Raw genomic sequence first — 119,308 nt, forward strand, 5'->3', positions numbered from 1 at the left:
TCTAATCTGTGTTTGAAAGAATCAACACTTTCTGCTCCAACCTTTTCTCTCGGGAGCCTGTTCCACAGGTTCACTATTTGCTCACCGGAATAGCGTTCGCGTAGATTGGTTCTGAATTTGCCCCCCACCCCCTCTCCCCCCCCCCCCCCCCCCCACCCTCTCGTTATTCGTTTTGTGTTGATCTTCACAAACAGGGGCGGGGGGGGGGGGGGGGGGGCGGCCAGAGGCGCGGAGGGTATTTTGAAGAGAAAAAAAAACAAATAGCACAAGTTTGTTCCCCTTTGAGCGGACAGACGCACGCGGCTTGATGAGCACCGCGTATTGTGTCTGGGGTTCGCTCTGGGACGCGGCGTTTGTGAGTTTGTGGATCTCATTTGTTTGTGACCCAAAAAAAAATTGCTCGAATGGCTCAGTCTGTACAGGGATGACAGACAGGTTAAGAGAATGCAAGTGCAACTCCCCCCCTCCACACCCCCACCCCCACCCCCACCCCCACCACCATAACAATAGCAGAGAGAGGGTCACAATGAGTATAAGATCTGCAAACACTCACACACAGACAGACACACACACACACACAGACAGACACACACACACAGACACACACACACAGACACACACACACACAGACAGACACACACACACAGATACACAGACATACAGACAGATAGACAGACCCACAGACAGACACACAGACACACAGACAGACAGACACACAGACAGACACACAGACAGACAACACAGACAGACACACAGACAGACAGACACACAGACAGACACACACACACAGACACACACACACACACACAGACAGACACACACACAGACACACACACAGACAGACACACACACACACACTCGCACACAGACAGACAGACATAGACACAGACACACAGACAGATACACAGACAGACAGATACACAGACAGACACACAGACAGACACAGACACACAGACAGACACACACACACAGACACACACAGACAGACACACACAGACACAGACACACACACACAGACAGACACAGATCTCTCTCTCTCTCTGTGCGGCTCAATGGTACAATCCTCCCTCTGCGCTGCGAGCGAGAGGGGCTCCACCTAACGTGCTGCCGCCTCTGGCCCCTCCTCCCCTCGGCGCCGATTGGCTGCGACCGCCGGCGGAGGCCGCTGTATGGCCGCGCCTCGCGTCAATCAGCCCCGAGCCCCGCCCACAGCCCCGCCCACAGCCCCAGCGCCCACCAGGTTAGGTTGAGCGACAGCGGCGATCCGCCGCCACAGTCCGGAGTGTGCGGTCCGGGAGGCGGCAGTCAGGGACCCCCCCTCCCCCCCCCCACCGGGACCCCACCGGCGGCCACACAGCCCGGGAGCCACCGGCACACGGCCAGAGGGAGGATGCGAGTGGTCCGGCGGGTCCCGCTGCCGAGGGGGCGGCCGGAGAGGCGGTCAGACACCGGCACCGGGATGCGGTGAGGAGAGGCGGGTCCTCCCCCTCCATCTCTCCCCCTGACTCCATCCCTCCATCTCTCCCCCTGACTCCATCCCTCCATCTCTCCCCTGACTCCATCCCTCCATCTCTCCCCCTGACTCCATCCCTCCATCTCTCCCCCTGACTCCATCCCTCCATCTCTCCCCCTGACTCCATCCCTCCATCTCTCCCCCTGACTCCATCCCTCCATCTCTCCCCCTGACTCCATCCCTCCATCTCTCCCCCTGACTCCATCCCTCCATCTCTCCCCCTGACTCCATCCCTCCATCTCTCCCCCTGACTCCATCCCTCCATCTCTCCCCCTGACTCCATCCCTCCATCTCTCCCCTGACTCCATCCTCCTCCATCTCTCATCCCTCTCCTCCTCTGACTCCATCCCTCCATCTCTCCCCCTGACTCCATCCCTCCATCTCTCCCCCTGACTCCATCCCTCCATCTCTCCCCTGACTCCATCCCTCCATCTCTCCCCCTGACTCCATCCCTCCATCTCTCCCCCTGACTCCATCCCTCCATCTCTCCCCCTGACTCCATCCCTCCATCTCTCCCCCTGACTCCATCCCTCCATCTCTCCCCCTGACTCCATCCCTCCATCTCTCCCCCTGACTCCATCCCCCATCTCTCCCCCTGACTCCATCCCCCATCTCTCCCCTGACTCCATCCCTCCATCTCCCCCCCTGACTCCATCCCTCCATCTCTCCCCCTGACCCCATCCTCCATCTCTCCCCCTGACCCCATCCCTCCATCTCTCCCCCTGACTCCATCCCTCCATCTCTCCCCTGACTCCATCCCTCCATCTCTCCCCCTGTCTCACCCCTCCATCTCTCCCCCTGACTCCATCCTCCATCTCTCCCCCTGACTCCATCCCTCCATCTCTCCCCCTGACTCCCATCCCTCCATCTCTCTCCCCTGACCCATCCCTCCATCTCTCCCCCTGACTCCATCCCTCCATCTCTCCCCTGACTCCATCCCTCCATCCCCCCTGACTCCATCCCTCCATCTCTCCCCCTGACTCCATCCCTCCATCTCTCCCCCTGACTCCATCCCTCCATCTCTCCCCCTGACTCCATCCCTCCATCTCTCCCCCTGACTCCATCCCTCCATCTCTCCCCCTGACTCCATCCCTCCATCTCTCCCCCTGACTCCATCCCTCCATCTCTCCCCCTGACTCCATCCCTCCATCTCTCCCCCTGACTCCATCCCTCCATCTCTCCCCCTGACTCCATCCCTCCATCTCTCCCCCTGACTCCATCCCTCCATCTCTCCCCTGACTCCATTCCTCCATCTCCCCCCTGACTCCATCCCTCCATCTCTCCCCCTGACTCCATCCCTCCATCTCTCCCCCTGACTCCATCCCTCCATCTCTTCCCCTGACTCCATCCCTCCATCTCTCCCCCTGTCTCTACCCCTCCATCTCTCCCCCTGACTCCATCCTTCCATCTGTCCTCCTGTCTCTACCCCTCCATCTCTCCCCCTGACTCCATCCCTCCATCACTCCCCCCCTGACTCCATCCCTCCATCTCTCTCCCCCTGACCCCATCCTTCCATCTCTCTCCCCCTGACCCCATCCCTCCATCTCTCCCCCTGACTCCATCCCTCCATCTCTCCCCCTGACTCCATCCCTTCATCTCTCCCCCTGACTCCATCCCTCCATCTCTTCCCCTGACTCCATCCCTCCATCTCCCCCCTTGACTCCATCCCTCCATCTCTCCCCCTCCATCTCTCCATTCCTCCATCTCTATCCCTCCATCTCTCCCCTGTCTCTATCCCTCCATCTCTCCCCTGTCTCTATCCCTCCATCTCTCCCCTGTCTCCATCACTCCATCGCTCCCCTGTCTCTATCCCTCCATCTCTCCCCTGTCTCTATCTCTCCATCTCTCCTCCTGCCTCTATCCCTCCATCTCTCCCCTGTCTCTATCCCTCCATCGCTCCCCTGTCTCTATCCCTCCATCTCTCCCCTGTCTCTGTCTCTCCATCTCTCTCTATCTCCCTGTATCGTATCTTTCTTTCTCTCTCTCCCTCTCCCCCCATCTCTCTATTTCTAGTTCTCCCTCTCCCTCTTTCTCTATCCCTGTATCTCTCCCCTTCCCCCAGTAACTTTCTGTCTCCCCCTGTATCTCTCTCTCCCCCCGTCTCGTTCTCTCTCTCCCCCTTCTCTCTTTCTCTCCCCCCCCGTCTCGCACTCTCTCTCCCCCCGTCTCGCACTCTCTCCCCCCGTCTCGCACTCTCTCTCCCCTGTCTTGCTCTCTCTCCCCCGTCTCTCTCTCGCTCTCTCCCCCGTCTCTCTCCCCCCCTCTCTCTCTCCCCCCATCTCTCTCTCTCCCCCATCTCTCTCTCTCCCCCTGTCTCTCCCTCCCCCCGTCTACCCTCCCATCTCTCTCTATTTCCTCCACGTTAGTCTTACTTTCTTTTCCCTGTGTCACTCTTTCCCCCCTCTCTCTCTCACCCCTGTTTCTCTCTCTCTCACCCCTGTCTCTCTCTCCCCTCGTCTCTCTCCCCCCCCCCCACTCCGCCGTCTCTGTCTCTCTCTCTCCCCCCCGTTGTCTCTCTCTCTCTCCCCACCGTCTCTCTCTCTCCCCATCTCTCTCTCTCCCCCGTCTCTCCCTCTCTCTCCCCCGTCTCTCCCTCTCTCTCCCCCTCCCGTCACTCTCTCTCTCCCCCAGTCTCACTCTCTCTCTCCCCATTGTCTCTCTCCCTCTCTCTCTCTCTCTCCTCTCCCCTGTTCCTCTCTCTCTCTTCTCCCCCGTCTTTCTCCCTCTCCCCCCCGTCTTTCTCTCTCTCCCCCTTGTATCTCCCTCTGTTTAGGTCCTCTTAAGCATGGTAACGGGTTTCCGCATGTGTCAGACACCCGGCTGAACTGAAACAAATCTCACTCGCTGCTCCAGTATCTCTCTTTTCCACTGTATTCTCTCTCCCCTCCACCACCCCCCATATCTCTCCCTCTGTCTCCCCGTCTCTCTCTCTCTCTCTCTCTCCCCCTCTGTATCTTTCTCTCTCCCCGTCTTCATCTCTCTCTCTCTTCCCCCACCCACCCCGGAGCTCTCTCTGTTCCCCTCCCCCACATCTCTCTCTCTCTCTCTCTCTCTTTCCCATCTCTTCCTCCTCCGTATCTTCCTCTCCCTCCCTCTCCCCCCCCCCCCATTATCTCTATCTCTCCCCCGTGTGTGTCTCTCTCTCCTCCTGTATCTTCCTCGCCCTCCCTCCATATCTCTATCTCCCCACCGCCCCCCACCACCTCCCCCGCTGTGCCGGGAAGATGGCCCGGGGGGCCGTACGCTGACAGGATGTGGCGTTTCCCCCTGAAGAAGATCCGCAAACAGCTGAAGCTGCTGCTGCTCCTGGTGCTGCTCACCTTTGGCATCTGGTTCACGTACCTGCACATGGCGGTGCTGAAGGGCGGGCGGGCCCTCCGTCTGCACTTCCCCCACACTCGCGGTGAGCTGCCTCTTACTGCTCTTAATCACCACAAACAATAACCCTCGGCAGAATAACCCTCGCATTTGATACAGAGCCTCATCACGTCATGGTCGAGACGTCTCAGGGTGCTTCACAGGACATTGCTGTAAAGTGTAGTGACTGTGCAGGTTCTCCATGCCCCCCCCCCACCCCTCGATCCCCTTCCCGCAACCCCCCCCCCCCACCCCCTCCCTCCCTGTCCCCCTCTATCTCCCCGCAACCCCACTCCCCCTCCTCTCCGTCACTAACGGTGGCAGTGAGCAAACTTGAAATGAGATGAAACCAGTTCTTGTTGTCGAGTGAAGAGAGTCGGACGAGCCATCTACAAGTTGTAAAAACTGATTGCTGCTTATTTTACAGCAATAACAGTGTGTAGTTTGGAAGATGATGACATACGTGGTGGTTGTGGTGGTTGTGGTTGTGGAAGGTAACCTGGATGGACCTCGGTCTGCTTTTGTTTAGCGATTCCTATGTTCTAAGTCCCGACACATAATGCAATATGTTTGCTTTCTCTCTCTCTTTCTTTAAAAGCTCCACTGATATTTAATATATATATATTTATGGAGCTACCGAAGATCATCGGATTCTTAAACATTCGTTGGGTGTTGGTAAAGGCTGCTTCTATTTGGTTTGGGGGGGGTCTTAAGAAGAAACTTTGGAGTTAAGAGAAACTGCTTCGGAGTTATCCAATAACTAAGTGTTCCTGTTGGTTGAGAGATTCTCTTCCCTCATCTCCCTCTACTCTCCCCCACTCCCTCTCTCAGGCGAGACGAGGAGGCATTTTTTTTCACAAGCTGCAATGCACTGCCTGAAAGGGTGGTGGAAACCGATTCAGCAGTAGCTTTCAAAAGGGAATTGGATAAGTAGTTAAACAGGAAAAATGTGCAGGGCTATGGGGTAAGAGTGGGAGAATGGGACTAGTTGGTAACTCTTCCAAACAGCACAAGCACGATGTGCTGAATGGCCTCCTTCTGTGCTGTAAGATACTATGATCTCTTTGTATTTGCAAGATTCTGTAACTTGGCTGAAGTTTTGGACTATTGACTGTGTATATTTGTGGGCGAAACACGGCAGCCAATTGCACACAGCAGTGTCCCACAAACAGTCGTGGATTGAGTGATCGTTTTTGGGGAGGGGTGGAGGGGCGGGTGGGATTATTACCCCCCGGAAAGCGATCCACCAATTGACTAACAACCGGGTTCCTACTTACTGCTTGGTAACCGGAAGTGTGTGGTGCAAGGAAACTTGTCGAGGGTTTTGTCCTGCCCGGGAATCGAAACTAGGTCCTGTCGCTTGTGAGGCGAAAGTACTAACCACTATGTTACAGGACACCGATATTTCTTGTGCGCGAACACTAGCTCCACTTTCTCTCAGGCTCCCTTTTTTTTTTACTCCTCCACCTCTCCCTGCTGCAAACGCTCACGTACAAGTCTCCGTACTTGACAGCAATTTCACTGATGGGCTTTTTGAGACACTATAAACGCTGTATCAAATGTTATTGGAATCCGATTCCGTTTATTCGATACTTGTCCCCCGCAGAGCATGCGATGATCACTGTTTGTCTGTGTTGCATTTTAGTTTGCATAATAATTAAAAAATTATACTTATTAATCGATCCTTGCATTTGATACAGCGCCTTTCTCATCTGGAAGATGCCTCAAAGCACGTTACGGGATGGTAATGTAAAGTGTAGTGACTGTGTGTGTTTTGTAGACAATCACGGCTGCCAATTTGTACACAGTGACGTCCTGCAAACTGCCGTGAAGCGTGCGGCTGGAAGTTAATGAAGTAATTAGCAACTTTGTCTGTGTCCTCTGACCCCCTCCCTCACCGCTCTCCCTATTGTCGATTCAAACTCCACGTCAGAACTTGGAATCACAGTCTAAGGTGACGTTCCATTGCTAAACTGGGGTTGTGTTGCATTGTCGGAGGTGCCGTCCTTCAGTTGAGACATTAAACTGATCCCATGGTACTGTTCGCAAAGAGAAGGGAGTTTCTCTCTCCTGGTGTCCTGGCCAACTGTCCCCCAGATAAAACTGGTCACTCACTACATGGCTCTTTGTGGGACATTGTTGAATGCACTGGCTACCGTGTTTCACCTAAAAAAATACAGTAAATCTACTTTACGATGTATCCGTGAAGCGCTTTGAGACATCTCAACGACTTTATCAGGCGCTATATCAAATGCAAGGATTATTATTATTAAGGTAACCTTTCTCGCCTTCATCTCCCGCCCAAGGCGACACTCTCTGCCCCCCATACCCCCGCCCTCCCCCACCAGACAGTTCATTGCTCACAATTGCTTTCTGATTCACATTTCTGAGCCAGCTTTTATCCGATTCCATATTCTATCTTGGCTTTCTGCGGCTTTTCGTTTTAATTAAAAATCTTTCATGTGGAACATTTGCCAAAAAGCTTTTTAGTGGTGATGGGGGTAGTGGGGGTGGGGGAGGGGGGGGGGGGGAGGAGTTGGAAAGTAAAATGTGTGAAGATGAGCGGTACTCTCTCTCTCTTGTAAAGCCCTTTGAGATGTTGAACTCCCTGTATAAAGCTTTCCTGGCTAATCTGTGCCAAGGTTACTAGTGTGTGGACACTCCCTCATTGCGTCCTTTGCAATGGATGTCACCATTGAGCCTATTTATCGGACTAGTGCTGATGGGGCCAAAGCCTCAGCTCTGATTAATTTGCTCTAACTCAAATGACGACTCTAACCCTGTTGACGAGGTTGGTTGAGATGAAGAAGGTTCTTCGGCCCATTCCCTTGTCACTTGGTAATCTGGGTCCAATCTCCCAGGCCCTGCGTTATAACGATACATATTAAAACCTCTTCCTCTCATGGGTAGATTTAGGGAAGATGTGTGTGCTGCATTGAGTCTGTCTTTTTGTGCCCAGCCAGGTGTCTGACATATGCGGACACCCATCACCATTGCTTAAGAGTATCCAAACCAGATTTCCTTGCATTCCCACCTACATGTGGGAATCCCAGAGATAGATTGTTGAAATGGACTGCGAGCGCTCTTCTCTCTCTCTCTCTCTCTCTCTCTCTCCCTGGAGGGATGCATTCTGCTTACTTAATTCCGGAGAGTATTAGGCACAGGTTGGCAAGAGCCAAGGCTTGGGGATCCCAAAATGTGCATTGGGGGCAACTGCTGGAGTCTAACCATAGCTTGTTCCTGTCAGTGTTGATGTTAGTAACACTGCTTAAAAGGGCCTTTTGTGGTTGCCTACAACATGCACAGTCTTTACATAATTACATAATTGCTGTGAAGCGCTTTGAGGCACTTTATATCACATCTGCAGACCGTGCCTACGGTCACTGCTCCTCTCTCTCCCCCAGCTCAGTGTCGGGCTCCGCCACTGTTTAAACGTTCTGAGATTTTACCTGCCTGAAGGATGCTGCATAAATGCGAGTAGTTATTGTTACGAGTTATAGATGTTGTGAAAACAAATGCAAAGTTCTTTCATTATTAAGTGACATTCTATCTGAACTCTAAATGAAACTCGTCTCTTCTCCCATTACGCTATTCAAGTGGGGCAAGGGGTAGAGAAAGTGTCATGCTCCGTGTGAGCTTATCTTCCCCTTATCTTCTTTTTCTCTCTCCGTTATGCCCCTTTGTTCTGAAATAATTTAATCCATATCGAAAGAAAGTGAATTCTCTTTGTTCCCCCCACCCACCGCCCTGGAGAGAATTGCTTTTACTTCGAAGATAAAGCTTCCCTCTCTCCAGCGATCTTCCACATCCAGTTGACCTGGCAACCACTGAAGATATCATCAGAGGATTCGGGCGGGGGTGGGGGCCCTGGGCTGGGGGAAGGGTCTAGGCTGTCAACATTGAGGACCATAAACTTGCGAATGGACCTTCACTCTGATCAGAGCGTCCTTGGATTCCCACAATCTGATTTCAGTACCAGTTGTTGGTCAACGGAAGGTATAACAATAATAATAATAATCCTTGCATTTTGATATAGCCCCTTATCACATCTTCGAGACGTCTCAAAGCGCTTCACAGGATATACTGTAAAATGAACTGACTGTACATTTTGTGGGTGAAACGCAGCAGCCAATTGCACGCAGCAGCGTCCCACAGACAGTTATGGATTGAGTAACCAAATTATTATTTATTTATTTTTGAAGGAATTATTACAACCGGAAAAGCGATCCGCTAATCAACTAACAACTAGGTTCCTACTTACTGCTAGGTAAGCAGAGACGTGTCGAGTAAGGAAACTTGCCCGGGAATCGAACCCAGGTCCTTTCGCTTGTAGGGCGGAGTGCTTTAACCACTCAGATACAGGACTTCCAAGTTGGCTTCTAACTCCGGAATTCTGACGAGATTCCTTGTTAAGCACGTGAGGCAACTCCATCTTGCACCTCCCGCAACCACCAAACACACCCACAACCCACCCCCAATCTAGAGTAACCTCAGATCTTAACTTGGCAAATAATATAGAGGAATGTGAGCCACTCGGATGGTTTTATCCAGTGAGCGACGTGGTCTGTGGCTGTAGTTCAAACATATGGTTGGGGCCGTGTGGTTACGTGATATGTACACAGCAACAGGATGGAGGTTTAGGAGTATTTGAAGTGGATTGGGTCAGAGTCTAGTTGTGTATCTGAGTAACACTATGCTGTCAGCCAGGTCACTCTGTTAAGACTTTTCCTTTGAAGGTTGAGAATGTCTCGACACGTCCGAGTCTGCCTTGGATTACCGCAGAGCTTCCTGGCGTTAAAAGATCCCGTAGGAAGATTGGAAAGGAGAAGGGAGTTTCTCCTGTGTCCTAGCCGACAATCTCCCCAGATAAATGGGCGTTTGTGAGACCTTGGCTGCAGGATTTATCTACAAGCTCCACAGTCGCTGCATTAGATAGCAGTTACCTGGAAAGCATTGTGAGAAATGACATTATAGGCGCAATATCAAGTGTGAGGATTATAATTAGCAATAATAGCAATAATAAATAATAAGTACCTGATGGGTACCAGTGCAGTACTGCAGCTCAGTGGTTAGAGCACTCGCCTCGCAAGCGAAAGCACCCGGGTTCGATTACCGAGCAGGGCTAAATATTGAGCAAGTTTCCTTATTCCGCACGCCTCTTTTTACCCAGCAGTGAGTAGGAAACCAATTGTTAGTCAATTGGTGGATTGTTTTTCTGGGGATAATAATCCCTTAAAAACAAATTTGGTCACTCAATCCACTCAATGTGGGACGCTGCTGTGCGCAATTGGCTGCCGTGTTCTGCCCACAAAATATACAGCCAATTCACTTTACAGTCTATTCTGTGAAGCGCTTTGGGACGTCTCGAAGAAATGATAAGGCACTGTATCATATGCAAGGATTCTCAGTGTTTATCAGGCGGTAGGTAGATCATACAGGATTGGGGACACCAGCAATGAGGTTCTGTTGGGTGAGGGACAATGACTACTTTTTATCCCTCGTTCTGGGAACTTCACACAGTCACGGAGGCACCTCAGCGCAAGCCAGTCACAGGGGTCTACTCGGAGCTCTCAGAATTGACGAAGTGACCTGTCTTGTCTGGTGGCAGCGAACAGCGCTTTATTTAGTCGGATGTATTTGAAATCGATGCGATCGAGCTTTGTGTGTCTTTTGGCCGTTTTACAAGCAGCGCCTTGGTCTCGGGAACTTCATTACTCTGATGAGAAATGCAAATGACATGGAAGAGAAGGTGAACTCGGCCAAATTGGGTTGACAGCGTGGCGTTATTTATTATTGATCACGATGGATTGCTTGTCGAACAGCCTCTTCACAGTCGCCTGTTGGAAAGGTGGCTTTGAGCCAAGTGCAGTGCTGAGCTGTGTTAGAGCCAATGCGATGCTGGAAATCTGAAATAAAAGTCGCTGGGAACACTCAGCAGCTCAGGCAGCGTCTATGGAGAGAGAGGAAATGTCATCGACCTAAAAGGTTAACTCACTTTCCTCTATCCATAGAGGCTGACTGAGTGTTCCCAGCGACGTCTGTTTTCATTCATTCCGTTCGATTTATCTGTGCCTTTCCCCACCACCCACTCCTGCAAATGACATCTTTTTAGACCCTTATCATGTCGTTGAGACGTGTCGAAGCATTCCTAGAATACATTGTAAAGTGGATTGACTGTGTATGTTTGTAGACGAAATGCAGCAGCCAATTGCGCACAGCAGTGTCCCGCAGACAGTCGCAGAACTAGATAATATGAATGCTTCCCTGACCACCACATCCGTTGAGGCTTTCCATATCCTAAAAGCTCACTGTGCGTTTAAAAAAAAATCCTTCTAATCTTCCCCTTTTGTTCCCTTGCTAATTATCGTTAGATGATGCCGTCTAGCCATTAACCCACCGGCCAGTGGTAATAATTTCTCCCTATCGACTCTGTCATAACTCCTCCTAATTTGAAAGACCTCCCTATCAGGTCTCTCCATCAACCTTCTCTGTTCCAATAAAGATTTGCTCCAGTCCCTTCTCATACGTCAAACTGCTTATCCCTGCTATCATCCTTATAATCTCCTCTGTCCTTCTCTGTGTCCCTGACATCCCATTATTCTATTCCTCTAGTTAGGTTAACCTTTCTCCTGCAATCGAGTCTGAATTTGGACGATGCTTTAAACCGAGGCCCTTTAAAACGTCTGTCCATTCAAGGTGGACAGGTCAAAGGTCCCAGGGAACTAGTGGACAAGACTACGCTATCAGCCTGGCTCCTAACTTGTTTTCAAGCCAAGTAGCTGACGAAAAAAATAAACATAATCAGGCGGGAGCCCTTTCCTAAGATCTCTTTGCCAGTAATAGCTGCCTGCTTCAGTACTCTGTTTATTTTGCCTCCGTTTACCTAGCAGTAAGTAGGAGCCCGGTTGTTAGTCGACTGGCGGATCACTATCTTACTATTATTAAAAAAAAATTTGGTCACTCAATCCAAGACTGCTGTGCGAAACTGGCTGCAGTGTTTCAGTCAATACAGTCATATATACAGTCAATCCACTTTACAATATATTCTGAGTTGCTTTGAGACATCTCAATGACTTGATCAGGTACTATAGCAAATGCAAGGATTATTATTATTACCGTGTTGCATTTGCATTCGTCTGAATTCTGTATTTTTATCTGGCTCGTGTTTAATTTGAATTCCAGCAGTGCGGGACGACGTGTTATAGTCACTCTGGGTTTGGGGGTTTGATCAGAAAGCGGAATAGATTTTTCTTCCTCTCTCTCATTCATTACTTATTCATCGTGCCAATCGCCTTGGTTTCCATGACGTCCCCAGTGACTGTAGCTTGTATTGAGATTTCGATGAGATTCCTATTAACACCAACCTGTCCGCTCCCTCCGCTCGGTGGGCACTGGCTTGCTTCATGTTCCCCCGCCTTGCCTGGCCCACCATTGGCTTTTCTGCACCCATCCTCTGGAACTCTATCCCCAAATCCATCCACCTTGCCTCCTCCAAGGCCCATCTCAAGGCTTTTCTCTTTGACCTTGGCTTCAGTCGCCCTCCCACCTCCCCTTACCCTCCACCCGTCTTGATTCCAATCCCCAGCTCAGATGCAAACTGTCCAGCGCCTTGGGTCGTCCTTCCAACATGAAAGGTGCTGTGTAAATGTCATTTTGTTGTTCTTGTAGGATTGGGGGGGGGGGGATGAGTACACTAGAGGCACTGTATGTCGTTTGAAGAATGGATGGCATTCATGCGCATTAAATCCAGAGTCATTTAGGCTCTGAGACATTACCCGTGTGAAGGACACTATATAAATGCAAGTTGTTGTGGTGATGATGTGGCCTAGCGCACTGCCCCCCAGTGGTCAGCAACGAACCTGTGAGTCTCCGTGTTGCATTCCAACACCCTTGCCGGGAATGTGACCTTTCCTTTGGAAAATGGATCCTTTCTCCCCGCGCTCCCACCCCATCTTTAAAAGAAAATACTTGGGGCAAACCAGCCTCCAGTTCAGGGGTAAGAATTCCGTTCAGTGTCTTTTGTTTGACTCGGCCTTCCAGTCGAAACATGGCGCATGGCTGTGACCAAACTTTTATGCAACTACATTTACTAAAAGGTTTCAAGCTGGAAACGTTATTCCAGCGAGAGAGATCTATTCTCAGTAACAGTGAAGCTAACGTCAGCCTCAGCCAGAAACCCATCGTAATTCTCTCCCCTGATTACGTCCCTTTGCTAGTTGAGTTAATTTTTGGCGAATGAATCACGATCAGCACTCTGTCCACAAAGCCAATTTGTTTGATTTGAGCTGCTGGGAGGTTTCTTTCAGTTGTTATCGACTGGAATGAAGGGTGACTGTTCTCTGGGAAAGGAAAAATCATTTACACCAACAATGGCCTAAATTGGTACCTAAATTACTGCCATCATCTACTTGCTGTGTGTATACTCATCTGAGTATTTCCTCTCCCCCCCCAACTCTCGGGGAAGGATTTACGCCCAGCGCTTGGTGGAAACTGGACACTCGGTCACAAGAGGTTATAATAATAATAATAATCCTTGCATTTGATATAGCGCTTTTCACGTCGGGAGGACGTCCCAAAGCGCTTCACAGAGTGAGTTGACTGTATATTTGTGGGTGAACGCGGCAGCCAATTGCACACAGCAATGTGCCACAAACAGTCATAGATTGAAAATGACCAATTTATTATTGTTTTTGGTTTTGGAGGGATTATTATTAGGCTCTGTGTGGAGTAAGGAAACTTGCCCAAGGTTTCGCCCTATACCTGGAATTGGACTCAGGTCTCTCGCTTGCAAAGCGAGTCCTCTAACCACTGAGCTACAGGACTCCAACCCTGGCCAACTCCCCCTCTCCAACCCCCCCACACCCCCCCCCCCCCGCGCCTCAGTGCTGGAACAAGTGCTAGATGGCCAGGAGCACAAGATCGGGTTGGTTGAAATTAGCCCTTCATCCCATCTGATCTGAACACACCAGTGCATCACTCTACCATCCATCCGCCACTCCACCATCCCTGCCCCCACCCAAACACAGCACTGAGCTGTTTTTTTTGATGAAGCCGTAGTGTCCTGGTCTCAGCTGGCCTCTGCTACTCCAGTTGTTAATTACTCTCTGGGCAAAGGGAAACTTCCTGGTCTCTGTCGTGAAATCACCCCCTGCAACTCTTAAACCCATGTCCTCTTATCGTATTCAATGGTGCCATCTTTGGATGAGACATTAAATTGAGGTCCCATCTGCCCGTCTATTCCTCTCCCCCGTCCCTCCCCAGATGATACTCAAGACCCGCATGATGCCGGCCAACAATCCGCCAGATTAATAGGTCATTTGTCTCATTGCGCTTGACGGGACCTTGCGATGCGCAGATGACTGCTGTGTTTCCCTGCAAGAGTATTTGTTAGGTCAGGGTATTAAGGGATCCGGAGCAAAGGACTTAAGGTACAGATCAGCCTTGATCTTATAGAATGGTGGAATAGGCTTGAGGGTCTGAATGGCCTACACCAATCTCTATGTTTCTATCAAAATCACCGTCACCGTCATTCGGTAGCAATTACCTGTGAATTGCATCGAGACGTTTCAAAATGATGCATTGAAAATAATGGAAAAAATAATAATCCTTACATTTGATACAGCGCTTCATGAAGTCGTCGAGACGTCTCAAAGAGCTTCACAGGCTGCACTGTAAAGTAGAGTGACTGTGTATTTTGTGGGCGATGCAGATTCCTTCATCCCACGCAAATAATAATAATAATAATAATAATCCTTTGTAAGAGACATTATCATTGGATTTTGCTGAGGTTCGATTTAATTTGAGATGCATTTGATAGATTTCAGGGAGATTTCATTGCACAAGTTAGAGTCAGTGCCTCAGACGACTGTGACAGTAAGCCAGAACATAAACAAGACTGGTGCGTGCAGCACAGTTATTTTTGAGGTGCAAACTAGTGTGACCATTACTACAATAATAATTGTGATCCTTGTATCCGTCCTTCGGATGAGATGTTAAACGGTGGACATTAAAGATATCACGGCTGATTTCTCCAGTGTCCTGGCCAACAATCCCCCAGATAAAATCGGCTGTTTGTGGGACCTTGCTGTGGGCAAATTGACTCCTGATTTTTACTCTCGAGCGGGACGAGCGTGTTATTTCTAAGACAGTTTTGCCCCCGCAAAACGACCAATTGATCTGGAGGATTGTCGGCTATCCACACACCCGGGGGAAACCCCAACATCTCTCGATAATAACACAGCGATCTCCGACTTATTTGCTGAAAACACAGTGATCTTTGCTGTGTCGTTCGGAGAGAAACCCATCACAATCCTGTGTAGCGCTTTGAGACGTTTCAACTGCGTGATAAGTTGGCACATCAAATACATCATGTTGGTGGGGGCGGGGGGTGGGGTCAATGACTGTGTATTTTGTGGACGAGCACAGGAGCCAATTTGCCCACAGCAAGATCACATTCAACGACAAATCTGCCTCTTTACACATCGCGTTCAACAGCAACCCACATGAAGCATTCCAATTTCCACCACAACTGTGGGTCAAGAGTTACACGATGGGCTTTACAATCCCCTCAATTTACTTCTTAATAAACATCGCCGACTGAAAGGCATCCCAGGGGTTCAATCCACGGGGAGTGTTGCTGCTTATAGCTGCCCAATTAAAGCCATTAATCTTAATAAGGGCTCTCTATTTCTAATTTTCTCGTTGATTCACAAAACCAATTTACAATTTAATCTGGGATTCCCACAAGGTCTCGCTTTAGGCACAGCGAGATACGTAGCCCAGCGCACGTTTCCTAAAGTCACGTTACGGACACCGGCACAAGCGAGCTGTGCATGGCAAGCGGTGCTGAGCACTGAGCGGAAGAATTCCTTTACAGCGGTGTGTTTGGGCTTCATGATTCACATCTCATTTACGCTTCGTCTACAATCCGAGTCCTGCGGAGTCCTGTATCATAGCGGTTAGCGATCTCATCTCACCAGCGAGAGGACTCTGGTTCCATTCCCAGGCAGGGCTAAACCTTAGGCTAAACCTTTGTTACTCCACACGCCTCTGTTTACCCAGCAGTAAGTAGAATCGCTTTCCGGGAGTCATAATCCCTTAAAAAAAACGACTGTCTGTGGGACGCTGCTGTGTGCAATTGGCTGCCGCGTTTCTCCCACGAAATACACACTCAATCCACTTCGCCACACATTCTGTGAAGCACTTTGAGACGTCTGAACGACATGATAAGACACTACAACAAATGCAATGATTATTATTATTATTCTGTAATTGTGACTTGTGTTTTCATCCTTTCCCTTGATTCCTCCGCTGCTCACGCCTACTGTTCTTTTATAATAATAATAATTCGGAATAATAATTCCTCCTTTTACTTTTGTCGGGAGGACACCTCAAAACTCTCTTACTCTGAAGTCTGTTTTTCTTAGTTTAAACTTGCGGGGGCGGGGTGGGGGAAACTGGTATAGTCCAAATTCAAACTCTCTGAAACTCTGTCTGTCTGAGTAAATAGTCGATCTAAGACCTGAGTGCGATTTCCCCCCAAATATCTACTGTTACCTGTTAGTGTAGAAAATGCGGGTGGGGGAGAGAATAATCTGCAATTTAGTTTAATCCTGAGCCTGTTAGTCTTTACATTTGTGCTCTTCAGGCCTGTCCTCTCAGCTGTCCCTGTGCGCTGCACATTAAAACCACAGGAGCTTTGAACCGCGTGATATTGTGAATAAATCACAGACTTGAGAAGTGGTGTTTGGATGTTTGCGAGGGAGGTACAGGTGGGAGGGGTCAGTCATCTTGGCTTGAATGCATTTATGAATGCATTGCAATCCGGCCCAAAGCTGCAGAGGTAAACGGGTGAGGGGAGAAGACTTCTGTGGCAATCAAGATTCAAGCCGCGGTTCTCAATTGATATGTTAGTGTGGTTCCGAAGCTGTTAATCGCTTCCCCCGAGACTGTGGCAGCCCGGCTCAGGCAGAAAGGAGACACGCTCCCTTCTGCCTCAGAAGGTTGTGGGTTCGAACCTTGTGTGAGGACGTTAAGCTGTGGAAGCTGAAAATGTCATCTGTTTCAAGCACAAATGAGATAGATTTCGGCTAGAGAATAACATCTCGAGACACGGTATATAGTTTGGGGACACGACATTGTCAAGCGACTGCCAGGATGGTGGACGGCGAACTAGATGAGCCTTGGTCTTCTGTCGACCAGCAAATTCATATGTTCTTAAGCTCATCGTCCATCCCGGCTTGGTGGGTTGGTGGTGGGGGAGCGGTGGGAGACCGTGGGGATTGCTGCTTTGTTTTGGAAGTGTCATCCTTCAGATGAGACTTAAATGGAGGTGCTGCTGGATCTATAAGATCTGTATTCCGCCTACAAAATCCGCTCTATAGTCTATCCTGTGAAGCGCCTTGAGACGTCTCAATGACGTGATTAGGCGCTGCATTAAATCCAAGGATTATTAATTATCATTATCTCTCCATGAAGATTCTTCCTCACAACTCTGAGATGCTACCCTGGGTGAATTGCACTGTATAAATGCGGGCGGGCCTTCAACCACTCTGCCCCCACCTTCTGGAACTCCATCCCGCAGTCCCTCCACCTCGCCCCCTCCCTTGGCTCCTTCGAGACTCATTTCAAAACCCTCGTCTTCAACCGTTCCTTCGATCACCCTCCTTCCCCCCACAGATCAACTCGGTGACAAACCCTTTCACGAATAGCTGCACACTCACTTCCAATCTTGTCTTTTAAAAAAAACGTAATTAGACACTACGAGTGAAGGACTTCGGATTCATTCTGTATAACACCTTACACATCGGGAGGACATCAACCACATTCACGACTAAAGAAAGAAGGAGTGTAAGAACTGGGTTAGGAACCACACGACCTTTGGCACCTCGCTCCACCATTTCCCTTTATCATGACTGATCTGCAACTTAATACCATCTCACCGGCCTTTCACTGTATTACTTGGTACCTCGCTGCCCACTAAATATTCATCGACCATCCTCTTAAATATTTCAGTTGAATTGTAGATGCGTTAAGGCAGCAGGACAAGAGTGGGCAGGTTCTGGAGGAGAATAATTAATCCTCCCCCACTCGCTTGCGAATTTCCACTCGTATTCTCTCGACCCAGACCACACTTGCATTGCAATTTACATTTGTGCTGAATCTTTCTCATCAGGAGGGCGATAATTAATAATCTGTTTTGCATTTGATATAGTACCCTATCACGTCATCTGGATGTCTCAAAGTGCTTCACAAGATATACTGTAAAGCGGTGTGACTATATTTTTTTCATGGGTGAACAAGGCAGCTAATTGCACACAGCAGTGTCCCACAAACAGCCATGGAGTAAGTTACCCAATTTTATTTGGGGGGATTATCGGCCAGGACACTGGGAGAGAGGAACTCCTTTCGCTTTTCGAATAGCGCCGCGGGATCCTTTAACGTCCACCTGAACCAGCGGATGGGATCTTGGTTTAGCATCTCATCCAAAGAACGGCATCTCCGACAATGCCACCCCCACCCCCAGTACTGCATTGGAGCGTCATCTTAGACTATGCTTGAAGCACTTAAACACTGCTCGATGGGCGCCCAAGCTGGGGCTAGGAGCTATGCACGAGGGGGGGAGTGAAGTAGCCAAAAGTGCCTTTCTAATGCAAGGGGTTACGTGTGTTCTTACATTGTGTAGATCACTCTTGCTGTATACACACACGCGCGCACACATGCATGTGTAATCGCTCCTGCCTTATGCACCCATGCACTCATCCTCATTCCGACTGTATAGGCACAAACTCACGGTGGTGAGAATCATTATACAAAGTGAAGAGCAGTCGGGATGCCACAGCCAAACTGTAAACCTCCCGGGTGCTGTGGCTCTCTCAGTGAACTCGGGACGTGACTAACTATTGCTTTATTATCCTCTCCCCAACTCCCCCATTCGGCTTTCCCTTCTGAATTTAACGCTCTGTGACAGCAGTCGCAGTTACAACACTCCCTCTCTCTGTGTGCACATTGAGCCGCCTGTCAGATGCAGTGATCCTCTTTTTATTAACATTTCCCCACTTGGGGGTGGGGGGGGAGAGGGTGGGGGTTGGTCAGTCTCCACTGTCTGCCATGCGCAGGGTAGTATAGCATGAGTGTGGACCAGATGAGGATACGAGGCTCCTGTGCTGTTAAGCAGGGCTATGGGCAGATGGTTGCTAATGCCGTGTGTCTTGGTTTGGTGCCAGGCGGCTCATGCAACACGAGATGGGGGCCGAATCAATCAGCACTCTGCACACCCACTTGCCTCCTTCGCCGTGGAACCTGCTCTGCGCTTTGCGGCTGGCTCTGTCGCTGTATGAAGGGGTTGTATCCCCTTCGTGATGGTGTAAGAGCGCTCACCAAAATCATGGAGTCTCATAGATTAGTGGTTAGCGTTTTTCTTACCTCCAGAAAGCGATCCGTCAATCGACTAACAACTGGGTTCCTACTTACTGCTAGGTAAACAGAGGCCTGTGTGTGCAGTAAGGAAACTTGCCTAAGGATCCGAGTTCAACACCCGGGAATTGAACTCGGATCCTCTCGCTTGCGAGGCGAGTGCTTTAACCACTACACTATAGGAATCCGCAAATGGATGTTTACCAGTGTGACAAAGGCAGCCCCTTTATTATCCTCTCCCCAACTCACCCCCCACCCACCCCCCTCGGCTTTCCCTTCTGAATCTCTGCGTTCCTCTTGGATGGTGGCACTGGTGTCAGTGAGCTTTGAACGCTGTAGCTGATAATTGGGAGGTTGAGTACATGACACAGGAGCTCTGTCCCAGCCACCCAGCGGGAATTTTCCACAGAAATTTAAATCGGGCTGTTATATCGGAGAAGTTAATTAGACTGAACTCTACTCGAGGGAGCAGTATGCCGTTATCGGCCCCGATGGTGATGATGCCTCATTGAGGCCAGTGAATTGTTTGAAAGGCCCCAGTGTAGGAACACAGAGAAATAAATAGAGTATGCTAGTTATTGCCACAAGCGCTATCTGCGGTAGAGTCCGGGGAAATCTGTGCCCATTTGGCTGATTGTACCAGTGCCAGGGTTTATTGTATGTTAATAATCCTGGCATTTGTTATTCCGTTCATTCACGTCCCAAAGGGTATCTAAAAGCACTTTGCATGATTCACGTAAAGTGCAGGGACTTTGTATTTGTGGGTGAACACAGCACGCACTTTGATACAGCAACGTCACCACAAACAGTTATGAAGGTTTAATGAACGATTGGGGGGGAGCTAGATGGAGGGTGGGGGGATTGCGATTCATACAGATAAATTATTTATGATATATTATTAGGTGTGTGCACAATACAATGCAGAACAAATTTACACTTATATAAAAATAATAAGAAGAATTCTGCATTTGATATAGCACCTTATTATGTCGTTGAAACATCTCAAAGCGCTTCACAGTGGATTTACTGTGTATAGTGCCTTTCATGTTGGGAGGACATCCCAAGGCGGTTAACTTTAATGGCTTAGCACCCGAGCTGGGGGGAGATACAGTGTATATTTAGGGCAGACAGTACGATAATAATAATAATAATCCTGCAAGATAACATGTCTCGTGCGTGCATGTCAGCTCATTGACTCCTAACGTCTCCCAGTTGCCTGGCACACGGTCGGGAAATGGATGCACTCATTACGAGACCTAATGGCCCACAGTATAAGGGCTGCTTAACGCCAACAGCTAGACGTTTGGATTCTCCATCTCACTCGCATTTCAATTACTGAGATCATTTATTACCCGGGCAAAGCTGTCTGGAAGGACAGCTTGCGGCTCAGTCAGGGACGAGATGGCCCAGTGTCTGTGGCTGAAAAACACAGTCAGCGACAGGCACCTGCTCAAGGGCTGACTAGACGCTACTCGAAGCAGAATATCCTGTATTGTGGAATCCCGTAGCATAGCGGTTAGTGCACTCGCCTCGCAAACAAGAGCACCTCGGTTAGATTCCTAGTCGAGGCGAAACCTTAGGCAAGTTTCCTTACTCCACACACAACTCTGTCTACCTAGCAGTAAGTTGGAACCTGGTTGTTAGTTGATTGGCAGATCGCTTTACCGGGGTAGTAATCCCTCCAAAAAAATAACAATAATGATTTGGTCACTGGATCCACGACTGTTTGTGGGACGCTGCCGTATAAAATTGTCTGCCGCGTTTCGGCCACAAAATACACAGTCATTTCACTTTTACAGGATATTCTGTGAAGAGCTTTGAGACGTCTCGAAGACGTGATCAGGTGCTACAACAAATGCAAGGATTATATATTATTTATATGAGATCAACCTTCGACATCTCTGTAGCTGAATTGCAGCCAAAGAAAGGATACCGGCTTTTTNATTTAAGTAAAGAGAAATAGGTTTGCTGAACTGGACGATCAGGACATGTGGGCAATGCTCCTTTAAGAGAATCTAAGCACAGTGGTATTTTTATTTAAAGCCGTTTAAAGAGATACCTGCTATTGCGTCACTGTCAGCAGGCGAGAGACCTTCCTCGGGGAAAGCTGATATTGTTTTATTGGGTGGTATATTTTGTTCATCTACGCTGGTCCTTTCACTCGCTCGCCTCTCAAGTTGCATGGTCGAATTGCGAACCCTCCCCTTATTGACTGACTCCGGGCACTGGGTGGTAAGAGAAGCTGGCGAGGCTATCAATGCCACAGGTTCGTTGTCAGGCTTTCCTATTGTTGCGCCAGTTCCAGTTACAGCATTGACCTGACATAACCCCAGTGTTTTCTGAAGACATTTGTCATCCAACACTCATCTCCAAGCCCTCCCCACAACACCCCCGCCACGTACGGCCATTCTCTCAGGTTATTATAATAATAATAATAATTCTTGCATTTGATACAGCTACTTGCCATTAAGACTTCCCAAAGCGCTTCACAGAATATACTGTAATATGAACTGACTGCGTATTTTCTGGGCGAAACGTGAACCTGAGATATGTGACATGCCCACACTACCGACTGTAAAACACTTATTCGTTGGATATCGCACAAAGGCACATTTGAGGGAATCGACTTTGCTGGAATATTCCCTAAAGCAGCATGTATTCAGATCTGAATTGCCCCTGTCTGGAACGAGGGCAGTACAGGATGGAGTGCCGTTCTGGTACCTGCCCACTAGGGGTCAGCACTGTAGTTTGCACCCACTCTCTCTGTGAGAGACATCTAGAGGTAGGAGGTAGTCTAAGGAAACAACACACATTCCCAACTCACATTCCCAAGCCTTGGCTCTTGTCAACCTGCGCCTTATACTTTCTGAAATTAGGTCGACAGGATGTGTCCCTCCAGGGAGGGGGAGAGAGAGAGAGGGCGCATTCTATTTTAACAATCTCTCTCTGGGATTCCCATGTGTAGGTGGGATGCATGGAATACTCAGTTGGGTTTGGATACTCTTAAGCATGGGGCTGGGATTCCACGTGCGTCAGACACCTGGCTGAGCAAAACAAAAGGGTAGGATGCTTGCATTTACAAATGCTTGCCACGTCCATCTGAGCAGGACACGTGGAGGATTTGGGTTTAACGTCTCATCTGAAGGACAGTCCCTTTCATGTAAGGCAACATCTCGAAGCACTTTATAGTGATGGAGTGGGAAACCGAGGAAGTTAGAAGTAAGATAATATTCCTTACACTTAATTACAGCGTCTAGCAGTCTTAAAATGCTTATTAAAAAAAATCCTATAATTAACCCAGGATTATTATTGTTGTGGCACACCTGGTCCATACCAGTTATTAAATTGAATTGGATATAATAATAATAATCCTTGCATTCCTCATCATGTGTCGTCTAAACATCTCGAAGCGCTTCACATAATGTGCTTTGAAGAGTAGTGACTTTGTATTTTGTAGACAAACACAGCAATCCAGCTTGCGCATCCATGCAAACAGCCCTGAAGTTGATGATTAATTTTATCTGTGGGATTGTTGGCCTGAAAGCCGGGGAAGGGAGACTCCCTTCTCTTTCCCAACTATCCGCAGGATCTTTAACGTCCATCTGAGCAGCGCATGTGGAGGATTTAGGTTTAACATCTCTTCTGAAGAACAGTGCCTCTATCCCAGCGGTACATTAAATTACATTTGGGGGCTTGAACCCACAAACTTCCAACTCGGAAGCAAAATCGCTCTGGGCCGATGATGGATCTGGGAGTGACGAACTTTGGGGGATTGAGACCTAAATTCACCACTAAGCTTGAACGGAGTTAAAATGCCAGCTCCTCAATAAGCTCCAATGTATTGTGGCAGGTGTAATGCAGTGTTGAGCAGAGCAATTGTAAAAGGGGAAAAGACTGCATTTAATTTGCCAATATTTTATCTTTTACAATGGGCTGGTGTTGGTTTTATGGTGCACTTAGGAAAATAACCTTGGATTTTACAGCCAATTTATTTTTACTGGGTGTGGGTGGGTGGGTGGGTGGGAAATGGATTTCATTTCATTTATTAGACAGACTGTTGTTCTGCTCTGCACAGCCGGATACGAACATAGGAATTGCTAGACAGTAAAAAAGACCAACGTCCATCTTCTACCAAGGTTCACCTTCTACCATCCTGGTGGTCATGATCTACAATAATAGAGATGTTGATCACAAATATTAGTCTACAACGCAATGGAAAGCTTTGGGAACCTAGTTGCCTGGTTCTTCCAAGCACAACACACTTAATATATGTCATGTCTCATATCACTGATATACCATATAGCGAAGTATTATTTTCCAAAAGAAATCTGTCTAATCGGTATTTGAATGAATCGACACTTTCTGCTTCCCACTGTCTCCCTAGAGAGCTTGTTCCATAGATTTACCACTCACTCACTGAAATAGTGTTTCCATAGGGAGCGGGCGGCTGTAAAGCGTTTTCTGCTTGTCGTCATCAGGGGAAGTGGAGAGTGTTCGATTCCCGGGCAGTGCTGATGAGACGCAACTAAAAGCAGAATATCTTTATCATAGGAATCCCGTAGCGTAGTGGTTAGTGCTCTCGCAGCGCAAGCAAGAGGACCCGGTTAGATTCCCGGGAGCGGTAAAACCTTAGGCAAATTTTCTTACTCCACTCGCCTCTGTTTTTCTAGCAGTGAGTAGGAACCTGAGTCAATTGGTGGATCACTTTCCGGGGGTAATAATCCCTCAAAAAGAAATTGGTCACTGAATCCACAAGTGTTTGTGGGACCCTGCTATGAGCAATTGGTTGCCACGTTTCGCCCAAAAAATATTCACTTGATTCAATTTACAGTATAACCTGTGAAGCGCTGTGTGACATCTCAATGACGTGATAAGGCGCTGTATCAAACGCGAGGATTCTTCTTGTTACAACAAAAAAGTAGGGGAAATAATTAACGGATCTCGCTGTCACCGTGTGCCATGATTCCCACAACCGAGACGCAAATTGAAACCATTTTCAGTGAAGGAGCTGTTTCTAGTGACGGGCAGGGTGCCAGATTACCAGTGTCTTGACAGGATTAATTAATCACCCGGGAGCAAGCGCTTTTTGTATTGGACATAGATTTTACATCAAGAGAGATAACAAGCTTTTTTAGAAAAAGAAACTGTGACTGGGTTTAGACCTGGTTTAAGAAAAGGAAACTGATGACTTCTAATGGCTCGAGAGGAAATAACAACAACTTATGTGGCGCTCCTCACGTAGGGTACGTCCCAGAGCGCTTGACAGTGGCGGAGCACAACTCCTAGCCGGGGGGACGGGGGAGGTCACCGTAGGCATGGTCGTAGAGGAAGGTCTTCAGGCGCAATCTGAAGTTAGGAAAGGAAGGGACGTGGAGGAGAGACAGAGGGAGAATGTTTCAGATAAATAACCAAGAGGTTTCTCAAGGTTAGGGGTTGAAACCTCAACTGAGGATTTTGAGCTCAAAGGCCTGGCTGACAGTCCGACATAGAGCTGGGGGGGATGGGGGAGAGTGCTCTGCCGTCAGAGAATAAATTGCCGAGATGCAAAACTGAGGCCTGGAATTCTCAGCTCGGTTTGGAGACTCTTGCCAACCTGTGCTACGGAGATGGATTTCCATGTGTAGGTTGGGAGGCCTGGAATTCTCAGCATGGATTTACGCATGTCAATCCGGGTGACAAACCCCCCCACCCCTGCACGCCCCCCCTCCCAAAAATTGCTGAACACAAATCGTCTGTCTCGTTCGTCTACAAAATCCTTAGTCACTACACTTGACACCGATTCCCTGTGAAGCGCTTGGAGATGTTATTGCTGCGTTGGTTTAACTGAAGGAGTCGGACGTTATTTTCCTCCTGATCCGGTTGTCCCTGCGGAAACTTTTAACGATTCCCGATTTTCCTTTCCTTGCAGATGCGGAGAAGCCGAGCGATGCCACTGATCCCGGCCGGAGCGGGGGCTCATTCCGAGGGGGGTCGCACCCGAGGGTGCCACGTGACCCCAATGACAGCCAGGAGGACGAGCAGATGGTAAAGTGACCGGTTCGATCAGCTCCCATCACATCCTCTCTCTCTCTCTCTCTCTCTCTCTCTCGCTCCGTCTCTGCGCTGAAATCCCAAACCCAGCGCTGCACAGGATAATTCCTCCTGCCTGTCCGCACCCGTACAGGACATGAGGAACGGACTGGCGGGTAATGGCGGAAACTCCCCAGAGATGGCGAGGGTTTAACGTAGGTTCTGCCACACACATGTCGGTTTCAGGTCAGGCTGTTCTTTGCTCAGCCTGACGCCTCTGGTTGCAGAAGGTTGCAGCTTCGTTCAGGCTGATTGTCTGGACTGATTGTACTCGGCTGATCCGGACTTAAGTGTCCTTCCCCACCTCCAACCCCTGACTTCTTAATGCTAGAGAGGAAATGGATAAAGTAAGAGGTTTCGGAAGGTTGTGGGTTGAAAGCCCAACTCGGGGCTTTGAGCTCAAAGCCCAGGCTGACGCTCTGGACTGGGGCGAGGAGTGGGGGTGAGAGTGGCGAGGGGTTAGGGTGGAGAGACGTCCTCTTTTATTAAAGAAACAAATGCACGCTCTCCACTGCTGTAAGTTTCTGGTGTAAGCAGAGAGTATCGCTCTGTGCTGTGCCTGCCTCAGCCCATCTCTCACTGTGACAACACTTTAGCGCGAGTCGTTATGCAACTGCCACGTGGGATCAGATGTATTGAGAGAATGTTTGTCACAAGTGGTGGAAGATGTATATTTAGCAGCGAAGCACGGCCGGTGTAACAAAGAGAGAGATGTGCTGTGCGTCGATCCATTGGATTGGTGGCTGCAGGTGTGCTCTCATCACCCTTAACAGCTTACACAACGTCTTTCACATGGGCCGAAAATCCCAAAGCTCTAACACAGGTATAGTGTATCGTGTGATAGACCCACTGGCCTGCTCCACAGTCCCCGCCCTTCCTGCTCCACCCTCGGGGGTCGGGCCTTCAGTCATCCTGCCCCCACCCTCTGGTACTCCATCCTGGAGCCCCTTCACCTCGCCCCCTCTCTTGCCTCTGCCAAGGCCCGTCTCTTTTGCTTTCAACAGTGCCTTCAGTCATCTTCCCTCCTCCATCCCCCTTTGCTCTCCACCCCTCTCTGATCCTAACCCTCCGCTCGGGTGCAAACCCCTTATTGTCCAGCACTTTCGACCACAAAATATACAATTAATTAACTTTGAGGTATATTCTGTGAAGTGCTTTGAGACATCTAGATGACATGATAAGGTGCTACATCAAATGCAAGGATTATTAGTATTACTATCCTCTCAACATGAATGACGCTGTACAAATGCCATTTGTGTTGTTGATATATAGGTAGGGTTGACCTCAGTGGATAGCACGGTCTCTCTGGGTTCAATAGGTAAGGGGTTTAAGCCCCCCCCCGCGCGTGCACATACACGCACAGACACACACACGTTGGTTTGATATAGCGCCTTATCACGTCTTCGAGACGTCTCAAAGCACTACATAGAATATACTGTAAAGTGAATTGACTGTGGGTTTTGTGGGGGTGGCAATGGGTTTCCGCGTGTGTCAGACCAAAAAAACTAGTTCAGTTGTCAGAGTGGATCTGGTGATGGTGATAGTGATGTGGGGGGTGAGTGGAGAGTGAAGGAGGAAGGAAACTTCTTTTAATTTGGGAATGAATTCACCCCACTGTCTCTCCCTCTCCCTCCCCTTCCACTCCCCCTTCCCTCCCTCCCCCCTTCTCTCCCTTTCTCCTTCCTCCCCTTCTTTTTCCCTCTCCCTGCTCCCCCCTCTCCCCATCTCTCTCCCCCTGTCCCCCCCGCCCCTCTCTTTCTCCCTCCCTCTCTTTCTCCACCTCTCAACCCCTCCCTCATCCCCTCCCTCCCTCTCTCTCTCTCTCTCTCCCTCTCCCCACACTCTCCCTTACCTCTATAATACACTGTAGTGCAGTTCTGTTGTCGTGTTGCGTTCCTGGCTGTATTAGCAGCCCAGTGGCCCGGAGTTGACATGTAATCAATCTAGCGTGTAGGCTGCATCGTGCGGGCACTCACAGCCAATATCAATGATGTGCTTCACAGCTCCACTCACTCCATCTGCGCACAGCGTTGCAGGGGAGGGCAGAACGATCATCATCGCACAAACATTTCATACACCTTCTTAGTCAATATCACCAAGTAATTACTCGTTTCACGGGTAATTACCGTCAAGTGTAGTGACTGTTTTTTAGTAGTAGGTAGATATAGCAAGGTCCCATGAGCAGAATGACCAATTAATGTGGAGATTGTCGTCCAGGACACCGGGAGAGAGAAATTCCCTTCTCTTTTCCAATAGAGTCGCAGGATCTTTAACATCCACCCGGACAGACCTTTGTTTAACATCTCATCCTAAGGACAGTGCTTCTAAAAATGTAGTGCTCTTTCCTCCCCCCTCCCTCCTCCTCCCCCCCACACACACCACCCTCCACCAGCCAAGAACTGAATTGGGCTGTCGGCCAAGACCGTGAGCTCAAATCTGGTATCCACGACCTTTTGAATCGAGAGACGAGAGAGAGAAGGAGCCAGGCTGATGTATTCCACTGCAGTGTTCAGTTGTTGAGGGGTTTGTTCAGACTTAATAATAATACTAACAATAATAATAAATCCTTGCATTTGATACAGCCCTTTCCGCTACAGGACTTCCACGCTTCGCTGTAAAAAGTGGAGTGACTGTGTGTTTGTAGGCCACTTGGCTTTGCGCCGTGTTGCTTTGCAATAGCGATGCACCGTAATTGAAACAGACCAGTACAATGACAGGCTGCCACTAGCAATAAGCGAAGGGCAAGCTGAACCGTGCAGTTAAAATGCACAGAAGCCTGCACAGAGTTGCTGCATTGAACGAGCGGAGTGTTCATAAACTGGCACTTTGCCAGCCAACCATAAGCTGATGCGCAGTGTTAAATCATTGGTTTGGGTGCGATTTTGTAGCACAATCTCGATGGCTGATAAGTTAACGTCGTGAGTGATTTCCCTATTGCTTGGCTAATCATGTGCTAATTGAGCTGCCCCTTCATTACCAGCAGTGACGTCCTTATTGTCTTTCCCCGTTGCCTTGGGAATGATACCAAACCAGGTCCCCGTTGCTAAGCAAATCAGGTCCCACCTCGAAGCCCTTCAGTTTGAGGAACTGATAATGTCACAGTAATTCATGGCCTGTCGCTGAGCTAGTGACCATTATGTACCAGCATAGCTGGGGACCGGAAAAAAGTGTGCATTTGCAAACAGCTCTGTGTAGTAATAATAATAACACTTGTATTTGATGTACGATAACTTGCATTTATATAGTGCCCTTCATACAGGATATCATCATTTTGTCTAGGTCAAAGCACTTCACAAGATTTTATGAAGGCTAGTGACTTTGTGTTTTTTTAGCACAGTTAAAGCGGCGCAAAATTCCAGCAATTTCTTCAATTCAGCCTTAATTTGGAAGCCATTTCTACTTCCTACCACCCCACCCCGTCCCATATACACACACACACACACACACACACACAGACACCCATGTGGGCAACCATTGCGATTCTTAAATGAGAAAGTGGGTTCCAACTGATCCAAATTAAAACTGAATTTGAAGAATAAAATCAAAGACAAACTCTAAGGCTGTGTAGAATTCGGCCCTTCATCACTATTTCACCCACAAATGTACGGTCAATTCACTTTACAGTCTATTCTGTGAAGCGCTTTGAGACGTCGAGAAGACGTGAAAAGCGCTATATCAAATGCAAGGATTATTATTATTATATTTCCAAGGGTGAACCTGCCCCTTTAACACAGGTTTCCCTGGTAGGAAAGAGGGAACATATACGCTCGGAAATTTTAGGCAAAGATTTTTCTCTCTTCCCCCCACCCCCTTCCACCCTCACTAACACCCGTTCAAAATGTTCTGAATCCTTTCAGTTTAACACCATAAGGAAGGACAGATGGTATTGGCTTTCCATTGCACAAGATAGAGGCTTAATTGCGAGCTGCAATTACACCACGCTGCTCGCTCAGACTGGGGCAGTGCCATGCCATTAGCACATGAGCAAGGCCGTGCCAATTGCTATCTGTGCAGAAAAACACTGCTCGATCCAAACTCCTTCACGGGGAATAGTGTGTCAGCCTGGCTCAGCCGGCAGCTCTCTCACTGCTGAGTCAGAAGGCTGTGGGTTCAAGTCACATATCAGGACTTTGAGCTCATATAGTCCAGGCTGATGCCCCAGTTAGGGGGTATCAGGGTTAGGGTTAGGGTTAGGGTTGATGCCCCAGTGCATTGCTGGGGAGGCGGAGGGGGGAGCGTTGCATTATCAGAAACACTGTTCTTCGGGTGAAATGTTAAACCAAACACCTGTCTGAGCCTGTTCGGGTGGACGTTAAAACAGCCCATAAAATACACAGTCAATGCACGTTACAATATAGCCACTATGAAGCGTTTTGAGCTGTCTCAACGATGTGCGCTATATTAAATGCAAGGATTATTATTATGACGATGATGATAATGAACACTGGCCATACATGGTCAGGAGTGGGTCTGCACTGCTCCTTCAGGCTGACACGGGCACTGGTAGTGTTTACGACAGATGTGTAAGGGCATCTCTGGAATAAGCGTCTCCATCGTATCACCAGAGTGGCACTGGATCTGTTCCAACCGGAGAGGATTAATGTCAATGTCATTCAAACAATTAGCACAAGGATAATTCTAATCCTTTGGTGTACTCAGCCTGTGGCCTGCCCTCTGCAGTCCTGCAGTTCACTGTTACCTAGATGGACTGGATGTTCGAGACACGATTCAATCCAGATCAGATTGCAAACTCACAATTACTGCAGCGCCAGTGTCAGACTGTTAATTACTTAGGCACACTTCCTTACTCCACAGGCCCCCGTTTACCGAGCAGTAAGTGGGAACGCGGTTGTTAGTCGATTGGCTGATTGCTTTCTGGGGGTAATAATCCCTCCCCAAAAAATAATAATAATAATTTGGTCACTCAATCCGCGACTGTCTGTGGGGCACTGCTGTGCGCAATCGGCTGCCGCGTTTCGCCCACAAAATATACAGTCAATTCACTTTACAGTATATTCTGTGACATGATAATGCACTATATCAAATTTATATTATTATTATTATTACTACAGTGACTGTGTCAAGACTGTAGCGATCTTGAAGGAGCCATTCAATCCCACTCCTGACTCCGGTGATACTTTCCATTGAAATATCCCAAAGAATCTAAATGGGGGAATCCCTTCTGATTACAGTATCTAAATGGGGGAGTTCCTGAGCCATCATCACGTTGCACTGACTGGATTTCAGCCTCAATTCGATTTGTGAATGTCACAAACGTCTTTTGTTGATGTCTGACTGTCTTTCCTGCTCGCCCCTCGTGTCCTCCATTCCATAATCAGTGGCCGCGCTTTCAGCCATTATGCTCCAAAACTCTGGAACTCTCTCCCTCAATTCCTCTACCTTGCTCCCTCCTTCCCCGTCTTCAGCTCGCATTCCTGGAAACCTTCCTCTTCGACCGTGCCTACAGTCACCTCCCTCCGGCTTGGAGTCGTGCTCCGCCACTGTCAAGGACTCTGAGACTCTACCCTGCGTGAGGGGCGCTATTTCAACCCAAGTTATCGTTCCAATGGCTTGTTTCCTCCGAGTTGACGACAGGCGGGAGTTGAGCATGGAGGCATCAGCTCCGGCCTCTCTCGATCTGTCGGCGTCGGTTCCATGAACACACGCGACAATAGCAAAACACGGGCCCTCAGGTGAAACCTCTCTGCCATGCGTGTAGCGCTCGCTCTCTGTGCCTAGAGACCCAGCCCAACACTCCAAAATCTTTTATTTATTTATTACATCGACCGCAGAACGACCCGTGCGTGTTTCCGTCATCCTACAAAACGACGCTGAGCGAGGAGGGGGAACGTTAGGCAGTAAAAGAGAAGGGATTGTTTTTCTCGAGGTCTCCTCGATGACAATGTCGCGCACTTATTTCATCATTACTTAGCGCTGATATAAGCTTCCGTGAATGAAATTATTTTTTATTTTTATTATAGTTCTGGAAGCAAAATGTTGGGGTTACTGGATGAGAAAATCACAAAGCGCTTGCTGGTGGCTCTCGCTCCTTGCATTTATTCCCCCCGCCCGCCCACCCCTTTCCTCACCCCTCAAAATCGTGTGTCGTCCCTCCCCATAACCCGCGAAAAAAAAAGGCCAATCCCTCTCTCTCCCTCTTCCCCCACTTCGTCTCACATCAATTCAATTTTTTCAGCTGCCGCGTTTCACACATACAATACGCAGTCGATCCGCTTGACAGTGTATTCTGTGAAGCGCTTGGAGACGTCTCAATGACATGGTAAGGCGCTATATCAAACACAAGGCTTGTTAATAATATTTTCATCTGGGCGAGTGTTGGAAAGCGCTGGCTCCACGGAGTCTGGTTGTGGGAGCGTTTTCCCCGAGGGCTTCCCAATGATGGGAAAGTAGAAGATCAGGAAGAGACTGTGCAGGTAATCGATTCCAATCAACATAGCTCACGACCCCACGACCCGTGTACCACAGTTTCTCCTTTAATCCTACTTCCGCGCCACGTGCCTTAATACTTATTCTCTCTTTTCACGGCTGTTTGCGGGCCGTGGCTGTGTGTAAATTGGCTGCCGTGCTCGCCCTTCAAATACACGGATGCTCTACTCTACAGCCTCGAGACGTCTCGATGACATGATAAAACCCTGCGTGAAACGCAAGGAGGTTATCATACGTATCTTTACGGCTCTTGCTCTCTCACGTGTCTCAACCCGTTCAGTGCTAGTCTCTGGCTCTCTGTGATGGTCTCTGTTCCAGTTTCATATCATTCTTTTGGGGAGAAGAGGTTCTTCCTTGTTTGTTCCAAATCCGCTATTTGCCCTGGTTTTAAGATTGCCTCTCACCCATAACCGACTGATCCAACGTGGGGTTAAAGGGTAGCTCGCGGCTTTACTGTATCTGCTCGTAATAATTGAGGAAAGCCTCTGTTGGGTGACTGATGCACCAACTTCTCTGGACATAAAGTACACTGAGCTGTAATTATCTGCTTATTACTCAAGTAGGAAGTCTTATTTGATAAAAAAGAGGAAGCAAACAAATAAATTAGTACATCCTCAAGACCTTCCTCTTCAACCGTGCTTTCGATGTCCTCCCGACGTGAAAGACGCCATACAAATATAATTTTATTGTTGTTGGACGAGCAGCAGAGTGAGAAATTAACTCGCTGGCCATGCTCCTAATATCCCATCTCGCTCAGGCCACTGTTTAATGTAAAATAGACCACAGCTGATGGCTGAGCTAACTGCTGCTTGTCCCATACTTAGCACGCCTGTACTTTGCTTGTTAATCGCCCGGCACTGATGCCAACTATGTGGAAATGACTAATGATGAACAGAAGGTCTTTATTCCCCCAAGGATGTCCTAATCTATTTGTTTGCTTTCTCTTTTTTATCAAATAAGACTTGCCACTTGAGTAATAAGCAGATAATTACAGCTCGGTGTACTCTATTACATTAAATGTCAGCCTGGGCCCGGTTGATAACACGCACTCTTGCCTCTGGGGCGAAAAGTGCGAGTTCAAGCCTCATATAGGGATTTCAGATCACCCTCCAGGTTGACACAGCAATGCAACGTTGGAGCCTGGGGGAGGGAGGGTCCTGTCCTTTGGATAATAATCTTGCATTTGATACAGCGCCCTATCACATTGTTGAGACATCTCAAAGCGCTTCATAGGATATACTGGACAGTGAATTGACTGTATATTTTGTGGGCGAAACGTGGCAGCCAATTGCGATCAGCAGCGTCCCACAAACAGTTGTGGATTCAGTGACCAAATTATTATTATTATTTTTGCAGGGATTATTACCCCCGGAAAAGCGACCGCTGATCGACTAACAACCAGGTTTTGATTCACTGCTGGGTAAACATAGGCGTGTGGAGTAAGGAAACTTGCCCAAGGCTTTTCCCTGCTATGTTAAACCGAGGTCCCATCATTGCCCGCTCAGGACGACATTTAAGACCCCGCGGCACAATCCGGAAAGAGAAGGGAGTTTCTGGGCGCCCAAACAAAGTTCGATCTGAAAGTTTTTTAGAGACAGCCCAGGAAACATGATCACAGGGAACTGGGAGAGTGTGGAATGTGGACATACAGCTATTCCATAGGGAGGACATATTAATGCTGAAATGGCAACTCTTCCCCATTCCCTTGGCTACCTGCAGTTTCCAGCTGAATCCTAATCTTAGCTTTGTAGTGCAGAAGGAGTATTGAGCTGCCTGCTTTCGTTGGTGGTTGGTTGGCTGGCTCGACGAGCGAGAGTGCTGTGTGTGAACATCAATCACGTCTCTCTCTCTCTCTCTCTCTCTAGCTCCGTGTTCTCTGTGGACCTTCTGCCAAACTCAGATCTCAATGGATGCAGTGAGCTTTGCAGCACCAGTGGAATAATAATTCTTGCATTTTTTTTCTTACAGCGCCTTATTACTTCGTTGAGACGTCTCAAAGCACTTCACGGGATTTACTGTAAATTTAATTGTCTGTGTATTTTGTGGGTGGAACGCGCAGCCAGTTGCGCACAGCAGCATCCCACGAACAGCCATGGAGCGAGTGACCATTATTTATTGTTTTGAAGGGATTATTATAACAACAACAATAACTTGGATTTATATAGCGCCTCCACGCTGGACGGCGTCACAGAGAGCACTTCGAAAAACGCTTTTCTTACGCCCAGAAAGTGATCCGCCAATTAACTAACAACCTGGTTCCTACTTGCTGCTGGGTAAACAGAGGCGTGGGGATTAAGGAAACTTGCCTAAGGTTTCACTGCACCTGAGAATCGAACCAGGGTCCTCTCGCTTCAAGTCGAGCGCACTAACCCACTACACTACAGGACTCCGATATAGGACATTGAGAGAGTGAAATTCCCTTCTCTTTTGAATTGTGCCACTTTTATCTTTAACGTCCACCTGAACAGGTAGATGGGACCTAGTTTAACATCTCATCCAAAGGATGGCACTTCCTAAGTCCCCCCAGGACTGCATTGGATTGCACTGTTTCTGGGACACTGCTGTGTGCAATTGCCTGCTGTATTTTCGCCCACAAAATAGACAATCAATCCACTTTACAGTAAATTCTGTGAAGCGCTTTGAGACATCTCAACGACGTGATAAGGCACTTTGTCCGAATGCAAGGATTATTATCATCATGTTATGCTCTGTGTGCGGAAATCTCAGGACAATTTTGCTGCAAAAAAAAATACGCATTGAAATCTGAGTAGTTTTAGTCTGCTCTCCGGGATATGTCAGAGATTTCCTCTGTCTCTCTCTCTCTCTCGCTCACTCTCGCTGTGTCTGTCTGTCTCTCTCGCTTCGGGAAGAAAAGACAATGTAAATTGGGAATAATGAGCTAGAAAATCTCCCCCTCCTCCAGTCTCCCCCAGAGGAAGGGAAAGCTCACCGGAAAATTAAGGAGCAATAGCAGCATGTCACATCGCTGAGAGGTGGAAGAAGTTAATTTGTTATCCATCCCTCCCTCCCTCATTACTTGTTTACTAATAAGGCATGTGTTTTAATTACAGAAATGGATTTGATTCTCTTTTAAACCTTTGCCTCGAGCATTTCTTGTTAATCCAACACGCCCCACTGCTGGGCACAGTCCATTGCAGACTTTACAATGTCTTTATTTAACACTGGCCTGTAACGATAACTAATAATAATGATAATTATAACATAATTCTCCACAGCTCCCTCTCCTCCACTCTCGATTCCCTTGCTCCCCTCTCTTCCCGAACTGTCTCCTATTCACCAACCATCTCCGCTCCCTTAAAGCACAGCGTGCCGCTGAACGCACTTGGCTTAAATCAAACTTAACGGTCCAACGGCAGATTTGGTTGGACCTTATCAAATCTTACTTTTTCCCCCTCGCCTCCGCTAAATCATCGGTCCACTCCAAGACAGTCTTGGAGGCCAAGGACAATCTCAGGCTCCTCTTCTCCATCATCAACCGGCTTCTCCGCCCATCCTCTCATGCCTCGTCCATCCTCACCTCAAAAGCCAACTGCAAGGCCATCTCGGACTTCCTTGAATCCAAAGTTGAGGGGATCTGCTCAGCTGCCTCTACCCTTCCCTCTTCTATCCCCTCACCCCAGCCCTTACCCATCCCTCCCTCCCCCGCAACATCGTCCGGCTCTGTCTCACACCGCAGGCCACCAAAATCCTTACACGTGTATTCATAATAGCCAAGCTTGACTATGAAAACTCCTTGCTTGTTGCTTGCAGGCCTTCCCAACTCATCCTTCCATAGGCTGCAGATCATCCAGAACTCTGCAGCCCATGCCCTCTCCCGCACCAGGCTCCGTGACCTTATCACCCCCATCCTCACCCAACTCCACTAGCTTCCGATCACAAAGAGGATACAGTTCAAGATCCTGGTTATAAACTTCAAAGCCCTCCATGGCCTTGCTCCCCCCTATCTCTGCAACCTCCTAACCCCCTACCATCCTGCCCCCTCCCTCCGCTCAGCGGGCTCCGACCTGCCACATCCCTCCGCTCAGCGGGCTCCGACCTGCTTCACATCCCCTGCCTTGCCTGCCTTAACATTGGCGGGCCGGCCTTCTGCCACTCTGCCACCACCCTCTGGAACCCCAACCCACAGTCCCTCCGCCTCGTCCCCTCCCTTACCTTCAAGACCCATCTCAAGACCCTCCTCTTCAACTGTGCTTTTGATCGCCCTGCTTCCCTCCCGTGCCTTCCACCCTCCCCAACCATAGGGGGAGAGGCTGGTGTGTTTGTGTGGGGAGAGTGTGTGTGTGTAGGGAGGTGGGGGAGAGGGATGTCTGTGTGGGTGGGAGGTGTGTTTGTGTGTGGGGAGGGAGTGTTTGTATGCGTTTGTGTGTGGGGAGGGTGTGTGGCGTGTGGGGGGTGGGAGGGAGAGGGCTGTTGTTCAGAGGTGCGGGAGAGTTGGAAGTATGAGTTAAGTGAACCGTGATGTGGGGCAGTGAGTACACGGGAAGTGCTGATTACCACAGGGGTGTATTGTCTGGTGCTGGCATGGTGTGAGTGCCATTTATAGACAGCCTCATTAGCACACACAGCAGGCTGCCCACCCATCAACCTTGCAATGACCTGAGTTGCCAAAGCAGACGAATGGAATAGCGCTGTGAATCCTCCCCGGCCTCTCGCCTTGCAACGTTCGTGGGTTCAGCCTCCAAGTTACTCCTCCCCCTTTCCATATGCCTAACTCACCAACAACAAGTTGCACTTATATAGCGCCCTCCACACAGGGTAGCGTCTCAAAGCGCTTAACAGTGGAGGAGCCCGACTCTGAGCCGGGGGAGAGGGGAGGTGGCCGTAAGCACGGTTGAAGAGGTTTTCAGGCGAAACTTAAAAGGGGAGGAGAGGGGGGCAAGGCGGAGGGATTGAGGGAGAGCGTTCTAGAGTTTCGGAGGATAGTGGCTGCAATCGCGAGCTCCGATGGTGGGGCGGAGGGTGCGAGGATCGAGCAGGAGGCCGGTGCCAGTGGAGTGGAGGCACCGGGTGGTGGACTGGGGAGTCAAGAGTTTGGAGAGGTAGGAAGATGCCAACGAGTGAAGGGTGAAGAATGACAACAACTTCCATTTATACGGTGCCCAGAACAGTGGAGGAATCTGACCACGAGCCAGGGGGAGAGGGGGGGAGGGGGGAGGTGACCGTAACCACGATCAAAAAAGGAAGGCCTTTAGGTGGGATTTGAAAGTGGGGAGGAAGGGGGCAGGCGGAGGGATTGAGGGAGTGAGTTCCAGAGTTTTGTGGCACAGCGGCTGAAAGGCACGGCTGCGGATGATGGAGCAGAGGTGGGGGGCAAGGGACGAAGAGGAGGTCAGAGCCGTCTGAGCGGAGGCAGTTGGTGGTGAAGTTGGAGGGTAAGCAAGTCAGATAGGAAGGGAGGTGCGAGGGCACGAAGGGATTTGAAAACAATATCTTGGAGGGAAGAATTATCAGGAGTTCACTGTATACTGTGTCCTGTGGCGGAGTCCTGTAGCTCAGTGGTTAGCGCGCTCGCCTCGCAAGTGAGAGGACCTGGGTTCGATTCCCAGGCTGGGCAAAACCTTAGGCAAGTTTCCTCACTCCAGCACCTTGGGACATCCTTCCGACGTGAAAGGCACTCTACAAATGTAATTGTGTTGTTGTTGTTACTTTACCGAGCAGTACGTAGAAACACAGTTGTTAGTCGATTAGCAGATCACTTTGCAGGAGTAATAATCCCTCCTAAAAGAAAATGGGGTCACTCGATCCTCAATTGTTTGTGGGCAATTTATTTTACAATATATTCAGTGAAACGCTTTGAGACATCTCAACCACATGATAAGCTGCTACATCAAATGCACGGATTGTTATTATTATTATTATTAAACAGTGTCCTGGCCTCAACCACCTTTCTTGGCAACCCTGGTCCAGTCGTTAATTACCCTCTGGGTAGAGAAAAACTTCCTGGTGTCTGTTCTGAAATTGCCCCCTTTGAAACTCTTTACCCGTGTCCTCTTGTTCTGCTGCCTCGGGTGCGTCTGAGCTTACTTCCTCAATCCCGTTTAAAATTTTACCCACTGCTATGAAGTGCCCTCGAGACGTCTCCATTGAGAGATGGTTCTGGATTAATAAAAGGTAGAAACACGGCGCAGTCAGTTTTTCCTTTTGTTTCCCCCCCGCCCTCCCCCACCCCCCCTTATAATTTCCGCTCTCCCCACCCCCCCTTATAATTTTATCTTGTGCCTTCTTCGCCCACATAACACACAGTCACTGCACTTTGCAGTGCACGTAAACTCTTGATAACTCTTGCTGTTTACTGATGGGTAGAAACAGACGGAGGCGTGTGGAGTAAAGAATCGTGCCGAAGGTTTCGCCCCGCCCGGGAATCGAACCCAGGAGCTCTAACCACTACGCTTCGGGACTCCAGTTTGATGGAGGGGAGGGGAGTGCGGTGGGGGAGGGCTGCGGTGAGGTATGAGAGAACGAGATTTGCGCTGTCTCAGTTCAGTATTGTGGTGTGATGCCAGGTGACAGAGTTCATTACCATACTGTAAATTGGAACATAGTTCTGGAGATGGGATCTCTAATGAGAAAACGCTGGGATGACTTTAGACAATATATCAAGGAAAGTTGTTTGGGCACTCACAGGCCACTGGGAAGAGTAAACACCGGGAAGTCAGCACGCAGAGCTGATGGCCTTGAGATACTCAGGGACACGTTGGTAGATTTGAGACAGGTTTAATAAATAAGCACCCGTCGCCAGGCCAAATGACACTTCGCTGCAACAAGTGTTTATCGACTTGCGGAGAGAGATAGTCAAAGGTGGGGCGAAGGACGGTGCATTTACCGTGAGATTTCAGGAAACGGGGACACAAACTGAGGAGTTCTTTTGCTGGGATCGGATCGGTATTCCCAACAAAATGTCCGAGGATCATCACTCTGAGCTCAGTCTAGGCTGGCACTCCAAAATTGGGGGGAGCACTGAATTCTCAGAGGCACCGACCTTCGGGTAAGATGTTGAAACCGAGGTCCCATCTGTTCCTGTTCAGGTGGATGGTAAAGATCCCGCACAGACCTGGGTTTAACATCTCACATCCCTCCTCCCTCTGTTCTCTCTCCCGGTGTCCTGGCCAACGAATACCCCAACCAAAATTGGTCACTCGCTCCATGGATATTTGTGGGACCTTGCCATGTGCAAAATTGCCCGCTGCATTCACCTCCAGAATAAACAGTCACTACACCTTGCCGGCCATTACTGAAAAGTGACTCCGAGGTGACGTACCGGGCCGCGGGATGTCGGAATCGAGTCGATCCTCTGCAGCGGCTTCGCTGGTCCCGATCCTGAGCCAGGAGGATCCTCTGTATCGCCAATGCTGCACTCCTTCCCTTGCCTGCCATTCCTCCCCAAACCTCCGCCCTCCTCCCTCTGCCCTCCCGGCAATTGACTGCTTAGTGTCAAGAGCAGCCAATCCCAATAGTTGCATCTCCTCACACACACACAGTCCCGCACCGCCACCCTCCCCGCTAGATTTCCTAAAGTCCCGTCTCCGTGGTTACCCGGAAGCGTGGGCTGCCAGCGCCAGGAGAGTCTGTTAAGACAGCTTTGATACTGCGCTAATGACTACTCACTTCAGCATTGTACTACCCACCAATTATGTCATTAAGTACAATTCACAGACTGTTATGAAATTTAGAGAATGTTTTGAGATTTATTTTCCCGGCGGTTTAACTCCTCACGCAACCTTTTTGAAACTTCTTGTGGCGCTGACGGTGGGGTACAAGCAAAAACCTAGATTTTTGCCTCCTGTTTTAGTAACAATAATGATAATAATATTTGCATTTGATACCTTATCACATCGTTGAGACGTCTCAAAGCGCTGCACAGGATATACTGTAAAGCGAATTGACTGTGTATTTTGTGGGTGAATCATGGCAGCCAATTCGGCACAGTGACGTCCCCACAAACAGTCGTGGATTGAGTGACCAATTTTTTTTGGGGGGGGAGTGGTGTGGGGTGATTATTACCGCCCATCGACTAACATCTGGGTTCCTACTTAATGTTAGGTAAACGGGGACGTGTGGAGTAAGGTAACTTGCCTAAGGTTTCGCCCGTCCCGGGAATCGAACCTCTCGCTTGTGAGGTGAGCGCTAACGTGGAGTCCTGTAGCTCAGTGGTTAGAGCACTCGCTTTGCAAGCGAGTGACCTGAGTTCAATTCCAGGCAGAGGGCAAAACCTTGGGCAAGTTTCCTTACTCCACACAGAGCCTAATAATAATCCCTCCAAAAACAATAATAAAAATTGGTCATTTTCAATCTACGACTGTTTGTGGGACATTGCTGTGCGCAATTGGCTGCCGCGTTCGCCCACAAATATACAGTCAATTCACTTTACAGTATATTCTGTGAAGTGCTTTGGGACGTCCTCCCGACGTGAAAAGCGCTATATCAAATGCAAGGATTATTATTATTGTTATTAACCACTATGCTACGGGAGTCCATGGAGTTCTTTGTACGACGGGATTGATTTAGAGCTCCAGCCGGGCTGAGCGTCAGTGTGTTTACAATATCGGATTTGAGCGCCTGGGGACGAGGTGGGAAGAACAACGAGTTTATCAGCTTTATTGCTGAATTGTCGGCTTGTGTGAACTGAGGACTATTGATGTTCGAATGATCTGAATCTCAAGAGAGGGTGTTTCTGCTCAGTGAGAAAGATTTCCCACATGAGTCTTCTCTCTCTCTCTTCCTCTCCCTTTCCCTCTCTATCTCCCTTTTCTCTGCTTTTCTCTATCACCCCTTTCCCTCTCTCTATGCTCCGTTTTCCTTTCTCTCTCCTCCCTCTTTCCCATTCTCTGTCTATCTTCCATCTTTCCCACTCTTTAGGGCCCTACCTTTCTCTCTCTCTCCCCACCGCCCTCTCCCCTCTATCTCTCCTCTCTCTTTCCCTCTCTGTCTCTCTCCCCTCAACCTCCCCTCTCTCTTTTCTCTCTCTCTCCTCAATCTCTCTTTCCCTCTCTCCAATTAACCTCTTTTGCTCTCCTCTGCTGTCTCTCCATTGGGGCTGAGCTTGACGTAACGTTCCAGAAACTCTCCCCCCAACTCCCCTCCCCCCTGTGCCGTACCCTTCACCCGGCATTGCAGGTGGATGGCAAAGTGTGCGTAATGATGGCGGAGCCACGTGCTGGAAGACGGCGCTGCTAGGCGGGAGCATTGAACAGGTTGTCTGTCTGCCGCTGACAGATAACTTCACTTTCACTCGCTTAATATGTGTCAGGCGAAGCTCCCAATCAGCTACAGATCCATTCACTCAGCAATGAGCTGCCACTTTATTTTGCACAGTAAAGGGTAGCGAGCGAGAGAGAGAGAGAGAGAGAGAGAGCGCCCGGGAATGCAAGTCACTTTACTAGCCTTCAGTCTTTTTATAGTGAAGCCTTAAGCACTCGAGATAATGACTGTGAGTTATTATTAACCAAATCGCATTAAGTGCCTCTCCGCTCAGTCCACCTCCATGAGTATTGACGTTAGCAATTCCCTGCAATACGCCAGTTAAATCCATTGATTTTCGGTTAAAATACGGCACTTTGACTGTATCTGTCAGTGGGTGGTGATGGGGGGGATGTCTACAAAAAAACATTATTCCACCCGTGATGCTGTTTGCTGTGTTAATCTCCGTGATTCCCATGCAGTAATCCTCGTCTCACTGACGATAAGGTGGGCGTCAGCCTGGCTCAGTCGGCAGCACTCCAGCCTCTCAGTCAGAAGGTCGTGGCTCCTGGTGTCCATGTTGTGAGTTCGAGCTCATGTAAGCCTAGGCTGCTGTTCCAGTGCAGCACCGGGGGTTCATGTGGTGAGCCTTGGCAATGAGTTTCAGTAAAGCTCGACTGTAGAGGGTGTCATGGCCGAGCCTGACCTCTTCCCACCCGGCTGCTACACAAACACACACATATACATACAGACACACACACATACTCACAGACACACACACACACACACACAGACATACATACAAACACACACAGACATACGCACACACACACGCACACATACAGACATATACAATCACAGACACACACATACATACACACAGACATATACCCACACATACACATACATGCACACAACACCAGGAGAGAGTACTGTAAAGGACGCAGGAACAGGAGCAGTTAGCCAGCTGGTTTCCCCCCCTTCCTAACCCTGGAAAGGCCAGGGGCCAATTTAGCCCCGTTACTCACCCCGGACTGAGACCAGGAACCCCAGCACAGAGTGGGATTGGAACTAACATGTCTGACCTGTAAACAACAGCCCCATCACGGCAGCCCCAGACCCTTCCTTTCTGATAGAAAACCACTCTAAATACTAAGAGAAGATGGTCTCATAGGCTGAGACCAACCGTAATTCCGGGCCTCAAACCACTGTCCCAGCAGAGTGTGGCACAGCTAATCCATAACAGGCGGAATGCATCCCTTCTGACCTGTTGAGTGTTCCCAGCGGCTTCTGTTTTTATATTGTTATTTATTGCGTTTTAAGAAAAAAAACCCTCAGGCGCAATGGATGATGAGGACATCAGTTTGATGGCCAGTGCGTTTGCTAATCTGCTGTTGTCAATTGCAGGAGCTTCTTCTCATCTTATTCATTCCCCTCTCAGACACTTATGATGAATGGCTCCCCCAATCGAACCCTTCTGCTCTACTCTGGAGACGTCTCTTTGCAAATGAGAATTTCGTCAACAGTGGCTGAGTGCTCCCTTTCTGCCCAGACTGCGCCTGCGGCCATCTTCACCTATTTTACTGAATCCTTCTTTGCACAAACTATAATAATAATTATAATTATAAATGTCCTGGCCAACAAATATCCCCCAATAAAATTGGTCGCTCATTCCGTGGTTGCTTGAGGGACACTTCTGTGCGCAAAACTGGCTGCCGTATTACGCCCACAAAATACACAGTCACTACACTTTACAGCATATCCTGTGAAGCACTTTGAGACGTTTCAACAACGTGATAAGGTGCCATATCAAATGCAAGGATTATTATTAACAATACATCATAATAAATAGTAATAATTGAATGCGGACGTATGTGGCAGTATAAAGCAAACATTGTTCCTATCATCATCAGTGTAACTGGGAATGTTAATAAGACTATTCAGAAATGGTTTGACAAAATACCTGGTGAATAAAATATCAACCTCCTGCAAAAGTAGCTATTTTAGGAAGCTCAAATATATTAAGAAAAGTAACATCCATTATGTAACGAGGCAGTGCTATTGGTCTGGCTGATCATCACTGAAAACCATTTGAGATTTATCCCCACTCCCCATATTATCCAAACTTAACAGCTCCCCCAACCCCATTACGTCAGCCCTCTCCTCTTCCCCTTGCCCCAATTTCCGCTGTGACAAATCTCGTCTCTTGTTGTTCTGTGTGACAGACCGATGACCTGAGCAAGTACGACAAGACGTTCCCTGACGGGACAGGCGGGCGACTGAGACTACCTTTGAACCTGACCCAGATAAGTTCACAGTGGAAACCAGAGGTGAGGAGAGAAGCTCCGTTTAATGAAGAAAAAAACGTTTTGATCAGCCACGAGTCTGACACACGGGGAAGCCCATCACCGTGCTTAAGAGTATCTAAACCAGACTGAGAATTACATGTACCCATACCACCTACACAGGGGTTCGGGATGGAATACGCATTCCCTCTGCGCTTTGGAATGTCCACAACAACAGCTTGCACTTATATAGCTCCCCTCACACAGGACAGGGTCCCATTAAGCAGCTTTAGCACCCAATTAGCCCAAAGCCTTGATGGCATAGAGGCAGCCACAAGTCTCCAGTTTTTCCCTAGTGATGGATTATCCCCAGGTGCTGCTCTGGGAGCTGGGTTTCAGCTCCTGAGTCAGGCTCCGAGCAGATTCACGTCCAGGTTAACAAGGGCAGAGCTGACCCCAAAGTAAATCTACCCATTAATCAGAAGATGTTGATCTCCGGTGGTGGGGAGGGGAGCAGTGGAACAGCTGTAACCATGGCAATCAGGATGCAGCTTAATATATCAGCCTTCCTGGTTAGAGGTGTTCTGTTTGTTCAGCATCTTACACCTCTGGTTATTCCCAGCAATTGACGCTTTGCCTGTGGCTCAGTCAGTTGTGCTCTCACCTCTGGGTGGGTTCAAGCACCACCACCCACCAACCACCCGCCCCTACATCAGGGTCTTAGAGCGCGCGGTCTGGGCTGACGCTCCAGCGCAAGGCTGGGGTTGAGAGGAGCACCGCATTCTCAGGTACTTGGGTAGTCGAGGTATTCAGGGATATGGCAAGAGTCTGGGGCATTGGGATCATGTCAGTTCCATGTGGTAATTCCAGCAGGATTGCTGGGCAAAGGGGGCGAACCTCACCACAGAGCAGATGGTCCTCAGGGGTGTGGGGCTGGGAACTCTTGACTATTCATCGCTGCAATACAGTTGACAAGCGCATGCGCGCGCGCGTGTGTGTGTTTGTGTGTGTATGTGTAAGACCACCGAGACTGGGACGTTCCAATAAGTTGTTGTTTTGGGGGGTGTTCTGCCCGCAGTACAGAGGCCAGGTCAACCTCCACGTCTTCGAGGATTGGTGTGGCGCCTCCATTAATCAGCTTCGGAAGAACATCCACTTCCCCCTGTATCCTCACGTGAGTAAACGCAGAGCCAGGCTTGTGTGCACAAACATGTACACAAAGAAATCCATACACGTACACGGGCAAACCACACACATCTGCACACCCCACATATACACACACATACCACACACACGTGCGCACACACACCACACACGTGCCGCACACGCTCTGCACATGCGCACACACACCACGCACGTGCGCGCAGACCACACACGTGGACACACACCACACACATTCATACACACACACACCACATGCACACACACCACATGCACACACACCACACACACATGCGCACACCACACACACATGCGCACACCACACACACACGCAAACTCACGCACGCGCACATACTCACAAAGAGAAAATGTAAATTCTGCCAATATATCTGGTCTGTAGAAGGCAAGGTGTTTCCCTTCCATTACGATCTTCACTTAATAGCTTCTCCTAAATGGGGACTGAAACGATTCCTCTTAGGAGAGCTGGCACAGACAAGATGGGCCGAATGGCCTTCTTCTTCCGTGGTGTAAATTTCTACGGATCTGCTCAGGTCTTAGCTCATGACCGTTGAGATGGAAGAGAAGACACTGGTGTAATTCTTCTAGGTCTATAGAATATATACAGTCAATTCACTTTACAGTATCATGTGAAGCACTTTGAGAGACGTCTCGAAGACGTGATAAGGCACTATATCAAATGCAAGGATTATTATTATTATTAATATTATTTGTTGTGTTCCGAGATGCCGTCCGAAGTAATGGAGGCTTTGTAACTGCAAGTTGTTGTTGTTGATGTTTCAGACTCGGACCTCTGTGAATAAAATCGCTGTGGCTCCGAAATGGAAAAACTACGGGCTTCGGATATTTGGCTACATTCATCCTTACAAAGATGGTAAGGACAGGGACGCGGGAAGTTACCGAACGACTTGGTGTAAACGATCGCCGGGTTTAGCGGGAAAAATTGCTTTTACTGTTGTTGTTTGTTTCCCAGGCGATTTCCAGTTTGCGATAGCATCTGACGATAACTCTGAGCTATGGCTGAGTCCGGATGAGGTGCCTGCGAATGCCAGACTATTGGTCCGAGTGGGCAAGGTACGGATCTCAATCTCGGTCTCATTCGCTGGGCTGTTTGGGGGCTTGCGAGGAACCGGCTTCGCATCGTAGATATTTATAGCCCAAAAGGAGGCCATTCAGCCCATTGAGTCTCTCCCCCACACTGAACTCTGTGACTAAATCCTTCCTGTGATTCTCTTTCAGCTCGGCACGGAATGGGCAGCTCCCGGCGAGTTTACCAAGTTCCGGTCCCAGGTCTCCAACCCGATCCAGTAAGCACCAGCTTCATCCTAACTCCACCGTATACACACCTCTGTCTACCTAACAGTAAGGAGGAACCCGGTTGTTAGTCGATTGTCAGATAGCTTTCCGGACGTATTGAAAAAAAATGCGGTCACTCAATCCATGACTGATTATGGTCAACTTCTCCCTTTCCCCCTTCCCCAGGCTCAGCATTGAGCTCCGCAACTGTTACGTGTTACCCCCCCATCACCACCCCCACTGGAAGGGGGCTATATAAATGCAAGTGGTGGTCGTTGTTTATACTTGTACACTTTGCTAAGTTAGAGACTATTTTTGAGTTAAAAACACGCAGCAGGTCAGGCAGCATCTACGGAGAGAGGAAAATGAGTTAACGTTTCCGACCTTTCGTCAGAACTGGGGGATGTTGGATGGGAGTGGATTATAAGGACAAACGGAGAAGTGGGGGGGGCGGGAAAAGAAAGACAGGGAAATATTTAGGTGAAGGACAGAAGATGATGAGCTCAGAGGTGTTGATGTTGCAAGACTATTTTTGAAAGATGATTTTCACTGGCATCATCGGAAAACTCAGCTGTGCAAAAACTCTTTGGACAATTAACAGCTACATACGTCAGAATATCTCCTCGGTGACAGGAGTCCAAACACCTCCTCCAGGCTGTGCAGAGCTTTCATTGCTTCATCGAGAAAACTGCAGCTGCTAATCCACATCCTGCTCCTGTGTTGATTTATATCGGAAACATCTGGGCCTGACAACCCCTCTTGTGTGTCAGCCTGGCTCAGTGGTAGTGCTCTCGACTCTGAATCATAAGGTTGTGGGTTCAAGCCCCACGTCGGGACTTGGAACGACATAGTCTAAGCTGACACCCCAAGTGCAGGGCTGGGGGGGCGTGTTGCATTGTCAGAGGTGCCGTCATTCGGATGAGACGTTTCTCATCTCTGGGAGTTGCTCTCTTCTGGTGCCCTGCCCAACAAATCCCCCAGATAAAAACTTGGTCACTCACTCACAAGGCTGTTTGCAGCACATTGCTGTACTCAAATTGGCCGCTGCTTTTCCCCGTAAACCACACAGTCACTACACTTTACAGTGTAGTGTAAAGTTTACACTTTACAGTGTAGTGTATATCCTGTGAAGCGCTTTGAGATATCTGGGTGACGTGAAAAGGCGCTGTTTAAGACACAAAGATCATTACCTATTTGATATTATTGGGCAATATTAATCGTTATTTGATAATACGTCCAACCATCTTCTGACTCGGAGGCGAAGAGCACTGGAGAGTGAGCCAGAGCCTGGCATAAAATAATCAGTGAACATACTAAGCTGTTCAGACTTGATTAATTGACATTGGAGAGAGTGAGGCAGATTACTTTGGCACGCTGAAGCTTTAAGATTACTCTTTGGTCGGATTGATTAATTCTTCTGCCGTATTCCTCGTGGTCTCAACAAGAAAAATAATAATAATAATGATTTTTAAAACACACAGGCAGATTGCAAGGTCAAGCCCCTCGAGTCTTTTCAGAAGAGGCCCTTGTGCCAGCGGAAAAGTCCCTATTTTGTCCTGTCCCCCCATTCCCTCCCCTCCATCACTCCCTCCCCTCCATCACTCCCCATCACCCCCCATCCCTACCCCCTCCCCATCCCTTCCCCCTCCCTATCTTCCCTCCCCTTCTCCATCTCTCATTCCCCTTCCCCCCCTCCCTTCTCCATCCTCTTCCCCCCTCCATCCCCGCTAGCAATGTCCCACTAACAGCCATGGAGTCCTGTAGCTCAGTGGTTAGAGTACTCGCTTTGCAAGCGAGAGACCTGAGTTCAATCCCAGGCAGAGGGCAAAACCTTGGGCAAGTTTCCTTACTCCACACAGAGCCTAATAATAATCCCTCCAAAACCAAAAACAATAATAAATTGGTCATTTTCAATCCATGACTGTTTGTGGGACATTGCTGTGCTGCCGCGTTCGCCCACAAATATACAGTCAATTCACTTGACAGTGTGTTCTGTGAAGCGCTTTGGGACGTCCTCCCGACGTGAAAAGCTCTATATGAAATGCAAGGATTATTATTATTATTATGAAGTGTGTGACCAATTTTATTTGGGGGATTGTTGACCAGGCTTCCAAGAGAGAGAGAAACACTCTGGGCTCTTATCGAATAGCGTCATGGGATATTTAATGTCCACCTGAACAGGCAGCTGGAGGTGATTGCAGCCTGTTACCCATTAACGAGTTTGTGTTCAGTGTTTTTTTTCTCTCTATTAATGTCAGACATCACTCAGACAGGCAGAGGCAGTCTTCTAGCTCTTTTGCTTTTCAGTCTGAAAGCCCGCCCGGGAGCAGTGCTATTGTGAGCTGAACACAGCCATCACTACTATTGTTGTGTTGATCTTATCTTGCCAGTTTCGTGTCTGCGTGGATGACAGAGCCCTGAAGTTATCTGTGTGAAGAACGCTGTCAACTCCGTGTTACTTGCTGCCTTTTCACACATCTTTATCAAACCTTGAGCTCACAGGCTCCCCTGACACTCTGGTGCAGCGGGTGGGGGGGGGCGGGGGAGATTGACAGAGGTGCCATCCTTCAGATGAGACGTTAACCGAGGCTCCATCTGTGCCTGTTCGGGTGGACGTTAAAGATCCCAAGGCAAAAGAGGAGGGAGTTTCTCTCTCTCTCTCTCCCGGTGTCCTGGCCGCCAATCCATCAGATGGAATTGGTTGCTCGCTTCACCGCTGCTTGCGGAGACGCTGCTGTGCAGGAATGGATCTTATCATTTACCTACAAAATGCACAGTCACTGCATGTTCTGGTGAAATCCTGTGAAGCGCTTTGAGAACACGAAAGGCGCTGTATCGAATGCGAGGATTTGTGTTATTATTAATAATAATAATGATAAATTGAAAAGAATGGTTCATATTGTGTTAATGGTTCAGGAGGTTTCGAACATACTTGAGAATTGGGCAGTCAGGTGGCAGATGAAATTCGATGTGGAGAAATGTAAAGTACTTCACCTGGGGACAAAAAATCCTGGAAGGGACTATTATTTGAACAGAAGGAAAATAATATGTTTGGAAAATGAAAAGGACCTGGGAGTCCTGATTGACAAAAGATTGAAGCTCTCCCAACAATGCTTTGTGGCAATGAATAAAGCAAACCAGATGTTGGGATGTATCAAAAGATCAATAGCAAACCAAAATAGTGGGGTAATCCTACCACTGTATAATCATTGGTGAGACCATACTTAGAGATTGCGTACAGCTCTGGTCACCGCAGTACAAAAAGGATATTGGAGAAATCGAGAAGATGGAGAAGGGCAACCAAAATGATTGAGAAAATGGAGGGACTGAACTATTGAGGAGCGACTCAGTAAATTGGGGCATGTTCACCCTGGAAAAGAGAAGATTGAGAGGTGACGTGATTGCTGTCTTTAAGATTCTGAAGGGGAAAGACGATGTAGATTATGACGAGCTGTTTCAACTTCTCCAGAATAGTAGAAACAGAGCCCACAGGCTGCAATCGAAGGGGGGATAATTCAGAACAAATCTACGCAAACACTATTTCAGTGAGCGAATAGTGAACCAGTGGAACGGGAAGATGGTCGAAGCAGGAAGTGTTGATTCCTTCAAACGCAGATTAGACAGTTTTCTTTTAGGAAATAACATTATGGGATATAGTACATAGGGAGTTTGGGACATATGTGCAGATGACTGCCAGGAGGGTAGAAGGCAAACCAGATGGACTTTGGTCTTTTTTTCATCTAGCATTTCTTCTCTTCTTAATGTAACCTCATGTTCAGCAGCAAAATCCTGAAAGGGACTATTATTTGAACGGAAGGAAAATAATATGTTTGGAAAATGAAAAGGTGTGTAAAGGCCAGCGGGCGGTGAATCAAACACACTTGTTTGTTGCTGTCTCTCTTTGTTAAACCTGTAATGATTACAATTGCAACAACAACAAAATGACATTTATACAGCGCCTTTCACGTCATAGGAAGCCTCAATGCTCTGGACAGCTTAAACTGTCGCATTTTATTGTTTTGTAAAATTGTACAAAATACCAATTTTATAAAATTGTAGCAACACATCATCATTGGGGTAAAACTACTACCAATAAAATAGTAATCCTTGCATTTGACATTGCGCATTATCACGTCTTCGGGACGTCTCAAAGCGTTTTACAGGATATGCTGTAAAGTGTAGTGACTGTATATTCTGTGGGTGAAATGTGTACAGTTGGATCCTTCTTCCCATCTGCCACTATAGCACGCCACCCCAAATTTTTGGGTCCAGAAAAAAGACCCCTTGTCCCCTCCCCTCAGAAGGATGGGATGATAAGATGGGTTTGGATGACAAAGTCTCCTCGGCCCACCTGATCTCATCCCTCCAGATCACCCGCCCTGTCACCCTGCCATCACCCTATCGAGTTGTTTTATAAATGAGCCCCAGCCAGCGATCTGGTCTCAGCCACCCTTCTAGGTCACCCTGTTCCAGTCCTGAGTAAAGAAATACTTCCTGGTGCCTGCCCGCAGATCGCCTAAACCTGTGTCCTCTCCTTCTGCTCTCTTGTAGTGTCTTAAAGTATCAAAAGGAGTTTCTTCCCCCAGGCCCCTATCCTCTCTTCTCGAGCCACAGCGATGCCCCCATGCTCCGACGGAGCGCCACACAGCATTGCGATGAGCGCTCTGAGACGCTATCCTGCGTGAGGGGTGCTATGTAAATGCAAGTTGTTTCACCACTAGAGATGTCCTCACAGCACCTTTGTTCTGTCCACAGTATGATCGCCACAAAGAGGTACTACTTCGAGGCCCTTCACAAGCAGGACGACAAGGGATCGGATCACGTGGAAGTCGGGGTAAGTTGCCCTCGTTTCACGAGACTTCAGTCTCTAGTCAGGAATAATAATAATAATAATAATCCTTGCATTTGATACAGCGCCTTTCATGTCAGAAGGACATCTTCACAGGATTTACTGCGAGACCCGGTCGAAGAAGAGGGTCTTGAGACGTGCCTTGAAGGAGGCAAGGGAGGGAGTGAAGCGAAGGGAGAGTGGGAGAGAGTGAGGTGAATTAACTATTTTATTTGGGGGAATTAATTGTCAGCCAGGACCCCGGGAGAAAGAAACTCCTCTTTTAGAATAGCGACGTGGGATCTTTAACATCCACCTGAACAGGCAGACAAGACTTCCGTTTAATGTCTGATCCGAAGTATGGCGTCTCTGACAACCCAGCGCCTCTCCCTCCAAACACACGCACACACACACACAGAGCGTTGCGATGGAGTATTGGCCTGGGCTGCGCGCCCAAAATACGAATTAATATTGCCAGTGAAGACGCTGATTTAGGACATCCTCTCGGCCAGACACGCTGGAAGTTCAGAATATAATGAATCAACCTCCTGTATAAATGACTCTGTGAGTGTACAGAGTCTCGTTCCCGGAGCATTTAATTACATCAAAAAGTTCCTTTCACTGCAGTTTCCATTTCACATCAAGGCATTCTGGCACAAATATTAAATGGGGGGGGGGGGTGATGAAGGGGGTTGTTTGCATCTTGTGTTTTACTAATTATATTCAGATTATAAATACAATGAGTGCGATTAATCCTCCTATTCGCATTGAAACCTTCTCTCACAGCCATTTCTCCCCGCTCCACTGCACATCCCTTCCTCCCTCCCACCATGTGCCTATGTGTGCGCGTGTGTGTGTATACAGGGGGGTGTTTTGCCATTTGTGTGTGTGTATATTTTTCTTTCTGTGTGCGCGGTTCTGTGTGTGTGTGTTTCTCTGCCTCTCTCCTGCCGTCACCTTGGAAATGAAGAGCGAGTGATTTGCGTGTGTGGGGTGGGGGGCAGTGGGGGGTGTTCTGAGAGCTGATTATCAGTACCAGGGTGGCTGTGGAATAACTTCCTCCTGTCTGTCACAGCTGAGGCTTCAGGTGCCACATTGCTGACGGGTTTCACTTCAATTTGCTGAGTTGCATCTTTTCACAAAATCCGAGATTTTCGCAATTTGGGAGGAAAATGCGTGAGGGCAGTGGGTAGGGGCGGGGGAATTCTACTCAGCACAGCCTAGTTTGTAATCCCCACGGCAAACGCAGATGTCAATCTCCCCACTCATCGATCAGCAATGCCAGGTGTTCATTATAAAGCCAAATCCTCGTGGCAGATTGTAACATAATCCTAATATTATTTCATATAGCGCCTTATCACGGAACTGAGACGTCTCAAAGCGCTTCACAGAATATACCATAAGGTGGAGGGACTGTGTATTTTGCGGGCAAAACAGTCGTGGATGGAGTGACCACATTTTTTTTTTTTGAAGGGATTATTACCCCCGGAAAAGCGATCTGACAATCGACTAACAACCGGGTTCCTACTTACTGCTGGTAAACAGATCCGTGTGGAGTAAGGAAATATTCCTAAATTTGCACCCTGCTCGGGATTTGAACCCAGGTCCCCTCGCTTGCAAGGCACATATTCCAACCACTATGCTGCAGGACCCCCAATGCCACAACTGTCCCCTCTCCCCCACACAGATCCCCCACCGCCGCATACCTCACACTCCCACCAACGCCAGCACGATTAGCTCCCACTGCTACGCAGACCGACTGGGAAGTTGTCTGCAAACAGTTCTCATCAGAACATGAGCCAAGAGAGAAAAAAATAAATGTGGGTTTGTGCAGTAATCCCCACGGCTCCAGAGATCACCCACAAACGCACACACAGTCACTGACTGACTGCACTTTACAGTATATCCTGTGAAGCGTGTTGGGATGTCTTCCTGACGTGAAAGGCGCCGGGTCAAATGAAAGGAATTATTATTAGTAAATTCCTAAACAGGATGCAGCTCGTTTCAGATTGCCGCGGATTAAGACCCCCCCCCCAATCCTGCTCCCACACACTGAGAAAGTTGTGGTGATGATGGGGTGGGGGGGCGGTGGGGAAAGGGGGGCGGGGTGGGAGGGGGTGAAGGATGTGATAAGGTGAATGTTAATGAATCGGGGTACAGAAAACATAGCCTGGATTCCCTCCTCCCATCCTCCCAGCAACAACAGCAGCAGCGAGGCAGGTAATGAGGCTCTCGCCAGAGTGTTCGGAGTTCACAAAGGAAAGCTTTGTACGTCCACTTTGGTGGTGGTGGAGGGGGGAATGTGTAGGCTTTTCAAAGGGAGACCTGAAATAAATGGGAGGCTTTTCGGTGTAAGGAGCTGTTTGTGCTGTTTTTTGGATTCAGTCGCCGTTTCCCTTTGAACGTGCTTTACTGCAGCAAACTGTGTTTCCTGGAGCCTGTTAACTTAAGCTGCCTGGGCTGGGGCTGGACTGAGCTGGGGAGCTAATAATAATAATAATAATGATAATAATAATACTCCTTGCATTTGATATAGTGCTTTATCTCACATACTCACATATTTCTTCTCACTTAGAGAGGGAAAAAACAAGACTTTTCTTTGGAGCAATGGTTAAGGACTGGTGAATATGTAATAATAATTTAATACTATTCTTAATAGTGAGTATTATTAATAGTGACTGTTAATAAGACTATTGAAAAATGGGTTGCACAAAATACCTGGTGAACAAATGATCAGCCTACTATTATAAAAGTAGCTATGTGGAAGTAATGGAGGGTAGGGGAAAGATGTTATGATTAGGGAGTGATTAACATGACTCGTAAAGAAATCTAAGTGGTTTTGATAGGAAACTGAATGGGACGTGGGTGAACGTACGACTTAGGCGATTGAACGATTCATACAGATAGGACCTCTGCGAGTTTTGCTGTATTTATTATCACAGAGTTACCCTTGTGCGCGTCTCTCTCTGTATGCAGGTCGAGCCCCGAAACTGTGCTTCACAATGGGCAGCGAGACCGGGGGTCTGTGTTCAGTTGACTTCTGTACTCTCTCTCATTGATTCTCTCTTCTTTTCCAGTGGCGGCTGTTTCTGCCAGGGCTGAAGTTCGAGGTGATCGATTCTCTGCACATTTCTCTCTATGCAGGTAAAGACACAGCGACGCCGGGGTTCAAATTGACGTTCATTCTCCTGGACTGACGTAACTGGTGGGAGAGCATATCACCCCTCTCTTCCCCTTGACTGAGGCCAAGCTGACGTTCTGTGTGTGAACATCCTGTGTGTCTGCCTGTTCAGGTGGATGCTAAAGACCTCATGCCACTGTTGGGAGAGAAAAGGGAGTTTCTCTCCTCTCTCCTTGTGTCCTGGCCAACAATCTCCCAAATAAAATTGGTCGCTCACTCCATGACTGTTTGTGGGACGCTGCTGGGTGCAACTGGCTGCTGCGTTTCGCCCACAAAATACACAGTCACTCCACTTTACAGTATATCCCGTGAATAGCTTTGAAATGTCTCGACAGTGTGATAATGCACAATATTAAATGCAAGGATTATTATTATTAATTGTTATGACTGATCTCAGGCACCCATCAATTACTTTGTGCATTAACTCACTGGCACCTTCTAGTGGATCATTAGAGGTTCTAATTCTAATAATAATCCATACCTTTTGGTCCAGAGAGTCTCACATCTGGAAGATGGATGTCTCTTAAGAGCTTACTAAAGGTTACTAAAGTAAAGTGGAGTGACTGTGTGTTTTGTGGTCGAGCGAGGCAGCCAATTTGCGCACAGCAACGTCCCACAAACACGTTAATCCCTTCAAGCATTTTATTATTATTTTTTAATGTTCACTTGCTGCAAATTAGACGCTTTCTCTCTCGGGAAGCGGCTTGATCTTTGCTGCGATTGGAAAGCCGCAGAAACAGATTGAGGGCCAGCTTTTCCAATGGTTGGAGATTTAAAACCCATGAGCAGTTTTTTTTCTCTACTGAGTCTCTCGTTAATTCTTGATGCCTGGGTGCTTTAGCTAATTGCTATTGTGCAGTTTTACCATCCAGAAATATGCAGAAGATAAATGGCTCGAAAGATTTTGAGAGAGCAAGAATGTCTCGCAATGAGACCTCTCGATGAAATGATAAGCGATATCAAATGCAAGAATGATTATTACTATATATAATGTTCAGGTGGATTTAGGTTGAATGTCTGTCAGGCACTTTGAGAGGGGAGAAAAACAAAAAATATACAGTCAATCACTTAACAGTATATTCTGTGAAGCGCTTTCAGACATTTCAACGACGTGATAAGGCTCTATATCAAATGCAAGAATTGTTATTATTTAAATACAAGACTGTCTATAACCGTGTGTGTATGTTGGAATTATAATGGCATGCATTTATATAACGCCCTCCACGCAGGACAGCATCTCGGAGCTCTTATTAAACCGGAGCTCATTCTTTCTTTACACTGAATTATTCCCTTCTTCTCTTTCATTTAATTACTGTCGTATTTTCCTGGTTGTTTTGTATTCTTGGGGTCAGAGCGTTTGTTAAGCTTTGCTGACTCCGAGAGGAGTCTGCTTGGCGTAGATTTATGGGGGAACTGAAGCAAGTGGAGCGGAGGCGGGGGAGGTTGTAGGATGCATGTAAGGGCTTAGTTTTTGCACTTAGCAAACCACAGCTCACCCAAGGTTGACTTTGAAGGAAGATAAGATTGTCTCCAGTTTTCCACAGATCAAGGTACGCAAAGAGAAGCAGTTAGTGTGACAATTGGACAACTGTCGGTCATGGTTGGCGTAGATCAGCCTGAGACAATGGGACAAGCAACATCTGCGAGCCGTTCCTTGTTTATTTCTTTATCCCGTTCAGCAATACACAAACATAACATGTAGGAGCAGGAGTAGACCATTCGGCCCTTCGAGCCTGCCCCACCATTCAATCATGGCTGATCTTCTATTCTAACTCCAGCTAATAACCTGACGCTTATCCCCATATCCCTTAATCCCTTTTGCAAGTCCATCAAGCATCGTCCACAGTGTTTTAGTTTTGGTCAATGTCATTATCGTGAAAGATTCTGGATCTTACAGAGTGGGGGGAGGGTGTGGGGGAGAAGAGGAAGAAGAGTGCAGGCTGAAAAAATGGGTGGTTTTAGAGCCGATTCTGTGTGAAACGCAAAAACACACGCATCAGGAGTGATGGCCGTGTGTTTTGTGGGTGAGCGCGGTAGGCTCAGTAACACACAGCCGAAACACACACAAACGCACACACACATGCGCTCGCTCGCTCGCTCACTCACTCACTCACTCATTCACTCACACGTCCCCGGGGAACAAGCAGCGGCAAAGGGAATGGACGATTTCATGCTGAACAGATTGTTACGCCGTTGCAAGCATATTCCTCTGATCTAGAACGTCTTGTGGTGTTGCAGGCCGTTCCTCCACTGATCTGGAACAAAAAACGCTGTGCTCGCTGTGCTTATTCTCCCCATTGCCTGGAGCAGAATGTTGTTATTCTTCCACCCCTGCGGTGCAGAATATGAGACTGTGGGACTCTCATTGGCGCTCTTTAACTGTCGGCTCAAGAGCAGAGGAGGATAGCGTATTATTTTAACAGTGGTGACGTGATGGGGTTGAGGGAATGGGGGTGCTATTTACCTGGTATGTAGTTTGGGCTGAGTTGATGGTCTGGGTTTCCTTACTTGCCCCCAACCCCCCACACACACATACCTCCCACACACACGCGCATCCACACACAGAGTCCCTGTCTCTGTGGCTGAGCTGTTCATTTGCAGCCTATGTGCCAGGGATATCAATGCTTGGCCTGTGAATAGAGAGAATTAACAATGATGCCTTGAGACAGTTTCAACTGAAACCCAAGGGGACTGATTTACATAGATAGCTCCGATTAGCAAACAGCAGCCACAGACGGCCAAGCCTCATTGTTAAGAGTTGTTATGTCTTTGTACAGCAAAGGAGGTATAGAGGGCAGGGAATGCAGGGGTGAATAATAATAATATAATGATAATCCTCGCAATTTGATATAGTGCCCTATCACATCATATTGTAATAATAATAAGCCTGGTTGAAACTCTGGTTTCTGCCCAGTGTAGTGACTGTGTATTTCACAGGCAGCCAAAACTACGTGGATCAGTAACAACAAGAAGGAATGAGCATATTTATCTGGAGGATTGTCAGCCGGGTCACAGGGTGTAAACGCCCTTGTTTCTGTTTCAAATAGCGTCGTGGGACCTTTAGCAAACCTCTGTTGGCAGACGGGACCTTGGGTTAATGTCTCACCGCAGCTCAAAAGTCCTGACTTTGGGGGTGGGTGGGGCAGGGGGTGGGGGGCATGAACTTGCAGCCTTCTGACCAGGCAAGAGAGCGCTGTAGTCTTAGCCAGGCTGCCCCCACCTTCCTCCCTCCTTTTCTCCCCCCCTCCCTCCTTTTCTCCCTCCTTTTCTCCCTCCCTCCCTTCCTTTCCGTCGAGCTGTAACCCTCGTAATCTGCTGACACTATCTGCTGACCATTTGTCCAGTTAGCCCGAAATTATGAGCCCTGACAGTCTGTCAGATTCCTCTCTCCAGATAACGTGGAATAGAATTAATGCGATCGATCCACTCCTCACAGGTAAGATCATTACTGGTTACTGAGCCCGGAGTTCCTGGGGTGTAGCTGAGTGGATGAGTTGCCTTTAATAAGCAGCTCGTCTCCCTGTCTGTTGTTAGTTACAACAGGGATAGTGAGCAGCCATTGGGAGATGATTCGGGCAGCTATCGATCAGAAATAGTAGTCAGTCTGCTCCTAATAACGCAGGAGAGTGGCAACGGTTCAACAGACTGCACTCTGTGCTCAATAACGGGAGTGCGTCTGTTTATCGATCTGTGGATCAACAGCCCCACGTGCCCCAGGGACACTGCAGATTACCTGTCGGCCATATCAAAGGTGCCTTTCACTGACTCCCCCCCCCCCCCTACCCCCCCATCCCACTCCCCCCCACCCGCATTACATTCCACTCAGCGAGTCCATTCTGCCAGTGTTAACAAGGTCGTGCTTTCAGGGCTGGTCTCCCAGCAAAGATGCAGAGCTGCACGAGGGAGCCCAGTCTCTCAGCTGCACGAGGGAGCCCAGCCTCTCAGCTGCACGAGGGAGCCCAGCCTCTCAGCTGCACGAGGGAGCCCAGCCTCTCAGCTGCACGAGGGAGCCCAGCCTCTCAGCTGCACGAGGGAGCCCAGCCTCTCAGCTGCGCGAGGGAGCCCAGCCTCTCAGCTGCGCGAGGGAGCCCAGCCTCTCAACTGCACGAGGGAGCCCAGCCTCTCAACTGCGCGAGGGAGCCAGTCACTTTTCCATAGGAAAGCTGCACAATGGCCCCCTCTCATTATCATCAGTCCTGCTTGCTCGTTGCTTGGGGGCAGCATTCCTTTGGCTAATAATAATACTTGCATTTGCTGTTGCGTCTTATCACGTCGGAAGGAAGTCTTGAAGTGCTTCACATGATTTACTGCGAGATGGAGTGACTGCGCATTTGTAGGCAATCACAGCAGCACAATTGCGCACATCAGTGTCCCACAAACAGCCGAAACGAGCGACCAATTTTATTTGGGGGATTGTTGGCCAAGGACATCGGGAGAGAGAGAGAGAGAGAGAGAGAGACTTCTTTCTCTTCACGAATTGCACCATGGGATCTTTCATATACACCCAAAAGGACAGACAGGACCTCGGTTTAACGTCTCATCCGAAGGACGGCACCTCCAACTTAGACCATGTGACTTGGGATTTGAACCCACAACCTTATAATAATCCTTGCATTTGATATAGCGCCTTATCACGTCCTCAAGACGTCTCAAAGCGCTTCACAGGACATACTGACTGTATATTTTGGGGGTTAAACGTGAAAGCCAATTGCCCACAGCAGCGTCCCCACAAACAGTCATGGATCGAGCGACCGCATTTTTTTGGGCTCAGAATCGAGAGTGATCCCACTGAGCAAAGCTGACACATCTATGTACTTCCAATCTCTGTTAACAAGGTCCTTAATGGTATTCCATTAAGAAATGCCACAAATTAGACCCCGGTGTACTCTATCATGGGGACGCAACACACTTAAGTGTGGTTAATAGCTCAGGTTTTCTGTTGAGCTGCCTCCTCTGCTTGTTGCTGCCACCCAATGGCGGCTGGTGTTATCGTGTGGACTATTTGTGGAGGGAGGTCAAGGTATCCAAGCCTGGATCGATGGTTGATGTTTTCTCTTCTCAATCCTTAGATGAATCGTCTCTCAAGATGAACCGGGTGGATCACATCCCGCAGACGCTGGCCAGCCACTCGGGAGGTCGCCTGATGCTACAGAGGGAGCTGCACGCAGCAGACATGCTCAAACCAGACCCCAGGGACACTTTCTTCCTCAGTGAGTTTTTCCTCGGCGCAGTGAGAATGAAAGAACTCGCCATTTTTTTCTTTTCACACGGTCGTATCATCTTGAAACTTCTGCAGGTGTCAGCGTGGCTCAGCTCACACAGGAACATGAGTAGGCCATTCAGTCCCTCGAGCCTGTTCCGTCATTCTGTTCGATCGTGACTGATCTACGTCAACTTCATTCACCCACCTTTGCTCCATGTCCCTTGATCCCTGACCTAACAAACATCTATCCACCTCAGTCTCAAAAAAATTGAATGGATCCAACATCCACAGCCGTTTGTGGGGAGAGAGAGTTCCAGATTCCCACTACACTTTGTGTGAAAGAAGGTGCTCTTGTTTCTGAGTCAAAGGGATATGGGTTCCGCACATCGGGGACTTGAGCTCACACAGTCCACTAATGCAGGGCCGGAGGAGTGTCAGAGGTCATTGTCAGAGGTGCCATCCTTCGCATGAGATGTTAAACCGAGGTCCCGTCTGTGCCTGTTCATGTGAGTGTTAACAATTCTGTGGCGCTCCTCAATAAGAGAAGGGAGTTTCTCTCTCCTGCCCAATAATACCCCCCCCCCCGGATAAAATTGATCGCTCACTTCATGGCTGTTTGTGCAACGTTGGGTGTGCGCATATCATCTGCGGCATTTCGCCCACAAAATGCACGGTCGCGACACTTTACAGTAAATCGTGTAAAGCGCTTTGAGACGCGTGGGAGAAAGTGTGCGTTAAATGTAAGAATGAGCGAAAGAACGTGCGGGTTGGACAGAAAGTGTGTCCACGAGAGAAGGAAACTAGGTGAGAGAGAAAGTATGTGTGAAGGGAAGAGAGAAAGTGAGTGAGAATATCTGTTCTGGTTCGCTGTAGCTTTCATTCTCACTGAAAGGTTTGACATTCCTCCCAGGGTAGGGACAGGGGATTGCGGAGGGGAAGGGTGGAAAATCTCACCATCTGATGAATTATGTCATCGGTTTATGTCACCTGGCGCTCTGACCCCTTCTAAAATCCAGCAGCATAGCATAAACCTGTCAGCTGTCAAAATCCTGGCAAGTTACCTGGGATACCTAATGAGATCTGACAGACCCAGACAAACTGCTGGAGATTATGGTAATTAAACTGCTGGCAAGGCAACATTTGTTTTATGTTGTGCATAATATTCCTCTCCACACAAATCATGAATGGACCCTAATAGGATTACATGACCCGCCGAGTCGTGGGTGGGTGTAGGCATGTTGAATTGAACTAGGTTTTCAATTGCGCTCACATACGTCAGCGCAGAACAGAAAGTCTTCTGCTATCCACCCTTTTTGGGGGGGGGGTGGCCAGCCGGGTGTCTGACGCATTCTGAAACCCGTCACCGTGCTTAAGAGTTGCCAAACCAAACTGAGAATTCCATGCATCCCACCATGGTAATTCCAGAGATAGATTGTTGGATTGGAATTCGCTTTCTCTCTCTCTCTCTCTCCCTGGAGTGACACATCCTGTTTACTTAATTCTGGAACGTATTAGGCATAGGTTGGCAGGAACCGAAGCTTGGAGACTCCAGCGGGCGTTGGGGTAACTGCTGGAGTCTAACCGCATAGCTTGCCATTGAGAGCTGTGCCTGGCAAGCTTTCCCGCTGCTTGTCCAGCACCCTACCCGTTAGGACTTTGGCTGCAGAGTTAACAGAAGCTGAGTGGGATGACTCCCCTGCCTCCAGTGACTGGTCTGACCTTCCAAGTCCTGCCGATGAGCCAGGCTGGTCTGTGCTGTCATCAGCCGTGAGTGCCCTGGAATACTCTGGACCCGCCTGGCTCAGGAACTGGACTAGAGACCACCACAGAAGTGCTGTGTAATGAGACCAATGCTCCTCTCCACGGACACATGTGATGATCTCATAAGGATCAGGTGTGTTAGGTCACAGCCTGACTCACTCTGTAATGTGCCGTGCGCCAAAGCGCTTGGAATTTCATTTCGCTTTCTTTCTTCGCTCCTCTCCACCCCCCCCCACCTCACACTCCCCTTCCCCCTCCCTCCACAGCTCCTGCGATCGCCCCCTCCCGGATTGCTAACCTTCTCCCCCCGTGCTCGTACCTGCCAACCTACGTGGTGAAGGATTTTCCCATCGCCCGCTACCAGGGGCTGCAGTTTGTAAGTTTCCAATCTTCATTCTCACGCAAGGAACCATTTCCATTGTCCTCAATACCTGGTTGGGGTGAGGTGGGGAGTGGGGTGGGGAGTGGGGTGGGGAGAGGGTAGTGAGGGGGCAGTGAGGCGGAGGAGCACTGCATTCTCAAAGGTACCGTTGACAGTGACACAGTCTAAGCTGATGTGTTGCAATGTTGGAGATGCCATCCTTACGGGTGAGTCATTAAACCAAACCTCTGCCTGTTCAGGTGGATGTTGAAGATCTCACGGGGAGAATGTAATAATTAAATAGTTGTCTCCAATCGGTGCAGAGTGTTCATTGCTACTGAGGAGGTCATTTACATCCTGCATCGGAATTATCTCTCCCCACCCTCCCCGCACTTGCTCCCTGTCCCACACCCCCCCCTTGGGGCGGTGTGCTGTTAAAGGTTAATGAAACCAAATTGTTCCTCTTAATTAATGTCACCTTCGCAAAACTGCGACATTGCTAAGCGAGGAGTCAGAGAGTTCTTCAGTATGAAGACTAACAATTGCTACTGCTCTTCATCTGACTCTCGGCGCCCGCCCACCGAACGCACAGTCACTACGCTTCACAGTGTGACCTAAAGCAGACGTGAGGCGAAGGGATTGAGGGTCAGGGAGTTCCAGAGGGTCAGGGACACACAGTGGCTGAAAGCACATCAGCTCAAGTCGTAGGTCTTTTGAGACGTTTCAAAGACGTGATAAGGTGCCATATCAAATGCAAGGATTATTAAGTCTGTGCCTTCAGAAAAGGAAGGGAGACAAATATAGTCTGGGGTAGGGGCATATAAATGCAAGTTGTTGTTGTTCTATTGTTGAATGACCTCTTCTGGTTGGTGTCCGCCTGTAGGTCTATCTCTCCTTTGTTTATCCCAACGACTTCACCCGCCTCACTCACATGGAGACAGAGAACAAATGCTTTTACCGGGAGAGTCCCATGTATTTGGAAAGGTAAGAGGCCGGAATTCAGGGGTGAGTGGCGGGCGGTTGTTGTGGGGGGGTTGGGCGGGGAGTGGGGGAGACGGGGAACATAAAGGAAGGAAGGGGAAGGGAGGGGAGGAAGGAGAGAAAAATTGAGAAAGAAAGCGAGAGAGAGAAAGAGAGAGCATCAAAAGATTTTGAAATCGCAGCCATGTGTTTGGGGAGACTGTGAACAGGCAGCTTGGGACGTCTTCCTGACGGGAAAGATGCTATATATAAAAGCAGTATGTTGTTGTAGACATCTTGCGCAGTGAGGCAAGGATCGCGAGACACATCCCATTATGGGTGATGGGGTGGAGGAGGGGGTGGGGGGGCTGGGGGAGAGGAGAGGTGGGGGGGAAGGGGGAGAGGAGGGGTTTCAGAGGTTCTCGGTAAAGTTCGACCTCTCTACTCCCTAACAGGTTCGGATTCTACAAGTACATGAAGATGGACGAGGAGGAGAACCGGCCATTCTGGTTTGATAACCCAGAGGGTGAGATAATGTCTGACGTTCCTATCGTTCAGCTTCACCACTCTCTGATGACTCACAGTCAATGTTTTACCTGCTTCTCCCCACCCCCCCCATCACCGATTGCTGTACTCAGCGCTCTGAGACTCAACCGAACCCCCCCACTGACCGGCGCTATATAACTCTAAATGCATGTTGTTGTTTTGTTGTTGTTTCTGATTTAATGTTAGTGTCAGCATTCCAAGCCAAAGAGAAATAAAATATACCCGTCCTTCGGATGATGACACGTTAAATTGGTCACTCGTTTCATGGCTGTTTGTGGGACACCGCTGCCGTGATTGCCTACAAATGCGCAGTCACTCCATTTCACAGTAAATCCTGTGAAGCACTTCAGGACGTCCATCCGACGTGGTAAGGCGCAACATCAAATGCAAGGATTATTACTATTACCCAAAGGAATGCTGCCCCCAAGCAACGAGCAAACAGGACCGATGATTATGGGAGGGGGCCGTTGTGCAGCTCACTCCGCGGCTGTTTGTGGGACACCGCTGTGCCCAAACTGGCTGCTGCATTTCTCCCACAAAATACAGTCACTGCACTGTGAGGCACTTTGAGACGTCTGAATGTCCCTGTATCAAATGCAAGGATTATTATTACTACTATTATTATTAGGCGAGTTTTGGTTAAGACTGTCCCTCACTCCCCCTTGACCCCTCAACCCCCTCATCCACCCGTATCTCCATTTCATATTCCCTTGGACCTCCTTCAAGACCCTCCTCTTCGACCGCGCCTTCGGCCACCCTCTTACTCCACCGTCCCTGCCCTCCACCCCCTCCTGATCCCAACCCCCAGCTCGGGTGCAAATCATTGACTGTTCCCCTTGGGACGTCCTCCCGACGTGAAAGACCGTTGTACGAATGTAATTTGTTGTTGTTGTTGTTGTTGTTCCCCCACGCTGGGCAGATTTCCCCGAAGAGGCCGAAGGTATTGACATGGACCCAGTGACGGGCCGTGACCGCGGTCATTTGCCGAGGAGGAAGGCCATCAGTGCCGGTCAGCGTGCGAACAACAACCAGGCCCTGGGGCCTCCGGTCACTAGGAGGAAGGTCCCGCCACCACGGCCGGCCAAGGAGGACAGATATACCGAGGACCCCCCCGGTGGGAAGAGGAAGGTGACGGCGGAGGGGCTGCAGCGTAAGGCCTCCAGTCCGGTCGCTCCGGGCAGCTCCCCAACAGTGGGGGGGTTCGGTGAGGCCGAGGGCAGGCGTGGACGCTCGCTGGCTTGGGCCAAGCTCAGACCCGGGGAGCTGAGCAGGAGGCCAGGCCGGGCTGGGAGGAGCCTGCAGCCCCGGCTCTCTGTCCCGGTCGTGCCCGGCAAAGCCAAGAGCCTCCTGAGCAAAGCCGCTCATCGTCGGGCAGCCGGGCCTAAGAGGCCGGCGGGTGGAAAAGAGGTACGTGACCCCACCACCAGGCCTCCCGAGCGGATGAGGGCCAGGGTGAGAACCAGGGTGAGGGAGAGGTTGCTCTCCCCCGGCGTGCACCCGGACAAGCGGACTAGGCCGAGCACGAGGAGGATGGAGGAGAAGAAGAGACCGGGCCTAGGTCACAAGGCCCCCCCGCTCGGCAGTGAAACCTTGGAGGCTGAGGAGGGCAGGAGGAGGCGGCAGGACAAGCACCGGGGCCCCGGGGCAGGGAGAGAGGCCAAGCTGGAAGGCTCTGAACAGGAGGGTCGAGCAGCCTAGCAGGGACAGAGCCTCAGTGAGCCCACGAGGGAGCAAGCCCACGCGGGGCTCTGAGCGGTACAGCCTGGCCTACTGGAAAGCCGGAGAGCCCGGGAGGCCCGTCGAGCCCACAGGGGGGGAGGAGGAGGAGGAGGGGGTCCCAGACTACAGCTACGAGGACACCGAGCCCCGGCCCCCATGGGCTGAGGAGGCCGTGAATTGGCAGCGGACCTTCAGCGTGGGCTCCGTGGACTTCGAGTTGCTGCGCTCGGACTGGAACGACCTGCGCTGCAACGTGTCGGGGAACCTGCAGCTGGCGGAGAGCGAGGTGGTGGAGGTGCTGGCGCAGTACATGGAGAGGCTGAATGCCAGGAGCGGAGGGTGGGTAGCTTACAGCCGGGGCGGGCACCGAGAACACACACACACATATAGAGACACAAATCACCACTGATTTGTGCTGATATAGCATCCCTCACGCAGGGTAGGGTCCCGTAGACACAAACACGGGTATGCACACACACGTCATACAAACACACGTGTACATGCGCACACTCCCACCTGATTGTCCACATAGACACACCTCATATGTAATGCGTGCACACATACGCATACGTGTGCGCACACGCATTGCCTGCGCCAAACGTCGCACGTAACACCTTTCACGTCAGGAGGAACGTCACCAGGTGCTTCCCACAAACAATTTGCTGCACGTAAATCCGTCCCGGATTTCACCCACACAAAAACAACAAGTCACTGCACTTCACAGTATACTGCGAAGCGCTTTGAGACGTCCTTATGATGTGAACAGCGCTGTATCGGTTATTACCCGGGGGCGCGGGGAGGAGAGCGCAATGGCGTTGACCGAAGGCACTAGTCTTTTTTTTCCCCCTCTTGATAGGATGTACACACTCCTACGGATCATTAACATGGAGAAGCGCAGAGACTCTGCTCGGGGTAACAGGTACCTGATCGAGGTGGAGCTGATGGAGAGGGGGCAGCGGGTGGTGAGGGTCTCACAGTACATCTACCTGTTGCTGCACAGAACAAAGCAGGACGAGGGCATCGAGGCCAACCAGGGGACCCCGGAGTTTGAAGTGAAGGAGCCCAGTGCACCCAGCGTCCCGTACAGCAAACCCGTCCTCTGCCAGCCCATCGGGCTCCAATGGAGAGATGACGTCATGGTCCACTTTGTGGTTCCAGGTAAGGCCAAGCTCTGTTAATGGAGGAGAGAGAGAGAGAGAGAGAGGAACCATTTGATCTGTTTCAATCAGAGCTGAATTAAGGTCCATAACCATTGGGTACGTCCTCCCAACATGAAAGGCGCCATATAAATGTGATTTTGTACTGTATTGCATTGCACAAAGCAAAATCGCCTACAAACACACAATCACTACACTTTACAGTATATCTTGTGAAGCGTGGCGTCCCGTAGCGAAGTGGTTAGCGCGCTCGCCTCGCAAACGGGTGGAACCAGGCAGGGTTAAACCTTGGGCAAATTTCCTTCCTCCACACACCACTGTTTACACAGCAGTAAGTGGGAACCCGGTTGTTAGTCGATTGGTGGATCGCTTTCCGGAGGTAATAACCCTTCAAAGAAAAAAAAAAAATTTGTTCAGTCAATTCACGGCTGTTTGCTGGACACTGCTGTGCACAATTCTCTGCCACGTATAGTATATACAGTGCATCTTGTGAAGCACTTTAAGACGTCTCAACAACATGAAAAGGCGCTACATCAAATGCAAGGATTATTATTATTGTTGTTGGTGTGTGGTTAGGGACTGGTAAGGCTGGGAAAGCAAGCCCAAGCCCCAGAGCTCCTCACATACGCAAATGCAATGTAGCGTTGTGTCTCTGAGCCCCTGACAGATGGCTCGTGGGCGAGTCCAGGCGGTGTGTTAACACGTCGTTAAATATCTGTCGCTGAGTGGCCAGTGTTACTGTGTGAAGCGACAGAGAAAAGACAGGCAGACGGAGCTCTCACTGAAACCTGCTTGAACGCCTTTATAGTTGACATCTAGGGCTTTCTCTCACACACACCACCACCACCCCCCCCCCCCCACCCCCCCAACCCCAATCACGATTGCCACACACGTGTGGCGATGGCAGTACAACCGGCGCAGAGCGTGTTCCCAGCAGCTTCCGCCACACGCGACTGATCCTCGGAGTGACTTTACGGCTATTAGGTTTTATTTGTTTTCCCAGCTCTAATCTGTGGAGGAGGAGAGTTAAGCTGCTTTTCGTTTATAATTAGTTTAAAACAATCTATTTGCTCTCGGGCTTCCAGCGCACTCACACACACACACACACACACACGCACCCACACACACACACACGAGGGAGGGTGTCTCAGTTCAATCAAGACAATCCAACGGTGTGGTGGGGGGGGAAGGAAAAAACAACAATAACAATGCTTGCATTTGATATAGCGCCTTATCACATCTTCGAGACGTCTCAAAGCGCTTCACGGAATATACTGTAAAATGCAGAGACTTTACACTTTGTGGACGAAACACAAACAGTCACGGACTGAGCAACCAATTGAAATTCCATTTTTTTTTGGAGCGATTATTATTTCGATCATTATTATGATTAATGTGTTCCACTGCTTTGTATACTGCGAACAAGTAATAATATTAATAATAATAATCCTTGCATGTGATGTAATGCCTTATCATGTCAGAAGGACGTCCCAAAGCGCTTTCCAGGATTTATTGTGAAGTGGAGTGACTTTGCGGGTGAAACGCAGCAGCCAATTTGCACAGTGTCCCACAAACAACCATGGAGCGAGCGACCAAATTTATTTGGGGGATTGTTGGCCAGGACACTGGGAGAGAGAGAGAGATAAACTCCCTTCTCCTTTCGAGTAAGGCCACAGAAACTTTAACGTCCACCTGAACAGGCAGATGTGGTACTCGGTTTAGCGTCTCATCCGAAGCATGGCACCTCTGACAATGCAACACCCACCCCCAGCACTGCAATGGAGTGTCATCTTAGACTGTGTGATTCCAACTCCTGATGTGGGGCTTGAACCCACAACCTCCTGACTCAGAGGCAAGAGAGCTACCCACTACGCCAGGCTGACCCCTACATTTAAATCGGGGACTGGGGTGGGTGGGGGGGGGGGGGGCGGGGGCGATGGCGAGGTCACCACCGACGCTGTTGGAGAGGTAGATCTTAAAGAGGGATTCAGTGTGGTTCCCGCATGTGGTTATCTGTCAGTGTAATATCAGGCGAGAGAGAGTGAGTGTGACTCCCCTGTGTAACTGTAGTGAAGAACCAGGCACGGTGGGTGCAGCAGTTCATTACGGATATGGAGCACCTTTATAAAGCAACCAAGGACGAAAGCTTCAACATCATCATCATCGACTTCGAGAGCGGAGACATGGACGTGGAGCAGGCTTTGAAGGCGAGCAGTGTCCCTCGGTACGGTAAACACCGGTCAAACGTGGAGAGTTAAATGGGCAAGATTAACTATGGAGCAGAGCTACGCAGGGTCTGAAAGTTTCCCTGGCTCCACTCCATTGGTCTCTGTTAATCCGGGGAGTCATTGGGAGAAACGTTACAATCGGCCTCAGGATGGGGAAAAAATCGGCCACTGCTCCCGAGACCTGAAATTCCACCTCGTCTCAGCCTTAAGACCAACGTAACCAAATTTAAGCATTGCTTATGACCGTGATCTTGGGGCTGAGACTGGGTGGAACTTCGCGTGTGCTGTGTCGGGCCAGGTCAGGATTGATCGCACACATGATCACCTCAGGGAAGATATGTTGACCCTGGTATATTGGTCAGGGGGTGCAACGCAGGTTCACTAGAACGTCACCAAGCCTTAAAGGGTTAAGTTACGAGGAAAGGCTGCATTAACTTGGATTGTATTCCATTGAGTTTAGAAGGTTGAGGTGTGATTTGATTGAGGTGTTTAAGATAATAAAGGGATTTGATCGGGTAGATACAGAGAAGCTATTTGCTCTGGTGGGGGAAACCAAAACAAGGGGGAATAGTCTTAAAATTAGAACCAGGCAATTTAAGAGTGAAATTTTTTCACTCAAAAGGGGGTAGAAATCTGGAATTCTCTCCCCCAAAAAGCCGTGGATGCTGGATCCATCCACACCTGCAAGAGTGAGGTTGATAGATATTTTGGTAGGTCAGAGTATCAAGGGATATGGGGAAAAAGTGGGAATTGGAATTGACAGGATTAGTTGAGGTGCAGATCAGCCATGATCTAATCGAATGGCGGAACAGGCTGGAAGGGCTGAATGTCCCCATGTTTTTGTTACTCGAGCGGTTTGGATGACTTGCTGTATGTGGGCCACTTGCACCATGACAACTTGCCTTTCTGCGCTTTCTCTTCACAGTTACCAGTACCTGAAACGTTCGGGGAGCTTTGAGCGATCGGCCGGACTTCAGGCTGGAGCAGATCTGATAGAGGTGAGAGACAACCCCAGCACTGGGCTGACAAGACGTTACAATCGCTGAGATCTCACCCGCAATAAACCTTACTCCATCGACGTATCATTTTAGAGCGTCTAGAATTCAGCAATTTAAATTAAACCGAGGTCCCATCTGCCTGTTCAGGAGGACGTCAAAGATCCCACGGCCCTAATCGAAAAGAGGAGGGAGTTTCTCTCTCCCGGTGTCCTGGCCAACAATCCCCCCAAATAAAATTGGTCGCTCGTTCCATGGGACGCTACTATTTCATCCTCAAAATACACATTCAATTCGCTCTACAGTATATCCTGTGAAGAGCTTTGAGGTGTCTTAATGATGTGATGAGGCACTATAGTAAATTCAAGGATTATTATTATTATCAACAACAACAACAAGATTCCATTTATAAAGCGCCTTTCACGTCAGGAGGACGTCCCAAGGCGCTGCACAGTTGGGTCAGGATCCGAGCATTGGGGGGAAATGGTCAGGGTGAGGGGAGGGAAGGGAGGGAGCGAGGAGGAGGAAGAGAGTCGAGAGGGGAGCTGAAGGCTCGGTCAAAGAGAAAGGTCTTGAGACCGGCCTTGAAGGAGGAAAGGGAAGAAGCGGCGAAGGCACTGGGGGATGGAGTTCCAGAGCCTCGGGGCTGAGAGGCTGAAGGCCCGACCACCGATGGTAGAGCGGTTGGGGCGGGGGACGTGGAGCAGACTGGAGCCGGAGGAACGGAGGGTACGGGCAGGTAGGTAGGGGGGTAGTAGGTCGGAGAGGTAGGAGGGAGCAAGGCCGTGGATGGCCTTGTAGGTGAGGGTGAAGATCTTGAAATCAATCCTCTGGGGGATGGGGAGCCAGTGGAGGTGAGCGAGGGTGGGAGTGATGTGGTCCCGGAGTCTGGTGCGGGACAGTACACGAGCTGCAGAGTTCTGAATGACCTGCAGTGTGGAGGGAGGTGGCGGGAAGGCCGCGAGGAGAGAGTTCCCATAGTCCAGCCTTGAGGTGACAAAGGCGTGGACCAGGGTTTTAGCAGCGTGAGGGGTGAGGTAGTAACTCCTTGTAACTGTAACTCCTTGTCCTTGGAGCGCTCTGAGACGACCTCCTGACGTAAAAGGCGCTGTATCAAATGCAGAGATTATTTTTATATTAACAATGTGTTTTGAGATGTAGCGGCTGCGTTTAAAACCTGCAGCGCAAACCGCAGCCAGTGCTGACACGGCATTGTTTTCAGGTCTCTCCCAACAAACACAAACCCCACTATTTCTCTGTTTGGCCTCGGAAATGACAAACTACCAATAACTGGGAATATGATTATTTTTTTCAGAGTGCTTCTTCTTGCAAGAGGCAATCAATCAATTTCCACACCATTCAGACCTTAACAGCTAAGTGGTGCCTCTATCACTGTGCGTATCTCTGCCCGTCTGGCACCCTCCCCAACACCCCCTCCTCTGACTTTGGTAGTCATCAGTCACTACGACATGCTGTCAGGGTTTCTTACATAAATTTCCTTTCCATTAACGCCTTCTCTGACACGTCCGCGTTTCCCTTAATGTTAATGCTTCAAATATTTGAGGAAAAATAACATGAAAGGGAATGGGGAATGGGATTGCAGGAGAGTGGGGAGCGAGCTCCAGCACAGACCGATGGGGAGAGAGCAGGGAATGGGGTTAGAGGGGAGAGAGCTCCAGGGGGGTTAGCTAAACATATAATAATAATTGCATTTGATATAGCGCTTTATCACATCTTTGAGACAGCTTTATGGGCGAAATGTGGCAGCCAACTGAGTGACCAAATTATAATTATTTTTTAAAAAAAAAGTATTATTTCTTTCTTTTGTGATGGGATTATTACCCCCGAGAAAACAATCCACCGATCAACTAACAACCGGGTTCCTACTTACTGCAAAGTAAACAGAGGTGTGTGGAGTAAGGAAACTTGCCTAATATTTCACCCGCACGGGAATTGAACCCAGGTCCTCTTGCTTGTGAAGCGAGTGCTCTAACCACCGAGCTACAGGACTCCTCCTTTGCTGTAAGCTTCCCGTGATTCAGGCTGAATACTTCCCTGAACCGTTGTGTCTTTCGCGACAGGGAAATCTCACTCGTTGCTCGCATCGCCGACACGTTGTGAATCGTGTAGAGCTGGACGGAATTTCTACCTACAGCAACGTGGGGAGGGGAGAGAGGGAGGCTTGGGAGGGAGCGAGGGTGGGAGGGAGGGAGGGAGAGAGAGCGAGGGAAGGAACGTTGGCATGCTGTGAATTCACGCAGCACCGGGTGTCTTTTCAGGACAGTCACACCATCCTCTTCCTGTGTGACCTGCACATCCACTTCCCCATCAGCATCCTGGACAACATCAGGAAGCATTGTCTCGAGGGCAGGTTGGCGTACGCTCCCATTGTCATGCGGCTGGGCTGCGGCAGCTCTCCCAGCGAGCCTGACGGTCAGTGATCTCCCAGCAAACATGGCCAGCTCCAACCCCCCCCCCCCACCGGCCCCCCACCGACTCTCCCCTCCACCCACCTCCCCGATAAAATGCACAAACTCCCCCAACACACCCAACACCCTCTCCCCCACAAACACACCCAACCCCTCACACACAAACACACCCAACACCCCCCTCACACACAAACGCACCCAACACCCTCTCCCCCACAAACACACCCAACCCCTCACATACAAACACACCCAACCCTCCCCTCACACACAAACGCACCCAACACCCTCTCCCCCACAAACACACCCAACCCCCCCTCACATACAAACACACCCAACTCCGTCTCCCCCACAAACACACCCAAACCCCCCCCATACACAAACACACAGCAACCACCCCACACACAAACATACCCAACACCCCTCCCACACACACACAAACACATAGCAACACCCCCGCCGCGCACACAAACACACCCAACCCCCCCTCACATACAAACGCACCCAACACCCTCTCCCCCACAAACACACCCAAACCCCCCCCGATACATAAACACACAGCAACCACCCCACACACAAACATGCCCCGCACACAAACATACCCAACCCCCACACACACAAACATACCCAACACCCCTCCCACACACACACAAACACATAGCAAAACACACAGCAACACCCCCCGCCCGCGCACACAAACACACAGCAACACCCCTCACACAAACACATAGCAAAACACACAGCAACACCCCCGCGCCGCACACAAACACACAGCAACACCCCCCGCCCGCGCACACAAACACACAGTATTCCCCCACACACAAGCACACAGCAACACCCCCCCCCCCACATACACACACAAACGTACCCAATCCCCACCTACACACACAAACATAGCCCCCCGTTGCCCTGCCTGATGTCCGTCTCTCCTTCGGCCAGGATACTGGGAGGTAAACGGTTTCGGACTCTTCGGAATCTTCAAAAGTGATTTCGATAAGGTGGGAGGGATGAACACTGAGGAATTCCGGGATCGATGGGGCGGAGAAGACTGGGAGCTGCTGGACAGGTAATAGGGAAGGGGAGAGGGAGTCCGGGAGAGGGAAGGGGAATCACAGTAAAATACTTCCAACTGATTTCCTCCAGCGCTGGATTTTTTTCTCTCCCTTTGGAATGAAATGCTTCGGGTCACGGTTATCCGGGGATTTAATTCTGATCGTCATAGAAATCTGGGTATTAGCAGGAATGAAAATTCCTGAGGTTAAGAGGTAGGAGGGCGAACGAAGGCACGGTCGAAGAAGAGAGTCTTGAGCCGTGTCTTGAAGGAGGCAAGGGGGGAGGGGGGGGGGTCCAGGCGGAGGGAGTGTGGGATGGAGTGGGGGAAACGGCGAAGCCAGCGCGTTGAAGCTTAATTGCGACGGACGTCTCTGCTGCGCTTGGTTTCCAGGGTGCTGCAGAGCGGGCTGGAGGTCGAGCGTTTGCGGCTACGGAATTTCTACCATTACTACCACTCCAAGCGGGGGATGTGGGACTCCCAGACAACGGACACCACCAAGGGGGCCAGCGAGCGCTGAGGGCAGGCAGGCGGATTGGCCCTCCCTCCCTCCTCCGTCCGACTTAACCGTCAAAACCAGCTGGAGTGCAAAAGGCCAGATGCCAGCCTCCCTCCAACCGACCGATGGCCTGAGACTTGTGTGTGTTTGGGTGGGGGGGGGTGAGGGAAGTTTGGAGTCACGTCATGACTAATGGACGGCCCAGTTGAGCCATTGATTGCGGTCGTCGCCATATTGGTCTGTTGAGCCCTTAGCCCAGCAGCACCTTGGCTTCCCTCCCTCCCTCTCCCCCTCCCTCCCGCTGCCATCCCAGGCTCTTAAGACCTGCGGGTTTCTGCCTGATCAGGGATCAGCTGCTACCTCTCTCCACTCACACTCGTGAGGGAGGTGGGATTGGTGGGGGATGAGTGAGGCAGCTTTGAGGTTGAGGGAAGGAGTGGGGGGTTATATCCAAAAGTGTGGTGATGAAATTATTCTTCTCCCCGCTCCCCCCACCCCCCCCTCCCACCATGCACACACTACCCTCTCCCCCCAAACCATGACTCAATCTGCCCTTTCACCAGGCGAGAGCCCTGGCCTGCAGTTGGCTGGTCAAAATAACAGATTGTATCGTCTGCTTGAGGGATAAGGGGGGAATTTGTGTTCCGTGCTTTTGCAGAGTGACCCCCTCCTCCCAAACTCCCCCCGATCAGGTCTCCCCATTCACACGTTACGATGTGACGTCCTGGTCAGTAACAAAGAACCTCTTCCACCTCTGAACTCACACCAAAGCCTTGACCTGAGGAACGATAAGGCAACAAACTGCAGGAACTTTACAAAGTGAGGGGGGGAGGGAAGGGAGGGGAGAAACAACCAACATTCCCAGGACCTTGTCCCCCAGCAAACACCACACGTGCACCACTGTTGGAAGCCAGAGCTCACTGAGAAGTAACACAACAACAACAAATTACATTTGTAGAACGCCTTTCACATCGGAAGGACGTCCCAAGGTGCTGGAAGCACTGATCAGGTTGATTGATCGACTGGGGACAAGTAGTGAAAGGAATACGATTTTGAGTGAGGATTAATGCCGAGGATTTTTTTTTATTCGAGAGCGTGAATCATCTTCGCAAAGAAGACTCGAGCACCCAGCGGAAAGCACGCCAGTGTGGGAAGCACAGTCCCCTTGTATTTTTGTCTCACTTTGAAGCCATTTTGTTTCCCCTGTTGCTCCCAACCCCACCCCACCCCCCCCACCCCCATACCCCACTTGTAGAGGGAAGAAAACAAGAGTTATAATTCCAACTATTCAAGCCAATCGCACTAATAGGACAAGTCAGTAAAGTGGCTTCAGCTGCAATGTGCTGAGAACTTGGTCCAGGACAATCTTATAGCTTAAACACTCGTGAGTTTAAGAAAATTCGCTCGCGATGACATTCAACCCACTGTAAGGTGGGGAGTTTGCGATTAAGGTATTGTGCGTGCTGGGGGAAGAGGGGCGAAGTTAGACAGAAAGCAATCAGGATACCTTAAAGCGTTTACAGATTTCTGGCTGACAACTACAAGTGACGAACTCTTTTTAAAGACCTATTTATTCAGGTGAGACCGTCGGCTATGGAATGGCTGGAACGTAACGTTTAGACTCGGCTGTCCTCCCGCCACGGGAGAGAGGAATAAAGGAGGTCTTGGCGACATATCAACATCACCATCTTTAATATCTCGGCTCCTCCCACCACCTCCCCTTACCCCAACTTCCCATCTCACAGAGCATTTTTATGCCTTAAAACAGCCTTCGGTCCATCGCCACTTCACCCTCCTTCTCATCTTACACCACTCTGCGTTCGTTCCGTGTCGATGGAGACGTTCCCTTGCATGAAAAGGTGCTGATGTCAGTGCGACTCGTGAAGAGCTTTGATACATTCCCTTCCGCTAAAGTGCAAGTTGTTGAACAATGGTGATAAGACTGGACTTAAGAAACGCTGTTGAAGGTGTGAGCGCTGTGGGTTAATAGGGAATGATGTGTCACCACTGATTCTCGTCTTTGGGTCAGTTCAAGCCCCACATTGGGACTTAAGCTCTCAGTCTGGACTGGCAGTCTAGTTCAGTATGGTGGGGTGGGAGGGTGGGAGAAGCGCTGAATTTTCCGAGGAGCCGTCTTTTGGATGTGATGTTCGACCAATATCTCTGCCTTTTCAACTGGGCCTTAAAGATACTATGACCTTGTTGGAAAGGAGAGGGAGTTTCTCCTGGGGTCGTGGCTAAAAAAATTACCCCACATAAGACTGGTCGCTCGCTTTGTGTATGTTGTGTATTCAAACTGGAAGCCACCTTTGCCCGCGCAAACACACAGCCACTGCACTTGAGAGCAATTACCTACAAAGAGCTTTGAGACCTTTCGCCGCGGTGGTCAACTTCTGTCGTTATGTAACAAGCTGGCCCTGCACTGCCCCGGACTGGCCAGCAGACAGAGCTAGCGACACGTCAAAAATTGGACAAGTTGATGTTCGGGTTAGGAACAGGAGGAGCCTGTTCAGCCCTTCGAGCCTGTTCCGCCATTTCATTAGATCATGGCTGATCTGTACCTCAACTAATCCTTTAATTCCAATTTCCCGCTTTCTCCCCATATCCCTTAATACCTACCAAAAATTACCGGACGTGTTCGTCAACTGAAGCTGACAAAAAGCAACTTTAACCAAGAATGTGAATCAAAATGGCCGTTGGGCACTGTGGCCACACTGGCATTCACAGCTCAAGACCCAACCGTTGAGTCCAACCCCAGTTTGATGGAATGCAGAGTTCTGCAACCGTTGGGCAAGTTTCCTTACTCCATACGCTTCAGTTTACCTAGCAGTAAGTAGGAATCCGGTTGTTGGTCGATTAGTGGATCGCTTTCCACGAGTAATAATCCTCCCAAAATAAAGTTGGTCATTCATTCCACGACTCTATGTAGGACACAGCTGTGCGCGATTGGCTGCTGAGTGTCGCCCTCAAAATATACAGTCAATTCACTTTACAAAATACGCTGTGAAGTACTTTGTGAGCCATGCTTTTGCAGAGTGACCCTCTTCCCCATGCCCCACCCTCCCCCCACCCCCCCCGATCAGGTCTCCCCATTCACACGTTACGATGCGATGTCTTGGTCAGCGACGTGATAAGGCGCTGTGTCAAATGCAAGGATTATTCTTCTTATTAAGTAGTCTCCACGGCCGTGAATGTCCTTCCCAAGTGAGGAATCTGGGCAGACTCAGCAATCTGTGTCACAAGTAGCTTGAAAGTGACTTTGCCCAGCCCTGCCCTGCCCAAAACAGCTTATGTGCAGTGTGTGTGGGTGGGTGTGAGTGGGTGTGTGTGAATGAAAATTTTCTTGGCAATTCACTTCACCACGAGATGGCAGCGTTCCGTGGTTGTTGCTCCTGATTTGGGAGATGTTAACTGGTTACGTGGCTAATAATAATCCTCACCTTTCATACCAGCAAGACCCCAACAGTTGGGGTATCATCTGTAACTTTTCATCCGTTGGGGGGAGTCAAAGCTCTTCACTGGATATTACAGTGAAGTGCGGTGACTTTTTTTGCAGGCGAATGCGACAGCCGGTTGCACACAGCAATGCCACACAACCAGCCATAAAGTGAGTGACGAATTTCACCTGAGGGATTGTGGACCTGGACCCCTGGAGAGAGCGAGAGAGAGAAACTCCCTTCTCTTTTCCAATAGCGCATCGGGATCTTTAATGTCCCACCTGAACAGGCGCAGATGGGACCTCGGTTTAACGTCTCTCACCCGAAGGACAGAATCTCTAATACCGAGTGTCCTGGAGTGTCAGCTGAGACTGTGAGCTCTGAGGTGAAGCAGGCTAGCTGCACCCTGGCTGTTTTGTGGGACGTCGCTGTACACAAATCGCCTGCCTGCGTTTTGCCTACAAAGTACAGAATCGCTGCACTTTACAGAGAGCACAGTGAAGCTCTTTGAGATGGTGTAAGGATTATTTTAGCATAACGTCAGTATATTAATATAGAAAATAATAATCCCGAGGTTTACTTCTCCCCACCCCCAACATTCCCCTTTCCAAGGGACGCCATTAATCTCTAGAGCATAAATTAATACTTTCCAGACTTGCCGACCTCAGCCGTAAAACCTATCAAAATAGCACTCATTCCTGAAATGCCTCAGAGCCCCAGACTGCACTCAGACCCAGGGACAGGTCTCTGGGGTAGAGCGAGAGACCCTGGTTACAAGCTATAACTGGCATTTGGGTGTAGCATGCAATGCCAGCCACACACATGCGTGAGCGACATACGTCTGCTCACCTGGGGACATTGGACGAGAAAGTTCTCCCTGAGGTGTCAGCCTGGCTCACTCTCACCTCTGAGGCAGAGGATTGTGCTTCCAGCCCCTCATCGGTACTTCCAATGATAAGCCTTGCATTTGATATAGCGCCTCATCGCGTTGTCGAGACGTCTCAAAGCGCTTCTCAGTACAGTGGAGTGACCGTGTATCTTGCGAGTGAAAAGCGGCAGCCAGTTTGCAGAAACAGTGAAGGTCCGGCCACCAATAGTGGAGCGGGCAGCACAGGGGACGTGGAGAAGCTAGTGCCTGCATAGTGGAGGGAGCGGGGCGTTTGGTGAAGTTCTCATCGTCACGGAGGGAGGAACAAGTCCGTGGAGGGCTTTAAAGGTGAGGACATGGATCTTCTACTCTTTCCAGGCGGAAGATGGGGGTGATTGAGTCACGGAGCTTAGTGAGGGAGAGAACGTGAGGCTACAGCTTGTGGAGGGAAGAGTTGGGAAATCCAGCGAGCAGGAAGTTAGCTCAGTCAAGTAATAAGCAGCCTGGGAAAGCGTGGATGAGGGGACATCAAGTAGTGGCCATTTTGGATTGCATCGCAAGCGCTGGGGGGTAGTGGGGTGCGAGGGCGAGGGTAAGTGGTTACAAAATACGGGAGCACTCACTGTGTTATCCTGGCAACCACACCAACCCATGTCCTTGTGCTGCCAAACCAGGGAGCATCATGGTGTGTAATGGGAAAGCAATCATATCTGAGGCAAGTGTGTACACGTGAGATGAGCCTCTGCCTGTTGTCACAGATTTCCTAGAATTTCCATTATTTTGGATTCACCTGAATTCTTTCCCTTCTCTGAACGCCCTTTTTATCTCCTCTCACTCAGCCCGGGCCAGTCCTGGCAGGAGGAAGGCAATGATTCCCACTCGCTGGAATGCAGAGGTTCCTAACGAGCGCAGTGTCTCGCACAAGTCAGGCCGTGAGAGGCTCCACACACTGCGTAGAGAAAGTCAACCTGGAACAATATTATTGTGGGCTCCCGTTAACTTAGCGTTTAGAGCGCTCGCGACGCAAGCGAGAGGATTTGGGTTCGATTCCCTGTTAGGGTGAAACCTTAGGCGGGTTTCCTAACTCCACGCGCCTCTGCGTACCTGGCAGTTAGTAGGAACCCAGTTGTTAGTTGATTGGCGGATTGCTTTCCAGGGGTAATGAAATAAAAAAGTGGTTACTCAATCCACGACTGTTTGTGGGACGAGCATTGTGTGCGTGTGCGCGCGCGTGTGTGTGTGTATGTCAGATGTCCTCTCTAGTCTCCCCAGCTGCACCAAGCACAAGGTCCAGCTAATCTCAAACTCCGCAGCCCGGATACCCACACGCACAAAGCTCTGTCTCCCCATCACACCAGTCCTTGCCAGGCTCCACTGGCTCCCAATCACCAACCGGATCCATTTCAAGATTCTCTCACTCCTTTTGAAATCCTTTCATCCCGGCACCTCCCGACCCCTCCGATCTGCTTACCCCCCGCACCCCCACTCCACCACCCGCTGCCTCCGCTCGGCTGGCCTCCTGTTTGTCCCTCATCCCCTCCGCTCCACCATCAGTGGCCGGGCATTAAGCTACTACACCCCGAAACTCTGGAACTCTCCCCCTCAATCCCTCTGCCTTACCCCCCACCCCTCCCCACTTTCAAATCCCACCGAAAGACCTTGCTTTTTGATCGTGCTTACAGTCACCTCCCCACTCCCTCTCCCCCAGTTCATTGTCAGACTCCGCCACTGTCAAGGGCTACGGGACGCTACGCTGCGTGAAGGGCGCTATATTGTTGTATGCAAGTTGTTGTTGTATGTATGAATATGTTTGCATGTGCGCCTACATGTGTGTGTTGCGTTTTGACCAGAAAACACACGCAGTCATTTCGCTGCACAATATATCCTGTGAATCCGTCAACCACGTGCTGTATTAATTGCAAGGATTATTATCATTGTTATTAATATGTTTTGTTCACGAACAGGGACCTTTCCAACTGTTTCACTGTGAAATTAATAATCGCTTCAAACTAAAGTGTCTGAGAGCCTGGGTTCGAGGCTGCTAAATTCACAATGGCACAGTCGCGAGGTGGTTCCATACAGGAGATCAGCATCAAGTTTCAAGACAAAACAAACAGGTTTGCATAACTTCACCGCAACCCTCAGCTCCTTGAGACTAAGGAGCGCACAAGAGAGTGACTTATCGCACTGAAGCACCTCAAAATAACTTGACAGTGAGAAAGTTTTTTTCTCTAAATAAGCGAACGCAAACAGCCATTTTGCACACAGCAAACGGGCCTCACAATCAGCCGTGATGACATTGCCTGGAGGATTAATAATACAGCGCCTGGCATTTGATTCAGCGCCTAATCATTGAGGTCGCTGAGGTGTGATAAGGCACTAAGTTGTTGGTTAAGAACACCAGGAGAAATTCTCTTTTCCCGTAGAGCTACAGCATCTTTAATGTCTCTCCAAAGAGAAGGCAGACTGAAACTCGGCTTTTATGTCTTTATGTCATATCTGAAGGAGGGCATGGCTGATAATGGAGCACAGACAACGCCCTAACCCAACCTCCTCCCCCCCCCCACTCCCATTTTGCTCACTCATCCCCACCCTCTTTGCGAAACCTTTTGAGACGTTCCTCCTCAGTGAAACCCGGGCTCCCTTCCTGCGAGTGGGAAGCATTCTGAGATGCCGCCGTGTGTGAAGGGCGCTCTGTAAATGTTGAGAAGCCAGAAACTGTAACCTGGAGCAAAGCTTCTCTCAGCGATCAGTCAGAGGGAGAACAAGCCAGTGTGGTCCTGGAGGGCGTTGGGTGGGGAATTTAGTGACGGAGGAGAGGCTGCTGATAACAAGCAATAGATTCTTCTGGTGTAGGAGAGAGGGTGGGAGGGAGAGGCTCGGGAGGAAGTCCCAAAGCACTGGACTGTCAAGAGTTTGAACCTTGAGCTGCAGGTTGGAGTCGAGAGAAATGCAGGGCAAGGGGTGGGGTGGCGGAGGAGTTGGAAGATGGCCGAAGAGGACAAGGAGGGGCACTAAAAATTTAGCCTGAGACCTCGCGCGACAAAGCTGCCTTTACCCAGACCTCCCGTGGGTTAATCATTGCGTAGTGTGTTCTGACATGTTTGTTGCCTTATGCAAAGAGGACAGATTCTCTCTCTCCCTCTCTCCCTCAGAGAGACTGCTTAGCAGACCCATGACCAGTGGTGTCCAAATACACAGTCACTACACTTGAGAGCCAAAGTACCTTGTGAAGCGCTTTGAGACAAAGTTTTGACGTGGATGCAATGGGAGTACGGTTTATTATAGGAGTTCCGCTGGGGAGTGGTGGCTGAGCACTGCAGTCAAATATTAACAGTAACATTAACCGTAACTGTGCCTTTCTCTGGGGTTTTCATGTGCAGGTGGAATGCGTGGAATTCTCAGTTTGGAAAACTGTGTTTTTAAGTGGACTTTGCACCAGTTTCTGGCTCTCATATGGTTAATTTTTATAGGTGTTTGGTCGTCTAGGGAACTGGTAACCACCTCATCGCAGCCTCTCTGTTTGCGCTGGTTTCCCATTCACAATAAGAACCGGTTCTGCAATATCCTGGGGCTGAGATGCTGTCAGCTCACAGCGCTGTAAACCGGGCGAGCAACAAACCCTTTTGGGCGACGCTGACACTGTTTCGGGGGTCAGTCGAGTGTCTGATACACCCAGTGCCTAAGGGTATCCAAACCAAACTGAGAGTTCCATGCATCGCACTTGCACATGGAAATGCCAGAGATAGATTGTTGGAATGCAATGCGCTCTCTCTCTCTCCCTAGAGGGACACATCCTGCTTACCTAATTCCGGAGCGTATTAGATGCAGGTTGGCAAGAGCCAATGCTTGGAGAACCCCAGAGTGTGCATTGGGGTAACTGCTGGAGTCTAACCAACTAAAACCTCATAGCTTGCCATTGAGAGCAGTGTCTGGCAAGCTTTCCCACTGTTTGTCCAGCTAGGACCACCCTACCCTGTAGGGGTTTGGCTTGCAGGGTTAACAAGCTGAGTGGGATGATTCACTGCCCCCGGTGACTGGTCGGCCCTTCCAGGTCCTGCTGGAGGTTGATGTCCGGGCGGGATGAAACCTTAGGCAGGTTTCCTTACTTCACACGCCTCTGTTTACCCAGCAGTAAGTAGGAACCCGGTTGTTAGGTCGATAGGCTGATCGTTTTCCGGGGGGAAATAATCCCTCCCCCAAACCCCCCCCCACCACCCCACCCCCAAAGAATTGGTCACTCAATCCACGACTTGTTTGTGGGACAATTGGCTGCCGCATTTCGCTCACAAAATATACAGTCACTACACTTCACAGAATGATCATGAATCATTATACTTATATACGGTTCCTGCAATAGATTTGTTGAATTTCCTTCAAGTCTGAGGATTAACGAGGAAAGGAAGAGATCGGAATTGATTAGCCTTACAAATTATGTATCCAGTATATAAAAAATGTTTGTTTAACATTCAATTTTATTTGGTTTCAAACATTTCCAGTGAACTGGCTACAGGAGAAACGGGAATCATTTTTTCCGTAACAAAAAAAACAACAACAAAAAAACACTCCAATATAAAAATAATCAACATTCTGCAGTTCATTCAGAAACCATTCGTTTACAGACAGTTTCGGCTTTCACTGCGTATCACACCTACAAAACACACAGTCACTTGCACTTCACAGTGAAATCCTGTGAAGCTCTTTGAGGCATCTCGACAACGTGATAAGGTGCTTTATCAAATGCAAGGATTATTATTATTATGATCAGAATGCTGTACGCTCACTCTCCACAAGAGCTAAAACCTCTGTATTGGAATTTACACAAGTGGGAGCGTGCGGGTGAGATAATCTAATTGAGGAATAACAGAAAAGCTTCTGGCCAAGGAATAAGATTTCTTAATGAGGAATTCTGAGTGAGTTCTCTCCTCTCTTCCCCCCCCCCCTCCTCCTCCAGAGAACTCCTGACGCAAGTCACGACATGACACATGCCGTGGAAACTCCGCTCTATTCCTCTCCCGCCTGGGAAAGAATTCTGGAACGGAAGTCCATTCCTCCGTAAACAAATCCCCTTGCGAAATCATCCCCGTGCGGAATTACGCCCGTTTGACTACCCGCGAGAGCGCGTCTAAATGCGGCTTAAATCGTGAATCTAGAAATAAAAGAAATCTATCGAAAAATTACCAAAAAAAAACTTGTACTTTGGATATGACATTTTCAACCCTTTCTCTCCCCACACCGATTTCTGACGAGCCACTTAATGATATCAGACACTTTATCAGTGACTAATTATAAACAGTTTCATTTTCACTTTGTGTATAAAAAACCCTCTGAATAGGTTTGACAATATTCTCTGTCCTGCCTCCCTCCTTATTTACAGGTAATCAGATTAGAATTGATAGATTTATAGCTATCCTCTACCAACTGGACGCTTCAAGACATTGCCCTGCAGGAAGGGCACTAGATAAATGCTGGTTGTTGGGAGCAAACTAGTTTTGTTCTCCGGAAATCATATAGAAAAACTACCTGAAGCGCTTTAGAGAGAAGCTAAATCTGGGGTTTATGCAATCAAGACACCTCACCCCTCCTGCCTTGGGTGAAAGGTTTGGCCATGTTGCCCTTTTCACACGCACACACACACACACACACACATATTTATCCAATGAGGTGTTCCATAATGGGTAGGAAAATAGGAAGAAACCTGGATTTAGCTGTTTTCAGGGACAACTCCTCTGGAACAAAGAAACGTTCCACCTATGGATTTTGTTGTACATTGTGGGATTCATTGCTAATCCCCAGTGTGAGTCACTTGGTATTTGATCTCATCCAATTACTGGGTCTTTGTCCCATTTAACGCCTTGTGCATCTTTAGTTCCCAACCCCATCCCTCTCTCTTTATTTAGTATTCACCTGCCTGACAATTCCCCCAGCCCCACTGCCTGTAAATCAGGCACAATTTAAATTGAAATTAAATTTCACTAACCCTACCCCACTCACTCTCCATTTCGTCTGGCCCACGCCCTCCCTCCATAAACTAAATTTGAATCAGGCTGCCGGGTTTGCCCACACAGTCACTACACTTTACAGCCTATTCCCGTGAAGTCCTTCGACAAGAATTATTATTATCACGGCCCACCTCAAAGACCTCCTCTTCGACTGTGCCTTCGGCCCTCCACCTTTGTTTTAACGAGCTTATAAACCAGTTTCAAACGACCCCCTCTACTCTCCGTTTGAGTTAAAGTCTTCAAACCCGCTGCCTCCAACCTTTCACTAGAAATATCTTGTTTCTTCAAATTTTGAGAGACAGGTCATGGGAATAGTTATCCAGCAAAAAACCCAATAAACGTTTCACTCAGTTGGAGTAGTTGTCAAATCAAACTGAAAAGCTATAGTTTCCTCAAGCCCAAACTTGTCCGACTCTCAAAAAAAAGGATGGCTCCTTTGTAAAGAGAAACTTTGACAATATTGAAGAGGATAAGGCGGGGATGTCTGGCGGATTAAATTGATCTCCTTGAGTGAGACTTTGTGGGCAGAATATCCTCCTGCTGCGCTATGGGTTTCTACGTTTCTATATAAATTTTGCTTTAATACCAAGTTTCCCACAGGTTCCCTTTTTCATTTATATTACATATATTAAAAAAATGAATCTTGGGCATGGTTTATACGAGGGTTGTCCAACTTTTTCTTCCCATCTCACTACCCTCTCATTTCATCTGGCCCCCCCCAATCCCCCCCTCCCCTCCCCACCCAATTGAGTGCCCATAACCTGTAAATGTTATGTTATATAGCTTATGTGGCCCTTGGACGTTTCTCAAATAAGGCATTCGGTCCTCAGCAGACAAAGGGTTAGACCCTCCCCTGGTTATAGCAATAATTATCGGATGCAATCCATCCCGAGAGTAGTTGAGAATCAATCTCCAGGAGATGGAGAGGAGCTGAGCTAAGATGGCAGGTTACTTCTCACCCACCTGAGCTTTATACAACTCGCTAGTGCCCGGCTCGGGCTCGCGGTTTGCAGTGCGAAGCAAAGTGCTTTGAGACGTCTTCCCAACACGGAAAGAGTTGCATGAATGTACATTGTTGTCGTTGAGAGAATTCTAGAGATCCGTATTTTATTCCACCTTCCCCCGCACCCCTCCTCTCCCCCGGAGATTCCTCTTGTCAGGGCAGTGCCTGATTGTTCTTCACTGGAAGTCACGTTTAGTGTAGCCTTTCTGCAGAGAGAAAATAAAATAGATAATTAATAAAATAAGAATGATAATAGTTGCGTCTGCTCCGTGTGTTCTGTGGGCACATACCACGAAATAGAGCACAGCAAAATGATCTGCTGCTGTTGGGGGGGACCCTAAAAAAACCCACAGCAGAATCCAGAAATTATTAATAATTATTTATAAAAATAATAATCCTTGCATTGGATATAGCGCCTTATGTCTTAAAATACTTCACAGGTTATACAGTAAAGTGGATTGACTGTGTATTTTGTGGGCGAAACGTGACAGCCAATTGCGCACAGCAGCGTCCCACAAACAGTAATGGATTGAATCACCAAATCACTATTATTTCTTTGGAGGGATTATTGCCCCCTGGAAAGCATTCTGCCAATCGACTAACGACCAGGTTCCTACTTACTGCTAGGCAAACAGTGTGGATAGGGAAACTAGCCTAAGGTTTTGCCCTGCCCAGTGTGTTCTGTGAAGCGCTTTGGGACGTCCTCCCGACGTGAAGAGCGCTATATCAAATGCAAGGATTATTATTATTATTATTATTATTACCCGGGTCTTCTCGCTTGCGAGGCGAGCGCGCTAACCAGTCCACCACAGGACTATCTTGTGTTATACCCTGCTCTTCCAAATCTCCCACAAGAAGTCTTAACAGTCTTTTCACTGTTAGGCCTGGAGCCAAGGTGGTGAGAGATTGGAATGAAAGTTGGGGAACAGCATTTTGCGTAGCAACTCTAATGTTGTCATCATGGCAATCAGTTACTCATCTTGACATTGTGGTTAACTGCATCATGAAAAGGAAGAGAGAGAGAGAGTGGAGACCCACCCTGACGCTCTCAACCTATCTGATTGCTGTCAGATCTGCCCTCGGGGAGGAACAGGCCTGGGTTCCTCCCCAGTCAACCATAGGGTGAGAAGAGAGATGGTGAGTCAAGGCTTGTGGTTGATGCAATATTATGCATTGTTTGGCAGCTCGGAACCAAATGTGGGCTTTTCTTTTTGTGCTTCGGCGGTGGTGGGTGGGGGGAGTGGGGCGGAGAGGTTTGACTGTATAACCTTAGTTATAAATTCACGCATCTCCCTGGAGGGACAGATACACTCATCAAAGAAACAGCCATTAATCCAACACATTTCTCCGGTAATTGTACTGTAATTGTACTGTCAGCATCAGGGGTGGTGAGGGCAATTTTTTTTAATATATGAGCGTCCCCAAATTTGGTTTACAATCGCTCTAATCCAGAGAGCCCCAAGCAAGAGCCAGAAAGTTTCGCTCACGAAATACACAGTTCTTCCACTTGACAGTATATTCTGTGAAGCGCTCCGAGACGTCTCAATGACAACATGATTAAGCGCTATATCAAATGCAAGGATTATTATTAATATTAACAGGGAGCATAAACATAATGATGGTTAATAATGAATAATAACTATAATCCTTTGGCATTTGACATCAGGACTGCACCCTCAATGTAACATCTCAGGATTAATTATCTGCTAGTGACTTGCTGGTCAGCCCAGCGCTGGTTCTTACCGCTCTGTACTCGCGCTGCATGGACTTGTAAAACCACATGTTCGCCAGGAGGCTGGCCGCTGCTTTGTTGGTTTTATCGTCCCCACTGAAAAGGAAGAACAAGTCATTAGAAAAGCAAACAAGCACAACCACAAGCCCACATTTACACTCCTAGAGATTTTCAGAAGGAGGCCATTCGGTTCTTCGAGTCTGCCCTGGCTCTCAGAGCAAGCTGTGCGTTCAATCCCACGGTCCTGTCCTGACCCTACACCCCTTCAAGACTCTGTCTTTGGCGACTCAAAGCGCTTCACAGAATATAATAATAATAATCCTTGCATTTGATAGCCTTATCACACCTTCGAGACGTCTCAAAGCGCTTCACAGAATATGCTGTAAAGTGAATTGACTGCATGTTTTGTGGGCGAAACGCGGCAACCGATTGCGCACAGCAGCGTCCCCACGACCACTGTCGTGGATTGAGTGACCAATTATGTTGGAAGGATTATTATCCCCGGAAAAGTGATCCGACAATCGACTAACAACCGGGATCCTACTTACTGCTGGGTAAACAGAGGTATGTGGAATAAAGAAATGTCTTAAGGTTTCGCCCTGCCAGGGATCGAACCCGCTTGCGAGGCAAGTGTGCTCGCAAACCACTACGCTACAAAACTCCACAAAATTCATCTGGAGGTGAGCGGTGGTGTGGGGGTTGGTTGGGGTGGGGGCAGCAATGATAAACGGTGAACTTCGACCACCCTAGTCACAACAGGGACATTCCCCCTCTCTCTCCCCTCCACCCCAAACCCCCTCACCAGCTCCCGAGCCGCCCACCTGCTCAAATTGGTCTTGACGTTCATGAGCCTCTTGAGCCCGTTGTGGTTGACGATCTGCTTGGGGGCTTGAATGGTCTCCACTACCAGGTTGTTGAGCACGGAGCAGATGTTGACCACCACCTCGGTGTGCGGCATAGGCTGAGTGCTGTCCTCCGGCAACTTGCTCAAGAGCGGTCCGATAGTGCGGATGGCTGGAGAGGACGGCAGGGAAAGAGATCCTTCATAAGTACAGGGAACATTCACCGTGAGTAACAAAACAGGGTTCGCCATTCCACTGGAGAGGCACAGGACGACGAGATTTGAGCCCAGTAGTAACACGGATAGGGAGAGACACGAGAGACAGAGACAGCGCACACATACGCGCGTGCGCGAACTCACCCACAGATACAAACCCGTGTACATATACCGTGAGAGAGGCACGTGCGCACACACATGCACACCAAGACGGTGAGGTACAAACGTGGACAGATGCACGCACACCGGGGAGAGAGCCAGACACACATAGAGCAAGAGACAGAGAGACACACACACACACACCCCTACAAACAGATGTTGGATTGTTTGCAGAGGTTGTCAAACAAATACCGATCCAAAACAGAAAGCTTCACAAAAACTCCTTTTGTCCTTCATGTAGGACAAGGGATAAGGAAGGTTTTGTCCACATAAAGACCAGGATTCTTTTGTTCACCTTCAAAATCTCCTGCCAGGCTAGAGACTATTGTGACTGCACTCAGGCTGGTGACTGAGGTCATGGCTGGGATTTAGTACCTATTTACCCAAGTTATACAGAGATTAGCAGTCATGCGATCGCCGCGCTCACACCTACACACTCCACACACATCCCCCCCCACACACACCCCACAAACACACACCCACCCACACACAAACATATCCCTCCCACACATAGACACGTACACCCACACACACATAACCCACACACAAACTCCCCTCCCCCCCCACACACACCCACACCCACACACAGGAGGTGGGTTAGTTCCCCTGTAGAGCTCAGCCTTGGTGCAGCCGTGAACACTGTTGATGGCACGGGGGCAGAAAGGGAAGCCAGGTCTTGTCCCCGGGGTAAACTCGCCCCCCACCACCACCCCCGGTTTACACGTGAGGCGGTCCCTCCGCTCAGTGACACTCACAGATATCCTCCTTGTTCCTGGCGTGGGCGGAGAGGTTGCGAAGCAGGCCGGTCGCAGCTCGCATCATGGTGGGGTCGTTGCCCTTCAGCTGGTCAATAATAGTGAACCAAGTGCTGTCCTGGTCTGTAGTCAATCGACTCATCACAGAGGCCCACTGAGAACACACGAGAGGCAACAATAAAGACAGCTGGATTCCAACAACAACAGCCTGCAATTACAGAGCGCCCTTCCTTCATGCCACACAGTGCCTCGGAACTCTGATCTCTAACTTCCCCCCCGCCCCCGTTTCCCCCAAACACCCCCCATCCCCAAGAAAAATTTCATAGCCTTTAAAATAGAGCTGCTGGAGTAGAGGCTCACTATAAGGCTGCTGCGTTTCGCCCACAAAATATACAGCCAATTCACTTTGCAGTATATTCTGTGAAGCGCTTTGAGACGTCACGAAGACGTGATAAGTTGCTGTATCAAACGCAAGAATTATTATTATCACAAGACCCGCGGACCCACGGCCGGCCGGGCTCTTGAACGCTAAAATAAATTAGCCAACGTCTGCGCGATAAGATCTCACCGAAGCCACTTCCTGCGCATCCACAGAAAGTGATATCACCAGCAACCTGCCGATCTGAAAGTCGGCCATGTTGTTTGAGCACGGGCGGCCAGTGGGCAGCGAATGAGAAAGCATTAATCACGGGCCATTGGACAGTGGGTTTGGATTTCAAAGCCACCATCAATCATCATTACAGTGGGGTTCTGCCATCCTCAGGCCCTCCCAACCGCCCCACCTCCGAAGGCGCTGTCCTCTTCCTTACCCGGAAGTTTCCGGCTGTGATGTTCTGCAGAGCCCCCAGGGCTGCCTCGGCGGTCAGCTGGTTGACGCTGGCCTTATCCAAGAGCTCCTTGTACATCTTCACAATGGCCGGGTTCCACAGCCACTCCATCCCCTGAGGGTTTTTGGAGACCTCGGTGAACACCGACATGTCCGTGTTGATCTGAGGGCAAAACAGGAAGATCATGTTCGACAGGCAATTCAGAGTTACAACGATTTACATAATAATGTAATCATAATAATCCTTGCATTTGATCCAGCGCCTTATCCATCTTCGAATCGTCTCAAAGCGCTTTGCAGAATATACTGTAAAGTGAATTGACTGTGTATTTTATGGGTGAAACGCGGCAGCCAATTGCGCACAGCAGCGTCCCTCAAACAGTCGTGGATTGAGTGACCAAATTATTCTTTTTACAGGGGATTACTGTATGACCGCCGGAAAGTGATCCACCCGCTGTTGGATGACTAACACTCAGGTTCCTACTTACTGCTAGGTAAACAGAGGTGTGTGGGGTAAAGAAATTTGCTTCAGGTTTCACCCTGCCCGGGAATCAAACCCGGGTCCTCTCGCTATCTGGTGTGACACCCTCCTCTTGCAAATCTCAACCTCAGCCGAGAAGGTGGAGTCTCACCTCTTTGACCTTCCTGCTCTGGGGGGTGAAGCATCCCACCACATCCTCCTTCTTGTCGTTCTCGTTTCGGCTGGGACCTCTCAGACGGTGCTGGTAAGCCGAGGGGATCTCCTCGTACAGGCGATAGGACAGGTTCCGCAGAATGCAAGTGGCGTTTTCCACACTCTGAAACGGGGGCGAAGTGTGTGGGGGGTGGTGGGGGGGGGGAAGAGGCAGGGAAGAGGATCTTCAGTTAGTCTCTGCAGTTGCGATAAGCTTCACAAATGTCTTAAGCGAAGTGTTAGTTTGCCATCTGTCATTGGCCCGAAACACCACTGCCCATTGCCGGGTCAATCTCTAGCTCAGTGGATGGAGTGGATGAGCAAGAGTTGGAGTGTTCCTCACGCCCCCTCCTACTATCTCCCCCACACTTCCCCCTTCTCCACACCAACACAAATAGATTCTGGTTCTAATGTAGATCATTGTCAGTAATCGACAGACTGGATCCAACCCAAAATAGAACCCCTTAAAACCACCTCCCCCACCCGGAAATAAAACAGCCATTGCTCTGGGTGTTATGAGCTGTTATTTCCAAAGTACTCCCCAAGACTCCCCCCCCACCTCCCTTCCTCCCTCCAAGTCCATCCTCCATTCCCCACCAGCTATGAATGGAGTGGTTGAGTAAGGGCAGGGTGTTGGACGAGTGTGATTGAGTATGTGTGTATATATGTGAGTGTAGGCATGTAGGGGTGTCCCAGCTGACACCAGTGTGTGCATTGATGTCTACCTTGTCAGCTGCTTTTCCGGTATCGAGAGATTGCTGAATGTAGTGGACGAGAGAATCCACCAAGCCTTTTATCCCTCGCATTTTCCCCCGAGTTTCCTCTCTCCCAGAGCTCAGATTTCTGTACAAAACACCAAGGGAAGTGGCTTATTGTGTGGACGTACAAACAGAGATATCATGGTGGGGGGGGGGGGGGGAGAAGAGATTGGTTATCAAACATAATTCCCTCCCAGTCAAAGTAAAAGGCCTGTTCCAAAGTTCTTGTGGTCCGCGGGCCAGAAGTGGCCCTCTGGGACATCAAGAAGTGCCCCCTACCCCCCTCTCCCTGAATATGTGTGCAAGTTTAGGCTAGTCTTTGTTCAATAACTAATGCGTTTCCAATTTTTACTCGATTGACTATTTCTTGATTGATGGCCTAAATCAAGGATATTTGTTTTTACAGCGCACCCTCTTAAGAATATTTATTTTGTTGGCCTACCAAAAAGTTTGTCCTCCATCACTGTCTTAAACGGTCAGATAAACACAAGCGTCCAGGTTTGGGTTTGGAGTAACAGCTCAGTTCTCGTATCCTTACGCTCTCAAAGAGAGACGTGAAGTTCCGGTGAGGTTACCACTGCGCCAGATTTACGCATCTCGGTGGAAATCTTACCTAAAGTAGCCGGTGGTGTTGTAGAAGATTTCTTCCTCAGTGGAGTTTGGGAACACAGAGGTGCCAGCATTCCAGCCCGACAGGGGAATCAGGATTCTCTCCGTCACTTCCTCGAGGGTATCTTGAGCCAACGATTTCTTTAACATCTCATTGGAGGACAGGTTCCACAGGATCCCTGGAAAACAGAGACAAACAGGGTTTAGTTATTTTTTAATGCGTCAGTCCATAACCCAACCGGTAGCTCCAACAACAACTAGCGCCCCTCACACAGGGCAGCGTCCCAGAGCGCTCGACAGTGGCGGAGCAAGATGCCAAGCCCGGGGGGGGTGGGAGGGTGTGGGAGCATTGCAATGTCAGCTGTCCTTCGGATGAGACATTAAACCTGAGATCTCCTCTGTCTGTCTGTCTTCAGACTTTTTCTGAAGCACAATTCTGAAAGAAAAGGGAGTCTCTCCCGGTGTCCTGGCTGACACACACGCGCACAAAATACACACATACATACACACACACTCTGTGTGTTCTGTGGAGTGGGGAGTGGGGGGGGTGGGATTTGTAGAGCAGAGAAACGAGTGAAGTAGGAGGAACAGGACGTAGGAAGGTAATTAGCTGCTATTTATTATACAGACAGGTTGCAGTTGAAGGAGGTTCAACGCGCTAAAGGAAAAGCTTCAAAAAAAGTTGAAAAACTTTCAAAAGTTTTTTTAAAAGTTTCATCCCAGTTTGCAGAGCATTGGAAAGAAGGTGGAGCCCACTTTTCTGGGCGGGGAGAGGGTGAAGCTTATTAAATAATACAAATAAACTTTTGCTTTGATACAGCACCTTTCATGTAAGCGGATTGATGACTCAAAGTGCTTCACAGGATTTTTACCTGCTTCGGTCTACACCCTGACGGCAACTACATCAAATTATAGTTACATTGCCCCTTTCGCATCGGGAGGACGCCCCAAGATGGCAGAGAGACTCTGGGCAGTTAGGTAGGCAGTGTGTAGACGTGAGACTGGTTAGACTCAACAAACTTTGGAAAGGGAGAGGCAGCAACTGGTAAAGAAAGGCATTGCTTCTTCTCCCACCGCGTATCGCCACACCCGGTAATAATTATGGGTTTGCCAGCCAAGCGCAAACAGGTTCTCTCATTCCTGTTTGACTCGTACCTGCAGGAAGGACGAGGGGGAGAGAGAGAGGGGGGACAGTGCTGGGAGAAATCGAATGGATTTCTTTTTGTGCCCGGGGGTACGTCTTTGTTTTTGAAATCGCACTGAACTATTTCTCTGCGGCGAGATTTCAGGGAGAAAGGGTTTGGCTCGCAGTGACCTGAAATGGAATCATTTCTCCCCATGAATTAGCCTCTACCCTCCCCCCCCCCACAGGCTCTGCCCATTGCCTCCCTCCTCTCTCTGTGTCTGTCGTATGGGTTCCACGAGCAACGCATCTTCGTTTTACATAACTTTAAGAAGCCGTCACACGGGGGTGTGGGGTTAAGACCGGGAGGAATTTCAGGTCTCTGGTGGGTGGGGAGCCATTAGGACCCCCCCACCTCCACCCTAGGAGGACCTACCCGTGATGTTGGTCTTCAGCTCCTCGTCCGTCTCTTCCAATGCCTGCATCATCTGAGATATGCCATTCTGCTTGACGAGCTCGTGCTTGTTCTCGGTGTTGTTGTAGATGAGGTTCCTCATGGCGGCAGTGGCACTGCGCTGAACCTCCAGCGACGGGTGGTTGAAGAGCCCGATGAGCTGAGGGATGGCTCTCAGCAGATAGGCCTGCAGTGGGGGGGGGGGAGAGAGGCGGTGGGTGGGGAGACGTACTCAGTTCAGCAAATAGTCATAGGTCTCCGAGACGTTACCCTCCGTTAGTGGTGTCCAACCCATGAAGTGGGTGCAGCGCAGATTCACCAGAATGATACAAGGGCTAAAAGGGTTAAATTACGAGGACAGGTGGCGTAGAGTTAGCTTGTATTCCTCGAGTTTAGAAGGTTGAGGGGTGATCTAATTGAGGGATTCGATAGGGCAGATACAGAGAAACTATTTCCTCTGGTGGGTGGAAGGGAATCTAGAACAAGGGGGCATTGTCTTAAAATTAAGAGCCAGGCCATTTAGGAGTGAAATTAGGAGGCAGTGACAACACACCCACACAAAGGGGAGGGGAAATCTGGAATTCTCTCTCTCCCCCAAAGGTTATGGATGCTGGATCAATTGCAATTTTCAGTACTGAGGTGGATAGGTTTTTGTCAGGTCAGGGTATCAAGGGATATGGGGCAAAGGTGGGTAAATGGAGTAGAGGTACAGATCAGCCATGATCTTACAGAATGGCAGAACAGGCTTGAGGGTCTTGTTCCTATGTTTCCCACCCCCACAACATTCACACCGGTCTAAGTAAGTCCATGTTTGATCGGTCGTGTGTTTCCAGGTTTTTCTTGACTGATTATTTTTTGATCCATGGCACGAAGATGGAGTTCCAGAGGGTGGGGGCAGAAAGGCTGAAGGCCCGGTGGGTAATGCAGGGTGGGGCAGGGGACATGAAGGAGGCCAGTGGCCACTGAACCCAGGGAGCTGACAGATTGATTTGGCCAGGCAAAATAACACAAGTCACCGCGCTCCAGTGAGTCTTGTGATGTGTTCCTGACCATGTGATAAGGCGCTGATCATCCTCACCTGCTTCTTAGCGCCTGCATCGTGGTAGCACTTGTGCTGGATGTAGCTCGCTCCCACCACCTGACTGTTCACATCACCAGAGCTCAGCAACTGCACCGCTGTCGGGAGGTCTAACCTATCAGCACTGGAGAGAGATTCAGTGGTCAGAACCGGCACGGACATTACCCCATATACAGTGACTCCAGCTGAACATGGGACCTTGCTGTGCGCAAACTAGCTACCGTGTTCCCTCCCCTGCCCTCCCCCACCCCTAAAAAAATACCCAGTCACGTTATTTTCTGTGAAATGCTTTGAAACTGTTCATTTTGGTTGTTTCAAAATAATAAAACGTTCCCTTTTAACCCTCCTGGAGCCCTCCCTTGCTTCCTTCAAGGCCCATCTCGAGACTTTCCTCTTAGACTGTGCTTTCGGCCTCCCTCCCACCCCCACCCCTCTTGATTCCAACCCTCAGCTCGGGTGCAAACCCTTGACTGTCCAGCGTCTTGTGATGTCCTCCCCACATGAAAGGCGCTGGTATCAATCCAAATTTGTTGTTGTTTTGTGGTTGACCCAAGGGATGAGAGGCAGAACCTCAGAGACACCTTGATGGTTTGTGATGTACAAAGCATGATGGGGGTGAGAAGGGGGTCACAGACAACACTTACTCTGAGATCATGTTTTGTGTAGTCGTAAAGGACTGGGACTGCTGAGTCTGGCCGTCGAATATGTCGCTCATGTTGCTAGCGGGGACTCTCAGGCTGCTCAGCGAGGGAGCGCGTTGCATTGACTTCCGGTTGGTGCTGAAGGTGCTGGAGGCGCTTCTCTCCCGGGCTCCCTTCCCGTGAACTCTCTGCAGGGTGCGCTGTGCCGGGGGCCGGATGTACAGGGCTTGTGTGTTCGCCATATCCTCCGCCTGGCTGGTCATGGCAAACATGTCAGCTCCGCTCACGCTGTTGGCTTTCCTCACCGAGGGGTAGTTCACACTATAGCTTCTAAACGCACCAGACTCGCCGCCCACGGACATTTGTTTGTAGTAAACGGAGGGGTTGATCTGTTCTGACATCACGCTCACATCCCTCTCCTGTAGGTTGGGCTGCATGAACTGGCCGTTCATTTGGGACTGATGCCAGGAATCCCTTCTCACCACCTGCCGGGGGGGAGCCGAGTGGAGGGACAGGGTGTCAATGTCCGGCTGTCTCTGGCTGTATCTGTATTCCGTGACCTTCCTGACGGACGCCGAGGGAGGAGGGCCAGGGATGTGCACAGACATCGGTCTGTATCTCTCATCTACACGACGGCTGATCTGACTGGCTCTGGGGGTCTTGCGGATATTGACGTCAAAGGCCGAGTAGGAGGACGACCCAGGGAATTTGTGCTGAGAATGGTACCCCGGGGGCTGGATGGTCTGATGGCAAGAAAATATATATATTAATAATAATCATAATCAGAGTGTGGCAAAAAAAATCAGCAGCATCATCAGAGCACGCATATCTACTGCATAAACTACCAACTACCAACACGACATGTGCAAGAGAGAAAGAGAGAAGGAAAGAGAAAGAGAGAAAGAAGGACGAGGATTTTCAATTCGATCCCCTGGGGGAGAAGGGAGGGGTGGGGAGGGGGTTGTGGGGGAATGGAACGCACAAGCAACCAGTGAGAGGTTGGGGAGCGATGGGTTTGGTGCGGGAGAGGACACGGAGGCTGGCAGGGTTCTGGGATGTGGGTATGAGGGAGTAGCCGGGGAGGCCGATGGGTGGAGAGCGAGGAAATAAAGGACATCAGAAGAAAGCGATGAAGGTGTGGACGGTGGCTGCTCACCGAGTACTTTCTCTCCGTGGTGAAGATCTGCGATTTGGACATCGGCATGGTTGCTGTCTGGTAAGAGCTGCTCAATTCTGTTGGGTTAATTTACAGCAGATGTTAAGGCTCTGTTCAAGGACTTGCCTCAGACTTTCCTACCCTCTCTCCACACACACAGCCCACACCACCACCACCACTATGTGCCCCTTCAAGACTGAGCTGATAAATTGAAGCTCTCTTAACAATGCTCCGTGGCAGTGAGTAAAGCAAACCAGATGTTGGGATGTATCAAAAGATCAATAACAAAGCCAAAATAGTGGGGTAATCCTGCCACTGTATAAATCATTGGTGAGACCATACTTAGAAACTGTGTACAGTTCTGGTCACTGCAGTACAAAAAGGATATTGGAAAAATCGAGAAGATAAAGAAATGATTGAGGGGATGAAAGGACTGGACTATGAGGAGCGACTCAGTAAATTGGGTATGTTCACGCTGGAAAAGAGAAGATTGAGAGGCGATATGATTGCTGTCCTTTAAGATTCTAAAGGGACAAGACAATGTAGATCATGACAGACTGTTTTTCAATTTGTTCTGAATAATAAAACAATAGGACATGGTCTCCAATCAAAGGGAGGTAAATTCAGAACAAATCTACGCAAACACTATTTCAGTGCACGAATAGTGAACCAGTGGAATAGGCTCCAGAGGGAGACGGTTGAAACAGCAAGTATTGATTCCTTCAAACACAGATTAGATAGTTTTCTTTTAGGAAATAACATCATGGGGTATAGTACATAAGGATTTTGGGACATATGTGCCTACGACCACCAGGAAGGTGGAAGACGAACTTAGATGGACCTTGGTCTTTGTTCGTCATTTCTTATGTTCTTATGTAGGTGGATAGATTTAAGACTGAGGTGAATAGCTATTTGTTAGATAAGGATAACAAGGGATATGGGGCAAGGGTAGCAAATTGGAGTTGATGTACAGATCAGCTGTGATCTTATACAATTTTGGAACAGGTTCAAGGTGCTGAAAATGGCCTCCTCCTGTTGCTATGTTCTCCCACCATCACCACTTTCTCTGCACACCACTCACACCATCGGGAGGAATTGCCTTCTGTATGGAAGGCAATGGGAGTCTAACATCTCAAGACAAGAAGGTCTGAGCCATATTAGCCAGGAGGAGAAAACAAAAGCCATCAAAGAGGCAACAAAGATAAATATCAGGTTTCAATAATAATTTGGTCCCTGACTCTACCACAAGTATCTCAAAGCAGGATATGCTGTAGAATGGATTGACAGCATATTTTATGGATGAAACACGGCATCCAATTTGTAGACTGCATTGACCCACAGTGGTGGAGTCAGGGACTAATTGCTGAGTGCAATTGGATACCACGTTTCGCCCACAAATATAGTCACTCCACTTTATTGTATAATCTGCAAAGTGCTTTGCAATGTCTCAAAGACATGATAAGGCATGTATCAAATGTAAGTATTATTAGGGCGAGAATCCAGCAGAGCCATTCTCACTGGTAAAAGTTATAATAATAGTAATTCTCATATTTGATACAGCACCTTTCATGTTGGGAAGACATCTAAAAGCACTTCACAGGGTGGGGAGCGGTCAGGGGGTGTTGACCAGGACCCCAGGAAAGAGTGTATATAAAGTGCAGTGACTGTGTTTTGGTAGCAAACCCGGCAGCAATTTGAATACAGCCATGTCCCACAACAGACAAAGTGAGAGACTGATTTTTTAGCATTGTGTTTGCACAATGTTGTTGGGACGCAACTGTGAGCCAAGCCAGCACTCGCAGCATCTACCCTAATGACTGGTAACGCTTTGTCTTTTAAAGGCAAAATACCTCTGGGTGTAAACTGAGGCTGAGTCTGACAGGTAAAGGTTTTTTGTGTGAATAAACTAAATAATTTACGAATTGATGCACTCAATTGTATTAGTAAATAAAGCAGCCCGGAGTAGATGGAGAAGACTTCATCAATGATTTATCCATCCATCCGCCTGCCTTCTCAACTGCTGGCAAGACATCAGTCGATCGGGTTAATGGCCGTCTTTTGCGAATGACGTGCCGCATAAGTTTGTCTCGCACCCGTCCTTCAGACGAGATGTAAGAGTGAAATTCCATCTGGGCCCTGTTCGGGCAGGTGTTAAAGATCACGTGGCACTAATCGAAAAGAGGAGGGCGTTTCTCCTTCCTGGTGTCCTGGTCAACACCCCCCACCCCACCACTCCCCACAAGCCCCACCCAGATAAAATTGGTCACTCACGCCATGTTCACCCACTTGTATCTGAAAGCAGGATGTACTGTAGAGTGGATTGACTGCGTATTTTTATGGATGAAGCACGGCAGCCAATTTGCATATTGCAATATCTCACAAACAACCGTGGAGTGAGCAACTAATTTTATCGGGGGATTGTCGGCCAGGACACTCACTGACATGCTTAGGATGTTAACTCATTTTCCTCCCTCCCACCCGCCTGCAAATTCTCTGCATTTGTCTGTAAAATTGTGTTTGAACAAGACTCTGGGTGGAGGTTAGCAATGAGTAACCATAACTCCAGCATGAGTCAGAGAGGAACTAAAACCAGCTGATACATAGACTAATAGATTAGATAGGAGAATGTTAGTCACCATCTGGAACAGACAGGTAACCGGGGTGGGGGTAAGTATTTTGGGGGGAAATTTAACAAAACAGGCAGATCAGAGAGAGAAATGGTGTGTCTGGCACCCAGGTGATGTGGTAATGGTCACAGAAGAGGAGGAGGGGCAAAGTGAGCTGTTGTGGTCTGAGATTATTCAAATAAATAACTCTGGTCCGTCTGCTTTGTTGCAAATTACCCCCTTCTTTGTTTTGCATTATTAACACCTTTTTCCCCCCTGTTTTGTTGCAATCTCACCTTTGTTTTGCACCATTGACACCTCTTTAACCCATCATCCCCTGCACTCTACCCCATTTTCTCGTTAGCTTCCTTGCCCTGCCTCCTCTCTGTTAACCCTTAAAAGCCTCTCCCTCCCAACATGTCCCAGTTCTGACAAAGGGTCGTGGACCCGAAATGTTGACTCACTTTCCTTTCTCCATAGATGCTGCCTGACCGCTGAGTGTTCCCAGCGACTTCTGCTTTTGTTTCAAGTTACCATCCCGACTTTTATAAATAATAAAAGTCCATCATTTATAAATAATAATCCTTATCACGTCTTCTAGACGTCTCAAAGTTCTTCACAGAATATACTGTAATAGTGAATTGACTGTATGTTGTGCTCCAGACTCAGATTAAGGAATCCTGTTTAGAAATACCACAAATTTAGACACAGATATTCCACCTCCCACCCCACTAAAGAATTACAGTTTTAGTTCTGGTAACACAAATAGTCAAGAGAGTTTTTAACTGTTAAAATAACTCTTCAAATGAGTTAGTGGGGAAATGGGATAGGAACAAGGGGAGTAACCTTTGCTTTTATGTCGGGCCACTAGATTTGGAGAATTCTAGTATGTTGGTCTTTCCTCTCTCTGAACTGCGCTGAGGTTGTTACACTCTGAAAGTTGGCGATTTTTTGTTTTGCTTAGGAGAATTTTGTTACCCTGTGGTGAAGGGGAGATGGGATGGGACTTGTGGAGGGTGGAGAAGGACAGAGAAGTATCACAGAAACCTACTATAATAGCAACTGAGAGAGAGGTGGAGACAGAGAGAGGGAGAGAAACAAAAGTACCTGATCTGAGATTGAAGTGCTGGATCCATTCAAATGTTCAAGATTGAGGTGGATAGATATTTGTTAGGTCAGGGTATCAAGGAATATGGGGCAATGGCGGGTAAATGGGAGTTGAGGTACAGATCAGCCGTGATCCAATAGAATAGTGGAACAGGCTCGAGGGGCTGAATGGTCTATGTTCATATGTTCCTAACACAGAACCCCAGGTACAACGGATGACCAACCCGCAACCGCGAGCGAAAATCGTGATTCACACACACAAAAACAGCGGCACCAAAAATAATGGACTTTTATTAACTTGGGAATATCCCGAAGGTGTGTCTGCTTGATCTTAAAAAGTGCGCGATTGTAATTTGCAACCGCATGGTTCATGGTTGACGCCTCATAAAGCAGAGGACTGCTATACAATAGCCAGGCAAGATAAACGGACTTTGTCCAGGTAGGTTTCCATCCTTCGAACACGTGTGCTCAGACTCGCTAAGTTTTGTGAGATTTGCATTTTACCGAAACTTCCCCCCCCCCTCCCCGCATCCTTCCCCAGAGGGCAGGATATGTTGACAGTGAAGCACAAAAGACCTGGAACAGAGACAGAGTGGCTTTTGTCAGGAGAACGGAATAGGTACGAGGGAAAACGTGGCAGAGGATCCTGGCTGTGCTCTTGGTGAAGGTTTAGTTGAGCTGCTTCAAAGTTAGGAGAGTTTTGTTACTCTATGGTGGAGGGGAGATGGGATGGAACTTGTGGGAGGTGAAGAAGGACAGACAAGTATCACGGAAACCTACTATAATAGGTTCTTAAGCAGGAGTAGACCATTGCCCCAGTGATCTACCATTCCAAGTTCCCAAATGATTCCCTCCGCAAACCCATCACTTTAACTGATAAAGGAATCCAAATTAGAAGGGCGTTATCTACTTTCTTTTTTCCTTCTGGTTAATTGGAACCACTATTACCACTTTTCCCAGCTCAGGATTTGTGAATGGATGCAACAATGTCTTGTTCAGTAGAATCAGTAGAACAAAGAGGAAACAGGTTTAAGAGTTGCAAAAGGGGCCAATTGGAGTGTCACCTATGTGAGTTCAAGTCCTGACGTGGGATTTAAACCCACAACCTTCTGACTCGAAGGCTCAGCCACTAAGCCAGGCCGACAATAGGCCCAAACTATCTATAAAGTGTACAATCATGATCACTAGCCCCTCTCTCTGCTTCAGAGAAACTACAGGGGAGGAGGAGGCCATCTGGCCATCTAGCTGCCCCACTGGAGCTGTCTATTCTCTACTGAATTAGGTTCGAAACCCAGAAAGGCGAAGAATGTCAAACTCGTTTGAAATTCTCTGTTACCCTGGAATCAGCGCAAGATATGTCGAAACCTGCACAAAACTAAGATAGCATCAAGCTCCAAATCCCAACGAAAGTGTTTTTCCTGTATCTCTAGTTTTCAGATTGTTAAATTCAGGCTTCACTGTATCTTATATAATAATAATAATCCTTGCATTTGATATAGCGCTTTTCACGTCTTCTAGATGTCTCAAAGCGCTTCACAGAATACACTGTAAAGTGGAGTGACTGTGCATTTTGTGGGCGAACCGTAAATGTGTGGAAGGAATCTTTCAGGGAGTTGATTAGGCGAACCAAGTCTACTCCTTCCTGCTCAGCATCCACACGTGAAAATAACAGGAACTCGAAAATAATACCATGAGGATGTAAAAAAAGGGTAAAAGTGAAAGTGGGAGCTCACACCAGCAACCAGCGACATTTTTTTCTTTGTTTGGAAGTTGTGAGAGACTTTGAATACATTTAATACGAACAGCAACGACCGTGTTGAGAGCGACAGTGAAAAAATTCGCAACGTCTACTGACACAAAACATTTTGCAAGTCAAACCCTCAGAGCACAAGGTCGGATTTGCTTATAGTAAAACCTGATATTCAGGGACTCTGAACCTTGGACAAGGGTAGAGGCAACTCACGACCTGCCCTCTGCCATACAGTAACTACTCTGTGGTTCCATGATTAGGAACATAAAAATGCTAGACGCAAAAAGACCAAGGTCCATTCAGTTCATCGCGCTAACAGTTGCAAGCACATGTCAACAACAACAACTTGGATTTATATAGTGCCCTCTATGCCGGACGGCGTGGAGGGCGCTATATAAATTCAAGTTGTCCTGTCCTGAAATCCATGTCCTGAACGACTCATACATCCCCAAATATTATTTCCTAAAAGAAATCTCTCTAATTTTCTTTCGAAAGAATCGACACTTTCTGCTTCCACCATCTCCCTACGGAGTCTGTTCCATACATTTACCGCTAGCTCACTGAAATAGTGTTTCTGCAGATTAGTTTTGAATTTAGCTCCGCTTCAATCTGGTTCTACCTTTCTGGACAAGATGAAACACCTCTTCACTGTCTACATTATCCAGTCCCTTTTGTATCTTAAAAACAGCAATCATATTACCTCTCAACCTTCTCTTTTCCAGAGTAAATACACCCAGTTTAATTAATCAATTATCAACATGTTTCTACAGGTAAGAAAGGCACTATCCCACATCTCACTAGAGGTATATTACTCAGGCAGTAATTTTCATTATACAGTACTTTCAAATTCAAGCAAAGAATAACAAGCTTTCAGTAACAAATGATTAGAATGACACTTTAACTGCGAATGCATTGCATGAAGTTAGAAAGATAAAGAGGCGGAGAGGGGTTGGTGGAGGGACACAGAAAAGGCATCCAACAATAGAGGGAATTGTACAGTATATATACAGAGCCCTGAGGCAAGTAATGTTATACGGCACAGAGAAACAGCAAGGGATGGGAATGGATAGAGAGTTCCAGTGGGTGAGGTAGTACCAGCACAGATTAGAAGAGGTAAATGTCCTTTTTAGGTGCCGTAAACCTTCCAAGATCAGAATTGCCTTTTCAAACCACAATGGAGCCTAATAATATACACCCATCACACACGCAACACACAGAATACACACACAGCACACAAAATACACACCCAAAGTACACCAAATACACACACAGACATACTCACATATCTCTTTAGGTGTAGTAACTAACTCAGTAGAGCCCTGCCCTGGAGAACAAGAGCAAAGGGAGATACACAAGGTAGGAGAGATGAATTACAGGGGTTACATTAGGGGGGAGGGCAGGGAGGGCATTATTAAAATAAGGTTTAGTTTTTCATCTGGGGACTTACCCCGATTTGGTAAGCCATTGGCTCTCAACATCATCTCCACCTGTTGCTGGACTCGGATGTTCTTCCGCTCAGGGTATTGGTGTATCTCGTTCCTTTGATCCAACTGCAGCTCAGAAGGCATGGCCAGGGTGGACTCAAAGCTTTCTGGTGGTAAAACGGATCTGATAAACGGCGCATCTTGCAGAAGACTCATCTTCTAACAGCTAAGAGAAGCCAGTAACCAGCCAGCCAGCCAGCCAAGTACAAACCAACCAACAACCAAACCAAGAAACCAACACTCCGCAACCACTTGTGGACCAGAGTTCAACCTTGATGTCCCTGATTCGATCAGTCCACCTGCTATACTTGCTATGAATACTGCCGAAAGTTAGCTCCAAGTGTTAAGGCAAGCAGATCCTAACTTTCCCCACTGACTGCCACGGAGAGACTACACCCAGCTCAGTCCTTGACAACAGCGCTGGGTGGGGAGAGGTGGAACCGAGCTCCACCTTCCCACAGGTGAGTCAGATATCAGGTTCCACTCGCACACGCCTCCACATAAAAAACCCAGCCCTGCTCTGACATTGATTCTTGTCCTTTATTCACGCCCTCCTCCCCTTCTTGTATCAGAAAACACAAACTGTGAATTTGCCCAATTTCAACATTCCAGGATCGTTTGAACAGATAAGTCCACCTCCCTCTGTCCCTCCCGCTCTCCCTTCTCCTCATTATCTGATCACCTGCTCTGTCTTCAGTCTTTTTTTTAACCCACCCTCCTGGGCTCCCTACCCCCTTCCCTCTCCCCCTACACGCCCCCCCTCCACGCACACGCGGGGTTACGTGTCAAGGTGTCAGCAGTGTCAAAGACTTTGGGATGTCCTCCTGATGTGAAAGGCACTGTATCAATGTAAACTTGTCATTTGTAATCTGCTTTTCTTAATAATGATGTTAAAAAGCTCGCAGGAAAATCCCAGGTACGATTCCCGGACTGTGCTGAGTTAGTGCAAACTGTATCTCTAAGGGACCAGGGGTGAGGAGGAGGTTGGTTGGAATCAATCAGGATTTCTTGTTCCCTATCGCCACCTGGAGCCCGGCTGAGGATAATAATAATAACAATGATAATAATAATAAAAATAATACCTCTTTTAGCTGAGGTGGGTGTCAAACGAGGGTTTGTTTGGCAACATAATAATAATATAATAATCCTTGCATTTGTTATAGCACCTTATAACGTCTTCGAGACATCTCAAAGTGCTTCACAGAATACACTGTGAAGTGAAGTGACTATATTTTGTGGGCGAAATGCGACAGCCAATTGTGCACAGCAGCGTCCCCATAAACAGTCATGGATTGAGTGACCAAGTTATTATTTTTTTCAAGGAACTATTACCCAGGGAAAAGCGATCCGCCAATTGACGAACAACTGGGTTCCTACTTACTGCTAGGGTAAACAGAGGTGTGTGGGGTAAGAAAAACTTGCCCAACGTTTTGCCCTGCCCGGGAATCAAACCCAGTCCTCTCGCTTGCGAGGCGAGTGCTCTAATCACTGAGCTACAGCACTCCACGTACTAATTGTCACATTTGACACACCACATTATCGCGTTGTCGAGACGTCTCAAAACGCTTCATGGGATTTACAGTCGTGAGCTGTAGTGACTTGAGCAGTGACCTCTTTGTGAAGCCCTCCGAGATAATATCCTGCATCAAGTGACGGTAATAAGTACAAGTTGTTCTTGTTATCTGTAGATTCCTCTCTTCCCCTTTGTGGTGGGTGCCAGGTAACATAGGTAGGGTGTGTGACTGAGTGAGGGGCTACGGGCTCTCCGGTGGTGTGTTTGCTTAACTTCTAACGGTGCAGTGCAGTGCTGGGGGAGCTCTACATTGCTAAGGGCACCATCCTTTGGATTAGACATTAATCTGATCCAGTCTGTGCCTTATCCAGATGCTCTTTAAGGATACCATGAGACTTCTCCCGAAGCGGCAGCCAATTTTGCACACAGCAATGTCCCGCAAACAGCCATGAAACGAGTGACCAATTCTATCTGAGGTATTATTGGCCCAGGCCACAGGGAGAGAGACCTCAGGTTTCTGTGCCCAAGGTGTTGTCCCGACTCCCACCCTAGCTCTCTCGCTGAACCAGTTTATGAGCTATCTTCCTTAAACTGCTGACTGAGGGCTAAGAGCCCCTCCTGATCTTTCAACATATCTGCTGTCTCTGACTAAGGCATCCACCTCCCTCTAACACTCCCAGCGTCAGCCCCACTCCAGAGTGTCTCCAAACGGGTTACGCCCCAGACACTGTGAATGACGGAGACGGGAGGGTTCTCTCCAGGATCAGCTTGTGTTTAGTCTCAAACGTTTGGGGAAAGTTAACAAACCTTTTAATATAACAGTACAACTTTTTCCTGCTTTGCCTCTGACTGATCTTTAACCAGTGAGGCAAGTCTTCGTCACAGCCTCGCTGTCAAACCTCACCTTCCCAAAATAACAATAAACCCAGCATTAGCATCCGATAGAGCGTCTCAAAGTGCTTCACTGTAAAGTGGAGTGACTGTGTATTTTGCAGGCAAACCCAGTGCCCAATTTGCGCACAGCAATGACCCACAAACAGCCATGACCTACTTTAGTGTTTTGCCCACAAAATATAGTCAATTCACTTTACAGCGTAGCCTGTGAAGAGCTTTGAGACGTCACAGAGACGTGATAAGGCACTGTATCAAATGTAAGGATTATTATTATTAATCGGGAACGGGCCGAGCAGGGCTTTAGAGGTGGCTTCTTCAGTTAATGGTGCCAGAGTTTTTTTGTTGGATTGAACGATATCAGTAGGAGATGCTGGTGGGGAGAAACCACTGAGTGGGACTCGCTAGGAATTTAGTTCCCTACCCATTTAATGCTGGGGGTCACCTGGGATCCTGACCTGATCCCTGCTGCTATTCATTCAGTTACTTGACACTTGCAGGTTCAGTCCCTGGGTCCAGTCAAGCTCCCACTGAACTTATCATCATTCTGTTCGATGATAAACAACAACAATAAAATTACATTTGTATAGCACCTTTCATGTTGGGAGGACATCCCAAGGCTCTGGACAGACAGAGTTACAGACCCGAGCTGGGGGTTGGGGTGGGGAGGGTGGGGGGGAGGAAGCAGGGAGATCGAAAGCACGGTCGAAGAGGAGGGTCTTGAGGTGGGTCAAGAAGGTGGTGAAAGAGGGGCTGAGATAGAGGGACTGCAGGATGGAGTTCCAGAGGACGAGTGCAGAGTGGTGGAAGGCCCACCCACCAATTGTGGGGCATGCGAGGCGGGGGACGTGAGGCAGGCCGGAGCCTACTGAGCGGAGGGAGCGGGCAGGGTGCTAGGAGGTTAGGAGGTTGCAGAGGTAGGGGGGGGAGCAAGACCATGGTGGACTTTGGAAGTGAGTACCAGGATCTTGAACTGTATTCTCTGTGGGATGGGAAGCCAGTGGAGTTGGGAAAGTGATAGGGTTCTAGATAACCTGCGTCTATGGAGGGAGGAGCTGCGGAGGCCGACAAGCAGTGAGATGGCATAGTCAAGCCTCGATGTAATGAAAGCGTGTATGACGGTTTCAGCGGCCTATGGTGTGAGACAGTGGCGTAGCTGGGCGACGTTGTGGAGGTGGGGGAAGGCAGAGCAATTTATGGCGAAGATATGGGGTAGAAAGGATAGTTTAGGGTCAAACAAGACCCCAAGGGTCCGGACTGGCTCAGTGAGGTGGAGTGTGCAACCATGGATGGTGATGCTGTCAGCGCCTGAGGGAGGAGGCGCTGACGGGAGCCAATCAGGAGGGACTCGGTCTTTTTGACGTTCAACTGAAGGAAGTTTGCTCTCATCCAGGACTTGATGTCTGACATTATGTCAGATCAGCAGTGGGTCCTGGAGTCGGGGGTGGAGGCAGAGAGCTAGAGTTGGGTGTCATCCGCATACATGTGGAAGTTGACCCCATGTCTGAGGATGATGACACCAAGAGGGAGCATATAGATGTTGAAGAGGAGCGAACCAAGGACAGAGCCCTGAGGAACGCCACACGAGACATTGCAATTGGTAATCTGCCTAACTCTGCAATCACCTTCTGCCTATTCCCCTGCCCTCTCCTCAACCAACTCTGGCCTCTCCTCCCCCCTCTCCAATGCTACCTAAAGCTTTCAGAGCCTTGTGCACCCCCTCTACTACTCCCCCACTCCCCTTCAGGCTGACGCTCCAGGTGAGACGTTAAACTGAGGTCCCGACTGCACCTGTTCAGGTGGACTTTAAAGATCCCTTTGCACTATTGGGAAAAGAGAAGAGAGTTTCTCTCCCACTGTCGTAGCCAATACAATTATCCCTCTAGTAAAACCAGTCATTCCCTTGAGTAGCTGTGTGTGTGAGTATGCGTGTGTGTTAATGTGTGTGAGAGAGAGATTGAGGGGGTGAATTAGCTGTGTGCTACCTCAAAACAAACAACCATCCCCTCTGAAGCAGTTTGGAGACATGTGAACAATACTAGGAGCTGAATCAGATTACAGTAATAATAATAATAATCCTTGCATTTGATATAACACCTCATCACGTCTACGAGACATCTCAAAGCGCTTCGCAGAATATACTATAAATTGCATGCATATTTTGTGGACAAAATGTATTTTCATTAAACATTCAAAATATATATTCACAGATATATATACTCAGAAACATTGACAATAATTCATTGAAAATCCTCACTGTTTCAGTAAGTGCGACGCACATACAGACACACAGACACAAAATAGTGTATTTATATATTTGAAAGTTAAAGTCCTACTCACGTTGCTGTTGAAGATCTGAGTGCTCTCTCACTCCTCTGTTCCTCCCTTTTCTCTCCTGGCTAATGCTGGCTCGCGGTGTTTGGGTTTTGTCTGATCTGGGTGGTGGCCTCTTGTTTTAAGTGAGTTTTCACACAAGGTGGAGTTCTGCTATGGGTTTGTGGTTTGTCAATGCCTTTGTCACCAAAGATCTTAATCTGACATCAATGACATGATTCAGAGGCAGTGGCTAGCCTTGCCCAAATTACACATAAAGTTTAGGTGGAACAGGTTGCAACATATAAAATGTACATTTTACCGAAAAGTATGAGGCTCTCAGTGTTAACATAAACTGGGATCTGTTACCGGGTTTTTCCACGCCCTTTGCATCCTCTAGAATTATAGAATCATAGAATTATACAGCACATGTCTGTGCCGACTCTTTGAAAAGAGCTACCGAAATCAATCCCACTCCCCCACTCTCCCACTCCCCATAGCCCTGCAAACTTGTCCTCTCCAAATAATTATCCACTTCTCTCTTAAAAGTTCTTATCGAATCGGCTTCCACTACCCTTTCAGGCAATGCATTCCAGATCCCAACAACTCGCTGTGTGAAAATATTTCTCCTCCCTGTTTCATTTAACAGCTATTTTAAACCGGTGTCCTCGGGTTACCGACCCACCCGCCAGTGGAAATAGTTTCTCCTTGTTCACCCTATCGAATCCCCTCATAATTTTGAAAACTTCTATTAAGTCTCCTCTTAACCTTCTCTGCTCCAAGGAGAATAATCTGAGCTTCTCTACCTCTCCTGATAACTGAAGTCCCTCATTCCTGGTACCATCCTGGGAAATCTCCTTTGCACTCCCTCCAATGCCTTGACATCCTTCCTAAAGTGTGGGGCCCAGAACTGAATACAGTCTCTCGCTGAGACCAAACCAGTGTTTTATATAAAGGTTCATTAAAACTTCCTGACTTTTGTATTCTATGCCCTTATTTATAAAGCCTAATATCCGGTATGCTTTTTTAACAGCTTTATCTACCTGTCCTGCTCCCTTCAAAGATTTACTTATATGAACTCCCAGGTCTCTCCGTTCCTTCACCCCTTTAAGATTGTACCATCAGCTTATATTTCCTCTCCTCATTCTTCCTCACAAAATGCATCACTTTGCATTTCTCCACATTATACTTCATCTGCCCATTTTACCAGTCTGTCAATGTCCTCTTGCAGTCTGCTGCTATCCTCTTCACTGTTTACTACTTTTCCGAGCTTAGTATCATCATAATAATAATAATCTTTGCATTTGATATAGTGCTTTTCACGAATTCTAGACTTCTCAAAGCGCTTCCCCGAATATACTGTAAAGTGAATTGACTGTATATTTGTGGGCAGCAGCTAATTGCTCACGGCAGTGTCTCACAAACAGTCATGGATTGAGTGACCTAATTTTTTTTTCAAGGATTAATATCCCTGGAAAAGCGATTGGCCATTCAGCTAACAACCGAGTTCTTACTTTCTGCGGGTAAACAGAGGCGTGTGGAGTAAGGAAACTTGCCCAAGGTTTCGCCCCGCCGGGAATAGAACCCAAGTCTCTTGCGTGCGAAGCGAGTGCTGTAACCACTGAGCTACATAAAACGACATAACTCCATAGAACGAGTTAAAGTTTCCAGGCTACGAACTTTCGTCAGAACTCTTTATTGCAGGCAACTGAAAACATCAAATGATATCATCTCCAAACTTGGAAATTGTACTCCCTCCAGGTCATCTATACAGATCAAAACAGCAGTGGTCCCAGTACCGACTCTGGGGGATACCACTGCACACTTTCCTCCAGTCAGAAAAACAGCCGTTCACCACCACTCTCTGCTTGTCTCCCAGCTCTGTATCCGCTGCCAATGTCCCTTTAACACCGTGGGCTTCTATTTTGCTTATAAGTCTCTTATGTGGCAGTTTATCAAACGCCTTTTGAAAATCCATATAAACTACATCAACTGCACGACCTTCATCCACCCTCTCAGTTACTTCATCAAAAAACTATCAGGTTTGTTAGAAACGATTTGCCTTTAATAAATCCATGTTGGCTGTCCTTTATTAACCCATATTTTCCTAAGTGAAGATTTATTTTGTCCCGGATTATAGTCTCTAGAAGTTTCCCCACTACTGACGTTATGCTAACTGGCCTGTAGTTCTCAGGTGTATCCTTTTACCCCTTTTTGTAAGGGAGAGTAACATTTGCAACCCTCCAGTCCTCTGGCACCACCGCGGTGTGCAAGGAGGATAGAAAGATTGTTTCCAGAACCTCTGTTATTTCCACCTTTATTTCCCTCAGCAACCTAGGGTGCATCCCTTCAGGTAACTTATCTACCTTGAGCACCGAGGAGTTCTCTCAAGGAGGAGACCTGTAGCTCAGGGGTTAGACCACTTGCCTCCAAGCGAGAGGACCTGGGTTTGATTCCCGGGCAGAGCAAAACCTTAGGCAAGTCTCCTTACTCCACACAAACACACGCCTCTGTTTACCTAGCAGTAAGTAGGAACCCACTTGTTAGTTGATTCACGGATTGCTTTCCGGGGGTAATCATCCCTCAAAAAAAATAATGATTTGGTCACTCAATCTACGACTGTTTGTGGGACGCTGCTGTGAGCAATTGGCTGCCGCATTTCGCCCACAAAATACAGTCAATACACCTTACCGTCTATTCTGTGAAGCGCGTTGAGAAGTGTCAACGATGTGATAAGGCGCTACGTCAAATGCAAGGATGATTATTATTATTATTATTATTCAGGGCTCTTCTCTCCAACTTTTCCTTTATTTTATTACATATATTAAAACATATACACTTCATATTATTTTATTGTATATTGTATATTTTACGATGATGAATAATAATCCTCGCATTTCATTCGGTGCTTTTAACATCCAAACGTTTCAAAGCGCTTCACAGGGAATTGCTATCAAGTGTAGCGACTGTGATATTTTCTCACCCACAAAAATACAGTCAATTGGCTTCACCGTATATTTTGTGAAGCGCTTCGAGACGTCTCAAAGAGGTGATAAGGTGCTCTATCAAATGCAAGGATCATTATTATTACTATTATTAGTCTTGTAGGGAGGCACAACAGCCATTTTGGGGCACGGCAACGTCACACAAACAGCCTTGAAGTAAACAAATGATTTTATCTGGGGTTTGTGGGTTAGCACGCAAGGAGAAACTCCCTTCTCTTTTCGAATAGCACCACAGGATCTTTCATGTCCACCTGAACAGGCAGGGATGGGAGCTCGGTTTAACGTCCAGAGGACGTGCTGAGCCTTGACCGTGGACTCAAAGTCCTGACCTGGCGGCTTGAATCCACGACCTGCTGATCCAGATGCTCGAGCTCTAGTGAATGAGCCAAGCCAACACCGGTATATAAAGTTTGGTCTTGGGTTAATGTGTGGGGTCAGACCATGCCGTGTGTCACAAATCAGAACTCACATAAATAATGGACGCTACCCACAAAATCCGCCCGCAAATATACGGTCAATTCACTTTGCAGTCTATTCTGCGAAGCGCTTTGGGACGTCGAGAAGACGTGAAAAGCGCTGGGTATCAAATGCAAGGCTTATTATTATTCCCCTGAGTGAGGGGCGCCGTGCAGCACGTTGTTGCGGTAGCAAAGGAGGGGTTATCCTGTGCCGGAGAGGGGGAAGGCGGCTGTTTCAACGTAAACAGTGTCTCCCAAGAGAGCACAGCAGAGTCGGGTCCTGGTTGCGTGTGAATGGGCAGAACGTTGGACAATGGCGCCACCCGGTGGATCAGACCACCGCAGCCCACGGTTCCACCCAGTCTCGCCCTGAAACACCATTATTTTCCGATATCGCCCAGATTTGTGGAAATTTCGTAACAGCTTTGGTCTCAGTTCAGAAGCCGGAGGAGGAGGAGGAAAAAAAAAAAATGGCGTGCGAATTAAACCCTCCACAGTGCCCCGCCGCGCATCTCTTCTTTGTTCCGTGCATTACAACATTAGTAATCCTCGCTTTTTTGATACAGCGCCCATCACGGCGCCGAAACGACCTCAAAGCGCTTCGCGGGAATTCGCGGGAATTCACGGCAAAGTGGAGTGACTGTGTTTTGTGGGCAAAGGCGGAAGTCAATTACCGCACAGCAATGGTCCCGCAAACATCCCCGGAGTGGGTGATTAGTTTTGTCTCGGGGAGTGTTGGCCAGGACACAGGGAAAGAAACTCTCTTCTCTTTTCGAGTCGTGCCCTGGGATCCTTAACGTCCTCCTGAAAGGGCAGAGATAGGTTTATGGTTTCATCCAAAGGACGGCACCTCCATCAATGCAGCTCATCTCTGCCCAGCCATGGCCCAAGCCTCACCCCCGCCCACCGGCATTGGAGCATCAGGTAAGACAACGAGCTCAAAGTTCTGACACAACCTTCTGACTCAGAGACGAGATGTCTCTAAATGAGCATGGGAGACACCTAGGAGCTTGTAAGCACTTGACTTGCACAGTTGGAGGAGTGCTCGCGGATAGCTGCTTTGGGTGTTGCCCCTCTCAGTTTTATTACATCAGTTTTGTTGGGTTTCGTCCTGGGTGGAAAGCCCAAACTACACACCAAACCTTGCAATCCTTTGCTCTCTGAAATTAGGCAGAGCCCTCCACTGGTTTTGTGCGTGTGTTTCAGGAGTCTTGGGGCATTCTCCCAACGTGAAAGACGCTACATAAATGGAATTTGTTGTTGTTGCTGTTGTGTGTGTGTGAGTTTGGGTGTGTTTGGCAGCCGGGTGGAGAGAAGTTAGGCTCGACTGTGACGCCCTCTACTACAACAACAACAACATTATATTTCTACAACGACAACAACAAAATTACATTTGTATAGCGCCTTTCACGTCGGGGGGATGTCCCAAGGCACTGGATAGACAGAGTTTCGGACCCGAGTGAGGGTCAGGGTCAGGGAGGAGGGAGGGCATTGGGGGAAGCAAGAATATCAAAAGCACAGTCGAAGAGGAGGGTCTTGAAGGTGGCGAGGAGGGGGTGAGACGGAGGGACTGTGGGATGGAGTTCCAGAGGGTGGGTGCAGGATGGTGGAAGGCCCGTCCGCCGATCGTGAGGCGAGCAAGGCGGAGGACGTGAAGCAGGCCAGAGCCCGCTGAGCAGAGGGAGCGAACAGGATGGTAGGGGGTTAGGAGGTCGGAGAGGAGGGGGGGGAGCAAGACCATGGAGGGCTTTGAAGGTGAAGTGCACTGAAGTCTACAGTCAAGTGAAGTCTACAGTCAAGAAGCACTGCCGGCCCTCATCAACACATCATCATAATAATAATAATAATACTTGCATTTGGTGTAGTGCCTTATCACGTCTTCGAGACGTCTTGTGAGAGTCAGGAGGAGCAAACCAAAATGGTAGCGTGAGTTTATAGAACATATAATAACAATAGTCAACAAGTTGGACTGTTCCCTCCAGCAGAGACAACAGATACAAAGAAACCCATGTTATCCGCACCCTCCAGGAAGCATTGACCCTCTACGATGATTCCCAACTATTCCAACTTTGGTTTATTCCCCAATTTAGCCCACGTGACCTTTTTAACCAAATATGGGATTTAAAGGTTGTTTTGCCCAATCAGGTCCAAAGTTTGATTAGCCAATCATTTCCCCAAACTGGTTCATCCAAAAATCTTCACACGCACACGCTTTTAACCTCAAAGGGGTTTGGAGATACTTTGAGGTTGTCTGGTACCAAGTGTGAAAAGTAAGGACGTTTTAACACTTAATTGTCTTAAGTTGGCACCTTCAAGTCGTAAAATCTTCTCCCAACCAGACCTCCAGACACAAAGAGTTACCTGAATCAGGATCCCTGTAGTCCTCCCTTCATGAATGTTGACCCACCTAAGACGTTCTGGTTCTTTTCATTGATTGTAATCTACTTTACAAAGTAAGAGTAGATTTTACACAGGTCAGAGCATTTGGAGTCAGGGGTAGAGTAGAGTGGAGTCCTGTAGCTCAGTGGTTAGAGCACTCGCTTTGCAAACGAAACACCTGGATTCAATTCCAGGCAGAGCGAAACCTTGGGCAAGTTTCCTTACTCCACACAGAGCCTAATAATAATATCCCTCCAAAACAAAACAATAATAAATTGGTCTTTTCAATCCACGACTGTTTGTGGGACACTGCTGTGTGCAATTGGCTGCTGCGTTTTGCCCACAAATACACAGTCAATTCACTTTACAGTCTATTCTGTGAAGCGCTTTGAGACGTCGAGAAGACGTGAAAAGCGCTATATCAAATGCAAATGGATTATTATTATTATTATAGAATGGCAGAATGGATAGCAAGCTGGCTACAAGACAGAAAACAGAGAGTAGAAGTAAAGAGTAGCTATTCAGACTGGCAGAGGATGGGCAGTGATGTTCCACAAAGATCGGTATTGGGACCACTGTTGTTCACAATTTACATTATCGATTTGGACTCGTGGAGCAAAAGTACAATTTCTAAATTTGAGGATGACACCAAATTGGGGGGGTGTAGTTAGTACTGAGGAGGACTGCAAGAAATTACTGCAAGACATTAATAAACTTTCTGAACGAGCATTTAATTGGCAAATGAATTTCAATATAGTTAAGTATGAGGTGGTACAGTTTGGTAAGGAGGTCACGTACTGCCTGGGAAATAAGAATCTAAATGGGGCATAGGAGCAAAGGGTTCGAGGGGTACAGATACACAAATCGCTAAAAGTAGCGACGCAGGTTAATAAGCCCATAAAAAAAGCCAACCAAACGTCGGGGTTCATTTCTAGAGGGGTAGAAATGAAAAGCAGGGAAGTTATGCTAAACTTATATCAAACCTTGGTTAGACCACACTTGGAGTACTGTGTACAGTTCTGGTCCCCATATAGAAAGGATATAGAGGCACTGGAAAAGGTGCAAAGAGATTTACAAGGATGATAATGGAACTGTGAGGTTATACCTATCAGGAAAAGCTGAACAAGTTTGGACTCTTTTCTCTTGAAAAGCAAAGGGTGAGTGGTGACCTGATAGAGGTCTTTTAAAATTATGAAAGGTTTTGATAGGGTAGACATAGAGAAGACGTTTCCACTTGTGGAGAGACCAAAACCAAGGGCCATCAATATAAAATAGTCACCAACGAACCAAATAGCGAAGTCAGAAGAAAATTCTTTACCCAGAGAGGGGTAGGAATGTGGAATTTGCTACTACAAGTAGTTGAGGTGAATAGCATAGATGTCATTCAAGGGGAATCTAGATAAGTACATGAGGGGGAAATGAATAGAAGGTTACGCTAATAGGTTTAGTTGAGGAAGGGCAGTAGGAGGCTCAAAATGCCGGCATAGACCCGTTGTGCTGTTAATTCTATGCAATTCTAAGGCCTTGCCCCTTCCTACCTCAATGACCTGCTAACCCCTTATCAACCTGCCCGCTCCCTCCACTCAGCAGGCTGCGGCCTGCTCCACGTTTCCCGCCCGGCCCGTCCCACAATCGGCGGTCTGGCCTCCAGGCTCTCCACCCCTACCCTTTGGAACATTCTCTTCGCCTCGCTCCCATCCTTGCCTCCTTCACGGCACGTCTCAAGACTCTCCTCTTCAACTGAACCTTCGGCCACCATCCTCCCCTCCCTGCCCTCTACCCTTCCTTACCCCAAAGCCCCATTCGGGTCCAAATCCTTAACTGTCCAGCGCTTTGGGATGTCCTCCTGACGTGAAAGGCCCTTTACAAATGCAACTTTGTATTGTTAGGCACCAATAACATCTTATCCATCGAGTTTCCATCAAACATGTCACAGAATCCAAATACACGGATCTCACTCCATTTGGTTGGAAACCTCCCAGTTCTTTTATACATTTTGGGGAATCAAACACTGATTTTGACTATAATCCCAAAGCACTTCATAGAATATACTGTAAAATGAATTGATTGAATTGAATTGTGGGCAAAACGTGGCAACCAATTGCACACAGCTGTTTCCCACAAATAGTCGTGGATTAAGTGACCAAATTATTCTTTTTTAGGGATTATTATCCCCGGAAAAGTGATCCGCCAATCAATTAACAACTGGGTTCCTACTTACTGCTAGGTAACAAGTAAGGAAACTTGCCCAACGTTTCGCCCTCCCGGGAACCCAACCCAGGTCCTCTCCCTTGCGAGACAAGCGGTCTAACCACTTAACTACAGGTCATATAAACTAGAATAATAATCCCTACATTTGATACAGCGCCTTATCAGGTCTTCGAGACGTCTCAAAGCTCTTCACAGAATATACCATTAAAGTGAATTGACTGTGTATTTTGTGGGTGAAACACGGCAACCAATTGCACACAGTAGCGTCCCACAAACAGTCGTGGATTGAGTGACGCATTGAGCGTGGACTAAGGAAACTTGCCCAAAGTTTCACCCTGCCCTGGAAGTGGCGGGGGGGGGGGGGGGCATGAGGGTGCTGTCGGGTTCGGTAGGGCGAGGGGACACACAGATGGACAGACTGGAGAGCAATCAGTGCGCATGGAGCCGTACCCTTAACATTAACCCAAGCTGCTCAGTGTGCGATGCTGGACAGAGCTGATGATTTGCTGTTCAGTTCAGCATCGGCTTCATTCAGCAATCGGTCAGACTCTGTGGCCACCAGGAGAAATGGGATTCAGTGGGTCCCCCAGGGCTCTGACATGTTTACAGGACTCGCAAAGCTCCTGTTTGAGAGCTTTACCCTGGTATCTGATCCCCTGCTCATGTTGTGTCCACAGATATATGTGTAACAGATACACGACCAGTTAACCCACTGGGCACCTTGGTCACCTTGTACCCCTTGCTGGTGATCCTGAGGAATACAGCAAGGTGGACATTTCTGTAATACTCCCTGCATCTGACCCTGCGCCTTATCAAGTCACTGGGACATCTCAACGTGCTTCACAGAATCCACTGTACAGTGGCGTGACTGTGTATTTCGTAGATGAATACGGCAGCCAATTCGCTCACAGCGACGACCCACAAACAGCCGCGAAGCGAACGACCGATTTTTATTACCGAACTGGGAGAAACACCGTTCTCTTTTCGAATGGCCCGGCGAGATCCTTAACGTCCACCCGAACAGGCCGGACGGGACCGCGGTGAAGGACGTCACAATGCGGGGCTCCCCCACTCTCTTGCTTGGTCTCCATTTGGAAGGAAAAAAATAACCCTGTGATGCTAAGGCCAAGACCATGGGCAATTCGGGCCTCACGGAGCGTCGTTCCTGATGCTCTTCCTCTCCCTTGTTGTGCCCAATATCCCCAGGAGATGACGCTGTAACATCGCATTGGCATTCCCACACTCACTAACACTGACTGTTTAAATAGTACCATTAAAATTAGGTTCAGCTACTTTTATCCCACTCTAATCATGGGTTTCTTACTGTTTTCACCCAAACAGTTTTGCCTACAAAATATACAGTCAATCCACTTTACAATATATTCTGTGAAGCGTTTTGAGACGTCTCAACGACATGATAAGGCGCTCTATAAATGTTATTTTGCTGCCGTATCAAATGCAAGGTATATTATTATTAAAATTATGTTTTTTTTCCCGATGAAACCGTGCCAGAATTCACAGATGTGATGTTTTTTGTACATTACAGAAATATTAAGGTCTCTTACACGAATTTTGCCAATGTATGTGTACAGTATCGAGAGGATTACAGTTGCCTTTAATTAATTTAACCATTAGCAATAATGGTAGGGGTTATATTATATATTAGTAATAATTATATCATATTGGTTAGTTATATTAGTAATAATGGTATGGCTCAAAATAACAAATATTAATCTGTGCGATAATCAGATGGATGGGGTAAACTTTAACCCTCCGTCCCAGCCCCACCCCTACCCTTCTATCGGTCTCTAAATCTTTATTATTATAATAATAATAATCCTTGTATTTGATATAGCGCCTTATCACGTAGTCAAGAAGCATATACTGTAAAGTTGTTTGACTCCGTATTTTGTGGACGAAACGCAGCAGCCAAATTCTTGCCTAAAACCTACCTCTTCGATGGAGCTTCCCGTCTTCCGCCCTCCCCCCTCCCCCCTCGCTCAGTGTCTCCTGCCCCTGTGAAACGCCTCGAGACGCTATCCTGCATGAAGGGCTCTGCGTAAACACAAGCTGTCGATGAACATATCACACGCAGCGAGCGTACTGTTGTTGTGTTGGTCGCAGGTGGTGGTTCAATATAACTCCCGTCCTATCACGGTAGTACAGAGATTATAAAGTATAGCAGCCAGAAAAGTAATTAAATCCCACCGATTGTCATGTAAATGAAATGTCAGATCGTCGCCCTGCGCTCGCAGGCCCAGCTGAATCCCCGCTCCGTTTCCCATGTGTTTACCCCTTTCCTGCCTCCCTCTAAAACGCCCGACAATCAGTCCCCTTGTCCATCTGTCTGCCCCTGGGTACCCACTGCCAGCCTGTGCTGCGCTGCCTGTTAGTGAAACGAGATACAGATTGCAGGCTGCAGCATCATTAATACACACAGGACATTGACATCTTTGGATGTAATCCCATCGACTGTTCCCTTTCATCTTATGAATATTTCTCGTTTTACGTCTTCGGGTCACGGAGTGGATAGATTTCCGGCCCTGGCTATTCTCGGGCTGTTATTTTGCATTAAATAAATAAACTGGCAGCTGCTTTGTTTCGTCCACAAAATACACAGTCACTCCACTTCACAGTATATCTTGTGATATAAGCCCTTTGAGACATCTCGACGATGGGAGAAGGCTTTTATCAAACCCCAGGGTTATTTTTATTGACAGCATGATGACCTTAAGTGGTAGTGACTAGTTAAGGCAGGGTCGAGGATTCACGAGTTTACTCCATTTATTGCATTAAGCGCTCCAAGACGCCGCCTGGTGCGAAGGGCGCTATATAAATGCAAGTTGTTGTTGTTGCATTTTCATTCTGGAGCAATAGCAATAACAAGAATACAACAATAACGTTGGCCCAGGAAATGCGAGCACAGAACAGGCTATTTTGGGAGTGAAACAGATTTCTAACTGGCTTCCTCCGCCCCCGCCCCCGCCCCCACCCCCATCCCGCAGCAGGTCTGATCGGATAGCGAGTGTCGCTGATAAGTGGCGGAAACAGGAACAGAAATGCCAGAACAAATTTACATTCCTGCATTGCAGTAATCCCAGTATCTTTACCCACCCGAGGAAACGTGTGCTACGTATTTCACATTCACATGTGTAAGTGTCCAGTCATGCTTCACCCGTGATCATTTCCTCCGTGTATTTTCTTAAACTGAGTCAGATTCTCTGTAATTGTGCCGGTCAATAATAACAAAAATACTTGCGTTTGATACAGAGCCTTATCACGTCGTCGAGACGTCTCAAAGCGTCGTCGTCGAGACGTCTCAATACAGGATATACTGTATTTTGGGGGTACTGTGTATTTTGGGGGTGAAACGGGGCAGCCAATGGCGCACAGCAGTCGTGGATTGTGTGATCGATTTTTTTTTAAAAAAGCTTTATCCCCGGAAAGCAATCCACCAGTTGACTAACACTCAGATTCCTACTTACTGACAGGTAAACAGAGGCGTGTGGAGTGCCTACGGCTTCGCCCCACCCCTCGGCCCTCGGCCCCCAGCCCCCCGCCCAGGAATCGAACCCCGGTCCTCTCGCTGGTTAGGTCAACGTGTTGACTGCTGCACTACGTTGACGCCGGACAAATGTCTGGATCTGGAACGCATGGTGGAGTGAGCGAGTGACCGATTTTATTCGGGGGCTTGTGGGCCGGGACACAGGGAGAGAGAAAGTCCTTTTCTCTTTTCGAGTGGCGCCTTGGGATCGCTAACATCACCCTGAACAGAGACGGACGGGACCTTAATAATAATAATAATAATAATCCTTGCATTTGATATAGCGCTTTTCACGTCGGGAGGACGTCCCAAAGCGCTTCACAGAACACACTGTAAAGTGAATTGACTGTATATTTGTGGGCGAACGCGGCAGCCAATTGCGCACAGCAATGTCCCACAAACAGTCGTGGATTGAAAATGACCAATTTTATTATTGTTTTTGGGTTTTGGAGGGATTATTATTAGGCTCTGTGTGGAGTAAGGAAACTTGCCCAAGGTTTCGCCCTCTGCCTGGAATTGAACTCAGGTCTCTCACTTGCAAAGCGAGTGCTCTAACCACTGAGCTACAGGACTCCTTGGATTAACGTCTCATCCGAAGGACGGCACTTTCGACAATGCAACCCCCAACCCCCATCCCCACCCCCCACCCCCTCACCCTCCCCCTCCCCTAGCGCAGCATCATCTGTGTGAGTGTTTGTGGTGTTTTACTAAGGAGGGACGCTATGCTTGTGTCGTGTCCTGGATGCGTCTTGCCAAAGAGCTGATGAGGGGGGGGATTGGAGGGTGCGGGGCGGTGGGGGGGGGGGGGAGAAGGGAAGGGGAGCAGGACACCTTTAAATATGCTCTAATACTTTGAACTAAGTCGGAATTAAGTTTACTTGAGCGTGAATTTTTATGACAATAACTCCTCACTCCCCACCCCACCACCCCACCCCGACCCTTCACACACACACACACACACACACACAGAAAATCTCATGTTTCCGTCCCCGCTACACACTCCCTCCCCTCACCCAAACACCCTCTTATCTTAACGCGCACA

At 48.6% G+C, this 119,308-nt stretch overlaps 2 protein-coding genes across 3 annotated transcripts; one reads left to right on the forward strand and one right to left on the reverse strand.

Moving 5' to 3' along the window:
• The first annotated feature begins 4,684 nt into the window (after positions 1 to 4,684).
• Positions 4,685 to 72,766, forward strand: LOC103186017 (N-acetyl-beta-glucosaminyl-glycoprotein 4-beta-N-acetylgalactosaminyltransferase 1). The gene is given in 21 exon segments (XM_007904810.2): positions 4,685 to 4,916; positions 25,194 to 25,309; positions 43,225 to 43,329; positions 44,363 to 44,458; positions 45,247 to 45,337; positions 45,437 to 45,537; positions 45,703 to 45,770; positions 50,515 to 50,593; positions 53,665 to 53,731; positions 58,838 to 58,978; positions 60,999 to 61,108; positions 61,977 to 62,077; positions 62,509 to 62,579; positions 63,519 to 64,277; positions 64,279 to 64,657; positions 65,175 to 65,476; positions 67,546 to 67,699; positions 68,629 to 68,701; positions 70,978 to 71,131; positions 72,064 to 72,190; positions 72,569 to 72,766. Coding segments are annotated over 21 exon segments (3,372 nt in total). The 5' UTR covers positions 4,685 to 4,765; the 3' UTR covers positions 72,696 to 72,766.
• A 10,980-nt stretch (positions 72,767 to 83,746) lies between these two features.
• Positions 83,747 to 102,340, reverse strand: LOC103186016 (plakophilin-3). Of its 2 annotated transcripts, none has more exons than XM_007904809.2 (13): positions 101,916 to 102,340; positions 95,006 to 95,082; positions 93,853 to 94,592; positions 93,209 to 93,332; positions 92,113 to 92,317; positions 90,558 to 90,732; positions 89,912 to 90,029; positions 89,146 to 89,310; positions 88,497 to 88,676; positions 87,688 to 87,841; positions 86,538 to 86,730; positions 85,728 to 85,812; positions 83,747 to 84,190 (listed from the first exon to the last, which is right to left on the reverse strand). In XM_007904809.2, the coding sequence occupies exons 1-13, from the start codon at positions 102,106 to 102,108 to the stop codon at positions 84,161 to 84,163; spliced, it is 2,439 nt and encodes an 812-aa protein (XP_007903000.2). In that variant the 5' UTR covers positions 102,109 to 102,340; the 3' UTR covers positions 83,747 to 84,160. The 2 variants fall into 2 exon arrangements, with proteins under 2 accessions (XP_007903000.2, XP_042197462.1); XM_042341528.1 differs by lacking the exon at positions 101,916 to 102,340 and adding an exon at positions 101,751 to 101,794.
• Positions 102,341 to 119,308: the final 16,968 nt, after the last annotated feature.

This window comes from Callorhinchus milii, unplaced genomic scaffold, assembly GCF_018977255.1.
Source record: "Callorhinchus milii isolate IMCB2004 unplaced genomic scaffold, IMCB_Cmil_1.0 Scaffold17, whole genome shotgun sequence".
NCBI lineage: Eukaryota > Metazoa > Chordata > Chondrichthyes > Chimaeriformes > Callorhinchidae > Callorhinchus > Callorhinchus milii.

Excerpts from the sequence above, each read along its gene's own strand:
- LOC103186016 (XM_007904809.2), bottom strand. The coding sequence starts at position 102,108 with ATGAGTCTTCTGCAAGATGCGCCGTTTATCAGATCCGTTTTACCACCA. Across the intron at positions 95,083-101,915 it reads CAATGGCTTACCAAATCGGG|AATTGAGCAGCTCTTACCAG; the intron begins GTAAGTCCCCAG and ends TTAACCCAACAG. Across the intron at positions 90,030-90,557 it reads AACACCACCGGCTACTTTAG|AAATCTGAGCTCTGGGAGAG; the intron begins GTAAGATTTCCA and ends TGTTTTGTACAG.